Source organism: Mercenaria mercenaria, chromosome 5 (assembly GCF_021730395.1).
Source record: "Mercenaria mercenaria strain notata chromosome 5, MADL_Memer_1, whole genome shotgun sequence".
Taxonomy (NCBI): Eukaryota; Metazoa; Mollusca; class Bivalvia; order Venerida; family Veneridae; genus Mercenaria; species Mercenaria mercenaria.
The window spans coordinates 89526607-89656661 of record NC_069365.1 but is presented as its reverse complement, the minus strand read 5'-3'; the positions used below and the strand labels follow the sequence as shown (position 1 = coordinate 89656661).

Here is a 130055-nt window from a genome sequence, read left to right as displayed (position 1 = left end):
TATTTTGAAAATACAATAAAAATGCTATACCCGTCCTTTCTATAATTATGAAGTAAGAAAATTTTCAAACCTTCGATCCAACATACCGGTATGTCTAATAGCATAGTTTTTTTTCTAACAGTTTATATTGTAAATGTTATTGCAGCTAAGAAGAACGAAAACTTGCATTTTCTTATTGACAGAGAGGTTTTTATCACGGCTTTAAAACGTCTTTTAAAAGTCGTCTTTATTTCGTAGGTAAAACAACGAAAAAGGACGTCTTTTTCTGTTTACAGCTGTCATGACCATAAAACAACCAAATAAAGACGTCTTCAAGACGTCTTTTGTTTGCTGAGATGGGACCCATATGGGACCCTTCTGGGAAACATATCTTTTGAGACCAGAGAAATGTACATGTATTAGAATTCAAAGAAAATGTAGAAACAAGGATTGTTATACTAGTGACAACACTTATCGTCTTAAAGTCAATACGTTGATGTATCACTTCAATGGGTCCCATATGGCTCTGATGTGTTCAGATACTTACAATATGGGACCCAGATGGGACCATTCTGGGAAACGTGTTTCTTTTTGAAAGAAAAGAAAACATAGAGACATTCAGAGAAACCATAAAAGCTAATTTCTATGCTAGATACACCACTTTTAAACTTAAAATGAATGCATTGGTATATCCATCGCTGAGTTATTGTATATGGGTCCCATATGGGTCCAATATAGGCAAATACTTACAATATGGGACCCAGATGGGACCCTTCTTGGAAACATGTTTCTTCTGATACTTCAAAAAATGCACAAATATTCGAAGAAAACTTAAAATATGAACTTATATTCTGGTGACACCACATATAAACTTAAAGTGAATACATTTGTAATTCACATCACTGGGACATTGTATATGGGTCCCATATGGGTCCAATATGGGCCAATACTTACAATAAGGGTCCCATGTGGGACCCGTATGGTACATTTGCCCAGATATAGCCCATATGGGCCCCATATAGGCTTGCGTGCTGGGTATGCTTGAAACGGCAGTTTTACGTAATTGCCCACTTTTCCGGTTTTTTAATGTGTATCGCCCCATCGGACCAATGTAGGATTACATCCAGCTGCAAGAGGATCTCAAGGAAGCCAATTAGGATAATGCGGTCCCACGCCAAAAATGCCCCATGACGAATGTAAATCAGAAATCAAACAGTTTTACCGCCTTCACATCTTTATAAGAAAGTCCATACCTTAGCGTTACACGCTCCGAAAACCTTAAAATTCAACTCGCATATCACTTTCAGATAGAAAGCAAACTATGTTTGGATTCTTAAAACATGAAACGTTGTCCAAAAGCCTACAGGACGACCGCGTACCTTGTCATCAGATCAACAATTTGAGTATAGCTCTGTGGTCCGAGACCCACGCTTTCAGAAGGATACCAGCTTTCATTAAGAGTTCAGCGCTAAGCCACAAGCATTATTACCGGGACCAAGGACGCTGTTCATAGATGCATGGACATTGACCCCCTACCTCTACAAGATTAAAGAAAGACTTCCCTTCAAAGTGCCATGCCATTCTTTTTTGGTCCAAATCGTGGCAAGAGAAAATAAATAAAAAAATATTTCATAACTGCGACACAAAAAGGAAACTATTGAGTTATAACGTTCATATATGGCCTCGGAAGTGTTTTAAGACATGCGAGCGTAATAGTGAATTGTTTAAAAACTTATTCCTCCCAAAAACTGTGATAGATTAGAATGAACTTGGCGGTCGCGTTCTGTGTGCACAGAGCGTGGCTTCAAAACAGCACTTCAATATCGGGATTTGTAGTACCATCCCACATCTCTCCGATGCGATAATGCCGAAAGGACAAGCAGTGTACGAACACATGAACGATGACACAAAACACGTGCAATAATATCGGACCTACCATATCCGTGACAAGGTCTTTAAATATTAGACAAAGATATTCATGTTGTTTTGTTGGGGTTTTTTTTTTGTTTTCTTTTCATGTCATTTTTTGGCCATAAAATTGACATTTTCAAAGATATATCAAACATTCAAAAAAGATACTATTAACACTTCGTAAACTTTTTAAATGATGCACAGCTTGCTTCTGAAGCAGCAGTTTACAAAAAAGAAAAAAGAAACTTACGGCTTTGGTAGATCAAACAATAGGATGGAATTAATAAGACCTTTCTGTAAAAATGAAAAAAATAACACTCGTTTTATCCCAGATCAATGAAATATACGGTGATATTAACCGAAGATGGTCGTGTATTTATGTTTTTTATTTATGTATTTTCGCATCCTTAGTCCGATACGGCTGCATGTGAGCCCATACATTCAGCGTATCAAGACGACCGTTACACGGTGTAACATGCAAGACTCAAAACCCTTGGTGAAAGATCAAAGTCAACATTTTAGGCGATATTTCGTTTGCGGTCTATAACATTTTTATTCTAAAGAACTGCATGCATATTCACCATTTCAAGACATGAAGGGTGAAAGACTGTACAATGAGATTTTTTCTGGACTATACCTCTTGTGCATGGATGGATATTCGAACATTAACCACAACAAGACAACATACGTAGCCCTAGCTCAAAACGAATGTCAAATATACAGAGATTAATAATTTTATGCCGTTTTTATAATCAGTCTAAAAATTTTAATGCTTGTATTTGACGACTATAAACAAAAACAACGGCATGTCAACTGTGTCCTGCTGAAGCAGATATATTTAGATTACCATTTCGTTTTATTGTATTGGTGTTTAGATATTTTATTACACAGGAGTTTTTGTTAACGTTAGGTCCACCTTTTGGAAAAAATCAAACAACGCCAAATCATAGACTGAAATCTTCATTCTCGAGTATGGCATGTCAAACGTTGCTAAATTATATATGTATGTTATTATTATTGTATGTTTGTTAATGTTATTCAATGTCGTGTCATTCATATTCTAAAATTTGCTATTGTTATTGTATGTGTCGTTATTCTTATGGTATGTTCGATATTCTTATGGTAAAAGTCATTATTGTTATTCTATGTTTCGTTATTGTATCTTTGATATTGTTATTCAATGTCGTGTCATTCATATTCTAAGTCTTACCATTGTTATTGTATATGTCGTTATTCTTATTGTATGTTCGATATTCTTATGGTAAAAGTCATTATTGTTATTCTATATTTCGTTATTCTTATTGTATCTTTGATATTGTTATTCAATGTCGTGTCATTCATATTCTAAGTGTTACCATTGTTATTCTATATGTCGTTATTCTTATTGTATGTTCGATATTCTTATTGTAAAAGACGTTATTGTTGTTGTATATTCATTATTGTTTTTGTAAGCTTGATATTCTTATTGTATGTGCGATTTCTCGCGATAAAAATAGCACAGCGACGCTATACAAATACAATCAAATAACATAGAATAAGAATGACACGTTTTGTAACACGTCAGATATTGAACAACAATGATGACTTTTACCATAAGAATATCGAACATACAATAAGAATAACGACATATACAATAACAATGGTAAGACTTAGAATATGAATGACACGACATTGAATAACAATATCAAAGATACAATAAGAATAACTAAATATAGAATAACAATAATGACTTTTAGAATATGAATGACAAGACATTGAATAACAATAACAAACATACAATAATAATAACATACATATATAATTTAGCAACGTTTGACATGCCATACTCGAGTTGTTTTACATGAAAATTGAACATCACATAAAACGTGCGTGTATATTACTCTATAAAACGATTGTAAATTTACTGATCTATGCAATGAATTCTGGAAAAAGACTGAATAAAGGGGATGCACTAAGTAGTCTTTCGGACAGTTCAACGCCTTTAAAAACTTACCATTTTCAAAGAACTGTTACGTATCTTCGTTTTGATGCACTTGCAGTAAAATTTAAAATAACGTAGTTTTCAGCAATTATCGTTTGTTTTTATTTCTTTACAAACGGTATTCATATTAAAGTCGGACATCTTTTTGAGAATGCTTTAAGGGGACGCATATTGCTACATTCACAGTTCATACAGCAATGCGGAAGGGGTGCATATTCAAGAAATCGATGGTGGGAAAATAAAAAACATATTCCTAAACTGATATAATACTGATGGACACCTGTAATATTCAGTATTTTGTGGATAAGGATGTGGTACTATGAATGTAATAGGAAAACAGAGGTGTTTGTGAAAGTACATTCAACACAAAATATTAAGCTTTTGTATAAGGAAAAAACAGGTTTTTTACAATAACAGTGTTCCAAATAATGTTGAAGGGATGAGATTTTCTTTCTAACACACCAGGTTTGCTTAAACATGTAAAAATTTAACGCCACGTCAGTTCATCTCGGGATGGACGCCATATTTCTCATTGATAAAAAATGTAAACAAAAAAATCAGAGTGGGATTAGCATTGCAAGGGCATAACATGACATTCTACACAATGAATACCTTAGAACAGATATCTAAGATGCTACACAGGTCAGGCGGGTTAAATGCATAATGTCGATCACATGAAATTCATCTTGAAAAGGTGGTTAATTTTAGTTTGTTTACATGGTTTTTAATTTTGCCACGACTTCTCGGCGATTCACTGCAAATGTATTACTGCGCCGGACGAAAGGTAACTCTAATAAACAACGGGAGACAACTTAGGTGTCAGCACGTGTACGATTTTTAAAAAAAAACATGTCGATGATTATAATTTCTTATCAAATAATGAATCCTATTCAGATATTCGTCTTTAATATTAGAAAATTATTAATTTCTGTGGACATTTAACAAAAATATAACCTACAGTGACTACTTGCGCATCAAATGTTTCCGCTTCAGTTGTGAGGCACTTCCGTTATACTTTTGACAACAATAACAAAACACAAATGAATCAATAAAGTCACTTATAAACCGACTGCTACTTCAATCAGTGCAAGTAAAGTTGTTGTTACAACATTATACATGTTCGTTACGTTATGAGATAAAGTTTATCTTGAACTGCATAATCCATTAACTACGTTTACATGATATTGCATTTACAACTTATTTGACCCCATTTTTATACGTGAATGACAGCATTCTCGTGCAACTCGTGCAAACAGAGTTATGAAAAGTATGGTGGAGAATTCAAGGACAAATTATAAATGACATTAAAATGAGGATAACTGTATATTCGTCCAGTTTTGATCATTGACATTCCTGCTGTGTATTAGTAATTTTTGTGAACAAGATTAGAATGTTGCTTTTGCACATATACACATTGATTGGACCTCCCAACCAAATTTCATACCTTATTTTAGGGATTTTTAAGACAGTACATTTTCAAAAGTTTGTTGAATGTGTTTTGATATTTAAGTGCATTGCAATTCATGAATACCAAGTTAAAAATTAATAATGGCAACATTTCTAGGCCTTTATTGTAAGCCACTAGACTTCTGTAATGATAAATGTTTAATGTATTAAGGGGAATATACTCTTTTAGTTTTGTAATGTGGCATTCCTTGACCACCGTATCTTTTCTTATGCACTACTTTGTAAACAAACTAAATAATGTGTTTTAGCTCACATATGCCAAATGAAAAGCAAGACAGTGAACTTATTTCACATTCTTTCTTTAAATTAGAATCTGTAGGACATTGATAAATGTTTGGACAAAGTGAAGCACTATTATTTTCGCACCAAAAAGTCTTAATTGTTTACTTTGAATGTACACAAGAAGTCTTATGTAATTCAACAATAACTTTCTTGTTTCAGTTTTTCTCATTTTTATTTTAGTGAGCAATCCTTTGTGTACTTATAACAGTTGAAACAGTATTCATTTCATTTACCAAAACCTTGTACTTTTTTGCAGGTAAATTTTATAATACCCCACCCACTTTTTTCTAATTTCAAAGTATGCGTCCCCTTAAGTATCCTGTCGTTCAGGACAGTACTGTACAAGAAGTCATACCCTCCAAGGCGACGATTATAGTTAAGGGAGATAAACTTAGATGACTTAGTAGTCAGTCCGTAGCAGTAACTCCCCTTTACCCGTTAGCTTTGATATAGTGAAAATACTGAGATTTTGTAAGACGTCTCGCTAACATACATATTTACGAAGCGAAATGGACAAACTTAACGTCGTCCACCAGAAGCAGTAACATATTTATACGAGTTATTGAGCAAATAATATGAAATAAGGCAAAGCCTCAAAACGAGCTCAAAGAAATCGGATTTAGCTAAAAATATTATGCATCATTTATTTGTCACAAAGAAACTATTCACTAGTCACAAGAGAGAACCTATTCACTTGAAAAAGTCTACATTTAGTGTCACCATACCTGTAACAGTGAATATCATACGTTGCAAAATTTATGGGAAGCCGGTGTCACGGTGACGTCATTACAGCGTTCCCGTTTCTTTCTGCTTATTAATGACATTTTTTCCATTTTCTGGCCGATGCTTGATCTTTTAAATGAAAACAATATTTTTTTTCAAACAACTGGAAATCATTCTTTCATTATTGTTGAGTGATGAATATTTTTTAGCAATTGAATGAAGTTCTGTATTCACTCCGGAAAGAAGTACTTCCTGTGAGCACCTATCCGCTAGGGTGCGCTTTTTAAAAACTTCCGACGAAACTTTTCAAATCCATCACCAAGTGTGCAAGTATACTTGCGTTACCGTAAAGCTCGATTCTCGAGCAAGCCCTTCGGGCCTGCTCTTCGAGCTCGCTATTATTCAGCAACAGAAGGAGTGCAAACTTGGCGGGTAATAGATCTTTAGGTCCGGATGATAGGGACCACAAAACTAGATGAACAATTTAGAAAGGTGGCGTTTATAAATGTTGTCCTTGTATATTTCATTCGACCATCCTGATATGTTAAATTTTGAAAAGTTGAAAAGTTTGGCTACTTAATATGAACTGTTTTACCTGTCCTTTGGGGACCTTTCAAAATAAGATAGGGTGTTGATATGCCTTTGAAAATCTTGTTTATTAACGTATCAGAACTCCCGAAGATGCAACTTACGTACAAAATAGGAATCATAATTTTATAATTTATAGATTCCAAAATTATGACCCATTTGATAAGCAAATAAAAAGAAACCATTACTTACAGAATTTCTTTGTGCCATCTGGGTGATAACTGCTTTATCTTTAGAATGTAATATGGTAGTCTTTTTCGGATTCATGCGCCCCATACAAGTGACTCATATTGAGATTAAATTTTTAAGGGTTGCAAAATGTATGCCTGTATTTATATTGAGATTACACTTTTCCTCAAAGGGTTGCAGAATCTATGCTTGTATTCATATTGAGATTAAATTTCTCTCATAGGGTTGCAAAATGTATGCCTGTATTCATATTGAGATTGAATTTCTCTCAAAGGGTTGCAAAATGTATGCCTGTATTCATATTGAGATTACACTTTCCATCAAAGGGTTGCAAACTTTATGCCTGTATTCATATTGAGATTAAATTTCTCTCATAGGGTTGCAAAATGTATGCCTGTATTCATATTGAGATTAAATTTCTCTCAAAGGCTTGCAAAATGATGCGTTTTATATGCATCCGTCCAAAGGGTTGCAAATTATGTGATTCATTGAGATTACACTTTCCTCAAAGGGTTGAAACTATGCTGTATTCATATTGAGATTAAATTTCTCTCATAGGGTTGCAAAATGTATGCCTGTATTCATATTGAGATTAAATTTCTCTCAAAGGCTTGCAAAATGTATGCCTGTATTCATATTGCGATTACACGTTCCCTCAAAGGGTTGCAAAATGTATGCCTGTATTCATATTGAGATTACACTTTCCCTCAAAGGGTTGAATAATCTATGCCTGTATTCATACTGAGATTAGATTTTCCCGCAAAATCTATGTCTGTATTCATATTGATGTTACGATTTCAAGGGCTGCAAAATCTGTATCTGTATTCATATTGATGTTACGAATTCCCTCAAAGGGCTGCAAAATCTATGTCTGTATTCATATTAGCATTACGCCTTCACTCAAAAGGTTGCAAAATCTATGTCCGTAATCATATTAAGATTACACTTTCTCTCAAAAGGTTGCAAAATCTGTGTCCGTATTCATGTTAAGATACACTTTCCCATAAAGGGTTGCAAACTATCGCTCAAAGGGTTGCAAACTCGGTGTCTGTTTTCATATCAAGAGATTACGATTTCCCTTAAAGGGTTGCAAACTCTGTGTCTGTATTCATATTAAGATGACACTTTCCCTCAACGGGTTGCAGAATTTGTATCTGTATTCAGTATAAATACAAATCCAGACTTGTAACATTGAGGGAACACATAACCTCAATAAAAAATATGGGCCCAGATTTTGTAACTTCGATTGATTTTATGACCACACGACGAATACAGGTCCAGATTTTGTAACTTGGAATGTGTATGTAACTCCAAGATGAATACAGGCTCAGATTTTGCAACGTCGCGGAAATTGTAACATCTGTATAGATGCAGGCCATGATTCTGTAACTTCGAAGAAGTCTGTTACATCAATATGAATACAAACCGAGATTGTGTAACTTTGAGGGAAATTGTCATCTAGATAAATATAACAAGAACCCTGATTATTGATGATTTAATGTTTATTTGTGTTTAACGACAAGATTAACAACTGTCATGAAACAGATGTGTCAAATGAAAAACATGTAAGTTAAGGAGCATGAATTTTTATCAAAATACATTACACGTGTGACGATTACAATCTGCTAATATCAATACAAAATAATAATTTGTATACAAAATATAGAAATCGCCGTATAAATACTATCTAAGCATTTTAACAAAACATCTATATGTACAAAATATGGCTTAAATGGATGTATGTGTTATATTTTACTGTACATAATGTAAATAAAAATTATGCTATTTTTCCGTTCTGCGAAAAGGTACCCTTTACACACACGCACACACACTACTTCTCAATGTGCTGAGTTGTACCATACACTGTGTACAAGAAAAAATCGATATTTTATATGACAAAACTTTGTACATATACGCAATACGACTAGTCAAACGTACATAACTTAATATCACGTGAGGCCCATGTATACGTGTACATTTCGTGCACAAAACATAATTAAAGTTCATTCTTACAATAAGAAATAAGCTATAAAGAATTATGTAATAACATTTTTACACTTTTTTTAGAAAATGCATAAATCTACACGTCTTTCTTTCTGCAGAGTCAATATCAACTAAAATAATTTTGAAAGACCAGGACCATTTTGAAATAAAATGAAATCCTAGTGATGAACACGATTTTTAAATCTTTGCATTCGTTATTAAACATCTAACAGGATGCATTTTGAACTATCATTCGTTATTATAATACGAAATTGGCTACATTTTTTCATGGAAATTCTAATGTTCAATGCTTGTTATGCAACCCTATTGTCGTATACTAGCTTCTAATTTGTTATGAACAACTAATTAATATGCTTACAGATCCATGCTGTCTGGATGAAGTCGGTTTAAAGCAATAGCTACTACATGAAAAAAAAAAAAAAAAAAAAAAAAAAAAAAAAAAAAAAAACTAGCCGCATTATAAATTTTAAAGGGACAAAAAATCCCTAACATCTGGCACTTGATTTGAAAGTCTAGGCCACACTGTGGTCTTGTCTCATACAGAAAATGTTATCACAGAAATTGATACAGAATCTAGTAAATTCACTGTCCATGCAAATTCACTGTCCATGCAAAATCACTGCCCATCAGACTCGCAATTCACATTCTCAGTAATATTCTAGGTACTGTACGTGTGTTTGTTTCTGGTATATTCAACATCTTGTTTAGTGACAGTCTCAATTGTATCTTCACATAAACACATCTAACAAAAACTCCGTAAACATGAGGAATCAAAAAGAAGTTCCATACGCATAAATTTGTCACAATATGGACAACATACTATAATTCCGAAGTTTACCCGATTCCACCGTCCACAAGTCCCTTACGTCACAGTCCGATAACCTGATACTTCTCGTTACCAACCCCGCACTGCCGCCAGTCTGACCGGGTAAATTTTGTGACCTTTTGCACATTTGTCTTATGTACATTCAGCACATGTGACCTGTTTGTCACTTTTCTTTGAAACGCAGAAGCTGTTACTTTATATGTATGAACTGAAGTGTTTCTTTTAAAGTTCTTATTCCAACGGTAACTTGCTTCAGTTCAATGACACTCACTTTGGTCGCAGTATTTGAAATCACATATACTGTATGTGTTTCAACGAAATGCTTCACGGCGTTTCTCACGTATTGCACCATTATATAATAAATTTATATTATCAATGTCATTTACTTGGTTTTCTTTTCTTATCGGGAGAGTCTCCTTTTAGAGAATCTGTGGATTTCCTAACTGTCTTGTCTTTAGCTTTAAGTCCAAGAATCTTTCTCAATGAAGGGGACTTCCCTCCCTCTTTTGAGCTCGCGTGTTCATCGGCTCCTTCTGCAGATTCATCTACTGGCGCTAATTTACCACTCGAGTCCGATTCTGGTCTAACTTTACTTCCACTTCCGCCTATTTTCGATATAAAACCTTTGATTTTATTATCAGAAGTCTTTTCTTGTTCTTTTCCAGTTTTATTTGCGTTTCGCCCTGGTACACGTAAACTTGTTGTACGCTTCAAAGGAGATGGCGTACCGTCATTTTTACCTGGAAGAGAATCCGTATCTTTGGATCTCCTTGGCGGAGGTGTTGGGGGAGGTGAACCGTCCTCTGCTTTTAGTTTATCTATACGCGCTTTAGATGAAGCAGTTGGACTCATAAATGATCGACGTGGTGTTGATGATTTTGCTGGGGCCTCCTTACTTTGTGTACCATGACCAAACGATGGTCTTGGTTCTGACGATTTAACCCGCATCGACTGAGACCGTTTAAGTCTGGAAGGAGCATTTGGGTCGATTTCATCTTCCTCCTCAATAGAAGGAGTTGTGGACCGCAGTGAAGAATGCGTTGTATGATGACTTACTGGAGTTGTTGACCGAAGTCTGTTTGGAGTTGAAGTTGCTGACCTACCAGGCGTTGTTGGAGTGGAAGTTGTTGATCTACCTGGTGTTGTTGGAGTTGGTGTTTTTGAGCGGCCGCTTGGCGGAGTTGGAGCGGGCTTCGATTTTAACGTTCTTGGTGTGGTAGTGGAAGTTGTACCAGCAGATCGTATATTTGTGGCACTTGATGCTCTTGTTGGATTTCTAGCACCTACCGTTGATGTTGCATGAGCGGCTGGTTTCGCTGCTACTCTGTGTGTCGGGGTTTGAGCCCTAGTTGTTGTGTGTGGTAACGGTGTTGTTGACCTTGAGCCTGGCATAGACGAATGTATAGACGATGGCCTTTCACGCGGTCCACCTTGAGATACTCTCTTCTTCACAACCTGAGAAGTACCTGAATTAGATGCATTGCTAGTAATAGATGCAATGCTTGAATTTGAGCCAGTCCTTGCTTTACTCAAACTCTGATTACTTGAACCCTTCGAGAGACGATTTGGCCTTGAGACAGGTGTAGAACTAGATGAGCTAGTGCGTCTTTTACCTTCCGTTCCCGCCGTGTCTTTAGACGTTCGTTTTGAACTGCTTGTTGTACCACGCATATAGCTTGGTACTTTCTTCTCTTTCTTAGGAATACCCAATGATGACGCAGGAGACATTGGTCTGGAATCTGGACTTTTGATCGTTGATTCTAGATCAGACTGGTCAGCCCAAGATTCTTCCTTAAGTGTACCATGGCCGCTATCTGGAGAAGTGGCAGAAAATTCAACGGATGAATCAAGTGGTGAATCTTTGTGAATATTTCCTACATTATTGGCAACGGCCTCAGTCCAAGATTCTGTTCTCTCTTTCTTTGTGTCAATTACAGAAGATCGAGCACCTGAAGCTATTATGTTTTCATTAATTTGTAATTTACTCATAGGCTCAGGCTTTTTACCAAAGTTTGGCACTTGAAATTCTGATTCTAGCGTACTGCTTAGTGATGTTCTTTGAGAAACCGTACCTGACATTGTCTCAAATCCCTCGTCTCGACTGGCGCTATCTGAACTGCTGGCGTAACTACACCGTGAACCTATTTCATTCTGAAGTTCGTTACTTCCCTGAGATTTATGAATTATCTGCAAAGAGCCTTCTGAACGTGGGCTATTTAAAATGTCTCCCTTCATGCCATCGACAGGATATGCTCTAGGTGAAAGATTGCCGGATTCTATACCATGCAGGCCCTGCACGTTATCGTAGAAGCTTTGTCTCCGTTTTTCTTCACGCTTCTTCTTCCATTTTAGCATAGCAGCTTGTGGCAGATCGTCATGTTCGTCAAAAGGTGCTCTAGCTTCATAATGCTGTAGAGATTTCTCGTCAGCGGGGTTAGGTAGCAAGGAAGAAGGAGTTATTGCTCTGACATTTTCTTTACCCTCATGTGATCTATTAGTGAAGGACGGCGACGGTGTTTGAGAGTCACGAACTTTTTCTGACATACTGCGTACAGAAGAATCCCTGCGAGACTGTGCCGGCGAGTTTTCACCATCACTGCATGTTTCACGCAACGTTTCCGTTGAAGTGTTTGTAGATTTAATCGATAGTCTACTGCTAGAACTTCTTGGACTATCACTTTTTGTACTGGCTGTACTTGATGGTCGTCTTGGTGACGACGTACCAATCGTTACTGTCTCTGCATCACTGTCCTCATCTGCGAAAATACGACCATTCCTCCGACCATCTGTGAACATATTAACAGCACTATTTCTTAAAGAGTTTCTCTTCTCGCCATTTAATACGTCAAAATCACCGTCACTCATTGCTTTTCTAGCAACAGCTTCATCATAGGACTTAGACCGGCTCATACTCTTATTAACATAATCTCTGAACGCTTCATCAATATTCTCTTTCTCAACGTTGCTTTTCCACCGACCTTGCGAATGTTCTAACATTGCTTTCTGAGATGGGCTGTCTTTGTCACCAAATCTCTGATCACGAAATCGTTTCTTTCCAGCTAATTTAGCCGCCTTACTCATGGCTTCTTTTTCCATTTCACTTTTCATTTCTGTGTCAGTTTTCTCAACTGAACCTTCAGTACTTTTTCTGTTTCGACGAGGCGGCACATGTGGTGATTTTGGTGTCGTTTCAACACTTTCAACAGGTTTTACATCCGTACTTTGAAGTTCAGTTTTACTTTCGGTCTTGTTTGGTGTGTCGATTTTTTGAAAGGCTGCATGGATATCATCCATAGAAAGATTGGATCTCTGTTTGCGTTTATTACGTTTTACCTTTAAATGTTCCGGTTCGTTAGGATCACCTTGTGGTACAACCTTATTATCTACATTAGTTTGAGCCTGTACTGTAGCAGTTACTGTTTCTGTTGGATTCTGAGGCACTGGATCACTCTTAATTTTTTCGTCAATTTGTTTTCCCGTATCCTCAATTGCTTTTAACACTTTGTCAATATCAGTTTTGTCTAACTCACTGTGCCATCGTTTATTTATTTTTGATCGCACTGAAATTGCCACTGAATGTTCATCAGTTTTATTTTTCACATCTTCCGCGGTTTCTAACACGCGTTGAATCTGACTGTGGTTTAAAGCGCTAGAACTAAATCTTCTAGCTAGTTTTTCCTTGTTTTTCTTTTCAACTAAAGCAAAACTATCGTCTTTAGTTATCTGAATTTCGTCAGCGTTTTTCGTTTCAAACTTAGAAGCAACATCCAGTTCCTTTGTTGGCGTAACTAAACGAGATTTCTCATCAATAATAGGGAGTGCTTTATCAATTACTTCACCTCTCCACCGTGAGGATCGACGGCCTGGATCATCAGATCTAAATGGTGATTGTTTATTGTCAATTGATAGATTATCTTCACTTTTATTATTATTTGGATCGTACATGCGTTTTGGTGTACTATCGGATGCCGATGAAGTTGTGCTATCGTACCAACTTCTACTTCTTCGTACACCTGCACCTTTTCTATAATCAAAATTATCATCTAGAATGTCAGATTTTGGTCTTTCTTTAATATCAATTATTTCTTTCTTTTGTGCTTCTATATTAGGCGATGGTGCTCTTTCACGCCCAAATAAATCACTACCCAGTCCTTCGCGCTGCATACGCCGATGTTGACTTCTTCGGCGCAAGCTCTGAGTTCTTACAAAACTTCCGTCAGTTGCAGGAGAAGATTTCCCAGCCTCGTTTTCAGGCTGCATGAGAATGTCAAATAAAGTGTCATCAGTGGCTACAGCATAGCTTTTCCTTGAACCAGTCTGATTTAGTTCATCTATATTTCCGTTCACTTTAGCGTCATTTGCACTTGTTTCTGATTCCTTCTTTGACGATTTTCCTCTCATACTTCGCCTCCCTGTACCTCCGCGTACAAATCCTGACCCAATATCATCTCTCGGGGATAAAGGACCATCTCCTGACGGTACGCTGGAATTCTCCAGGCTGATTTTCTGGACTTTGGTAACCGAGAAGTTCGTTTCACCAAACTTCTTGAAACCACTTCTAACATCAGCAAGAAGCATTTCAACAATAGAACCTTTACCCTCTGCATCTTCCGGTGACTGCCCTTCGATTGCCTCGGCTGAAACAGAATAAAAATATTGTTAAATCGACTGAAATTTGATTAAACATAACTACGTAAAGGCTTTAATGTATACAATTTGTGGAAATTGGCATTTTCTGTTCAAACAGAATTTATACTATTTTGTTTTATACGAAAATTGTATGAAGCAAGGTTAACTGTATCTGTAAGACTGTGAAATATCAATTTTGATGAAGATTTACCGTTAACCGATTGTCTAATGTTCTAATACAAAACAAATTTCAATACCTTCATGTTTCTTTTGCAGTTCAGCTTCTCTCTGTAACCGTTTCGCTTCCATTTTTGCCTCGTTAGCCTTTCTTTGACCATTTTCCTGAAAAGCAAATTTAGGATTGTGATTATACAATGCAATAGGGATTTAGTTACTTCTATAAAAATATATCAGAATGTTGGTTTCTTGACTATAAATTACGTATCTAAACTAAAGACACTAACACCAGCCTTCCACAAAGCTTTATTGCGATTCATTGCAACAATATTTTATCTCTATTTGGCATATCAGTTACTTCTTTCATTCGAAAACATATTTCCTGTATTTTGTTTAAGGATCATCCGCACAGGCCCAACGCTGATGTACATGTATCGTATTATGTTGGGTTCACTACGTACTGATACAAATTTGCACCGTGTACGTCGAAATGTAAATTGTATATTCAATTCTTTCAAACTCAAGTTTCATTCTTGCAATAGTAACCCCCCAACTTATAAGGTAATGCTTACAGTCTTGGCTTTATTGAAGCGATCACAGAAGGTCTGTAGTATTTTAAAGCATTCCTCGAGTTTAAAGGTATTCTCGTCTTCACAGAAGAAGTCTGCAAGTTCCAAACGGAGACTTTCCATATCCTTGAGATCTTCTTTCAGATTATACATCTCTTTCCTGGCCGACTGCAAGACGAAAATAAACTTTAGTTTAAAACGTAGTTTTCAATAGGTATGTTTCAAAAGCCTTGTGTACTTTTAATGTTTTGCTACACAGAGATAAAGTACTAGTATATTGCCCAAAAGTTACTTTATTATATTATGCAATTATTAATTCCTTTATTTTCACGAAGTTTATTGTGATATTTGTAAGAGGGAAGTAACTCATAATGTTTAAGCGACTACAGTTATCTGTTTCTAAATTAATCAAAACTAGTACGATATTCAATGCAGAATAGGTAGACTTGTTTTAAACACCTAATATAAAGTGAATGTAAGTGATATCAGAAATCGTATTAATGCAACAAACAAAAACTCGTGTCGATTACTGAATCTATATATTTAACTGATTTTACTTAATCAACGACAGTATTTTATTTACCTTCAAGAAGCCTTCCATTTGTCTTTTGAAGTCTGAGCCCACAGAGTCGATGTTTTTATTTATCCTTTCCAGCTTCTCATCTAATGTTTTTATATCTGACGTGAGGTTCTCGACAGAGGCCCTGAAATAAAAAAAAGCAAGGGATGATCAACACTTTGGTTAATGTGGTATCTCTATTTTTTGTATAAGCGTTTTCTTTATGTTACATCTGATATATTCTGTTAGTTTAAATTTACAAAAAGGCAACCATATCTCAATTCTTCTCATGATCTTTGGTTACAAAATTGAAAAGATGAAACGAGCAAGAAAATTTTGGTGGGAATGTAGATACAGAAATTCAAAACTGTAAAAGCGACTGACAACCATTTTCCGTATTTGTTCCCAATTTGCCCGCTTAAAATGAATGAAATATGTTTCGTCAAAGTTCAAAATAATCTATCTGGTACCAAAACATAAAACAAATAATGTAGATACATCATGGTGTTAATGTGGTCGAAACGATCCAGACAGAGACATTTCGTAAATTTACTGGTTTACAGATTTCAATCAGGTAATTATGTTTCTCCGTGGGTCATAGAATGTCGCTTAAGTAACTCTTTGATCACCAGTATGACTTGCTATATCTGGTTTACATCTCCGTGACTGTGAAATTTCACGCATCTTAAGCTTTAAGGCTGACAGATACCTGTCCTGTAAATGTCTCCCTATTCCTTCTTAAGCCTATTGCTACTGAGGATAGGTCTCCACCATTACCGCTTGAAGCTTGTTTTAATGTATGAGGTAATCATGTTCTTATATTTGATGTGGAATGGGAAATTCTTTAACATTTTGCGTGTAGTATGTGTAAGAAGACGTAAGGGAAATGGGGAATACATAAGAAATTTCATGCTCGTTTATCTGATAGGGGTATTTTCAAAGTTTTTATAAGAGGAGAGTGTGGGGTTTTCTCTTGAAAAGCTTGACATGATGCTGTGGTTTAATTATCGTCTGCGGCAGACCAAAAATATTGATATCCGATCTAAAACATTACAGTTAAGTACAGATGTGAAGCCCCGTTTGTGCAATTTACAGTCTTGGATAAAAATGTGCACATTTAGTGTGTTTTATCTAATGAAACAACATGCAGAACTGATTACGTCTCTTGTTCAAAACAGTTTCTAATCTAACCGACCAGCTGTGATTTTCCGTGTTAAATTTACATTATCGAACAAACTGAGCTTAAATGTCCAGCTTCCAGCTTCCTTATGAATCTAACTCACGCGAGAACATGACAGATTGAATCACAGGTATACACCTATATATAAAAGTGAGATATTTTATAGTCGTATACAATTTCCTTAATTTTGAAACGATCCAAACATTTTTGTTCAATGGTAGATCTTCTGATCATCCCCCTCTACCATCAGTCACTACCATTCACCGATTATTATACCCTCACAAAATATTCTCAAGGATGAGAAAAGGTATTCTTTATCCATCATTAAATATTTATTACCAGACGTTGCGCAACAAATTTATTTGGCGTGAATATTTCATTTTAGAAAAAAACTGAAGTGAAGCATTATATGGCGATGTTGTAATTGACAAATTTCACACTAGGTTAACCTGAAGTAACTCGCCATGCCATGCATTTACAAGGTGTTAACCTGTCCCACAAATATCACATCCTTCTCAGGTGTATCTATCAGCTTAAACTGCCACTTATCTTAGTGAGGTTTTGCTTTACAAAAAATAATTTTCATTTCAAATTAAGTGCAAAAGAGTGATGTTTTGTAACTTAAAATCAAAATGCATTTTGCGATACCTTGACTGAAATCCAGGTTAAGAGAGGCATTTTCAAACATATGCAGACCTACATACATTTGACGAACGAATATTCAACATCTTCCTTTAAACACATTTGTAAATTTATATAGTTAAATGCACGAATGAACGAAGATATGATAATGGTATGAAAGAGGAAATATGAAACAGCAATAACTGCAATTTAACGTAAAATTGCCGTTGCAATTTAACTGAAAATTGCATAGGCAAACACAGTCTCATTTGCAGCAATTGGCTATGTCCTTTGGAAGTAGAAATGTACTTACAAAGAAGCTTCTTTCAGAAATTTCATTTCATCAGGAAAGCCAAGAAGTGCAGGGTTCTTTTCTTCTGCTTGCTGCAAAATGTAATTAAACAAATATGACATAAGGGCATTCAAATAAACAGTACAATTAACTTGATATCATGCGCTGATGATCCAATATTACAATATTAATGGCTATATTGTTATTCTGTTTATAAAGAAATGAGACAATTTTGATGTTATTGCATTCCTTTGGCACAAAGTTTTATTTCAAATTCCAATTTATTTTGGACAATAATTTATTTATTATGTCCTTGTATATATTTTATCATTGCAAACAAGCAAACAAACTAAATAGATAATAATTATATTCATGCATTTATTATTTCTTCCTTAAAGTTTATTTGCGAAAAAACAGGTATATGTAAATACACAAACCACAAATCATGCAAAATGCCAAGAGATCAGAGAAAACCTATACAGCGTGCAAACTTAACTTGTTTGAAAATTTGCTTATTCACTTTCTCAGGTTACAATAATTTGATCAATTTCATTCAATGTGATGAGCATCAAAGCATGCGATATAAGACCTTGTCTGTTTGAGTATTTATATCAAAGGTATTTATTTTTATGACATAACAGTGTGCGTTACCATGACAACGTAGTGCATCAGATTCATCCGCGGTTTATTGGCTCTGATCTCTGTCAGCTTGAGGAGTGAGGACAGCTTGAAACCAGCGGCATCTCCGGCGTAATTTCCCTGCAAAGAAACAGAAATCATTGTTCAATCACATGATAAATTCTTTTCTGTTAATTAGCAAATTCCTTTACCTTTGCGTCAAGCAAAAAAGGAGTTTTATATACTATATAGTGGTGCAGGATAAAAAAAAACATGGACAATGACCCAGTATGTATAACTATAGTCCCCTAACAACAAAACGCCATTGCAGTTTAGGTAGTGAAGTGCACATGATTGAAAAGCTTACAAAAATGCAGTACATTGTATATGTTCATTGATTATTTTGTGATCTTAACCGACATAATTGAACTTTTCACATACAATACTAAAATATTTTATTCATATCCTTTTAAAGACACTTTGAGTATTCTGAAGTTAGCTCATGAAATGTACTTATTACCATGTCAAGTGTCAGCCCACTTTGACATTGAAGTTTTACGATGTGGACGCCGTATGGCGTGGTACAAACCTTCTTGCACACGATTTCGACCTAATTAAAGCGCTGAGGTTTTCGCTGTTTTGTTTAAAAAAATCATAAATTTACATTTCGCGGTAAAGACAATAAATAACATCTGAACCGGTAAATAATAGTTCATTTCTCATTTTTCCAAAAAAAGATGTATCTTTTGTTATCACGATGACCTTGAAGATGAAAGTCAGTTTTATTGCCGTGTTTGCTATGACATTTAAGACAATACCATTGTTTTAATACGAAAATATTAGTAAATCAAAAACAGTTTACAGCTCGTAAAATAATGTCTTCGCATGACGTTTTTATATAACAATTATGATCCCTTGATAAACTGAAGGACACAAAAATTGAATTCATAGGAATAAACTGTATCAGATAATTAACCATATCTCATGTACTGCTATGTAAAAAGGTCAGTCGATTTTGTGAAAAAAAATTATACAGATATGTGATTTTTAACTCTGACCATATTATATGTCTAACTTACTTTTGAACATGTCACTTTCTGTCAATATAAATTATGTTTAAAGTCTAACCTTATTTCATAACAAGAGCACCGCCTTGCGGGTGCTGACGCTCATCTGATTTTTTTTTTGTGTAATAGAAATATTGTCCTACCCATGATTTTCTAAGTCTAAAAAGGGGCATCATTCTTGCAAAAAGCAGGATAGAGTTATGTTTCTTGATGTTCAGTGTCCACTTATGATGGTGAAAAACTGTTGCAAGTTTTAAAGCAATAGCTTTGATAGTTTATGAGAAAAGTTGACTTAAACATAATACTCAACCAAGAAAATGATTTTCTAAGTCCAAAAGGGGCAATAATTATTGCAAAAAGCAGGATAGAGTTATGTTGCTTGTTGTACAGGGTCAGCTTATGATGGTGAACAAGTGTTGCAAGTTTCAAAGCAATAGTTTTGATAGTTTAAGAGAAAAAGTTGACCTAAACATAAAACTTAACCAAGAAATCTGATATTTTCTAAGTCCAAAAGGGGCCATCAATCTTGCAAAAAGCATGATGGAGTTATGTTTCTTGCTGTACAGGGTCAACTTATGATGGTGAACAAGTGTTGCAAGTTTTAAAGCAATAGCTTTGACAGTTTAGGAGAAAAGCTGACTTAAACATAAAACTTAACCAAGAAAACTGATTTTCTAAGTCCAAAAGGGGCAATAATTCTTGCAAAAAGCAAGATGGAGTTATGTTTCTTGATGTACAGGGTCTGCTTATGATGGTGAACAAGTATTCCAAGTTTCAAAGCAATAGCTTTGATAGTTTAGGAGAAAAGTTGACCTAAACATAAAACTTAACCAAGAAATCTGATATTTTCTAAGTACAAAAGGGGCCATAAATCTTGCAAAAATCAAGATGGAGTTATGTTTCTTGCTATACAGAGTCAGCTTATGATGGTGAACAAGTATTCCAAGTTTCAAAGCAATAGCTTTGATAGTTTAGGAGAAAAGCTGACCTAAACATAAAACTTAACCAGGCAACGCCGACGCCGACGCCGACAACCGCTCAAGTGATGACAATAACTCATCATTTTTTTTCAAAAAATCAGATGAGCTAATAAAACGTTATATCTATTTTTTACTAGGATGACAAGGGGAGTTGCAGAGCAGTGCTCTGCCATAGTAACAAGAGTGTCTGACACCAACAGCTCTGAATTGAAAGGCAAATATAGAAAAGGCGTTGAAGTAGTTATAACATGAAACAGACAAAACGAAGAGGAATATACTAAAACTAGCCCCGACAGTTTGGAGCACTCAAGGGCCTGAAGAGACCAAAAGCAAAGAAAATCGTTACATGAAATTTACATGGAACATCAATAACAAAGAAGCCGATTAGTCAATGAGTAATATGAAAAATCTCTCGATTCTTCTCTGAAAGAATTCAAAAGCTTAAAGCAAACTAAGTTTGAATAAAGCATGAACAAAAAGCTGACACAAACAATAATCTACACTAAGAAGCACTGGTCTGGAAGCATTCATACCAAGTAGACTGGTTTTGGAACTACGCAAAAACACGAAGCGTAACATTGGATTGAAGGCATTTATAAATATGAGGCAGAATTAAATGGAAAACAATCAAGGAAAGGCAACATAGGATACTTACAGCATTTAAGAAGTTTCCAGCCAGCAGTACCAGGTATAACAACTCGTGTAAATTCTTGTTCTCCTTCACGTCTGAAACATATAAAACACTGGTGTAAGAATATTTTATTTCAACTTTACGTACTCAGATGAAGCTAAATTTCACTGAATTATAAGTATCAAATATACATTTGGACAGTTCATAACCTTTTGTACATATCATTATCTCATGCCAATAACTTTGTATGCTCAAAACGTATCAATAAACTTATACAAGCTCTAAGTATGATAGGGGCATTGTAAACCATATTGTATCCATTGTCACATATATTACTTTTAACATTTTACTAAATCTTCTCTTTGTTTTGCGACGGTATGGGGGGAGATGGCGGGAGGTGAAGTATGGGTACTTGTTTTGCTTCGTCTATGAAGTATGTGCAACTGTTTACCGACATTATATCCTTATATACAAGCCTGTAGGGTTATGTTTCGGGGAGTCTGCGTTCTTGGAAATCGGAGATTTCTGTTTGATCTTAACTCTTATTTCACATCCTATTTCAAATAAAGATTGCATTCCCGCTTCATCATCCTACATATTTAGGCACACGTACAGAAAAATGTTAAAAGATAACAGCATTGCATGCATCATACACAATGAAAAAAACTGCAATTTCATCTAATTTCACCAACAAAAAGTTTTCGAAAAGTCAAAATGAAATACATAAATAGGGCAAATTGATAGTTGAAAAGTTAAATTGGCGCTTTATTTCGTAAGTTTTTCACAAAAACTCTTTGAACTGGAGTTACATCGTCTAGTTTGTATCATTATTGGTGATTTGTGGACTTCGCTAATATGTAATAGTCAATATAAAATTCAATAAGCCTTTATTCTTCATTTTTAGAAAAAAAACACTTAGTAAAATGACTTTTTATGCTTTTCTAATGCACCACAGGTTTATAAACGACGATATCCAAGAGAAACAGTCGTGTTCAAAGAACGCAGCTCCCTAAAGCCTACAGCAGTGTAGTGTATACATGTATTGGAAGTACAACACTCACATAAAAAGGACCAAGGGAACACTAGACAAACGCGGTAAAACTGATAAAGCACCACACTAAAACGGCCACTTGGGACTTAAAACATCAAAGGCATATTGGGCCATTTTGAACAAGAAGTTTTATTCCCACAACTGATTTTAAAAACACTGATGAAATAATGCATGTTCTTTTTAACATTTTGATCAACTATTAAAATCACTACTTGTCTCAACTGATTCATGACTTGTTACATATATTTTATTAACAAAAACACTGTACAAAATATACAGTGAACCGACGCCAGGACACTTTTTATGTCTTCAAAGAAATATAAGTGGCACTTTTATGAGTTAAATTGAATATTATGTTCGCTTAATATTAGGTTGTTGGTAATTAGAATTTATTATGTAAACATTAAGTACTGTGCACTATTGTTTAGCTATTGTTAATATTGAAGTAAATAAGCATTTTATTCATTCAAAGCGCACACATGCATTGGCATTTAAGCTTTATTTCAATATCAAAGGCATTTTCCATTACTCGTGGTTTCTATGCATGTAACTATATTCCTTTTTCTTTGATAATAATGTCAGTACGAGGTTCTTAAAAATATTCCAAAGACTATATTCATTGTTATCCTATAAAAAGTAAGGGTAGAGCATTACCATTACTGTAAATATTTTTTAGTCTAGTAATGGCATACAAGCTTCAAAGTGCAACACAAAAGCTGTTTTATTTTTACTTGACTCATAGCCATTGTATAACTAAACCGAAACCGGAAACGTTTGTTTCTCTGTGAACATAAACAGCAACATAACAAATTGAGGGATGAATGCAAAACAGATCTAAGTGCATATAGATAAAGAAGCACTTAGACTTCTTTCGCATTCACCCCGTGAGTAAGAAGTGCGTTTATCCAGGACATTTTATACGTCATAGAGATGTTTATTTAACACCTAGTTTTTAAAAATTGAATTATCAAGATCTTTCCATACGACATACACAGAAGTACTTTGGACTGAAATCAGTGGAATAGCTACAATACTTTCATATTTGTTATCAAACAGGGACATATATTTGTAAAATTTTACTGTCAACAACTGACAGCTCACTTATTAACATAATACAAACTGTTCTTATAGATTATTTTCCTATTTAGAATATCAATCAATTTGTTTAAATAATTAATTCAGAAATGTATTGAAGTTATTGTAAGTCTAATATTTGCATATCCACCGAGCTGATGTTCAAATTGGGACAGATGTTCGGACAAGGATTTCAAAATGCACAAAAAAAACAAGTCATTTGATAAAACTGGCAATAAACTTGCACAGGTTTTAATTAACAACCCAACGATCGACATTAAAATATTTTATATATTATTAAGCCATGCTGACGTGTTTTATTAACTGAATCTTCGACTATGCCTAACTAATGGACGAGGAAGTTTTTACAAAATTTACAATTTTGAGCATTATGAATTTGTTTATTGTATTTAATTTTTTATACCTTAATTTCACGTCTTTCCAAAATCATTTTGAAGTTTTCAGTCAGTTGATTATATTACATGCAGACACATATGTACATCAAATAGTTAAATACTTATATGAGGTAGTCTGACTTAGAAACCTTTAAGGAAAGGACCTGACACAGCCACTATATCCTTCAAATACTCCTCTGATAAAAACTAAATTTGATACATGAAAACTAACCTTTTGCGGCTTCTATTACAGAATCAATGGAGGGTCTGATATATTCAATGTTGGCGTTGAACTCTTCCTTAATTAGAAGACCTTCAACACGCAGACGATAGCTGAAACAGAACATACAAGGTCATTGGAAAAAATGTATTTACAAACTATTTTAAACTAATTAAACGTATATATTCATCATTTGTACAAAAAATAAAACATTTGTACAGCGTTGTTTAATCGCCATTATATGCAAATACTGGCAGTTTTATGCATAATTAGAAAAGTCTCGTCAAAATAGATTAACTTTACCATCTGTTTATTTCAACATTAAATTAGCATAGGTCGGTGAGTTTTAACTTGGTGTAAGGAAAAGATTATCAGCTTTTTTATAATTAGACAAAACATGGATGAATAGTCAAACTCCTAACTTGAGGGTTCACACTTATACAATTGCCGGAATCTTGCCGCCTGTCTCCGAAACAGATTAAACTACAAATCGTAAATGCAATGGCGGAATATGAATGTCAAAGCACAATAATAAAAAGTTGATCTTGCATTGAACTTACTTTGGAAGACCCATAAGGCACATGAAGAATTTTTCCGCACTTCCCAATTTGGCTCTGTCGCCATCGAAACTTCGAAACAGATCCACCTGAATTGACAAAAAATATTTCAACATCAATTAAATCAACATGAAAGCAATTAAGTCTTTCCTGACAGAAGTGGCAAATAAACTACGAAATCGTGTTTTTCTTGTTTGCTCAAATAGTTATGGCTTTTATATATAGTCCAGTTTCTAGACAATATTTGCCTTAGTAAACACTGCCTCATTGTATTCCAGCTTGAACCATATTGTCAGGACGCTAGTTTTTTGCCACTATTTCCTTTGTGTTCAATGTGAAAACTTTGCTAAACATATAACTTTGTTTTACGTGAAAATGTTTAAAATTTATTTAAAGATTTTGCAGTTAATATTTTCATTCTTTTGCCTCTCAGTATATACAACAAATAAGAAAAATGCCTTGAAGTGTTTTAGCTGCCTCAAATATTGTGTGTTCTGAACCTAAAATACTATCTAAAACCCCTTCATCCTTTTAGTTTCGAGCTGAATGTTTGACTGGCGGCTACTACATGTACAAGAAAACTTTTAAGTACAAGACAACTTGGTTTATTGTTTCCCTTACAAAGTTTGCATTTTTTTCTTATTCAATAGCATCTTAACAGGTGATAATTTCGTTCACACTTTATCTGTTTAGTTGGAATCTTTATTAATTTCAGAATAAACAATAAAGCACCTCTTCTTGTGAAGGTAAAATCTTTTGGAGACTTTTGAGTTTTTCAGCACCGAATTTATCACTTTGTCCATCTTGTAGCAACTGAACAATGTCTTTATTTGGCATCCGAAACTGCTTCAAGAAGATGTTTACATTCAAACTCCTCTTCCCGTCCAGCAGGTTCACCTACAAGAGTATACAACAGGTAAAAATTTAGTTATGATATATCTTTCATGTTTTCCTTTCGTTTATTTCGAGCATGTGTAACATAATTTGGATTTTTCTGGACGGTACAATAAATTGAGCAAACAGACAAGACCAAATTAGTCATATTTCTGAATTTTAGATATGTAATATGCTTCTATGAATAAAACTGTCTTATTCAGTTAGTAATTAACTTATTGTTGTTTATCCACATGCAAATTTCTTGATGGAATTATGCACATTTAAAACAGTTGTTCGTTAACACCCTCAGTGAAGCATACGGATATGGCCGCAGTTATTATCCATTATAATTCATTGTTATTAATCAAATACTTCAGTAACTGTATAAATGAGATATTGCTTCCTGCGTCCTCGTTAATATAACGTTTATCTAACTTTTCCTAACAGTCGATAGAATGGATTTTATAAATGTCCAGTGAGGAAGACAGGCGTATATTGACAAATGTGTTTCTAGCAATGTGTCGTAAAAGCCATTACAGACACAGCGAGTCCATTAGAAGCGTGGGCGCTCCGGAACCAGGTCAGTCTGGTAGTCAATAACAATGGATATAACTGAATGATTTATGGTTTTTGTAGTACTTAAAACTATTAATTAAGTTTGGTGTTGATCTTGGGCATTCTAGGTTTGTTTTATTCATCTTTTTTTTATTTTAAGAACTTACTGAAAGGTTTTGCTATGATTAACGGTTTTTCAAACAGCATCATGACAATAGAAAAGTAAGCTTAATAAATAATAACGTTATTTATCGCTTTCGTGGTAAATTTTAGTGAACATTCAGTACTTTCTTACATTTAACAAAAAATAACGTATGCTGTATATGGCATATTTGGACAACCCAGTCACAGACCATTATTAAAAATGACATGTTTAACTTTTAGTACGCAGATATAACAAGAGGAATATTTTGGTACAATTCAGTGATACATGGTCTTTTGATTTCTAACACACCGTACCACCCAGTTGCAAATGTGTGTGAAATCGTTTCTTTACAGTAGTTGTCAATTCATCTACATTCTTCAATTTAATGATATTTAGATTGCAAATCAAAGCAAATATCATTACATAAATTTCAAATTTATCAAAAACGTTCTTTAACAAAGGTCCAACTATATTGAGCAATTTCTTTCAACTTAATCAAATGTTATGAATTCACAATTGAACCTGTTAATAAATTGGCGTGTACCGCCAGCCTGCAATTTGTTAAGTGTTTACACAATACCTAAAAGATTTGTTTTCTACAATTTTATTACATTTCCGCCCAGATGTTGAAATAAGGAGAACACTGAAATATAAGTTGTGCACCAAGGTTCAATTTAAGTGCATATGTTAATGGGTCATAATTATTCAGTAATAAAAACGTTAAATATTATTATAAAATGTAACTGTGTCATTTCTGAAATCCCTGTACAATTATAAAAAAAAAACTTATCTATTTGTGCCATGCATGGATTTGCAGACGATCTACATGTACAACAAATATAATCATATGTATATTTATATATACCGTGCACCCTGCCTAACACGTGTACAATATAATGTGCAAACGTACGATTGATATTTATAAGAAACATTGTTTCTAGCAGACTCTTGACAAAATGCTGGTAAAATTATTTTTCAAGCAATACGATTTTCTGTTCTTTCAGGAATATCAGATTACAACCAATCATACTGCTTGACACAAAGAAAGAAAGGCAGTAACCGATTGGCTGAAAATTCAAACGAAATATCTGCTTGCCCAATCAAATCGCCATTTACATGGCATTTTGGCAACTATTATCGATGTATACCAAAGTGTCTGTGTTTTCTATTTGACCATTGTGAAGCAATAGATATTAAAAGTATGGCAATACTATTAACGTAAATTGTTAGCGATCAAAGAGTCATTAGATACACAAACAAATAAATATATATTGACATGATTACAGTACTTACTCAATTATCTAAACCACACATAACTCATTTAACACACATATTGTTACCATAAATATGTATTATGTAACATATGAGTACATAATTATATATTTATACATATATATTTCTTGCATCTTTCTGTATATACTTATTATGACATGTATTACATATGCATTGGTAAGGCATACCGGGTATGTGATTCCCCAATATTCGTCCTGAAACGAAATGTCACTTTATCGGGTATTAAGATACGATAATTATGTACACGATAAAAGATGGTCCTTAGCGTACAGCTTTGCTGAGCTAGTGTCATGTGAAAATTAAACTGATTAACTACCTGATCATCTCTTAATTAAGTAGCATACAATGGCAATTATGAAGAAATTTGGAGAACACTCCTGTAGTTCCAGTGTCCATTGAAAGCTGAATTCATTTAATTACTACAGACAGAAAGGATCATGCTCCAAACATGACTTGCACGCTAAAAGAAATTGTTCCTAAAATGTGGTTGATGAAATCGGTGCATTATTAACTAAGATATATACACGGCCATCTGTCTAATGCTTACCTCGGCATTTTCTTTCTTTTTCTTTTCGATGCTACTTGAACCATCCGTGACGTCCTGGCTATTTGTTTTCGTTTTATTCACACCAAACAAGTCTTCGATTTGTTCGTAGTCCATTTTTGCTACATATCCATTGAACATTTGTCCTGTCATGGTCCATATATTGTTTTTACCCATGACTTTATTTACTGGAATTTTTTGCCACTGTAATGTTCTCATTTTAGATTTTGGTTTAGGTGTATTTTGTTGTGGTAATTTCTTCTGTGGTTTGCTGAAAAAACCTCCGCCTGGAGGTGGCGGAGGTGGTGCTCCAACTCCTGGAGGAGGTGGGGGAGGCGGAGGAGCCCCTATTCCCGGTGGTGGGGGAGGAGCAGGAGGAGGGACGCCGCCACCAGGTGGCGGTGGTGGCGGCGGTGGAGGACCACCAGCTGGAGCTGACGGAGGTGACGTCATACGAGTAACTTGCTCGCCGCCATCTTGAACACCGGAAGATCTTCTTGGAGAAGTTAATCTATGTCTATCACCTTCCGTGTGACACGAACAAGTACACTTATTGTCAAGTTTCTTTGAGAAAGACTGAAGTAGTTTTTTCGAATCCTCCACAGATTCAATTACAGTTGCTTTGCTAATTAAAGATTCTACTGTATCCCATATAACATCAGCTGTCTTTTCACTGGTATCTATTTTCAATAAATGTTGCAGTACCGTAAGGAAATGTATTTCCTGTGGCGTATTTTCCACCTGAAATAAATAAAAAAGCAAAAGTCATATTACATACACAGAAAATGTCCAAATTTATTAAAATGAGTCAGCAAATAAAAAAAGGATGAATGTAATTACAATAAATATCTTTGATACTCGATTAATTCAATTACCGCCCGCTAAGAAACGTTTGTTGCCTTGAGCAATTAGCCAGCTCATCAACATTTTTATCAATCAACTGCCATCTTTTTTTTTTTAATTACAGCTGTTCATGTAATTGATATACTAGCCGACTTAAAACAGGGCGATCTGTTCAAGAAGAGACACACATATTCGACTAGTCTGCGTGGGCAACAGAACGATCGTATCTGTAGTTTTTATTTTTTGTCATCTGTTGTCAAATCATGACAAAATTTGCTCTTACAGCATCAGAGATAAACTCTGACACCATGTTAAGTCTTTGTTTACATCCCTCTCAAATTGACACGAATGCTGATAAACATTGACAAGTAACCTTTTTCCATAATTCGTCTTTTCCGCGAAGTCTTATGTTTTATACTGCATCACTTGCTTTACAAGAAGCTGACCTTTCAAATGATGACACTTGGTTTTGCAACGATCAGCCTTCAATTAAAGGTATTTTACCTTGAGAGATATAAAAATCTGTCAACAAGCATTAACCTGCTTTTCTACCAATGATTTCATTGTAGAAGATGTGCTAAACACAACTGGCATTCCGGAATGAAATGATTGCTATTCTATTTACTGGATTGTTCATAATTCAAGGACGGTAAGCATTGACTGAATTATTGCGGAATGAGCCCAGACAAGTTTGTCTAATGAACACTCTATCTCCCATGCTCATTAGGGCATATGTTTATCCAGAAGACTAGAGTGGAAGGAAGTAAGCCTTGTGGATAAGAACGCGCGGGAAAACAACAAATAACGCACTAAATCGATATGGTATCACACCTCTAAGTTAACCTTTACCCTGCCAAATTTCTGAAATGGGCTGGTCCATCATTCAGTTTGGACAGTATCACTTATTATTCAAAGGGGAGTTCACTGAAAATTTACTAACTGAATAGCGAACAGTGCAGACCATGATCAGCCTGCACGGACCGCAAAGGCAAAATCACTTGCCACCAGCAGGCTCAAGGTTAATTCTTCCTGAAGTTATGCACCCACCTGTTTGTAAATTGTATGAAAGACATCTAGAGGGCTGTTCAGATCTATTCCTTTGGCTCCAGGAAGCTGTTCGTCGTCATTGTCTTTGTGTTCATCAAAGACATCGAACTGAACCTGTAAATTCGGATCCTTCTCTCCTAGAGGCCTGAAATATATGCCACACATAGTTGTAAGTTTTAATGATAAGCTGAACGTGGAGTAATATAGGACAAAAACAGACGAAAAATGAGAACTAGTTTGGAATATCATTAGGTAGAGATAGTATGAAGTTAAAAAGCTTTGAAATGCAGTTAAATGTCCATATACTTCTCAAAAAATATATTTAGGGCCTACAATATTTTAAGGATCAAGGAAATGTAACTCTTCTTGGGCATGTAGAGCATGCAGAAACATCGAATTTGGATATTTTCAGTTTGGGTGTTTTTCATTTTACATTCAACAGTGATCTGGATTGCTGAACAATGATCCATTATACTGTTCGCTAAAAATATAGAACATCTTGAACAGTCAAATACATGCCGTTACAGAATGCAAATATTTAAGCTCTGCCCGGGACTCGATCCCAGGACCTCTCGCACGTAAGGCAGACACTCTACCACTTCGCTATAACAACAGTATCTATTGCTAGGCAGTGTAAGTGCACCCTTATTCTCTACCCGACTATTTTGTGACAGTTCGTATTGACTTTATTAGCTAACGGTAATTTTCGTGTAAAGAAAACATGTAATCTAATTTTGCCAAAATTTTTAATCTGTCAGAACTGACCAAATTTCTCAGACGTGTATTTTATAATATGAACAAGCGACCGGCAAAGACAGCGAGCTTTGTCCAAATTTAAGCAATAATTTTTACAAGTTTCAAGATAATTTCAATCGATATGAAATTACAGTTACAAACTACGAACCGTTCTGTATCACATGAAGTCATTAGCATTTTGACTGTTATTCATTCTTTCCAATGACCATTGTTTACATTTTAGTCGCTACCGGTGCACTTGTTAAAAAACCACTATATTTACTAAAATCAAAGTACACGAAGGACTATTGTACGGTCTCTACCAACTGTCAAACAATAGGGGAAGTAACACGGTGTAGGAGTTTGGGTCTCTACTTTATACAGTTAAAACATCTGATCATTACAGAATATATTATTAAAATTAAGTATTTTTTTCTTGGTGGCAGTCTGTTTAATTGTTCATATTTTAGTTGTAATAAAATACTTTCATGTTTTATGCAGAAAGGCCCGATTTGTATCCGTCTAGACAAAATCTTACCCCTTCCTTGTATAGTAAAAGGCCTGAAAGCTCTTTCTAACGCTACAATACAGGTATCAGTTCAAGATACTAAGCCGAAGCAGAATATTTCAAATAAACTTGAGAGGGGTAAACTTCAAAACGACCCAGGAAAGACATTCTACATTTTTCCTAAGCCCTTAATTTGTCTAGTTTGTATTTCGCGAGGCTTTGGTACTTATCTTGTTTAGATTTATTCCTGTGTGCGTACCAAAAGAAGAGCCAAATTGTATTAGAAATTGACACCAATTACCTTTGAAAAAGGCTCTATATGATTTACAAGAAATTCTTTTGTCTGAGCGGAATTAACTTTCATTTTGTTGAAATTTCAAGAGTACACGAATGTTAAATAGTTGCAATAAGTAACACAATACATAAACGGCATTGTTTAAATCCAAACAGCGGTCAAGTGTTAGATCAATACATAAGAAAGTGTTCAATTAAGCTCTTTTTGTTACAATATTTAGAGAATATAATATGACACACTAAAAATCAATTTAAACAAATGACATTGCATTTTCTGGTTGGACAGACATTTTATTGTTAAATTAAAAAACTATCGTGTCAGATTGTCTCAGTGAAATGACGTGTATACATGTGAATATAGACTATCAAAATAAGTTCATTTCCCTGTATAAAGATAAAATATTTTTACGTTTGTAAATCAAATTGCGTTTTAAAGCCTGTACAGTAAACAACTATCAAACTGCATAAATAGTAAATATTACTGAAAAATATTTTTAAAAAGTCGTTAATAATGGTGGCGGGACCATTGCAGTTGCTCTGTTGAAACTGAGCTGTTACAATCTAATATTTAACCAGTTTGTTCATTTTTGACAGACTATTGTTACCATGAGACAATGTGATATTTGTCATTAAGTAGAAACTTCTTTTCAATTACAAAATCATTAGCCATAACTGCAACTGATACCTACATCAAAATCAATTTTATAAATGCATTTTCAGCACGTACATTAGCGAGATCGTCATTGACTATATGGCTGTAAGATGCATTATAACTGTGCGATAGGATGTTAAATTTAATTTGAGCCGTGCCATGGGAAAACCAACATAGTGGGTGTGCGACCAGCATGGATCCAGACCAGCCTGCGAATCCGCGCAGTCTGGTCAGGCTCCATGCTGTTCGCTAACAGTTTCTCCAATTCCAGTAGGCTTTAAAAGCGAACAGCATGGAGCCTGACCAGACTGCGCGGATGCGCAGGCTGGTCTGGATCCATGCTGGTCGCACACCCACTATGTTGGTTTTCCCATGGCACGGCTCATTTAATGCTTTTCAATGAATACAGAAAATATCAAACGTATACTTGTCTAGCGTTACTAAAAAGAAATCATCATCTTTTGGTGTGTTTTATATTAAAGACAACTTGATAACTTAGTGACAAACACATGTAACTGTATAATGTATTTCAATAAACATACGAGGGTTTCGTGCTTAGGCGGGAAAGTGATATATTTTATCATGTAGACATGCTTTTAGTGGCTTAGCCATTATAGTTTGTGACTTGTATAAATTACACACCTCGAACACATTAGCTTGCGTGAGAATCTTCCTTCCTTACGGTGAAATCAATATCAGACATTGTCTTGTATGACTACGAGGATCGTCTGGATACGTTTCGCAATTCATGATTCTGATTTTATGATTTTATTCTAACCTCCGAAACAATAAGGAAGTATATACATGTCAAGGGCAAACACTATAAAAATAATGATCTTGCACAACTGCACGAATCTATGCCCTCGAACAAGAGAATGACGACTCTATATTAAATACGAATTAACATTGAACAAGAGAGAGGAACAAAAATTGATGTGAACAAGTGAATGATAACTGCGTTATACGCAAATATGAAATACTGACCATGTACAAGAGAATGACGACTCTGTAAATGTCGACCTTGCACAAGAGAATAATGACTGTGTAATACGGAAATATGTAATATTGACCTTGAACGAGAGAATGTTGACTGTGTAATACGGAAATATGTAATATTGACCTTGAACGAGAGAATGTTGACTGTGTAATACGGAAATATGTAATATTGACCTTGAACGAGAGAATAATGACTGTGTAATACGGAAATATGTAATATTGACCTTGAACGAGAGAATAATGACTGTGTAATACGGAAATATGTAATATTGACCTTGAACGAGAGAATGTTGACTGTGTAATACGGAAATATGTAATATTGACCTTGAACGAGAGAATAATGACTGTGTAATACGGAAATATGTAATATTGACCTTGAACGAGAGAATGTTGACTGTGTAATACGGAAATATGTAATATTGACCTTGAACGAGAGAATGTTGACTGTGTAATACGGAAATATGTAATATTGACCTTGAACGAGAGAATAATGACTGTGTTGACTGTGTAATACGGAAATATGTAATATTGACCTTGAACGAGAGAATGTTGACTGTGTAATACGGAAATATGTAATATTGACCTTGAACGAGAGAATAATGACTGTGTAATACGGAAATATGTAATATTGACCTTGAACGAGAGAATGTTGACTGTGTAATACGGAAATATGTAATATTGACCTTGAACGAGAGAATAATGACTGTGTAATACGGAAATATGTAATATTGACCTTGAACGAGAGAATGTTGACTGTGTAATACGGAAATATGTAATATTGACCTTGAACGAGAGAATGTTGACTGTGTAATACGGAAATATGTAATATTGACCTTGAACGAGAGAATAATGACTGTGTAATACGGAAATATGTAATATTGACCTTGAACGAGAGAATAATGACTGTGTAATACGGAAATATGTAATATTGACCTTGAACGAGAGAATGTTGACTGTGTAATACGGAAATATGTAATATTAACCTTGAACAATTAAATGGTCATGGTTTAAGGGAAAAAACACAGAGAACTGTATTGCCTGGCTCAAAGGTATAGCCAAACTTCTCTAGTCCTTATTTCATATATGCTATATGTCAGAAAACCTACTTCAAACGACCTGTACTACTACTTTTAACTTTAACTAATTCAATATACACTAATATATGTATTGATCAATGATAAAAGTCAAATATGTTAAACACTTCCTTTATCTTACCGTATTAATCATTTTTCTACAAAAATACCCAAAGGTTTTCTGCAAGACTTCAATTCATATGAGCTTAATGATTCGTAACAAACATTAGTCATAAAACTACAAATTATGCTGATTAACGCTGATTAACTGACTGTTTTTAGAAATATTATATAAGTTTTAATGAATAGATAACGAAATGTGCAACGACAGATCAACAGTGAAACGCGTTTTTGTCCGTTTTGAGTTTTATCAACAGACAGATGTCTGTGGCTTCTTTACAGTGATATTGTAAACCTGAAATAAGTATAAAACTTGACATTTCGATTCTTTATAGTTACATAGAACTTTTCGATGTATTTGTTTGTTTTTGTTTGCATTGGCTCCTTTATCATATTGTTTCTAATAATATGAGTCGCGCCATGTGAAAATCAACATAGTGGGTTTGCGACCAGCATGGATCCAGACCAGCCTGCGCATCCGCGCAGTCTGGTCAGGATCCATGCAGTTCGCTTTTAAAGCCTACTGCAATTAGAGTAACCGTTAGCGAACAGCATGGATCCTGACCAGACTGCGCGGATGCGCAGGCTGGTCTGGATCCATGCTGGTCGCAAACCCACTATGTTGATTTTCTCATGGCGCGGCTCATATGTATTTTAATGTTTCACGAAGATGAACATATCAAACATTCTCTTTTTTATTACATGTCTGCACGTAAAAATCAGCTGATATTGAATCATGTTTGGCGTGTCTCAGTTTCAGGTGTGAAGTAACATGGTACAGAACACAGCTTTCTCAAAACGTAAACGCTGCCTCAGTGTATGTATGGCTGTGCACATGATTCACGTGTACATAAAATGCATATACACAGAACATTGTAGGGCATCGATTTGGGAAAGGCACCACTGAAACAGTTAGCAACCCTTAGACAATCCGGCAAGCTGGTACGTTTAAAAGGAGTAAAAGTGAAACCTTTACGGAGCATACGCTCTGAACAGTTGCCTCTCCGATTGTTTCAACACTTCTCAATTTTTACATGCTATGAAACTTGTTTTCTCACACTTTCATTAAATATTCTTGACTAGCGTTTAGTTACGTTAATTTTTTCACCCGATTACATCTGACCTAGATCAGTATCAATTAAAGAAATAAAACTCTTGTTATTATCTTCCCCAATGCATTCTTTGCCCCTAATTATAGTCCTTGAAGTTTTTACGAATAATGGTGAACTATCATTTTGAATAATATATAAGTAAACCCTAAAATTTCATGGCTAAATTTTTTCTTCAACCGTGAAATTACAACTACTTCACTTACTTACTTACCATTATTTAAAGCCACGAAGGAGGCGTACGTGTCTTTATCGGCAAAAATCCATGTTAAATTGTTTGTTAAATTTGAAAAATTATATTAATTTTATTGACCAATTATATATATATTATAAGTCACATTAACTGATACTTCTGGGTCATACTTTGACTTGGGAAAGATGCCCCGTCGTATGTCATGTATTACAGATAGTTGAATTAATTCACATATATATACATGTAAGTGTAACTTTACTTGTATCGCAGATTGCTATTTGAAGGAAGTTCAATTACAAAGTGAACTGAAGCTATGTATTATTTATTTATTCAACAACCATATAAACGTGGGAGTTTATGTCTTGTATTTATGGCGTCTGTATAAATACATGATAAACATTACAGTATCAACATAATGGGTCAGTACGATCTTTTAATTGAATAGACATTAATTTCTGATATAAACCAACATTATACAGTGCCATGTGCACAAACTTTGTTCGAAATTTATCTGAAACAGTTCACCAATAGCAGATTTAAATATCAATTTATCTTTAGGAAAAACTCACCTTAACTGGTTCAGCACTTCCTGAAGCTTCAGACCTGAAAACGAAAATAAAAAGGTTGAAATGAACTGTCTGAAAAACGTACATGGTGCACGTGCAGAAAGGAACTTCGCACGCTAAAAATAAATGCATCCTTTAATACCATTTTGCACATTTTTGATGTTTTTGCTTTGCAAATTCGGTCGGAAGAAATTGTGCTCAAAAATTGGTTTGACAAATAACTCGCGATGATGAATTGTTCATTCTGAAACATAACTGCATGTAAATTACTTTAAATGTTGTCAACTGACCTTGTTATGTCCACGAATACCATATTTACGACTTAAAAACAAATCGACATTTTGTATGTATTTTATGATGAACTGTTATGATAATTTGTTAATTTATCATAATCATTTTTATATATGGGGAACTTGTAACGTTTTAAATTTCTTTGTATGTAGGAAATTATATCTTTTCTGCATATGTAATACTTGTGAATATGGGTAAAACCCCCAAGTTTTATTACCATCTAACCATTACTTTAAAAACAGAATTAATGAAACTAAAACTACAATGATAAAATCTTTTCAATTTTCATCCGCTTAAATTTCGCTTCAAATGATTGGAGAAGAAAATCATAAAAAAAACTTCAAAGGAAATTAAAATTTAAAAAAAAAATGAAAAAAATGCCAACTCATTTGATAATCAGTCTATTTACTTTCTGATTAACAAGACTTGTTTTGAACTATTTTATAGTATCTTCTATTTTCATATACAACAAGCTATTCGACATGGTGGTAGTTGGAATATTTTGTTGTTGTTCTAATTTTACAAGTGTTTTCACTTAATTTTGTTTGTAATAACTCGAAAGCCAAAATATTGTTTTTACCAAACGAAGAAACTTCTCTAGTTAGCTAGTACAATGTATAAATATCACCACTTGAACCGTTAAGAACATGTCGGAAAGTTAAAGGTCCATTAGTATAGGAAAACATCTAGTGTTTACAAAATGACTGGACATTTACTAAAGAAAACAATATTTAAATATCTTGACCACATGTAGGCAGCAATGCAGCGACTTCTTATGCTAATCTTTGTTTATAAACATTGTTAAAGAAAAAGGTTGGATCGAGTACAGTTGAAATCGATAGGTTAGAAAATATTATGAGGTTTATTTAATAAGTTGAAATTAGCTTACTGCAACAGTTTTTCTATAGTTAAACTTCAGAATATGAAACGAATTCCGCACTACTTTTTCTTAGCTAATTATTCATGTTAAAATCCCCAGTGATAATTATGCAATACCTTATATTCTGTCCACGTTCTATTTTGTACCCAAAAGAAAGAAATTACCGTTTACCATAAAAATCCATGCAACCACTCGAATAAATCAAGGTGTGGACTAATTAAAATTCTCTGGCCATTGACTTTGCAATTTGTGTTCTATTTAAGCTTGAATAAAGGACAAATTGATTATCAGACAAAATTCGCATGCTGAATTTCTAAGAGACGAGCAAAGATAGGAAATGCTAAATTGAAAGCTGCGGGGGGCGGGCTGTCGGAGTAGATTAAGACGGGATATCTTTAGATATACATGTACTTACCATAGAATTCGTTTCTTATTCGGATTCTCTCGTTGATTTTGTCTGTATATATGATGATGCAGTTGATGAATTGCAGTAAAATGTTCTTGTATGAAAGACTGTCCGTCCGTCTGAGCTCATCCACCAAGAAACTGAACCGATATTTCTGCTTCTTTGCGGTCTGAAATACAGAACAAGATATGATTAACGGTTTGTCCCGTTATTTACTGTATTAAACTGGTGTGTCATTCCCTGTCGGCACACTTTCCTCCAAACAACATTTTCTGTACGTTTCAAAATATTCTAATCTTTGTAAAAGATATCTACTCTTTCGTCGCAATTTTGTTTTAGCAAAACAAACCTTGACATTAAGACCAAGGACCGGGGTAATCATTAGTCAGTTTGGTTTTATTTTTCAGAATCTCGGATAGTTTTTTGACCCGGAGACAACCTCACAACCCATTTTCTGACGTTGTCTACTCAGTGAAAGACTTGTCTGCCCTAGAGATAATGGAATGGCCCGTGAATACAGGCTGGAAGATTATTTTGGGTCTAAACATTCTCTTTGACTGACGATAATCAAATTCGTTTTCTGTAAGTATAGGACTCACTAAATTGTACTAGATTATTCATTTCGTTTTCAATAATGACATGGTTTAAGAGCCAAAGCAATAATACTTTGATAATGATGGGATGAAATTGATTAATGAATGTTTAGTAACTAAGTTGACCAAACTCTTGTATCTAAAGGTGTGAATTGATATACAAACTTCCGACAGCATGTCCTCATTTATTTCAAGGGGTTTTGACGTTTTGTTTTGATGTAGGAATACATTAGCCTCTCTGACTGGGAATATAGATGTGGGTTAATGACTTATCGTGTATATATACATGTACAATATATATCATGTATATGTGGCTGACCTGATAGATGTACAGTACTAAATTCAGTCGTAACTTGCAGAATTTTCTCAGAAAATGCTTTTATTTCTCCCAAGATACATCAGCGATAATGATCAGATCTAACTTCAACTACTTGTTAACGATCTTCCGGACAAACACACGAAATATTCGTTCCAACTCTTTGATTGAAAAAAAACCAACAACAAACAACTTAACTTTTGAAGCCGAACATATCAATGTGCGTAAACAAACATGGAAACTATATCATTTAAATACAGGATGTTAAATTTGTCCCTAGAGAAAAAACACTGATGGGTTTCCAATGTACTACGGTCTTGTTATTAAAAACGTTGTCATAATACAAGCAAAAGAGGGAAATTTTGTGAAAAGGCTGTAATTAAATCAGTGGTTCAATGCTGGCCTACTTACACGAAGGCCATTAAGAGAAAAAAGATAACACTAATTGATGCAAAATGGCCGAAAAAGGTGTTAAATAAACGAAATTTGATAGCACTGCCTTTGTTAATACAAACAGATAACGATCCTCCCGCTTGTTCATTATATTCCTGTCACAAAAACGTTTAAGATTGAAAAAAAAAGTCCTGTTTTAGGAATATGAGTTTTTACATGCAATTTAGCAGCAGTTGCTGTCATTAAGGTCGTACTCGGTTATAAATCATCTTCTATTTAAATATACACGTGTTGGGGCGTGAAACAAGGTGATATTTTAGTCCCTTTACAATATTTGTTTTAAAATGACACATTACTAAAAGTGGCGATGTTTTTAAGATATAAGATTATTTGAGTATGACTGAACACCTTTTATTAATAAATCATGGACAGCTGCTTGAAAACCCCAGGAAAAAATAACTGATAGACTTATAAATTTAGATGTTTTTTGTTGTTTTTTACTTGGTGCAATATTGAAAATAGTAAAAGATACATTTTGAAAGTGTTATAAGGCAAATGTATCTAAGAAGAAAAAATAAAATGACGTCCTACGGTCGTTAAGATAGAGATACTGTCAAAATTTCATATTACAAGATGCTGCAATATGCTGCAAGATGCGTGACGGACTATTTCATGTGAAAACCTCTCTCGCGGTATTTACTAAATACATCGCAAAACACCTCTTATCTTACAGAATTCAAAAGCAATTATTAATAAAACTGACAAATAAAATATTTCGGCAAAGAAACTTCTCAAGTCATTATGAAGCTATGTTTTGTCCATTAAATGAAATGTCACACGCTTGGCTTGACTCATTTTTTCTCAAATTCTATATTTTATACTTATATAAAAAAACTGTACGCTACATATTTTTTAAGTGATGTTTTCAGACAAGTCTTAATTGTCATATAGCCAGGCATTGCTTCATCTATTTCTTTTAAATATAGATCTACTTTTGTGATTTTTTTTTGTAGCAAAAACTTTTCATGCAATTTTAGAGAAGACAGTTTTCGAAAATTGATCAGTTACATCCTTTTTCCTTATTAAGAAGTGTGAATTACGCAGTCAGTTTCTTTTATGGCCGACACGTGAAAGGGTTATAAACATGCATCAACAAGGCTTTTAAAGAATATCATATTTCGCATTGCACAAATATTAAATAGCAATTAAAAAAGGAAGATCTATTTATGTATATACACTGTCATTATGACTCATCCCTGATATATAATTAGTATTCATATCACTCTGGTATATGCGTGAAAAGTTTAGGATGTATACCTATGTATATGTGCATGTGAATTTAAAATGAGCAAATTTATACTAAACAATAGATGTAACGTTGAGATGCTTTTCGGCTCGGTGAATAGTTTGCGGGTACTCCTTGTAGTGTTCGTAAAAATAGCCAAAAAAACTAATCAAGCAGTGTTTGAGGTGCGGGGTTCTGTTTTACGTGGGATGTCCTTTTACCCAGGATGCACGCACTTTTTTATATCGCGCAGTATCGTCAACAGAGCAAGTGGAGGCAGGCCCTACCAACCAAGAGCATGAAAAATGTTCATGGTACTGAGCCCAGTACAATACCACGTGTCTCCCACGACGTTATCGGATCTTTACACCTTTACAATTTTACGGGATTTTCTAATTCATATGCATAAAATTTATGCAAATAAGCACCATGTTTCATTTCAGGTCTCGCTAGGAAAAACAGACAGTTTTGCTTACATCATGGTTATTAGGTGATTCGGGTAGACATAAATAAAATTTTAATTGCGATTCTCACTGAATATCAACACCCATTCACAGGCAAATAAGTCACGGTTATCTTTGTACATTGGACCTATTTCACAATATACCATCTTGCTGAAGTGTCAAGCCGGTCTTATTTCTGAATATTTTTGTATTAGAATATGGTTTTGATTAAGTTATAACGTAAAACAAGTTTATGTGAATATATACACATCACACGCAATGTTCGTGGTCGTACATTAACCCGGTGGCTTCATTTGAATAACAAAGTCAGAATACAAAATAGTAAAACATAGTCAAAATTTAGAAGCAGTATCTCACGACAGACAGCAACCGTGGTGACATGATAAAATGACATGTTATGTCAAAGAAATGGGCCGGTATGCATCAACGTTTAAAGTCTGAAATGGCAAGTATTCATTCTGTCATAGCTTTGTTACAGCACATCTATAGTAATGAAATTTTGCAGAGCTGTCTGTCGCTACAGAATGAATATTAATGCAAAGTTCCATTTTTCTAGGTGCTTGATGAAATTCACTTTTAAATGAAATGGCCGCGACTTTATAAAAGAAAAATTTTAGCAGCTGGACTCGTCACAATGTGTATCATTTCTTTTCAGTATAATAGGTCATTATCACATTTTGTGTGTGTGTGTTTCATGAAGACGATGCCGGACTTGATGAAAATGAATTTTATGTTCTGTGTCCTTGACATTTTACAGTATGTACACTCATCCTCTATTTTAATGACGTATGGTGATCAGACAGGGCATTCGCCTCAACATTCATTTATATAATTTAAGCAATTTAACTAATTAAGGTATGACAAAAAGGTTGCAAAAACATGCATTTATCTTTTGATATCATTTTCTGTTATCTTTTATAAAAGATCCAAAATCTGCATTAACGGTTGGTTATAGTTGTCTACATACAATAAACCACTGGCAGGGCTCCAGAGTATCAAAATATTTAATTTGGAATTAAACAAAGGCGATACACATTATATGACATAGTAAACCTTGGGCTGTACAAGAAACTTATTCAAACTAAAGAGATAATATTTTCAAAGGTCGTGCCATATTATAACCATCGATTAAATTATTTATCTTCTAAAGCTACTCAACTAATTAATCCAAAGTTTAGTACGATAAGTTGGTTTCCCGCCTTTAAGTACCGCCATTTTGACTCGCGATGTTTGAAAATACGCATTTATGATAAATTACAAGGTTTTTACCGAATTAATCAGTACTAAAATAGGAAAACCTCCCCCACTTTTCGTCAAAATTCAAAAAGGGCAAAGGAAACCAAAATGTTTGAACGAGATACAACTAATTTCCATCAATTGAATTTCATAACCTGAAAATAAATTACGTTTTATGCTGACACCTGTTATTAATATAAAACACACAATTGCATGTAACGAAAACGGTGGACAATTTAAAATACAGTACAATAATTATTCTGCAGAAATAATCAAAATATTTTCCCGTGTCACGCGTAGAACATATTGACATTACAATGTACATTATACCAGACGACACTTGTAAATTAACTCGTAGATGAAAGGAAAACATAGATGCTGTAACATGTGTAATAAAAGATGTCAAAACTGGAAGTGAGGCATGCAGTGTAATAATAGAAGGCGTATAACTGCACCCAGTGTTACCAATTTATGTTGACCCAGTAAACAACGACTGTCGGACAGTTCAACAGGTTTGTTTCTGACCGACTGAAATGATATCTATAGGTGGACATGTATCTTTTAATCATCATTTGTCAAGAATGTGTAGTATTTATTAACTGTCTACGAAGACGTCAATCTGTCCATTTTTAATACAAAAACTATTGATGTAAAATAGTGTCCTAATTTAAAATAGATTGCTTCTTTATAATTTCTTTGAGACTGGTATCTTGTCTTGTTTTGTAACTTAGTTGAAATATGTTGTGATGAAATGCCAGACAGTTTCTAAAAAATCTGTGTCAAACTAACTATTGTATATTGCCGCCAATGTTCATCACACACGTCTTCTCTGGTCCTTATTTCGTTTGCATGATATATTTGATTTAACTAACTACTGGCTTTATTGTTCATACATATTAATTCAACTTTTGAATAATAAACTAAAATTTGTTTGCAACATGGTTAGTGCTGGGTCAATTAAAAGTAACATATTGTCATAGATATTGCCCTTTGATCTGATGTACGACAATAGTAATGTACATGAGCATGTGAATTTTGCCACAGGTTATTTTTGTTGTATATAGCACAGAGATGCAAAAACAGACTGCCATCTTAACTGTTATTTCATTTTAGTATACCTATAAGCAATGTACCACATCTTGTTCTTGATTTATTACTGCATTGTGTACTTCAAGGAAATTCTCCTCTCTAGTTTTCCCGGAAAAAGTATAGTCAGTTTCAAAATGACCTATTTCATTTAAGGTAAGGCATAGTTAGACATTAACCAGATGATTATATCAACAAAACGTAATAATTTCCAGGCAATATATAATAAAAACAGCACATGTTAAAAATGCACTAACCACCCCTTTTATAGCCTTTGATGAAAAAATAAATTTTGAAACGAAATATAGAGTGTCCCATTTTACAGTATTAAAATTCTTTGTTACAAGATATGTTATATCTGTTGAGTTTTGTTAAAATTTTTCACAGACAGTAGAAGATTTATCTTCTAAAAACCACTTCAAACACAAGTGTGGTAGTCGTCTAATAAAGTAGCATTTTCAATATAAATCAAAACTAACTACTGGTTCATATGAATTCGCTGTAATTCTTTCAAAAGTTTAGATTCTCTCTGTAGCTTCTTGAAAGTTCAATTGACATGTTTGTGATTTACACGACGTGTATATATCATAGTTACTAATTAGACTCCATTTTGAAGAGTATTCGTTCTGTGGGCCACTTCAGGTATAACATGATACCCTGCTGTTTAAAAGCTTGTCTAGGATTATCAGTGTATTTGGTGCCCTTTTACGTTTAATATGGTAGGGCCTACACATTGGCTCGTGTGAAATTTACTAACGGTTTCAGTTCGTGTATTATCTTGTATCCACAGCTCGCTCAAGAAGACCTTGCCTGATGCAAATCAACTGGAGTTACAAGTAAAATATTTTGAACGCTTGCTGAAGTCATAGTTCATCTTTCTTTCACTTTTTTTTTTTGGCGAGACATATGGTTTCATTGTTATTGTCCTTCTCAAATATATAAAAAAAAACAAACTAAGATTGAGTTCTATCCATTTATCTCAGTGTTTGTAGCATTTTTCGCCTATTTTTTTTCTCATTGCAGTTTTCTTAATAAAAAGTTCCATTCATTATATTAGTAAATTTTCAGTGTCACAAAGGTTGACTTGTCTTTTCATGTGGACGGGTTTTTCAAAATAACTGTCAAATCATCTTCCTTTTCAGTGAAAATCGTGAATCATTCTTCGACCTATCTGTCATATTATTCGAGGTTCAAATAAAATTGCATTGACTTGAATGGATATTATGATCCATACAATTTTAAAATGATTTAAACAGAGACGGGCTTGATATCAGTATGATAATATAGTGCTTTAAAATTGTGTTTTATCTCTGTCAAAGGCTTCATCCATGCGTATACTGTGGGCTTAATCAAAATTTCAAAACATTTTAAATCCTTCAATAAATATACGGGCTTAGGTACCAGATTTGAAATATACACCTGTGGACCTAGTTCAAAACACCCTTTAGAATTCTGTTTTCTTGCTAGTTTCAGTGTATTTATTAACCACTTACACATCTTGAATTAAATGAATCTCTGAAGTTCAAACCTTATCCACTTTTGTTTTTTTTATAAGAGTATTTAGGGAATAGTTTCGGGGTTTTTTTTGGAGTGTTTTGCCGTTACTGTTATTGTTGATTTTTGGATTTGTTTTGTCTTGTATTTTTTTGTATGTGTATCTTTTGAAATAACAGCATAAGATAGCTGATCTGAACTAAAGAGAAAGAAACATATTAAGCATACTTCTGGGGTGGGTGGGATCTAGATTCTAGACAAGCTAACTTAAAGATAAAAAATATTTTGTTACAACGCTTTGATGTTGGTAAGACTTGTCGACGAATATGCCATTTGTCTTCTTTGAATGAGGAAGTAGTCTTCTAATTTGTCAAAATAAGTGGCTTTTAGTAAAAGTGCATCTCTATAAACAGTTACACCATCTGTGAGGAATATTAATATAACCATTGATTAATAATTATCATTTGAAATAAAGTAACACTCCATATAAATTGATCTGAACGTCATTGAATGATATGTGTATACTTAAGAAAGGTTCGGGATGGCACATAAATTTGTCCGCACAAACCGTGCAAACGCATACATTTTAGTGTATTATGCGGAAGTCTTGCTTTTTAAAGTAATTTAGTTGATTTGCATAATTATTAGGACATGAGACATGAAATATATATGACCAGGATTGACATATTAGATATTGGGACTGAGTCTGTCTTGATGCTACCTGTGCTAAAGCAAAAATATGACTCGTTTAGTCACAGAAACTAACTAAATGCCCTTGTTATGATTCTGACAATATGGAATAAGTATATGTGACTAATAGAACAACGGGGCTTTTTGACAAAAAGGATTCTAGAGCGTCATGCTGACACGAATTTAGCCGAACAATATTACATGTCAAAACACTTTGTTCTTATTCGTCAGTATTATGACAATTGTTATTTATTAGGTTACACAAAACATCACACCATGTGCAATACTGTTTCTGACAGATTTGTAAGTCATTATTTAGTTATAAAGAAGTATTTCTTAAAGTATGCGGCATTCAAAGTCAAAAAATGTATAGGAATTTTAAAGATAAATTGTCAACATTTATCAAACCTTATGTCCAAACATAATATTATCACTATATCGCGTGCGGAGTTTGATAAATGGCCAAGATTGCCAAAAGGTCACAAATTTGTATTCAAATCCCTCAATTATATACATGTTGGCCGCACAATTGGGCGGTAGGGGGTCGATTTGGGATCAATGTCATCAACAAAACGGCTACAAAAGTCTCAAAAAGACTTGTGTTATCTAAAAACACATTTAAGTACTTTTTGATTTATCTCAGAAGACAAGGGCACCATTCAGTTCTCGCAATTTAGAATTGAATTCACTAAAACATTAACGCTAGATAAGATGTACGTACGGGATCAAGGGGGCTCTGAAAAAGCATTACGAGGATACTACTATCTTCAACAATTACATCAGCAAAATCTAATAAAGAAACATGGAATTTTAGGGAATCATAGGAGGCTATAAATAGTATGCAAACATGGCCAAAAGGCCGGGTTTTTAAAGATTAACCTAGGAATTTGTGTGCAAACAACAAGTTTTGATAAGAATGTTGTAAGGGCACGCTGCGGGGGATTGTAATCCCGGAAAAGGGCTCTTCATTTCTGAAAAGGTTCAAGTTAGATGTCAAGCCGGGTATGAGATAGAATATATAAAGTCAATATTCTTTCTCAATAATTATCAGTTTAACTCCTTCAGAAATACACTACAAGTGACTTAAAATGTCGATTAAGTTGCAATTAAGATATATTCTGCATTATAATCGGATAAAAACTTTGTACACATCGATTACTTGGAAGAAAAATTCGGTTATGACAATAACATACTTAGAAGGAAGCCAGATAAAAGTATATAAAATGACAGAAATACAATAGGCCAGGATATTCCAGGTAGGCAACAACAAAAAGTGGGATGGAATCAGAACAAGGAGGTGAATGTATTCTGCATGAACCAAAAACCAAAAAAAAACCAACATATTTTTGATCTTGCAATATGAACCAATTCATAGATTTGCACCAAGTCCTAAAGCATTTGCACGAGATTTAAAATACTCATCCAAAATAATAGGTCAGGCACTGGATCGCTGGCTCTACCAAACAAATGCCCTAGATAATCTCACAAACTGACTCGATAGATTTAAACATACAAAAAAAGCCATGCAGTTAATCTGTTTTAAAGTGGTTTGGGGTTGTATCGGTGATCATGACCATAACACCCGTGCCATTATTAAACAAACAATATAAACGTAATTTACATGCCCCTTTATCTCATTTCCTGTGATGAAAGGTTCTTAAACAAGTGTAAAATGTAACGAAAAGGACTTCTATCATGTGTAAAAGATCTGAGGACATAAAATCTATTGAATAGAACCTAATCGCTTTTGAAAAGGCTAAAGCCCATTTCACTGCCGGTTTGACTTTTGGTAGCAACAACGGAAGGTTCCATAAAGAATGTCAGGGCTGTATTTGGAAATGACTCACGTGAGAATAGGCCTAAACAGAACAACCATTCTAATAATGACGTCATTTTATTAAAATAGCTTACATACAAAAACTTAAAGAACTTCTTTAATTACTTTCATGCAATTCACTCTATCTCTTTTTCTAATAATCAGTGCAGAATTACACCGAAGTGGCACAAAGGACCGCGTATCTAGCATATACAATGATGAAATAAAATTGAAGAAAGATAAGGTAAATGGTTGAAAGATATCCTCTTTAATCTCAAAAACCCTTTCAGATATTTGACTGCATGGGTATTGTATGCCAACTTATTAATAGAACCACGTTCTTTGGTTTCAGTTGCCTCGTCTGGGCTTGTATTTTTTCGTCAAAGCTGTGGCATTTATCTTGGTAACGGCTTCATACAGACCTGTTTGGACACAGAAATATACATTGCTATAAGGGATATATTTATACACAGACAGTCGGTCCTTCACTGACATGTTGCAATATTGAATGACTATTCTAAGAAATGAAGGAACGGAACAGATTCTCTTTGCGAAGTTACACCTATACTCGTTTCTTAACATTCAAAACGGAGACATCATCAATGAAAAGTAAAAATCAAGGAAAATCTTCTAATTTAATGACAATATTTCATTGTATGCAACTTGTCTCTAATTTACCTAAATTGGGACTTATAGGCTCTAAATTACCAGTTGAAAAGTTAAACAAGACTATTACACAGTATTAAAAGAAGTCTCTAGACTCCTTCAATTCCCGATACACTGTCAAAAATGTGGTGAAAGAACGAATGCAAAAAGAAAAGAAAAGTAAAAGGAAGTGTGTTAAGGACCATCCAAACTCGGCATTATTATCAATCAAGAGGTATGCGCATTGTAAACTTGCACGAGGATCTGCAAATACAATTGCTGACAAAGCAGGTGCTTCAGTATCGATTGTGAACTACTTTTCAGGTGACAAGTTTAGTATTTTATTAACACACACCATGCTGACACATTCTGAACACGAAAAAAGGAGTGCAACTTAATAAATTAATAATTATCAATGAAGTACAGTCTAGTGTTTTAACTGAATGAAATTGTCCTTTCAGCCAATGCGTGGACCACCGCGAAGTTGACACCAAACTTAATGTTCTTTTTATTTGCATATGATGTCCTTTTGCACCTCGTAAATTCCTTTTTAAAGCATCAATGCACAGTGGCGAACATGCTCACTTGACTATGATTTTTAAAATGTTTTAAGTTGTCAGTAATAAATTTATTACATTTGTTGAAATTAACCGCATAGCTGATCTAGTAGCTCATATCTCAGTGTTTATTTTCCTCCTGTAATCCTCTCACCAGACGTGAATGGCCATAAGTTTGGGTGTTGAATTTAATTTTACCAAATTTACCAAGAACGTGATATGATGAGGTTTAAAACCTCGTAAATTGAGAAGATAACTAAAGCGGCAGGTTTTTTATTGACCGTCAATATCTGTGATTTTACAGATGCTATCTACTTATCAAGGGCGTGAAAGAATCCAAAACAGTCCTTTGATAAGTAATCACTGAACAGTTAGAAGTAGACCATCGGTTAATGGTGTCACCGAATGTTTTAATTAAACGCTGTATAGTTTCATCTCTCACTCCACGAGTATGGATAGGCTATTTGCAGTATGCCAAAATCACTTCAGTTTCGAAGATGACGACGTTCTTCGCTTGGTCAAGAGTTAAACCAGAGATGTTAAAAATGCTGGTTTCTGTCATATTGTGACCACCCAACAAGAACAGCGTCATTGATGACGTTCATAAAAATAGTTTAAACAAATGTCCGGGGAAATATCTAGGGGTCTAGATATGAGGATTGTTTTACAATGAACAACAAAAATAGGTGTTGAAATGATTGATCAAGTAATGCTGAAACAATAATGCGACAACTTGAACGCATGTATAATTATATGTCAAAAATAAATATCAATCATGAGACGTGTGTGAAGATACTAACCAGATGTCCGAGGAAAGTTGACAAAATATTGAAGTGTTTAGTTAGTTAAGTCTTATAATTTATATTGCTACACCTGCATTGCCAAAGCGTAAACGCTTCGACCTTCCAGAACTATTAACAAAGCCATTTCTGATAATAAAGAAATGCATGTTACATATGTTCAGTGGATTTGAAAAGAAGGACCGACTGTTCTGAAGTAGTTCTTCAAAACAGAAAGACGATTGATTCTGCTATGACCTACCTTGTGATGTTCGAGAGCATCCAATGCAGTTGAGTAGCCATCTTTCGAGTAGACACAGAGGGCAGACAGGAGCTCGAACACTTGCTGCTTTACTGGTACATTTTCTATGGAGAGTGCTGAAATCAAAAGCAAACATCAGACATTAACTACCATTTAAATACAGTTCGCATCGTATTCATATTCAGCTAGGACGACAGTGTCCTTATTAGGAAAACGCTGGTTTTAAAACGTCAGCAACTTCAAATACTGCGGTTTGGAGACAGAAAAAGTCACTGATTAATTGCGAGGACAATGCAAATATGCAACACGATTCATTACTAACACAGCTTAATGCATCAATTAGAACATTCCACATTAGTTTATAATTCTGTGAACATAAACGTGGTTAAAAATAAGAGCCGTGCCATAACAAAACCAACATAGTGGCTTTGCGACCAGCATGGATCCAGATCAGCCTGCGCATCCGCGCAGTCTGGTCAGGATCAATGCTGTTCGCTAACAGTTTCTCTAATTGCAATAGGCTTTGAAAGCGAACAGCATGAATCCTGACCAGACTGCGCGGATGCGCAGGTTAGTCTGGATCCATGCTGATCGCAAAGCCACTATGTTGGTTTTCTCATGGCGCGGCTCATATTAAGTATTATGCACTATGTTTTCTTAAAGGGCGGAATATATTTAAACTGAACCCGGATTTCAAAAGATATATCAATCTTCAATATTTTTATATATTATTCAAAAACTGTTTTCCAAGTTATATATAACATCTCCTATTTCAACTTATTTTACAGTTCAAAATTGTAAAGAAATCAACTGCGCGTTTGAAAACGAAATGACATGAAACATACAGGGCTACTTGAATGAAATTTAAAAAAAAACACAAATTATTTCACGGGGGAGATAGTTGGTTCTATGCAGGCGCCTGGACGAACCTAAAATAATGTCTGCAATTAAACATGGGTTTTCTATTTCTCCACCATTGGTCTTGAAAAGTGCCTTATGATCAATTAGTGCCACCTTGAGTTAAGGTATTACGTAATTACGTAATCTTCGTATGCGATTTCGACATTCTCCGGCTTTTACGGAATGCCATGTGCGCGATGAGCTATATTTACGTCCGAAGATTGCCGACTTGACTAAGTAGAACACGTGACCTCACGTAAATTGCCGAATGTCATTACGGGTCTACTACCCTAAAACTCAATAAAAACGTGGAAAACGATACCGCCATCAAATGTCCTTGGTATTTAATTTTTTCCTTCCATTAGTTTACCTGCAAGACCAATCTCTGTCCTTGCAAATATGTTCTTTTTCAGGAAGTCTTGGCAACATTTTCTGAAGAGTGCTTAATTATGTATTAAGAAAAGAACCGGTAAAAGCACTTTTCTGAGATTGATTCCAGCGTCTTGAGATTAGCTTTAGAATGATCAGGCTTTAAGTGTGAATTCCGACACACTGTATTGCTTCGTTTTGCTCTCAATGAAGATAAATGACATACAATCTCCGGAAGGGCTTTTGTTACAAGAATGATACTCGGTGAACAGCCAACATGGAGCTTCCAAAAAAAAAAAAAAAAAAAAAAACACCCGAATTTATTGAAAATACATTTATACAACCTGTATACTTCTGTATACTTTAATAAAAAGTCATGTTTGGTAGTGATGTAGAGTTAGCATGTGCCACGCCGTAAGAAATTACGCTCGCGTGCGGATTAGTCACATAACTCAACAATAGTATTTCATATATTGCCAATATCATAAAAACTGATATACCAAATTTACATTTTTCTCTTTTGATACAATCTCTGATTATTGTGCAGAGAAATATGCATTCTGTTTACAAGACCAGATATATTGATACAAGCTTGCTTTAGTCTGGACTAAGGTTTTCCAGATCACCTTTCCGATACACCTTCATATTAACACCTCTTTTATCTTTCATTTCCTTTACCATGGCTAGAAAGATACGAAGGCTATTAGGTAACACTTTCTAATAACCTGCCAATCACTCGACGAATTTATCCCCTTCTAATCGCAACATATCCACACTTAAAGATTATATAATTACAGGCCCATATCAAAAGCCATGTTTAAACTATACGAGAATGTTCTTCGATTTTTCATTGATACGACAAACACTTTATTTCATTATCATACTCCGGTTTTTATTAAACTGATCATAATAACCGCAACGCTTTTATCCTAATCTGATTGATTTGTATTGAAATGTAAAGTTTGATTTAGGTGGGCTCGTATCAAAAGTCTTTCAACTGCTGACGCCATTATTGCTGTAACGGTTACAGTTAAGGGTTAAGGTCAGATTGTTCGCCGGTTGAAATGGAAGTCCCTGTATCTACGTTGGTATAATACCTTATCAGCATTCAAATAAACCAAGTCCTTTTCTGCAATGGAAGCATTCTGTAATATAATCTGAACAATCCTTAATGATTGTACCGCGGTCAGTTCTGTATACCAGTATTTCAAGTACAAACGTGTGATTGACGTGTGTTTGGACAACGGTAATATATAGTACCAGTTCCAGTTCCGTTTTCCGTATCTAAAAATAGCTCCCGCAAACAGAACTCAGAGCAAAAAATAAAACATTCGCACTGTAACCTAAATGCAGCAAGCCAGATAAAAATTCGGCTATGTTACTTACTGAAGTCCCTCAAATTCCATACAATTTTTCACCTAGATAGCAAAACCTTTAAGCTGTGAAATCGCTAATCAATGGTAATAACGCTGCATACCGCCGAGTGCAATCGTTGGTTCGGTACTGCGATGTGTAAGACATGTTAAAGAGGTGAATGCAATCAAAAGCTTTCTCAAATTCCATTTAACTGATGTGTCATGTTTGTAATGTTGTCGAAACGTGTGAAAGTCATTCATAGAATGTTCAAACACTTAACTCTTAAGTTCTTTAAGTTCCACAAGTTATGACATCCTACAGATTTCGTGTTGTTGTTGCCATTCTGGATTAGCATTTTAAGACCTCTTGAGCATTTCCTATGATACCGCCATTGATTTGCAATTTATCCACGCAAGTTAGAGCTATGAATTGCATAACATATGTCGTAACAAATACGATTGGAAGTGTTTTGGACTTGCAGAAACTTTGGCCTTATTTGTTTAATATTGGTCTAAATGAATTGTTTCATACCAAAGTTGTACTATGGATTTGTTTGTTTGTGTCATAACGGATAAGACCTGAGATTTTCACTAAAGACCTCTGGCCCTAAAACAAAAACAAGGGATTTGTGTGTTTGAAAAGGAAATGTGTGATGACGTGACAAAAAATAAAATTTTTGCCATATTAAATAAATAAATCTGGCATAATAATAGAGCACTTCTATTTGTAAACTCGCGTTTTTGCATTTAGATAAAAAAAATGCATTTTAAAATTGGAGAATCTTGACGCTGTTTCACGTTTATTTAGCTGCAATGTTATTAATACTTTTTACCTGTTTAATTACCACAAGAATGCTGGGCTAATGCATCCTGCAAAACAGCCATTCAGAATAAGATAGGGACATTAACCATCAGCGTAATAAAATGTATACACATAAATACATATCTTACTTTTTATAATTAGCTTTATTTGAATAAATTTCCAAAATTTCAGTGGATTTATATTCCTACTGCCAGCGTCATCTCGTAATAAAATGTAGATCTTATCAAAACTGACGTGTTTAAGGTAACGCTTTCTGCACAAAGTGAAAAGGACCTAAGTATATGATTTCAAGATGTACCAGTGCAACGCAAAATACAATTATATAAAGGCGAGAGAACCCATGCGCAGAATTTGTGACATGCACACCAGGCGTGCATGCCACAGTAAGGCCATTCATAAGTTCAACGACTTCGAAAAGGAGAACAACCAACACACGTCTGCAAATACTGTAATGCACCGTGGTTTCAGACTGATACCTACTGTTTCAACAAAATGACATGTTCAATGATGTTGATGAACACACTAATTGTTTAAATGAAATTGCAATTTAAGGTGCAGTGTGAACACCAACAACACCTGAATTATAATTATATGCATTACTGCATAGTTTCTATTCTACCCCACATTTCTGCTCCCCGAATACCACATGAAAGGATACAACCAATATGAAATAGTTAGTTACTAAAAAATGCAGTTTTCAATTATTTCGTGCTAAGTACAAGTAAAGATGGTGAAGGGAAATGTGTATCTCTGGTGACATTAATATAAGTAAAACAATTAATTTTATTTATTAAGACCATGGTAGACTAAAGATGTTTATACTAGATCTAACCTGTTTAAAATTACACCAAATGATATTTAGTCAAATATATCTGATGTTTATGCCAAAACTGCTCATTTTAATTGAACTATGGGTGGATCTAAACAACTAAAAATCTGTGACGATGGCGTGCTTCTCTATTTTGGTGCACTCAGAGAATCGCAAGGCCGATTACGTGGAGAGTCCAAAATGATTTCTGGGAAAATAATAATACATAGTCGTTTACATAAATAGTATCAAAATTATGCAATCTTTCCATCAGGGAAACCTGGTGTGAATTACATGGGAATATAAATGCACACTGAACACCGCCAAGATTTGATAACCTGATACCTAGTGTTGACGACCTGTCAAGAACACAAAGGAAAATGCAACGTGACTCTTGTTCTTTATTAGTAAAATGTTTTACATATAGACAGTTTGTCTTGAAATTAACATGCATTTCAAATTAACAGAGCTGAAACATAAATGCATTATTCAATGGTGTACTGCAGATTTATAACAAAAGATAAAAGGAAAATCTTGAGATTATAGAATGAGATCCAATACTCTCAAAATCTGTTCAAACATGAATCCCCTACAAATTTCACATAAACCTTTTTTATAATGATGATAAACTATACGTTGGTTCATTTTTTTCTTCAAATTAATGAGACTCGGGTATTTAATAACCCACATCCTGAAATATAAGGTATTCAGTTTGGAAATCTGACACAGACCATATGAAAATAACCGTACAACATTTCTCTTTTAAAATTGCTTCCACCATTTTCACCTACCTAAGATTTCGCTTAGGTTTGATGGCTGATTAAAACACTTACAAAATTATGAGAAATCTACATATCTCGCCAGATTTTGTTTCAACATAGGTTTGGACTTCAATCAGTCCAATATCTATATCTATACATGGAACTGTAATGAAGACCTTTTTGCAATCTTCTTGCAACATCCTTAACAAGACATAATTTAAAGTTGGGTAGGAGTAGGGAGAGCAGAGAGAGAGAACACGGCGGTATGAAAAATGAAAACAGGAAACCAAGGTGAACTAAACTGTCTTATGTTTTAACGACACTGTAATTGTCCTCAAAAATATTCGTCCTCATTTGTCATGATGACTCATACGCATAGTGATGTTTGCATTTAATTTACTTATCAAACAGAGAAACACTGGTTTAAACTACGAAGAGACGCAGAGATTAAAATCCATGTTTCAAGATATCTGTTTAAATACAAACACGCCTAACATTATTACAACTTGGACAAATTCCACTTCTCGCCAAGTGACCATTGATAAAAATCGGAAACTTGGTCAAATAAACGTTTGAAAAGGACAGAAATAATAAGTACATTTCTGTTTAAACTGAGATAGTTTGTGGACCCAAAAGGCCATTCATTTAACCAAAAACTGTAGGCCAAATAACGGAAACAAGTAACCTCTAGTAGTACAGATGGCCTACGTTCTGGGCTTGTATTTAACAAGGTTCGAAGTTTGAAACTTAGGCTTAGGAACATCAAATATTCAAAGACAATTTAGCATTTCAAAACCTACGTCTAAATTTCAGACGTGAAACGTTGGTACATACGGACCATGTCATATCCTAATAAATTAAATGACTTTGGAGAAAAAATAAACATTACATAAAACGTACATTTAGGCAAAAGATTCGAAAAAAAAAGCATAGCATTGAAACAAATCTGGCAATATTTTCCAAGGACTAAGAGAATTCCAGTTAAATGTTTTTCTTCGGTCCAACAGAGACTCCTCCTTCATCGTCAACACTCTTCAACTGTGGGTTTCTTGGTATATCGATATGAATCGGTCCTATAAATAGTTAATTTCATCACGAACAATTTGACCAAAATACTTTACAGCTATGAGAATTGTTGTGGAAAAATGTATTTCATACAGGTTATAGAGATAACCTCACAGCTGATTCCGCGTATACAACGATAACCTTAAAGGTTATCCAAATCCTACTTGTGATACTGAAGAGACGACAAAGGCGGTTTAAGTGGACAAAACAGCTGTTGTACAGGAAAGATACAGAGAAAATACCGGTGAATCTGTGAGAATAAACAAAGATAATGATTACTTAATGAGTCATTGAAATAGTTTCGTTTTATTTCAAGGTCCAGAATTCTTACCATAGGTGGTATTTAAGTAATTTAAAATCGGCTTTGGTGTTATATCTCCTAATCTGGGTACACTGTTCCCAACTGTGCTTTATAAGTTTAGAGGTGCAACTTGCGATGAATTCTCTTGTGTCTCAATAAGATATTTTTGAGGTGTTACATACTGCTAGTAAATGTGTTCTGTTCTCTTGCAACACAACAACACTCTTACTGCAAGTATTAACCAGATTTGTGTAGAATTTGGTATATAGTTCGCACTGAGTATTTGTACATTTGTATGAATCTTCAGCAAAAAAAAGGCATCGAATGCTGTCCCAAAATTAAGTGGAATCATAAATGCTTCAACAGAGCTGTTCGTAGGATGACACATGCCCCGATGGCACTTTGAATGAATAGTTATGGCGATGTTAGAGTTTAGGACTTGACCTACGGAGCTGGTCTTGCGCACGACACAGCGTCTTACTGTGTCACACATTATGCATAGTTATTTTAAATCCATGCATGAATGACAAAGATTATGGACCGGACATGCCCATCAATGCACTATCATGTAAAATGATCTTTAACGTCTAAGTGTGACTTGACCTTTGAGCTACGGACTGGGTCTTGCGCACTGCACGTCGTCACTGTGGTAACATTCATGCAAGTTATTTGAAAAATCCATCCATCGATTGAACAAAGATATGGACCGGTCACGCCCATCAATGCACTATCCTTTAACGTCTAAGTGTGACTTTGACCTTTGAGCTACAGACCTGGGTCTTGCGCACTGCACGTCGTCTTACTGTGGTACACATTCATGCCAAGTTATTTGAAAATCCATCCATCGATGACAAAGATATGGACCGGACACGCCCATCAATGCACTATCCTTAACGTCTAAGTGTGACCTTGACCTTTGAGCTACGGACCTGGGTCTTGCGCACTGCACGTCGTCTTACTGTGGTACACATTCATGCCAAGTTATTTGAAAATCCATCCATCGATGACAAAGATATGGACCGGACACGCCCATCAATGCACTATCCTTTAACGTCTAAGTGTGACCTTGACCTTTGAGCTACGGACCTGGGTCTTGCGCACTGCACGTCGTCTTACTGTGGTACACATTCATGCCAAGTTATTTGAAAATCCATCCATCGATGACAAAGATATGGACCGGACACGAAAATTGCGGACAGACCGACAGACTGACAGACCGACAGACCGACAGACTGACAGACCGACAGACAGACAGACGGTTTAAAAACTATATGCCTCCCTTCGGGGGCATAAAAATATTCTTCTGCAATAGTCGTGAAATTTTAGCTTTGATTTATATGGCAGTTGAGTAAGTTCTTGGTGTCGACGTTTTGTTGAAACCTATCATTGTTTTGAAGAGATATCGACAGTAACAAACCATTTAATCAATTTTTATTATAAAATAAACTTCTTTTCCGCCCTATTGCAGATAGTGTTGAAAATAACAAATCTCGTTTCATACATAATTTTATGACTTTCTAAAATGCAACGTTGCTGCAGTCTCACGACACTGACACTATTATATATATACAGATTAAAACACGAGATTGCATGATTTGAGGAACGCCTATGATACAAGAATATACGAAATTAACATATTAATGGCAAATAAACCCACTTGTCTTTGCAATAAATCTTAGCAGTTGACTACACAAGGTAAATTTCTCTTCACTGATGTAAATATATATCTGTCTTCAATACAATTCCCACCGAACGTTCAGATTTTATGTACATGTCCCTTGTTGACTGGTTATTTTATATGGTATCTTATTACTGATTTCGCCGTCCTTCCATTTGAATTCTTTCACATTTTTCTTTAAAAAAATCTCAAAACAATATCCTGTCATAAACTTAGTATTGTTCCTATGTTTTGCAATGTACGATGAATTTATTAGATGTACAAAAAAGACTTTGTGCTGAGAAGGCTTGTGAACAGAACCAAATTTTATCTTAGATTTATACATAAGAATGGAATAGAAACCTCTTGGTTTTCTTTCAAGTGCTATATAGTCCAAAAAATGGGACGTTAACAACTAGGAAACAGAAGTCAGTTATAACAATTTCAAGAAACATACCTTTAACTCATTTATTCTAATACTCCATGGTGGGTAAGAGAGTTTACCTTTGGGTGTTGAAATATTTGTTTTATTTGACACTAAAACATAATAATTTGCTTTATTAGCACTGGTAAATATGGATCTTTTTTTTTCAACAAATATTTATGAATGAAAATGTTTCTTTTCGTGTATAAAAGGGCTTTGCTTATTATTTCTGCCATAGACCAGTATCAACAAAAGCGTTAAGCCGATTTTTTGAAAAATTTCAATTAATAAGGACACAAGTGTTTTAAGGATACGGTGTAAATATGCCAAATCAGTATTAAAGATATTTGGTATTAAGAGGTCAGATTATCAAATGAAATGTATACAATGCCCCTTGGCCACACTTGCTGAAACATTACCAACCTGTTAAACTATTATCCTAAATAGAAAATCGCCCACTTATCAGAAAGTAAGATCTGCAAATGTCATTTAAGCCATTAACCTTTTTTCCTGTTGTATATGTGCTTGTTGTACGATCTCAAAATTCAATAACGTCCAAAAATAGCCTACAAAGCAATTAATAGTGAACAAATGTTTTTGTTTAGCTGAAAAGGGTGAAACAAAGCGTTGGGCGTGATCCTTAATTTGCTATATATCTCTAATGGCTAATTTTACACCTGAAATCAAAATGTAATTAGGTTTTAAGACCCATGTCACCTCGACTTAATTAAAGGTTTGGGGAACTTGATTATCGCCATTTTGATCGTTTTTCTTAAATCACTCGGTAACGAAATGACAGACTCAAGTGGGCTATATTGCAGTTAATTGATTATTGTATAATAGAATACATAGGCAAGATTGGATACCCATGTTATAATGGTTTATAATCATTTAAATGACACCCCGGGTGGTCCTTGATTGTTTGTTTACACTTCACTTTTACTTCAGTCTCTGGTCTGACCTTCCAGTTGACCTGTCATTAGCTATTGCGCTGACAAAGACTCCCGAGAATTGGCGATGCTGGCCGTAGAGGATGTCAGTTTATATGATTGTTGATGAGAAAACACTCAATTCCTTGAAACCATAATGATTGTGTAAATATATACTATAAGAGATGCGTAAAGAATTTCGGCGTGATGCTTTCCCCGTTGACAAATGAAAAGAAGGTGATAACATATCTTACACAAAGTTTTATAGGCCATCTTTATGAGCAACACTTTTTGAGGGTAGGATGGTGATTGTGGAAGCAGCGCTGGTATTTCAAACGGATTGTTGGAGTGTAGGTCCTGTCTAAATTGCCAACATGTCAACATTCATGACCTTAATATGTACTTTTCAATGTTCTTAAAACTGAACCAAGTATAGGCACTACTGAGAACAGTAACCGTTTTTATAAGCGTCATTTGCGCTGTAACAATCTAAAAAAATGCTATGTGCAGTGCAATCAGCGCTGAAAGACATTAAATGAAGTCATTTCCTGTCAACTCTTCATAAAATAATTCCCATGAGCATAAGAAAATCAACACAAGAATCAATGCTTGAATGCAGTCACAGGAAATTAAAATGGTGGGCGAGGAACTGTTATAATAGAAAAGGCACAGTTAAATAAACATGACAAATTTGAAATTAATGCTATCCATTTAACATTAATCAAAATTAATAAATGCTACTTTTTGTTTGATGAAAGTTTCCGCTAAAAGCGAAAAGTCAAACGTTTACGCCTGATCATCGTCGGTTAAGCAGTATTTCAGTTGATGAATTGGACTTTGGTTTGTATTGATGTTCTTGTTGTTTCTACATGATAGTAGTCATTCAGTAGTAGTAGTAGCAGCAGCAGCTATAGCAAAAGCAAAAGCAGTACCGATCATCTTCATTAATAGTCATCATCATAATCACTATCACCATCATCATCATCAGCAACAGCAGCATTGTTATCGTCATCATTTCATTATCAACATCATTTCCTTCGTCAACAACACCAAAACGTTTATCGTCATCATGATCATCATCATGGTCAGCAACAGTCGACTTCTGTTTAAAACTGGAACTTTTCTTCATGTGCGTGAAATGTGTTTTCCTTCCTCCTTAAAATTTTAAACTCCAGGCAACACTATCTATTCAAAGCATCATAAAAGAACTGATTCTAAAAGAGTATTTTATTACATAAACTGGTAATAAAGAGAGGCAAATAATCCATTTGATCGACAAGTTAGACTATGTACGGGCTGCGGCTTTGTGCTTCAATGTTTGTATAGAATCTTAAAACCGAGCTTATTCTATTGTAAATGAATGATAAATTGTGCAATAACAGCGATTTAGTTTTCAATTAGATAGATATACATTTAAATTACAGGCCGTACATCAGTTTGAGTTTATTGAAAAAATGTGATCGATGTCCTGATCACATCGATCAGTTAACAAATGCTCAACTTGATCGTCAATTAATTGACATGTAAATAATAGAAAAAGTGACATGAACAGACTGCTGCTTAGCAGCTTGTCAAGCGCTTCGTGACCTCAGAAACGTTCCGGTGCTGACATGACAAAATGTGAATGTGAAAGTAACACGCTTTAGTAAGCAGAAAAGGAATCCTTTCGGCCGTTTCCGTTGTAACTTTCCGCGGTAAAGAGTCCTTTCGGTACTTTCAGAATGACGGAAAGAATTCTGTTATAGAATGGAATAGTTTTAAAGACTAACAGATACTAAAAGGGTTACTGTTGACCTACGAACATTTCTCTCTAAACGGATGACCAAATTTCGTTCGATCATACAGTTACGATGAGATGTTGGCAATTTTCTTAAAAGCTGTGTCATTTTACTTTGAAGATTTTTAAGACCGGCATAAACCAATATTAACTTTTTAACAAAAATTGAAGACAGTTTCCGAATGATCTCAGTCACACGTTATTCTATGGTGGTCCCCACTTAGAAACACATGTGAAACGATTTTATGATCCTGTAATATTGAAAAGATATCGAAAGATTTCATTAAACATCTTGGATCATTGAAAACTGTCCTAATGCGCGCGATTTCCCTCTTTCATTTGTAGCTCAACAAGTATTTACAGGCAATAAACCAACACCAATAGTGGCTATTTTATTTCGCTTCACATTTTACTATGAAACTTGCAAATAATAAAGTGGGAGTTTTCGTGAGGTAATTCCCGAACATAATGAAGTATTGTAAAGATGTCTCATGGCAGTTGCTTTATACACAATTTGTTGAACTTGTACTGACACCAGTTGTGACTCGACAGAAAGAGGAAATTTCATTTTAATGAAGTAAGATTGGGACTCATTCAAAAAGCTTCTCAGTTACAATAAGATGATATGAGAACTGCCCGGTAACGTTAATGATTCGTATTAATACAGTCTGCATTCCTGTGTGTAAGTAATATAGCCAATTAGATTTAAATGTTCAAGTCTGCATACGAGATGGTTTTGACATTTTTCAAGGTCGTGGTAATTTAATTCTTCTCTTACGTAGTTCAGATACCTTATACTATTTTCAATTGTTTTATACGAAAACCATTAATGAATTGTCACATTCCACAGGGATGACAACGATGCTGTCATGTAGTGCAGATGTCATTTTATACATTGTCCTATACATATACCTATATATAGTACAAATCAAAACAGTCTGACATAGCATGTTTGTTGCTGCTGTCAAATTCTTATTGATATATCATTGTAGATTTGTCCCGTAAATAATATTCTACTTAAAAGCTGACGGTCAGCGATCTTGGTGGCAAAAGGCTTCTTGTCACGTGTTACATGTTACATATGAACTGTAATGTCCACACTTCCGGTAACGGTGTAATATTCTACCCGTGATATTATCATAATCTGTCTAGTTGCAGTATTTTTCAACACTGTTTCGTCCTGCACAACCTTTCATGTTGGTTAGTCACTGAACTACTTACTCAATGGACAACCTCTTCTCAAAAGCTACACATCCTATCAACGAATTTCTCCTACTCATACAAGTGTAAAAAGCATCATAACATGATCCCAAGACATGTAATAACAAATGTACACGTTGTAAAACATAGCTGAATCAAGTTTAGTCCTACTTACGCTCGGCCTGTCTAAATATGACTAATCCATAGCAATGTTAAATATTAAAATGACAAATCAGCAAAGAAAAAAAATCGTATGTAATATTTTGTAGAATCTGGATAACACAGAAGTGTTTTCTAAATTTTACGTCAAGCAGGTGTTTTTTTTATTTTTTTATTTAGAAAAAGATTCTGCCAACCTAAACGAGACGACAACGATATTTCATTCAGTCAGGTCAGTGTTTGCAAATGGCACTAATACTTTTGCCTAATAAGCATTGGCAGTGGTTGAACAGATACAGCTGTACAGATTTATATGGTACGTTTTTTTTTTCAAATGTTCGGTCAGCTTTCTAAAGCCTACTTTGGTTTTCACAGAAATAAGTAAAATGTTGTAATTTCTCCCTCCAGAAACATTAAAATTTGACACCAATTGCTAACGCCGTAAATGATCCATATTGACACATTACTACCTAGAGGTGTTTATGCAACAACTGACAATTAGGCAACTTGTCTGTGTATCTGTTTGAAATGTAACAAATGGTTACGTAATTTTGACAAGTACAGTTGATGTGAAGCAGATAAAACTACCTGCCTCGCTGGATGGTCCAGGTGTTAAACGACAGAAATAGCGTGTGGTTCAGGAAAAACTGGGCAACACTGTACGTGTCTCTGAAGTGTTGTCATCGGATCTAGAAAGGATCAGGCGAAAGGTTGCAACATCAAACGTTTATATAGATAATGTTGAGCTTTGATGTTCCGAAGTTTCACCGGCATCTGGACCAGTCTGTCCTTGCTTGTCAGAAAGATTATTAAAAATGGTTTAGTAACTTAATTGTTTGAAAATTCACGGTCCTGACCTCGTGAAGAAGTAATTTATCACTTGTCCATAGCAGTTATGATAAAGCACACAATGGAAGGTAATAAGCCCACTTCAGAAAAGAAACCTGTACTGTTGTATACTTTTATCCTGGACATTTTGCATCAGTTAAAATACGCCTTGACTGTGTGCTAAAGAAGCCAACATCGTGCTAGAACACATGAAAAGGACTGGGAAAATCGCTTGTTTGGAAGACAGAAAATGAGGTTTTAGATTTAGTTTATTACATAAAATGATACAAAAGTCTTCTATTTTGTCTGACGTTTTGTCAGTATATTGTAGGTGAGACCTTTATCTCACTTGCATATTATTGTGTGCACAATTATCTGCAGATTGCAGGCTTTAATTTCGTACTGAATTATTGCATACTTAATTATATAAAGAACATTTATGACTTATTTAACTTGTACAAGGATCACCTTTGAAGATTTTGTGTTAAGACAGTTTTATGGCAGTTGCGATTTACCCACTTTGAGCCGCGTTTCATTGTCAGATACATTTGTAATATTTTTTGCATGTGGACATAAAATAACAGGTGAAGAGTCATGAATAGTAACTACTAATTAGCAGAAGACAAATGTCTTATTCAGCAATTTTGTCGCATACGATGTTATCAAACTGCGTTCATGCATACGTATTCAGCAAAAAGCCCCTCGTTTTGTAAACTGCTATTCAACTGGAAGAGTAGCACTCTTTAAGGACAAGATAAAAACAATTTATGAGGCCGCTGTGAATTGGTTTTTAATTGAGAGAATCATTGAGAATTAGTGTCTTTATCTAACGTATTAATGACGGATGGGCTACTCTGATTGTCTAACTTGTTCATGTGCATCATTACCACAGACGACAACAATATTTCATTTAATTTGATGAGCTTTTGCATTAGTCTTCAATTACATTATTTACGAATCTTTCCATTAGATTAATTTGTTCGATCGGTAGTTTGATACCTTATTTAGAAACGATACATGTTGATTTCTCTAGATGATTTCATGTGCCATTAATTTATAAAATGATTACTATAGAAACCAAAACGCTCGACAGGTGACCAGGTTTGCGAGTCACGGTCTACAGCAATTTTATATTGGTGCAAGGAGGTCCGAATGAATCTAATGACCAGTTTCAACAGCAATTTAGATACATTTGCTTCATCACTTTAAGACGCTGCGGGCAGAGAAATTGGGACGCATTTCTTAATGGTACATTACACAAATTGAATACGTTATTACATGTCAATGCATAACACTGTTGTGAAAATTTTTTATACACAGTTACGTACTTTAAAAAAAATAATGACATACTTGGTACGTCAATCCCGTAAACATCATGCTGGTAGCAATTTTGACAAATACTTACAGATAACAATATGTAAACAAAAAATAAGCATTCCCCTGTTGGTTCTTTCTTATGCAACTGTAATATTCGGGTGGGTTTATTTAATGTATAAACACCTTTGACATCATAAGATGCAAAACATATGTTAAACGCTATTCTGAGTTGTCAATAAGCAGTAGTCTAAAAGAGGTCAACAAATGGCTTTTTCAAATGTTTTCGTCACTTCCAAATGGTCATTGGCAAGGAATGTTGTTTTTCTTTTTATATAAGCTGATAGCCATGAGTTCTGTTGTTGTTGATCTTATTGTTGCTGCTTCTATTGAAGACGCTTCTGCTGCTGCAGGCGTCATGGTGCTTGATGTGCTTATTATTGTTGTTGTTGCTGTTGTTGTTTTTAATGATTACACTGATGATGAAGATAATGCTAATGATGCTGATCTTATTCTACAGGCTGAGTGTAAGTGAAATAAACCGTGTCTTTTGTTTTCATATGAACTTATTTACTGAGAAAGGTAATTGGATTGGATAAACCAATCAATACATTTCAAATTCCAAGCGCCTTAATCATAATGATGGAAAGCGATGATAAGTGCTTTCATGACTGGATTCCTTTTATAGGGAAATATATGGAGACAACAAATTACCTGAGAATCGAACGCTCATTTTCAGGGATGGTATTATCTTCCGTAGTTAATGAGAGGGGAAATGGGTTCGTACCTAAAGTTTCTCGGAATACACCTGAAATGACTGAAAATTAATAAAAGAGAAATTCCAGAGGGAGGGTTTAATAAGTACGTTTTGCAAAGGGATTGGTTGTACAATGAGTCTGGGGCATAAAAAATAAGAACTATATACTGGCATCGTTCTTACAACAAATATAGACGTGTTTTAAACATAAAGTGGTTATTCTTGCGGTGTCACTTAGACCTTTTGAGTCTGGCGTCATTAAAGATGTTCCGCAGTGACGACGCAATATGCTGTAAAGTTACAGTATGGCAAACACATCTACCATACCACAAATGTCGAATTAAGGAGTTAAGTTCGAACTGGACATTGTCTACAGACTAAATGAACCACTGAACTCGGCAGAAATAATACAAATTGTGTTTCATTCTTGCAAAATCACAATGTCCTACGACCTCAAGTATATATGTTGTATTCACTAAACCGTATAGTTTTGGAAATACAATTACACACTTATCTGATGTTAAATAAGTTCAAAAAGATGTCCCCTATCAAATAATGTAGGTCTAACCATCTTCACCGGTCACTGTACTCTAAAAAATCTCTACCATACCGAAAGACATATGGACGAGTACTTGTGAACACATTATTAGGTGTCAGACCCTTACCATTGATGTTCAATTTTGTTGAAGTGGTGTCTTAACACCCACAATTTTTCGAAACAGACACCATAATTAGTTCATTATGAATCTTTTGTTGTGTTAAGAAGGTGTCTACCCTTTTGATCTTATCAAATCGGTCACTTGTCAATATCGATAGCTGGTCGAATGACCATCGGGCTAAACTGACCGTGAATATATCCAACTAAATTGAAACTTAATCGACCGTTTTACTTGCCGCTTCCGCAGGCTATGCACTGATAAATTACGGAGATAAAGAAAACGCAACTTTTATTGACTAAACTGCCCGTTGCACGTGACGATAGCAAATTTCAATTCCGGGTGTAAGACCTTTTCCTTGTGTAAGCTAAATGAAAAGTTGTATGCCTGTAAAAGAGATATGGCTACTGAACTTTCAAAAACAAACGGAATGCCTGCCAACATCAGTAACAAAGTAAAAGTTCAGCCAAAATCATTTGGTCTGCACTTTATTTGTTTTACAACCTCGCCCAAAAAGTTCGCTAACCCAGTTTGTTAAGGTCATTCGTAGAACAATCAGGGTTATGACATAAATATTACCTGTCGACCACATAGGGCGAAAAAGTGCGAAAATAAATGACAAATGTCAAGCGAATTGAAGGTGTCCAAGGGAAAATGATAAAGTGCGCTGGGTACAATTTTTGATGTATTGTTTACTGAGGAGAATGGACGAACACATGTAACACAAAATAATAACGAGACTATGATAGCCCTTAAATTTTGCTCATCAAAGGCCCTGACATGTGTACAACAAGTTTTATCGATGTAAAGCAGACTATAATGGTCGAAATGACCACGTGCTTATTTAGGTCTTATGCCAAACTATACTGGTAGTCAATTTTCTTTGGACTTCAATGACATTTCTGACTGTGTCATTTTGTTCTGTAGTATCCCTTCAAAATTGTATATGTCATTTAGACGGAATTATAGCATGTCGCAGACATGCAAGCTACACTGCTCTTTCCTTTGGACTCCATTTCATATAACAGTGAATACGAAAATCCCGCTCACTCTCAGGTGACTGTTCCTTAAAGATTACATTTCACGTTGTCCAAGAAACATATTCAAATATTTAAATTAATTAAGAATACTAGGAAAAAATACTCATCAGGTTGGTCTTTCATAGATTTCAATGCTTCATGTTTATTGTACGTAATGTATCGATCAATTACATATGCTTCCAGGAAGTGGGGCACATTGTTTCATTCTGTATTTACTTTGTTTGTTACGTCACGTTACGTTAATCATTGTAATGTTATTTCAGATCACGGAATTCTATAGATGTTTTAGGTAACGTGAGGTCAGCTCACTCTTACTGTTCAACTACTGATTTAATAACTTAAACAAGGTAATACATTAAACAGTACAAATTATCGATCCATCATTTTGAAATATTAATGTTTTTAATTGTACAATTACATTCAATAAATTCGAACAAAAGGACAAGTCTATGATTCAGATGATTTTCCATCGATGAATAGCCACACTGATCATTTTCATGCATCTTTTACTAGATGATTTATTAACTTGCAGCGACAGTGTCTGCAAACGTAGTCTGCCTCACAAATAATTCATAATTTTATAAATGTGTAGGAAGTTTCATTAACAACGAAAAACGCGTCCCTTCACGAATTCGCGCTCCCTAAGTAGAGTTTAATTTCAGACATGTACACTGCTCGTAAAATCTGAAATATTCTTGCAGTATCGAATAACAATTTTTCACGAAGACAACTGTATTGTAACTGTTCATCCTGAAGAGTGGTGAGAAATTTTCGTAAAGCTAAAACAAAATGGTCATCGAAACTTCTGAAGTTCCTGCTAACAATGCAAAAGAGTATTTCAATATGTGTGTCCTATACTAGTATGTAGTTTTAATTATCAAACCACAATATTGAAAAGATCATGTCAGTTTATTTATCCTTTCACCTCTTGCGGGTCATTCTTAATCCTTGTGGGTCGATTGTTCCCCTCCCACTATACAACCAAACACGTTAATGTGTACACATTTCTGTTTGTTTTGTCCCAACCATGTCAGTAAATATTTGGAAACTTGTTAGAAACCCATAAATATCTATAGGTCATAGTTTATAGAGTTTTCTCACTACAGAGGGGGGTAGGTTCATACCTTTTTATTTGGATTTTATTAGCTGTATTGAACTGGGGGTCGAGGGTGTTTGGACTTCACGACATCTTGCTACCTAACATAACAAGGTTGTTAATCGTACTGTACCTTTCTTATGGATATGACTCAGATGAAAATGTATTTGTGCAAATCATCGATGAAATTTTATAAACAAAGTAACAATACAATAAAGTTGACGTCATACCTTTTTCTATAAGTATTACCTAATTTCTTCTATTTAGCTATATTTCTCTCGTGACAGAGAGATAAGGCAAGTGCCAATGGAAGTCTTTTTACCAGATTTAATACCCCAGTCACTGACTGGTTTTCTCTGAAAACAAATTCGAAACTGACCCATGGCAAGTTTGCTCTCCGAGACTGGTCATAAACCCCAGGAGCCTGGTGTGAGAAAAATATCAAAACATGTCTTAGCAGTTTGGTGTGTCATGTAAATAACCTCGCGTTATTAATCAAGTTCGATGATTGAAACGACTACACGCAATTAGAGAGTGATACAAAACACAATTACCCACCACTATATAATGCACTTATATATTTAAATTGCAACAAAGGTTAAGGTCAAACGTTTTGCCTACAGCTTACTAGGTTATTACTAGGTTATTCCACATAAAACTAGAAAAATCTCATTCAGCCATGATCTATTGTTAAATAACAAGGTAATCCGAATTCCTACATCATGTTAACCCAAATTCTGACAAATTACGAATCATTTGATCACAAATCCCTGTCATCTCTTTAAGTAACACTAACTATGAACGTGATGACAATCAAAGACGGGCAAAATGTGATCTAGTTTCTTTGCAAAACTGTTTTTGCTTCAGATTTAGCCTGTAAAGTAACTATTTTTCGAGTCAATGTAACTTAAATGGCCCAGTTTCAAATTTTTAAATCTCCTCCCTGGCCTCTTAAACAAACACTATCAAGACAAAAAAACGACAGAAACTTAAATTTTACCCATAAGGAAACCTAACCCTGAGGTGACACCCTATTTTGTTAACAAATAAGCGCTGAAAATTAATCTGAAGTATCATATGGTCGACCTAAAGTCATTCTTGTCTATGTATATACTAGCTAGACAGTCTTGTAAACGCTTGGTTTGGTTAAGGATAGGTACAAGTTAATAATGAATTCAAATCTTTAGGCTTTTTTCAAATCAAATACGCTCCGATGATCCTGTCATATGGGTTTTCGGTTTGAGAAGATTTTTGAACAAAATATGTGGGTAGAGAATGAATTTAACATAAAAAGAAAATAGATATGATATATGAATAATATTTGTATAGGAATGCCTGTATGCCCATTAGTCAGTTTAGTTTTCACGCAAAATGTTTTTCAAAAAAATGTAAGAAATTTACCGGAGCGCGCATTTCATATTCAGCTGCAGACGTATATTGTTGGTTTAATAATTAATGGAACGACTGCTGCATCCGTGTAATATTTTTTTCATGGGAATTCTACAACAATTTTTTTTTAAGTAGCCACTGACTAAGTTCGGTCGTGTTTTATCACATTACTTAATCTAAATAAAAGTAAGATTAAATCTGCTTACGTATGGGGAAAGTGATCGGTATTTATTTGCGCCTTTAACTTTATATTTTTGATTTTCTGTTTTAATCAAATCATTCCAGTTCGATAACTATATAGCCTGAGTTGCGTATTCGTGAATTGATTATAGTGGACTAATGCTCCGCTTTTTGTAATGTCGTAAAAAGTGATTATTAATTGTTTATGCCGTAATAACCACACTTATATGGCGCCTACGAGTCTGTTAACTGTATCAAAAGAAATTATTAAAAACAGTATTAGTGTCGTTTTAATCTTATTAAACTTATGTCCAAAAGTCAGCTGATACACCCTACCTCCCTGCAAGTTATACATGGGCCAATGTTCAGTGCCTCTTTGCCGCTCTGGTGGTCTACAATAAACTTGAGCTACACTGGCCAAAGTATAGGTTTCGTTTTCTAGTTTTCTTATAAAAATAGTAGAAATGGTTTAATTTATACTTGACAGTGCACTTTGCTTGAAACATAAGACGTTCTATTTAAATTGCAAATATGAACACGGTCTGAATGTTATTCTAGAACAGATGTTTTCCTTTGCGATTTATTAACATGCACTACATTTAATTCCTGTAATAAAGAGTAAGTACACGTGTTCTATGTGTTAAATTTAAGAAAACTCGACCACTACTAAAACTTCATTTGCAGTAATGTTATTTTCAGGACCACAGGAAAGAAAAACTTAATTTCAAACTTTAAAAATCCATGTGACGGTCTAAGGTGCGAATCGATGCGAGCACGAGCTGACCTTACCTAATCACGTGACTATATCTAAATATTTCGATGCAAGGGTATAGATACTTAAAATAAAAACTGTTTAGGGCAAATTGCACAAAACTGTGACATATATGGTTTATATTTGAATTTCAATTCTATCTGATTGTGACTGTAATAAAGTCACTTCATTAAAATTCAAACATTCATCTTAAATTATCAAGTATACAGATGGCGTTTTTGCTAATGCGAGGCTGGTGAAACTATTTTTATAGTTAAACTCATTTGCATAAGTAGGCCACCGGTCAGCAGACCTGTTGGTCACCCAGAAACAATTACTAGTGTGTAACCTGTCACAAACCTGTCAGCGATCGTGTAATAACATTATCATAAAACAACACTTCGCAATAGTCCGTCTGGACAGCCATATTTTCACTTAACTAACATGCTTTGTAATTAGTAACAATCGTCCATGCTTTATTTGTTATTTTTATTCCGCTTATTTATTTAACCTTTCTGAAATACCTTTACATGTTTCCATGTTTATTTTTTTTCTCTGCTCTGTTCGTAAATTTTGCGGATAACAAGTACCATTTTCAAGGGGCACCTTTAATACTTGATGGTATTATAAAACTTGTATATTTTTCATAAAGCAGCCACCTGCGATAAACAACCACATTATATCCATCGTAGTTTCGAGAAACACGTATTTAATTCAACTTCACAGAATGCTTTTCATATATAACGTTCAATTGACCTATTGTTTCAAGTCCTCCACGGAATTGTTACTGTCGTCTGCGAGAAAAAAAAATACTCTGGGAGTACGCATCGACTCTACTTTGCACATATATATTTATTTATTGGAACATATTGCACCTTTAAGTAAGAACACCAAATTTAGACCTCAGCATCTGTAACTAAAATGGTGTGTTATAATTGATTTACAGAATTTCTTGAGACGCAAATCGATTCCAGACAATCTTGTGACTTGGAAATCCCCTACTGACATCGTCTGAACATTCTAGGAGCTAAATTAGGAAACGGTAGGCATTATAACACCGTAAAACGAATTTGCTGTGACACTGTTCTATTAAAGCGTTAACACATTTTTTTTCGGGTAAATACTGGTACCTTTTTCTGGACTAACTACACCGCTTTAAAGAAAATATATTTTTTCTTTTAAAAAGAAGAAATACACTTACCAGATGCTAATTTTGTGGTAAATTCCTTATTTTCTATAATATAATCCAAACTGAGCGAAGAATCCATTACTGTTTTAACGCACTCGGCACAAGACTCCTGTAATATCACATTTAAAAAATTATCTGCCTGGGTTTTACATAGTTGCTCCAAACTTTCAAACAATAAATCCAACCCATCTTTTTGGAGAAAATCCGAAATCCACCCTGGTTTGTTTTTGGATTTATCAAATTTTTTCTTTATTGTAGCGTATGTCTTTACGCTAGGAGCTCTCAGCAATTCAATAATCTTCAGCGGTGTGGTAGGCGCGCTGTCATTGGCTGATTCATTCGACCCGAACCAACCAACCGAGGATCGTCTACATTTCAATCCGCGGCGGGGAATTGAAACAATTGTATCTTCGTTAAAAGCGTCTCTATTTAACTCTATTTCGCTGTCAGATACACTTTCTAGGTCCTCCATGATTCCAGCAGACTCTGTTATGTCATACGACTCTTCAATTCAGGGGAATTATTGACTGAAAATGGAAAGAAAATGCAGTGAAATACAGATTTACTTATTGTCTAAGCGAAGAAAGTTTTTGAACTATTGATTATGGGATTTTACAGCCCAGATTACTATGGTGCTGAGAGATTGGAACTTTAGTGATGATACTATTTTATGCATTTTTGTTGCGAAGTACGTGTGCAACATGCATGCATTATATCTAGGATATACTGATATCTCAGTTTATATTTAACGGTAAAAACAGAAAAGAAGGTGAAGCTAAATCTCCATTTCAAATTCCTTGTGTTTAAAGGAGAGATATGACCTTTCTTAAACCCTCTTACAAAATGACTCGTTATCTATTCAAATTTTCAAATTAAATTCATTTAAACATTCGAAAATGACAAATTTTAATCTGAAAATAAATATCATAAATGACTTGGATATTTTCAAGGGTCGACCTTGGCTACCGGGCTATGGTTATCTTTTTGACCGTGTTTGTACAAAACTAAAGTTTGTCTAATTCTCCACTTGTTATTACTCTTAATAAGGCCATTCAATTTAAGGCCAAGTAAGAGACACATGTCTGCAATTATTTCACAGCAATTAATACATTATATAATGCCAAACTTATATAGCACCCTTTTAATGATAAACACGTTCAAATACCAGTACACATACACAGACGAAGGCGGCCGCCAAAGGGCGTCAAACTCGTCCTCTATTAGTACATATACAGAGCGATCTGATTAGAGCAACAGAGCCAAATAAGACCGGACAGACAGACAGACAGACATACAGATATTCTCTTTTGGATGCAGGCATTTCCGGCTATCTTAGCCTAGCTCTTTGCGAATAAAACAGACTGGTTCTTTCACATACCTGGTGTATAGCGCCGACACACACAGAGCACTCTTAAATAGAAAGTTAAGATAAAATGAGAATTGAATCCGGATACAATTCATCTTGCTTAATCAATGAAGCTTAACAAAAATATAGACCATTCTTGCAATTCCTTGCAAAGTTCCAGTAATATCTTCTACATCTTTTAAATCGAGCCTTAATGGCTTATCTTTATTGAAGTGGAATCCCTTTTATGTTATATATCATGTCATTCCAATCTCACCTAAAGTCGTATGGATTAAAAAGGAGGTATAACAGCATGTGTGAAACACTTTGAGGAGGAGCAGAAAGCAAAATCAGAAGAAATTTAGACACAGAAGATCTAGGTGAATAAACTCGGACTGGGAATTTCTCGCTATTAACATCGAGCAAGCACCAACCCATTTAACCTTGGTGGTGAAAGTCTTGCTGTGGGTTTAATTACATTATCAGAAAAAATAGCGATAAAGTCCGTTTTTCCTTTCAATAACCCGTTATCTATCACGATAAACCAGTGATTGATGATAGCATGAGTTCCGAGATATTCCAAAATGAAGACTAACATGACCGAAGCACTCCGAATGATAAATGAGAAAAAAAAAACAATTTACAATATTTTATGATTTTTCCTCTATAAAGGAACAGATTTTTGCCCAACTTACATCTGGAAATCAATCCGAGAAAAAGAAGTCTTGCAATTTACTTTCTCACCAGTGATAACTGATAAGCCATGAGTGGCATTTACGCTTTTCTTTAAATAAAACACGTGAGTAACAAGCTTAGAAATTTACCGATATCAAAGGATAATTTATTTCAACCATCCAAAAAGTGAAAACCAGGTTATCTGTTGGAAATTGATGACTTTTGTTGTAACATAAACATTTTAGAACTGCTTCTAATTATACATTCATATACCACACACAGAAAGGAAAACTTTGATGTTGGGCTGATTATATATAAAAAAAGGTTAAGTCTAACCTGTTAAATGATTAAGATAAATGTAAATATATAAACTCGGTCAGTTTAAATCATGAAGCGGAGATCGATGTCCACTATCATACATGATTACATGATTAAGATTTTTTCAAGCTTTGATGTTATGGCTAAGTGAGGTGGCGATTAAGCACTCTTCCCCGGATTTACAGATTAAGGGGGATAGGCACCTGTACAAAGAGACCACAGGGACTTGAAACTGCTCTATGGTCCATTTTTGGTTCGATATATTTCCGCTATATGGAAAGAGTACAGCCGTAGTATGGACCGAAGTTGTGTATGCAGTGGTTTAATAAAATATGCAACACGCTTGTTCAAGATGAAGTCTGTTTATTCTTTGGGGAAACAGGAACCCGCACGGTCGAGTGTACACATGATATAAATCATTCGGCCGTTATGTATATCTTGGATTTTCATTTTCTATAATGACCGTCCTTGAATTTTTATTATATCAATTAACAGGTGTCCGCTCGAAACAGCTAAAACTGTACTGTTTATGGTTAAACAGGAAGTGAAAATGGTAACATTTCAATGCAGACTTTATTTTTTTTTATTTTTTTTTTTTTTGGACGGCTTTTAAACAGGTTATAATGAGGTCACTGTAATTCTGACTCAATGTTCATCTACAGGTCCCTGTCTACCCTATTTTAAAAATGTGATATTATGATCAAATGGACACTTCAGGAAAATCTCAAAATGTTATAACCAACAAACAGGCGGATCGAATTGCCATTAATGTATTTAAGATAAAGGGACTGTATCACCGTTAACCCAACTTATTTTCTAATTAAGTCGTCTGCAGGGGGTGTACTTATAAAATTGTTTGCCGAAAAAGGTAATCAATAATTCGAAGATCAAAGAAAATAATATCGATAAATTGCAATTAAATATGAATATTCTTTTAGAGTGTTTGACTGGACAACACAATGATACTGCTCTTTTCCCTAAGATATGCATATAGATAGAGTTATTAAATGGCTTTGAAGTGACCTGAAGACTTAACTATGTTTCACATGCGAGGTCAAAATGCTCCTAGTCATGGTATAATGTGAATATAAAACACTTCCAAGATAATTAAGTTACAAGGTGCGATAACCGTATATACACTGCAACATCATCCCTTAATATGTCCTTAAAGACCCATATAAAGGTTAAATAGCATGAGCGATTTTCGTGTCAAAGATGGTAAAATATTTGCATCACAGAAATAAAGCTTATTTGATTTGAATCAACATCCTGTCCATTTCCTAGACAAACCAATACGGGTATCATATGAGAAGGTGCCCGAACCACGATTTCCGGACTGCGCAGTTGACAAACGGCTGGCAGTGGTTTTGCCAGGTAGATTTTGCTAGGATTTACATTCAATGTAATCTAATCTAATTTGTATCTGAGATATTGAAGACGAGTTGAAAATTTTCCTGACCTAAACAAAATTCATACAAAATGTCCAAAATGCATATTTTAGGCATGTTTTGCCAATCCTTAACGTTTTGATTTGACCTGTAGCCAAAATACTTAATGCAAATCCGGTGTAAAATTTCAAACTGGGATTATTATTTTATAATCAACACTTAATGTTAACGTAAATTAACGATTTTGCTCTAACCTTAATTGTTTATACGATGTAATATTTGTCAAAGTGTCAACTTTTTACACCATGTTAAATCATAGGAATGCCATAAAGCCCGTTTCACAATCCCTTAAAAACTTTATATAGCCGATGTAAGGATATGTAACGGTTACTCATAAGTTCTCTAAAATGTTTTGTAGTTTTATAAAGTGCCTTAAGATCATTACGTTAAGCACGATCAGACTGTCTAAGACGTAGTTTGAGTCGATGGCACCAAAAAAAAAACACATTCGCTAGCTTCTCTATTGATTTTTAAAATTATTTTGTAGAACTACTTGCACTCCAACTAATTTTATAAAGAAAATAAACCCACACCCCCTCCCCCCCCCCCACGTCCCCCTCGCCCCTCCCCCACTCCCTTCTTCTGATTGCTATGACTTGCTTCTGATGGCGGGAGTGATCAGCTTTCAATACGTGTGTGGTCGCTATCGTTGTACGGGAATGGGTTCGATTTAGGGCGGTTGATAAAATAAGTCTGCTCTTAGCTTAAATAACGGTGTATTTTAACATAAATGGTTGCAGTGCAAGAGTTTTCTTTCGGGTTGGAAAGTATGTTTGGTATACACTGCATTAAACACTGTCCCATCCCAATCTCATTCAATATATAGGTACATCGACGTCAGAGCTCTGAGTCTCTTGGTATTGGTCCAACCAATCCATACATTTAGAGAAAACTGGCTTTTCAAGTCAAAGCCATAGAATAAGTTAATTTCTTTTCACTTGTCCATAAGAAATTCATTCAAATAACTGTCCGTAAAATTCGCGCGAGGACGTCAAACGCGCAGACGTTCATAAAATGGTCACTAAATAGAACACTTACAAAATGTATTGGTTTTCTTTACTTTTATATATGTTTGTGCCAATAACAACCTGTTTTCAAGTTTAATGATTCAGTAAATAACTGACCAATTCATTTTTCACTTAACTAGATGAAAACATATTGTTGACGGTGAAAATAAATACGAACATAGGGTCACCAACCCAATCTTTACAAATAGAAAGGACAAACACTTGAAATATTTTCAAATCAGTAGTGTTTAAAAGGCCATAATCCTTTTGAAAAAAGATTTAGTTTCCACTGACCAAGTATACATTATGGAAATCAAAATAAAGTATGGTATCAAATATACTTGAAAAGCAGTTATCACCTTGTTGGTTTTGATCTTTGCATTCAAGGTCCCAATGTTTTAGTGGGAACTATATTTTTATACAAACATTTTGTTTATAAATGATGTGAAGCCATATTATCAGAAGTCCTACTTATACTTTGAGCTAAAAAAAAAAAGAAGGACATCTTTAGCCAGCATATTTGTTTATCAGTTTATGTCCGAACCTTTTTATATATAAAGTCAACCATACTTTTTTCAAGAGAATTATAGTATTTGTCAAGTACAGGCTAGAGAAATGGTTATACATAGAAAAAAAACCTGAATAGACGGTACCAGTTTTTATGCTGAATGAAAACAAATTTTGAAATTAAATATTGTGCGACAGTTAGCATGGTATTACATCCTTATTGCTAGTAAAGCGCTCTTTGGTATAAAGTCCTTATTTCTCGTGATGAGTAATTAAACTAAAATTTATTAGAAGTTAGTTTAATGAGGGAAAAGTGAGCTGTAGATGTCTTAATTTAATCCCTACCATGCTGTACACGATTAAATCTGCCTTTGCGACCAGTGTAGATCATGATCAGCCTGCACATCCGTGCAGTCTGATCATGATCTGCACTGTTCGCTATTCAGTCAGTATGTTTTTTGTAAGCACCCCTTTTAACAGTTAATGGTACTGTCCAAATTGAAAGATGGACAAGTTCATTAGAGAAATGTAGCATGGTAAGGGTTAATACGAAATTTTACTGTAAATTGCCAACATTTATCAGAATATGTCACGTTGCAATCAAATGACATTTATTTCGTAAGCTCTGCATAATTTTCTTAATGATACACTTTATCCATTACTCTTAATCAACCCCGGTGTCGGTTTCAAGAGATGTCTTAATAGTGTATCTAAATGTTTTTGTAGATAAAAACCGTGCAATTTTCTTTCGGTACTACGGTTCATCTAGTTTGTACGGATAAATTTCTTTCTGTGGTATCTAATATAGCCAATTTTAGGACCTCGAATCAATAAGATGAGTTGTAGGGCCCTTAAAAGGGTAAACATGTCGCACATGATGGCTACCCACAAGTATTTACTGCGCGGAAACATGTTATTTTCTGCGGTGCATTATTTAGAGGCAACAAAGGGTATTGTAAGACTAAGTGAAAAAATATTGTTCTATAGAAACATAATTAGCCTAATATGAATGAGATTGGTAAAGATATGGCAATTTACTACAAAGATGCACTAAATGTGCACTTCAAGATTAACATATATTTTCATCCGCACCGGTCAACCTCATAGTTCTGCTGTAACACAGAATGTGGAAATGATTAAATTATATAGCTTTTATGATTTAGTAAATGTTTGAATATGAAATGAACACTTTTTGCATAATTAATTGTATAATGAATTTATAATAAATGTAAACAAGTCTGAGCAGAACAATATGGTGAATTGCCTTTATAGAAAATTTATGTCAAAATTATTTTATAGGTATAATGTGTCCGACTTAACATAAGCCCATCATGGTAACTATCTACTTGCGACAAATTTTCGAACAACATAAATAATTTCAGATGAACCGAAGAAACGAGTTTTTTTTATCAAATTCTTTGTCAGGCAACGGCCCTGAAAAAGTTGTTTACGCTGAAAAATAGAATGCGTAGAAGATATGATACGGTTATTATTAAATCGTAATATTACTTTTTACCACCATGTTAAAATGATTCAAAAGTGACTGTGCTATATAGTCTTCATGTAATATTTACGTTGCATTTCGGAATGTTTTTGACATTTTGGTAACATGTGCATAACAGTAAACAAAATAGTTTACTTTCAGTGTTTACATGTTTGAAGTGTCATCAAAAACCCAGACAGAATGATATAACCTTCACGCCTGGTACATCCGCAGTATTTATGGTGTCTCGATTTCCTTAAACTGCCTTATTGTGAAAATCGGTTTAATATAATACCATATTATACATGTTCAAAGCTACCTTATAAATAGCTAACTGAATGAATCAAATTGTTAGCTATGTAAATACGATTGACTGGCAAGTTAAAGCACTACTAAAAATGGCAATCAAAATGGCAAAATCTATTTTGGAAAAATAAATCTTTTGTTTTCAAATCGTTACTCGAATAACAGAAACAGTGGTTTTAATTAGAAAAAATAACATCGATGTTTTATTTGTCAAATTAGTGCACGGTGCAGTTAAGATTACAGGTTGAAATGAAACGAGACACTTGTCATCTTAGTGAAAACTGAATGATTCCATGTGTAATCTTATATTATATTAACACCTAGAACACTGACCGATATATTCAAAAATAATGATGTACACTGAACTGTTTTGAACGGAAATCTAGGTCTGAAATCAGTGTCACTTTAACGCCTTTATTCACGTGCACGGTACTTCATTTTTCTTTACAATATCTGTTTCTATTTTAAACGTTTTCCTTCTGTTTAAAATGCAAGAATTTGACCAAGATCAGGAACTGTTATGTTCATGCATGTAATGAAACAATACTGTAAACGTTCTTTCTTGTTTGTTATAGATCGATCACTACAGTTTAAATGGTAAGCCTATTGCATTCAACATTCAGTTGCACGGTTGTTGAAATGTATGATAATGAAAGCGTATTTTGCATATTAGATAAACCCTTCACGCATTGTTAAGATTACAAAGCTTGTCCGTGCATAAATCTTTTCGCCTATGGACTCTATTTTGAAGGTTTTTATTTACTTTTATTTACTTTTTCGTTTATCAGCTAAAATCTGCATTGTTGCCGTGCCTTTCGAAGACTATATATACACCGTAACATCAACAACGTCAGTTCGATCCTATCTTTTCTGTTTTACCAGTTTTCTGAATTCTATATCAGTACTGGTGTGCTTTCCGCAAATACTGACAACTTTTCCATGCAAGTCGGAGTTGGAGGGACAATGATTCCTCTGACAAATCGTCCGCCGTGAAAAAAACCCAACATATTCACCTTCCCCAGGGATCGAACTCGCTATATATCTCGATTCGCAGGAGTATGCTTTATATACGATAAAAAATGGGACACGTCTTTGACCGGTATGTACAGAAAGTTTGAAAATGGTGTTGTCAACTTCAAATGCACGCGGATCTGCATTTCTCACCACTTTGAAATTCGTCAAGTCTACTCAAACACAATGAAGATAGTCTAATACATAAGTTACTGATAATCTGCTTGATTTAACACTATCTGCAATTTAAGGTTCTTCTTGCAGCTGAATACACACTGCAGATTTCTGTTTGTCAACTCCTTGAGAGTTTCAAGTGCAACAAAAAACTCACATACAGTAAACAATGCATATTTGAAATAAAACAATAAAAAGGAAAAAAATATATCTGATAAAACGCTATCAGTAACACTATATCTTAAGCATTCACATTCCTCGATCAGATGTTCAGTATAGACAAACAAATACTCAAATCCCGAATTAGAAATGCTTAATATGGGGAAAAATGCGGTATTTTCTTCCAGCTAACCGTGTAAGGTTTTCTAGTGCAACGGAATTGTACAGTTAACAAACAATGCATTTTGAAATAAAACAATAAAAAAGAAGAAGAAAAAACATATCTGATGAAGCGATTAAAAAGATGTACGTATAACCTATACATGTATATACATTGAAATCAAACAATCAAACATTTCTACAACGAAGGACATTACAAAAATATTTACAATATTCATGCCAAAATAAAACAATAGCAAATAAACATTTTTAAATAAAAAGATATCTAAATATTATCTTTAGATTCCTTAACGGTGTTATCGTAACGTTAATAACAAAGTGTTTATCACACGTGGAATCTCACACGTGTGCGTTTCATGGTTTATCAAGATGTTGTTTTACAAATCCATATTATTTTTGATTTATGAAGTTTCTGCATTTTAACCGCATTGTACTTTAATATGTTCACCAGTATCGGGTGACTATCAAAATACATACAAAACAAGAATATATATCTCTGTTATTTTATTCTTCGTCTTTTAGTTTATCGGTTGAAAATGAATAAGATGTATGATTATACGTGACGTCGCGCACAATATTGGCGTCATACGAAGTCCGTACGTTAAGTCACGCACAATATTGGCGTCATACGAAGTATGTACGTGACGTCACGCACAATATTGGCGTCATACGAAGTCCGTACGTTACGTCACGCACAATATTGGCGTCATACGAACTCACGAAGTATGTACGTGACGTCGCGCACAATATTGGCGTCATACGAAGTATATACTGCTATAAGTCATGAAGTCCGATACTTTCTACTTGGTATATACGTTAAATGACAGCTATCTATAATCTAAAATTAAAGCAATTGGTTTTAATAGTTGGGTGTTGTCGCCTCTGGGAAACGGGGTTATTTGGCTGAAATTACGTTTCTTGAATAGGTGTGAAAAATACTTTTTACAGAGGGGAGTTATATGCATTTTTCATTCCTTTGTCGTACATTTTGAAATATATTTAGACACTATTCCGTAAAACCCTTCTGCATGAAAAGATAATTCACGCCAGTGAATGAAAATACCGAAAGCTGCAATGCATACTTCCTAACGTTTGCTTACATCAATAATAGTAAAAAGTTCATGCGACCTTAACAACATAATATTTACCTTTTCAATTCGCCCAATTACCTTCAAGATTGTTTGATTAAACGTTTCTCAAATGCACATTCTATTTGCAAATGATAAAATCGCGGTTAAAAGCAATATCTGTCAGGGATGTTCCCAATAGTCAAGAAGGCCAATGAATTTTAATTGAAAAAATATTGGTATGATCTATGCCCTTTGATTACAAATCTATAATCGACCTCAATTAAAAATCTCGTGCTTCTTGTATTTACTTTTAAATTAACAACTTTTTATGTCAAAGAAATTGACATTAAGGAGTAGGAAAAGTGACGTTTTAGATCTAAATTTAGAACAGAATTTAATCAAGCTATATTCTAGAAATAGAACTAAAATGCAAACGGAAGAATAATTGTCAGTAATTGAACTTTTCAAAAGGAATAAAGGAATGTTAACCGAGTTTCCTTTATTCACGTTTTCTATCAGTTGTACTTTTAGTTTCCTGTGTGACGGTCCGCATATTTGATAATGGGTGTGGACATTATTAATTAAATAATACGGCTGGTTTTTATAATTAAACATGAAATGAAAAAGAAAAAACAGCCAAAAAAAACACACATTTAATATAACCGGTAATAAGTATCGTTATTACAATGTCCAAGCTTAGAAGAAAAAAAAATATTTTGCAATGAAGATGCTACATCATTTTGGTAAACCACATACCGAAACTTTTTTGACCGCACCACGGATAAAATTTCTTCCTTTACAGCGCGATTACATTTCATTAGCTGTAAAATATTCCAGTAGCTTGACTCTCTATTTTCTTTAATATTGCAAACATTTTATAAGTTAATTTTAAGCCTCTAAAATAACATATTTTTATCTGATGGCTAATCCTAGACTAGCTCCTAGACTATGATATATATTTTTTTATTTTTAAAATTGCGAATGTAGCCAGTCTATATCATATGTCCAATATCATAATATGATAATATTACAGCCAGTTCTCCACGAAAATCTCTAAAATAGACTTGCTTTTGTCACTATCACATATAAAATTAGAAAAAATACAAAATTTGAAACTTTGTGACAATTCTTTATTATCAGTCTAGTGCATGGCTAGTCTAGACTAAACCATACCTATGTTCGGAACCAGTCAATACAGAAACAACCTGCTGGAGTAACTTCCACTGTTAATGAAGAAAATTTATATATGAGCCGTGCCACGGGAAAACCGACATAGTGGGTTTGCGACCAGCATGGATCCAGACCAGCCTGCGCATCCGCGCAGTCTGGTCAGGCTCCATGCTGTTCGCTAACAGTTTCTCCAATTCCAATAGGCTTTAAAAGCGAACAGCATGGAGCCTGACCAGACTGCGCGGATGCGCAGGCTGGTCTGGATCCATGCTGGTCGCAAACCCACTATGTTGGTTTTCCCATGGCACGGCTCATATGAGAAATACGACAGAACACAGGGACGGCAGCCAGTCTAATATTCCAGCTGGTACTGATGATATAAGTGTATCTCTAGAAGAAAAAAATAACTGAACAATGAACTAAATTTTTTGGCAAATCTGTGAGACTTAACGGACGGAGAGATTAAAGATTATCTATTTACATGAAATTCTATCCCACTTATTAGCAGTCATGTATCTTGATGCATTGGTACCCACAGTCCGTATACAGCTAATGTCATGCTAATGAACTCTGCCCTTCTTTGTCGTGTGATTTATTGTCGACGAAATACACTGCTTGTCAAAAAAAAAAGTTTCAGCTAACCAGCTAAGGGGATTTGAGATTAAAAATGTTTTTCTTGTTTGTAATTAATAGTATTAAACAATACGGTGAAGCTTGCGATACTATTGATATTATATACTTGTAATATGCATCATTTCAAACAATAAGAATTATTTATGTGTGGTAAATTTTTTACATATAATAAATTTAAAACTGTTTTAATCATCAAAATGTCCACATATTTGCTGTGAGTTAATATGATATCTTTGTTCATATTATTCCCATTCTTTAGATCATGTTATAAATGTGTAACAAGTTAACAGGTGACATATAGGCCCAAAAGGGCCAATTGGGCCGGGTGTTGTGAATGTTGATTGAGTATTGTAATATGTATGTATATAACACATGTCACGTTAATAAACAATTTACTTACTTACTTACTTACTTACTTACTTACTTACTTACAATACGTATAGTTTGCATACTTATGCGTACATTGATACACAAATGCAAAATGTATTTTTCTTCATTTATAAATTGCACTCATTCGGGTATTAAAAAGGCTCCGAAACATAGGAGTTTGTTCCTATATAATATTCGAAAGTCAAAATGAGCGGGGAGGGGAGGTGGGCGGGGAGGGGAGGCTTATTTCACATTAACCTTGGGTCGACTTATCAGTGTTCTTTTTGTGTGGACTCTGATTAAAGATTGTAGAAAGTAGATTACTGAAAAAAGTAAAACTGCATTCTTGCTGGTAAACGCAAAGGCGTTTTTTTTTCGTGTTGTTACGGTTGTTTTTTCACCGTGCTTTCTTTCTTTGCCCGAACTTTTGAAATTCAGTCTACATACATTTGAGAAATATGAATGAAATACTTTCTCTAAAAATGACAAATGTAAAAATGTTAATAAAAACATATCGCTTTACACTTGTAATAGATCGCCACTCAAAGTTTCTATAAACCTTTGTGTCCGGCTAAATTTGATATGTTTTGCTAGATGTGCCTTGCCTTTTACATGTATTATTACATGCACGTCACCATTTTGACCGTCTATATCGACACCGCTTTTTTATGTTTACAAACGTTTTGTCAAGGGAAATTCCAACTTCTAACGCACAAGTCCTTAATCTGACCACTAGACTTAACTGATTATAAGCAATATGTCTTTCCTTCTATAGAATGTCAAGTCATAGAGAAAAGCTAGTATGTTATAATAAATCTCGCAGGGAAAAAATAATTATCACTTTGACATTTAGATTGCAAGACGGCTGTATCAATCAGCTGTCCAATACTGACCATACAGATGTACGTTCAGATCTTTTGGCTGGAAATGTGCAATTATACCTCCACCAACACACCACCACCACTACCACCCCCACCCCCTCTCATTCCCTTTGTGCCCCATCCTCTAATTTCTTACCGGAGAACAGAAAAAAAAAAAAACGATGGTCACCCGTTCATTTTCTTTCAAGATCACATTATGTACGAATACCTATATCTAGGTCAATGTATATATCAACTCATTTTAATTATTTAATGGCCGATCAATATCATTTTCTATTAAAGGCGTATTAAATGTAATGTTTTGTTAATATTATTTTAACGACCGTATCGTAAAAGAAACATAAAGAACAACACATTTACTGTTGTCATATATTTTGTAAACACTTGCTTTACATAATTGGATGATAAACACATTATAAATTAGATATTTTGACAGTATTTCGATGAAAGATTTCATAAGAAAGATAAAGGCGTAATATAATATATTTACGTTTTTCTCAGATAATTGCGAAAACCGGTAGCACAAAAGAAGGTGAGTGACCTATAGGTAATGTATCCGACAAGACAGAAGGAAGCCCCTATACAAATGAGTTATGCTAATGTTTTCAAAAAAAGAAACGTAACATATTAAAATTACGTCCAGTGAAAATGACACGCTGTACGAACAGCACTGCGCATGCTCGCTTCGACGATTTGATCAAAGGCACCCTGTATTAAAAGAATTCCGTCTCCAATCTTAATATTTTTTACAAATCATAGATGGAAGAAAAAGCTGACTGACCGCCGAATAAAAACAGAACTGTATACTTGTCTATCAACATTAGAAAGTACAATTTCCTATGTTCAAGAGTTTCATATTCAAACGCAGCAGTCACAACAGTAATTGAAAATAATCAAAAATAAGCAAGAAACACTCAGCTTTCTTGCCATGATCAAACACTCGAATGTAGCACGTTTGTTTATTTGTTTTGGCATTTGATATACACCGACACAATCTATTTTTGATGATGGTGATAAATATTTCAACCATTTTTTTTCTGGCCACGGACAGGCACATTATAGGAGGAAAAATCTGACTTTCACAAGTCAGTAGGATTATTGAAGAAGTACCATACCGAGACCTCTTCCCTCAACTGTTGGACAACTGAAGCTAGAAAACAAACTCAGTAGTCAATGCCTTACCACATTTCGGATATTGATACAAGTCGGACAATGACTAAATAACAATTAAGTGTATATGCCATTTAAAAAGACAGCTTGACCTTTAAGACATTGTTCAATAACTTCCGACATAATTTGGCAAGAAATTAGAAAATGTCTTTTATTGTTCTAAAGGGCGGAACATAATTATGTAGAATGAGATTTCGTCGTTCGCTCCGTAATTAATTGTTGAATTACATTTTATTGCGATTACTTTCATTCACAAAACTTTAGAAAAAACTTCATTAATCAATCATTACAATCAGGCGTGGTTGAAATTAATTCACTAAATCCTAAATATACAATTCTTTCCCCGACATTTGCCATTTTATCTTAATGCTCGAATTACGCGATTAATAACAAAACGTTTTAAGGCATAAATTGTGACGCAGATAAATCAATTGAGTTTCTATTACTGCAAACTCATTGTAAAGTATTATTTGCTAAACTTATGATGTGAGTCATAAAAGCTACAGCGTAATATATTTTGCTGTTATTTAAATCAAGACAAGATATCTAAATAGTAATCAGTAGTTGATCAAATGGGTCCCAGGGCAACGGACATTGTGACCATACAGAACATGCTTCGTTTTACCACAACATTTAAATCATGTGTGCCCTCGGATAATTTGTCTCTTCCTCAAGAAATTTTAGCTTCATTCATGCAAATTATAATTATTTGGTGACTCTCGAATGGGTGACCTCGAAAAACCACAAGAATTTCATTATGTATAATATAGGAATGCCTTTATGCGTATGTGTTTTCCTTAAACAGCATAATTATTTTAAAATTTATATCACATAGCACTTTGAAACTTCCTTGATCATTTCCTTTACTTTCAGTGTACATGCTTTCCAGATTTTGCTTCACAAATAAAAAGAGAATGGATAATATAAGTGGCTAGTGTTAAAACCCTGAACTACGAAACCAGAAATCATCGTCGGGACATGACAGTATTTTAAACACGGGCCCGTGATGCGTATTCGCACATTATTGAAACGAGAAAAAGCTCCCGAAATTGGTCTACTGTATTTAGTAATATCTCATAACTGCATACTTGTGGAGGAATCGCCACTATGTGTAGCCGATGGCGGGTTTTAGGTTAAGAGCCACGTTTTACATAAAAAAAAATAAACATAATCAAACCGTCGCCATTTTCAAAACAAAAGCGTGTAGTTTTGGTACTTTTTTCAACGTATGATCAGTAGGCAAAGAAAGTAATAAACCTTTAAACAATTACGTCTCACAAAGTATAACAGGCGTTCTTTTGATTGTCAAAAATATAGCTCTGTCCGAATATGGTACACCCAGTAACTGTTCAACTTGCACTTCGGAAATTGTGTCTAAGAGTTCTGTGACCGTTCCTAGAGATAGACTCTGCGTCTAGAGGCTCAGTTACCAATTAATAATTTCCAGGACGAAAGATTGTTGTAGATTTCTTTAAAGTCCCTCGTTTTACCAAAATTATCTCCCTATTTGTTTTGCAAATGACAACATAACGATTAAAATTGGCTAAATGGTAGGTTACTTTACTCTATGAAGTTATCAGCACTCGTGTGTTTTTGCATCAAAAGGGAGACGTGTAGTAGTACTTCGAGCATGGTGAAATATTTCAGATGTTGAACTGTCCGGAAGTGTTGTCCCTTTGTCGGTCCATATTCTTGAATACAAAGTGCAGGACAAGTAGATGACATTCTTTCCAGAAAAAATATACGTATTTTATATGCTATTTATGTTTTCATATAAACAATGATTCGGTGATGATCGTTCCCATTTTAAAGTTACCCAATACGAAGAGCACAACTTTTCATTTTCATCCAGGTTGTAAGCGTCTTTCTACACTGTTCAAAATTTTAACTGTTATAATTCGATCATCTTTATCGTAACAAAACTGAAAAAGGTTCCACATACAGGCTATGTAAAAAGCATCAAATATACCTGAATTTTGTTGAAACACCAATTTTTAGTTTCATAAGAAGAAAATGTCAGTGTCAGTATATAAGATTGTAGTATTTCAAATGAAGAGACTATGTAATTCAGATTTTGAAAAAAAAAATACAATGCAAACCGGGCTTGGGGGTATCTTGAATCACTATAGTTTTTATAATTATTACTGTTGGTCTGTTAAATTTTATTCTTTTTACAGTTAAACAAATATACGATTCAACATTCTGTTATTTTATTTATTAAGTTGAAACCTTAATTACACCCTCATCTTAATAATATTTTGGGTCCCAGTCAAACGGTTGTTCTTGACATTTTTCGAAGACACGACCAGCTATACCACATATAATGCTGGCTTAAACTCGTGCATTACTTCATTTCTCGTCCAGACAATTTGAAATGAGCCGCACCATGAGAAAACCAACATAGTGCATTTGCGACCAGCATGGATCCAGACCAGCCTGCGCATCCGCGCAGTCTGGTCAGGATACATGCTGTTCGCTAACGGTTTCTCTAATTGCAATAGGCTATGAAAGCGAACAGCATGGATCCTGACCAGACTGCGCGGATGCGAAGGCTGGTCTAGATCCATGCTGGTCGCAAATGCACTATGCTGGTTTTCCCATGGTGCGGCTCAAATAAAGATTGGCATATCTTTTAGCCAGCAATACGGAAGCATGCGATTACCACGAAATTACATCCATAATGCATTATGCAAATTTTGAGGAAATATTGTTATATTAAAACAGAAAATGAAAACGTCAGCTCATTCTTACCATCTGAGTAATAGCCATAAATATATATCAACAAATGTACATAAATATCATATCTAACAAATACTTGGTTAAATAAAGTGGCGGAAGACGACCACAACCATCGAGTCCAAGAATTGCATAGAATTATTAGTTTTGTTCGAACTATTCTTATAAAAAGGAATCAAGTATGATAGCATTTATATCGTTTACAAAAAATAATAATAGTTAGTAAAGCGTTTTAAGAAATTGTCTTATCTGATATACTAAAGTGTAACAATTCTAAATATTAAATCCTTTGTACTACAAGTATACCTATCCAAAAACAACATGTTTACTCAACAGAATTTTTCGACAACTTGCACTGAAATTAGCCATACTTACAACTATCACCCTCGTTCACCCTGTTAAAGTATATTTATTTTTGCGCAATCACTGTTACCTTTCATTTTAAGCTTGCTAAACAAAGCTGGGATGAATAAGTATAAATGCCAATAGACCGCCAATTTTCGCCACAATGACCAAACCGCAACGGTGACAGAACGTTTACAGTGTCCTCTCACCGTCACTCGATCCAGCTAATCACACAGCGTGCAATTCTCACAACTTTTTGTTGGCTGTTTGGAGTATTCTAACTTTACCAGATGTAAACACCACTCGAGAGTGCGGCTGTAGGTGTGATTTGGTGCAATACATTTTCAGCTAAACAAAAATGTTCGGGTAGTGTTCAAGCTTGATTTACAAGAAACGAATGGAAATATCTTCGCCGGTCTTCCAAGATTAGTACATTTGTACGTGTAGTAGTACAGACTAGTGGTCCCTCTTTCAGAAGAAGCTAATTCTAGGAAATGTATATAAACTATTCTATGCATGAACTTCCATACGTCCGACGTTTTATTTCTGGCAACAATTTGCTTGAATTAAACATTATATTTTGAAATAGCTATAAACAGCTCTGTTTGAAAGCATTTTATATGAATATATCCCGTTTCAGAAAACTTAGAACCAAGACTAAAATTTCATCAAAGGTCAGGTCAAACTTTCTCACTGTACGAAAATATATAAAACTTGAACTCTACCCTGCATCTATGGTAAAGAAGAGAACTGAAAAAGAACAGACTTTCAAGAGAGGGCCATGACTACGTCTTTTAGCCTAGTTTAATCTGAAAAGGTCAGTATTTGAACTTGCCTCCAGGAACAACTAAGTATCAACTTTATAGAAACACGTACAGGAATGTTGAAATATGATACTAAACTAATTTGGACAGTTTTTTTCTTAAGTTTGTCTACCACTTGATATAACTAAACGACAGGCGTGTCACTGTTTATTTAAATATTTAGATGCAATCCGATTAAAATTCATGATACTTAGGGGTATGCTGACAAATTCGGCGAGTAAACAGTCCCGAATTAGAACCAAGACTAAAATTTCATCAAAGGTCAGGTCAAACGTTCTCACTGTACGAAAATGTATAAATAAACTGCTTTGTTTGCTTGGCTTGCCAGTTTCATGAACGTCAATCTCAACGTGCTAACAACACAGTACGTTGTCAATGAACACATACATGTATCAAAAATGCATTCACAAACGTTTTAGTGGGCTAAATAATGAATGTTCAACTGTAAAATTCCCGTTGAAGTGTTTCTATAACATCGGTTCCTGAAGCCTAAAGTTCCCGAGAACAGTTTGTCTATCACCTTGGGGGACTAAATAATCTGAACTTTAAAAAGTCATTGCCGCTTCTTCTTAAGGTAGCGAAACCGTAATGCCGGTGCGATTACATAACCTCCGAATTCTACGTCGGCTGTAATTGTAGCTCATAAAGACCACTTGGCTTACCGTACCAGCCGGGAAATGCCGAAATCGCATACGGAGGATACGTAAGCCAACGGAAATAGCCGACTACGATCATTGTTCCACTGTCTTTAGTTTGTATTTCATACGCAATATCATAACTTGTTGCTAGTGCTTGCAATCAAGGATATACTATATAGATACATGTGTCGCAACGCAGTGTTCTGGCTTGTATTTGTAATGCCAACAGCCATGTGTCTTGAACTGAAATTTTATTCGGCTACGTCAAAAACTTCGGACATTATGCATTTAATATACATTTTCAATGGCTTCCAACATTGACTTTTCCGCACGAAGAAATTATCAAATGTAGGGGGAAAGAAGTGCTCTGTAAAGTACTGTTACACAATTTATGCGGTTTCTCTTACGTTGCGGGGGTATTTCATTCATGAATCAACTGTTATTCATAATGTTGTTCATTTCTTTAAAATGTCGATTCAAGACGATCATTTTTGCCGACCTCAATTCAGCGGTTGTCATTAAATCTACACTCCTATGAAAATCACCATTCATCAGATTTTCATTAAGCGTTCATTCATGAAAAATACATAATAATCACGCAATTTTACAACAATTAAGGCGCCAAAGTAGATTTATGCCAAGTTTTCTGACATGTGGTTCCGACAGAAAATAAACAAGTTTCAAATTAAATCGACAGCTAATGACTTATTATGCAATTTAGAGCATAAAATGAGAAATGACAAGACATATTTTTCAATGAAACAGACATCTGACCATGACCAAGTCATAATTATGAAAAAAATAAAAACACAGCGAAAACAAATGCATGCACGGAACAATCACGATCCTGTCGTATACGACAGGATTTTTGTCTGATTTACAAGGTTATCGGAAGCAACAGACTACAAGCGATAATAAGATGATCAATACTTGCCAAAAAAAAAAAATAACCTTAAAAAAGAATCACTCAATACAAAACAGAATATTTTAATTTCTTTCTCAATTAAGTAAAAGGTATATTTTACCCTATTTATATCAGTCTTGTTGCTCTGCACAAACAAACACTTGTTGTAGAAATATTTTGATTCAAAAATGGGACTTTTGTGCAGTTGTAAACAGCTCCCTTTAACGAATTACTTATTAAATCTACTGTTTGAAAGCTTAAGCTGTTGTTGTTTGAAGCTATATCAGTTGTCAAAACGATGTTTCAAATATAAATATTCACACATATTCATAGAAGCATAAAGTTCCTCCGAGCTGATAATTATTTCTTGACAAACTCATGGTGTCTCGATTCGGAAAATGTTAACATACATGTGTTCATATCCAGTTTACTCTAATATGCCGTGTCCCAATAAGACCTGCCATGCACTCCCCCCCCCCCCCCCCCCCCCACTCTCTCTCTCACAGCACCACCACCACAGGTACTAAATGACCCCGCCTCCCAAGCAACCCCTACACACCCGCACCACCGACACAGGTACCAAATGAGTGGGAATATTAAAAAACGTTCCCATATAAAAAATTCTCGAAAGACTAGAATTGTGTCCATAGCACACGGATGCCCCCACATACTGTGCCACAGAAAAAAATCCTTCCTTTATGGTCATCTGCACATCTAGCTTGTTCACCAGTAAAAATTTAAAGCAAATCGGGTTAATAGTATGGGAGGAGTTTGGACTTTTCTGGACGTATGGACGGACGTAAGGACATACGGACAGCAGCAACGCTATATGCCCCCCCCCCCCACCCAACATAAATGGGTGGGGACGTAATAAATTATTTTCACTGTTTCCATGGCAACCGTTCAGGAAATGGCAACAATATAGACAATATCCCATCGTATCAGTTTTCGTGATAAAAGAGTGAAAGTGGTACGACTTCTTAGCGAGAAACTAATACTCCCATGTCGTTACTTGCGCATGCGTATGACATAATCAAAAACACAAGAATGTCCGGTTTATAATTATGTTTTCCGGTTTACCAGACTACAAATCTGTGCGGATCAAACACAAAACTATGATATTTCAGTGAAGTTTGTGAATAGGTGGCTTGGTAAATAATAAACAGTTATATCACAGAACAAATATATAAAACTAAACTCATCTTAAATAACTGTGTGCTCTTAGTTGTTTTGACGCAATTTATAATGTAGTTTTGACACACATAATGAATTAGTTCTTCAATTTCACTTTCAGTTGTAATGTATTTAGAACAATAGGTAACTGGTAATGCAGTAAACATGCAGGATATTTGATCTATCTTCTCCTCTATCTTGTCCCATTGTACAATCAAATATTTGTGGCCTTTTGTGATTGAACACCGATTGATTTTTACCATTAAAAATAAATCAAAGGCCTGCATATATACATTAGTACACATGCTTGCAGCTATTCCAATATCATGTAGCTATTTTATACGATTCTGCATGTTGAACTGATTGCAAGTTATCTACATTGTGCCATTTAAGTAAAACTTTTCTTGGGGAGCAATCATTTAGCACTTCTAATATGAAAATGCCACCTAGGTTAAATAAATACACACGAATCAAACAAAAAAAAATGAAACATACCTAGAACGAAAGAAAACAACCCCTTCTTGTAACCATATCTTGCATACAAATGGACGAAGTCAATTTCTCCATTCTTAAAATCATATATTGTTTTGTTATGTTTGTATGAACGATTTTATGCAAACATATGTATCGAATAGCACGTGCATGAAATCATTGTTTCGCTAAATATCGCTTTCAAGTCAATTCTGAAATGTATCCATGTTAAAATATATATTGTTCTAACAAAACGAGCTCGCGTGTTGTAGTGCCAATACTATGGAATAAAAATAAATCCAAATGAAAATGCAAGATAAAATCTATCTATCCGTAACAAAAACAATTTTACAATTCCAGTGTTCAAACATACCATTGTACATATAATGAGTTTGTATCCATGATTACATGTATAACTCTTCACCGTTGTATCGACAGAAAAAATGTATCAACACAAACATGTAAACTCACGTATATAAAAGTGCAACATGTCACAGTTATTATCAATAACTGACCAGAAAAATAATATATTTACATATAAACATGTTCGCTGTCAAAGAATCCTTGCTCATAAATTTCACACTAATAAGATACTTACGGGGTCAAAATTATACAAATATGTAATACTATGTCACATTTATGTCTTTCAATTGAGACAGATAGTTTTTTTTATATGAGGATTGTGTTAAAAACCAAAGTAACAAACTTACAAGTTAGAAGGGAAAATCAGAAACAATTTCTGAGAACATATATCAGATCTGTAACTAGAGACTAACTAAGCTACCGTAAATGTTTTCTTTCTAACGTCAAAATGAACAAAACCGTTAGACGTAAAGCAGAGTGATAACAAGGAAATTAAAAGAAATTAGAAAAATGGTTCACGACTTCTAAGAAAAGTCAATTTTGTCTCATATTGAAGTATATTTCTATATATTTTTGCATTACACATAAAAACGTTGTTTAGTTATATCTTTTTTTTCGAAAAGAGAGCTGTCTAAAAGATTTTTTTAAGATGAAAAGGGAACACAAATAAAAGTTAGAATTACGTAACTTATCACGCGAAGTCAAGTTTGAACGCATTTGGGCTAGGTTTCTGTGAAAACTCTGACGTCGACGCCGATGAAACTGTGACAATTAAAGCTTTACTGTTTGAAAACATTCAAATATTGGAACTAAAAAGGGGGCAAAAATGGAAAATAAGTGGTGCCATACAAAGTAAACTTATATCTTCCTAATACTTTTGGATTATATCATTAATTTATTCCTGGTAAAAGATAAACATACTCTTTTTGATTTAGAGAAGTTTCAATGTCAGTAGCAGAGAACAAATATAGATACTGATAAGACCAGCTAAAACGGTCGCAACTGCATGTCTGACCTGATCTTTGAGAACAAAACAAGAAAAGGATTAGTCAGCCCGTCCGAAGAAAACATTCCATTCTCAGAAAGTACTACCACAGTCCAAGTACATGTAATTACGGATTCAGTAGATCAAACACACCATAAATATGACATGAAACAAGCTTTGCCGTTAAATACATAATAAAGAAATAATAAAGGCCAGCAAACGGCGCCTTGTTTGACACCAGTGACTGACTATATATGGTGAATTGCTCGCGTAGGATTTAAGTCGGTAATTATCTCTCTGCATAAAAACACCTTGTTGACGAAACAAGCATATCCCGACGTAAACATCAGAAATACGACAATGATACGGTTGATAAAATATATAACACAAGAAATAGAATGATTTATATCTAACCTTTGGTGGTTCAAAGCTTTGTTATCCATCAGAAATACCTTCTGAAAATTTTAATTTATTACAGATCGAACGCTCACGCGCCAGAATGTGGAGAGCACAGCCCTGAACGCGCACTACACTCCATCATTAGTCATAAAATGTACAAAAACACCAAAAATAATGAGTGATTATTTCCAAATCATTGACATTTATATCTATATCGCGCTGCTTTATCAAATAAAAGTGAATCTCAATAATTGTGAACGCGACACTGAATTCTAAGTATATGTATGCTTGCTCTTTTTGCTTTTGTCATAAAGAACCGAGGAAGGCGTTTGGAACAAGTTTGAAACAGTTATTCTTCTGTCTAGATCCATAGAAAGTACGATAAAATACTTTTCCTTTACAATTTTACTGCCGTTACAACTTTCAGATTTTTTTCTACTGATTTCCCGGTCTTGAAATTAAACTGGTATGCCACAAATCTGACTCAAATGTGACATTCCTAAGGAAGGGGTATATCTCTTGAAACCATGTTATATACTTCATATACATATTTAATTAAGTGATTTCACCATATTACTGTATTTTGGGACATAATGCAGAAACTGTTGCCATAATGTATATGCACAAAATCATTGAAACGAACCCGTAAAATTCTTTTCTTTTTTTTTTTCGATACAAACATTGTTAAGTGTTGAGTGAACTTTGTTTAATGTATATTTTGAAACAATCGAAGCCGTGGATACTATAAATGAACTTATTACACCAGACATTTTGTCCACAGACTCGATTCCCAGGGTATTTAAGAATACAATAAAATACCGCAGGATAAGTTATTTTAGATTTGAAATAATTTGAAACATTAAAGATAATATAAAAGATAATAACCCCTGGTGCAGTGTTTTCAAAATAATAAGATAATCCTGTAAACAAGACGAATTCCTTATGTCAAAATTATGAGCTTAATATCATATGCTGTATAAAGTGGACCTTGATTTTTTTATAAAAATATTGACTAAGCTTAACTGATTACCGCAACGATAGCGATCAGTGGATATTTTAATGCACATATCAATCGACTGGTTCTGAAAACTGATCCCTGTAATTCACCAATCGTTCGCCAATTACTGGAAATTATATAACTATAAAAGCACGGTACAAAAACAATATCGTTTTACATTTGATCATAAAGTTACATTTAATATAAACTAAACGTCATTATATATGAAGTAATTCACGCAGTAGATGAATCAATAATGTTTATTGCGATGATATACTTTGCGATATTATAGGAGATAAATATAAATGCATTAATACAAGGAAAATGTAAAATTAATCTAATTTTCAAAGATTTAAGAGAACATATCATCAAGCTATTCAGTAGATATCAAATTAAAAAAAATGAATTGCTGATTCAAGTTTTCTATGAATATTGGTGCAAATTGCCCTAGTCTCAGTTTTACTTTTTTTCTACTTATTTTCTAGTTCTCCAGTCTTGAAATTAAACTGGTCTACACAGATCTTAATTAAACGGTCATAATAGTATTCAAGGGCGTAGGAGCTGGGGCGGCAGGGGCGGCACCCGCCGCCCCAATATTTCGAGGAGCGGCGAAATGCCGAACTCGTAAATTTTTGAAAAGGCTAGAAAATATAATTGAAAATAAATACAGCGGTCTTCCATTTATCATGAAGTGCATCGGCGACTGATATGTACACAGAATCTTGTCATATCGCTGACACCTTGCTAGATCACCTTGGTGACAGGGTATTGTACAAAATCGATAATCCGCAACGACCAAGGTTGCTGTATTTTCACGCCCCGCAGACTCGGATTATAGGCAATACATTAATTAATGAAAGTTAATCGTATTTAATTGCTTACTGCCAAACTTGCAATTAATGTTGTGTCTCAAATTCTGCCGACAAAGGAAAGTATCTTGAGTAAAACACAAACGCAAATCGGGATCTTTAGATGTCTTTACATAAAATATATTAAATTAAATATTTTTGACACTTAAAAAAGGCGCCAATCATAATGATTAAATTCAACGCATAAAATGTAGAGAAATCCTCATAGATTTTACAGGTCTAGTTAAATTAACAAGTATTACAGCTTCTACATAAAAGTATAAAAGGCCAATCAGCCTCGCAATTTTGCATTTCCAAATCGATCATTTGGTAAAAAGAACCCTGAACTCCGTTCATTCAACCCTCAGTGGTTCAAAGAAAACAGTGAATTGCGTTTTACCTTTATAATGCCATTTAATGACTAAAATGCTATAAGGATTAGATTACCCCTTTAACTCAGGGTCTTGTGCTCGATCCCCTACATAGACATTACTGGTTTTACCCTGGCATGACATTGTCCGTATCTAACATCGTACCGCCCTTACAGTGTTTAAACATAGTAAACTGTAAATAGGGGTGAAAACTCGAAAAAAAAACGAGTATGTTCAACAGATACTGAGCAGTCCAAGAAGTCGCCAGATTGCACCATTTACTCTAGCTATATGCAAAATTTTCCCGGGTCCACCCCCTTCGCCGCCCCAATGCTCAAATCGTCCCTACGCCCCTGGTATTTTGGTAGGGTGGGGGTGTACCTCTAAAATATAGCTTTGCACAAGCTTGCGTTTATAGATTTGAATGCGGTTTTTTGTTCTGAGTTTGTTTCAGGAAGGAAGTGTAGATATAATAAGATATCTGCCTTTGTAGAGACGCACTTTGCTCGTCAATGGTGTCCTTTATGGATGATATGATAATACAGTTAAGACAATAAACACCAAGGAAGGCATTTAGAGCTAACACCCTCGTGGTTCAATTCATGTGCATCTGAACTCTGAACCATGGTAAATCAGGCAATAAAACATGCGAAAGACTTGATTATTTGATAATCACAATTTACATAAAAAACGATGGTTCAAATGTATATCAAAGAGAAAAGATAACTATCATAAAGACAATTTTGGTATTCAAGTAAAACTTACCAAAATAAAATGCATTTTTAAGCTATAAAATCCATACAAAATTGAAGCACAGTCTTCTTACAAACTTACGCGTATTCATTTAACAATTCGTTTGCAATTTGTCAAAATAACCTTTCGGTGTGAAGTGGCAACTTGAAAGTGTCTTAAGTTTTATTTTCAATAGATATTACAGTCTGTTCTTTTCAGTTTTGGACTTAATCATATTAAATCTACGTAATTTAATTTAAGGTGCATTGTTATTATTGCTCTATTTTATAAATCCAATAAGACGTGATTTAAAAAATTGATTCTATTAAAAGAGGTGCGAATAGCTTTGATATCTTTGATATTGATACCATAATTGAATTAAATTTATTTCTCTTAATGGACTAGGAACGTCTTCAAATAACTTTAGTTAATGTTTAGGGAATTCATTGAACTCTTCAATCGAATACAAAACGGAAGCGTCCAGCTAAACTGACTTTTTGAGGAAAAATGTCAGTCACCGCCCTTGATTAAGGTAATGATCTCGTAATGTCACCCGGCAATTTCCGTGTGATTAATTATGTAATTCTCGTTATGCAATTCGGCATTCTTCGGACGAAAATGTAGCTCAATTTACCTTTCAGTAAAAACCGAATAATGCCGAAATAAAACTGTAACCGAAAGGAAATTAACGATTGGAATAACGTATCCACTACCTTAAAATATTATGTCCCTTGCTTTTGGTGAGCTATCAAAAGTGCAGACATGGAGTCAGACAAAAACAAGTGCATTCTTTTACTGTTCACAAAGATGGCGATGGCTTAAAATATGCAATAGCGCTTTTTCTTCAGATCCCGTGTTTCCCGTATGGACATAAAAACTCTGACATGATAAAAAAGAATCAGTTGTTGGCGGGTGTTTGGAGCACACTGTATAAATTCGTACATGGCCCGTTTTGCAGTGTTTCTCAGTGCCAAGCTGTTCATAATGACCCAGGCCTAGGATCCTCTTTGTTCGCCTGAGTGAAGATATATGTAAGTTGATTAGATTCAAAATAAGATTAATTGGATTAAAATGTGTGTAATCCATATATTGTTTACTTACTATCAACTATGATTTATGTGCGTATTTTATTTTCAGGTTTTAATTTCTTAACGGTGCAAACAGATATACTTGTATCAAAAGCTTTCTGCTTTTGAACACAGTGTATGCCTACCTCCAATAACTCTTGTGCTATGCAAAACTGTCAACTACAATTGTGCATATACTACACTTGGCAAGTAATCAGATTTTAAGAATTCTGCGATTAAATTGATAAGGATCACGAAATAAATTTACCCGACTCACCTCAACTTTATATCCATTGACACAAAATTTGTTAGCTGGGGTCTAAAACCTGTCGTGGCAAACAGCACGCGCGCCAAATTTTATCCTGGCTCTTCTCAAATTGCGCAAAAGACTTTTCAACATGGCGCCGGGCTCGTGACAAAACGGCTGCATATCAATGTTTAAGTTTACAGTTTTATTTATCATCCGAGATTATGTAGAAGTAATTGAGTCCACTATAAATATTAGTAGCAAAATTAATTAGTTTTGGCACCAGGCCGAAGTTTTGGATAAAATCTGTGGTATAATATTCTGATAAAATCTTCGATTAGCCAAACATAATTATATCCAAAAGTTAATGGCATCCTTGCATATCCATATATGTTGAAACCTCTCACAGCAGTAAATGCGAGACACTTTCTTTCACTTATATACATCATTTTAGAGCTTATCTGACAAAATCATGATATATTTTGGATAAGGGATTACAAAGCATTTTATCAGGCACTTCCATCAGTTTCAAAGCACCGATTTTCCTCGCCAAACAAGGAATTTACAGCCTTTAAGTAAAATTTATCTACATTTAAACGCCTTTAATAGCTATCAACGGATCGCTTGACAGTATATCTCTCATTATCAGAACTTGCACTCATACAGACGTACGTACGTAAAAAAAATGCCGGATTTTTCAAAATTACTGGTTTTTGCAGCGTTCTGAAATATAATGTTTTTGCTTAACAAATAATCAAGGCCTTCGAGTGCTTGACGTCTAATTTATCACGGTTCGGAGTTAAAATGCGCAAGAATTGAACCACGAGGGCGTTAGCTCGAGTGGTTTAATATCCACTTATATGAACGATGAACCGTGGAAAATTAGACGACGAACCACAAGATGGCATTGATTGTTTACATTCATATCCATTGAAACAGTTTGATCAAAATTATGCTGGATTCCTTTTATCCGAGTAATAATGAACCGAACGTCTTGCATCAATATGACGTCATAACTGACGTCATAATATTCTCTTACCGGTCCGCGGGTGAACCGTTGTTTATCGCAGATTCTAACATGATTTGATTTGATTTCCAGTTAAACAAAGAAGGAAATCAAGCTCTGTATATTCTGCGATAAACAACGGTTGACGCGCGGACCGGTAAGAGAGCATTATGACGTCAATTATGACGTCAAATTGTCGCATGACGTCCGATACATTACTTCTCGGGTAAATGAAGTCCAGCATAATATTTATCATAATATGTCAATGAGCATGTCAGAATGAAAACAATCAAGCCCTTCTTGTGATTTATCGTCTAATTTACCACGGTTCATCGTTCAGATGCTTCAGTATTTAACCACTCGGGCTAACGGCTAAAGTCCGAGACGAAACAAGCATTAGGCTGAATTATGGTGACGGTGTACTGCTTTACAGGTACATCATTTTGTACCTACTTAAGATATGTACCTGAAATTTCAAAGAAATATTCTTGTAACAGCATGATTTAAGCTGGTTTTGAACATTCGTCGTAAAGACCTTTTTCTCAGCCTCTGGTCCAATAATACGAGAGTAATACAGTCAGACTAATTAACCTTGTCATATGACGAAATGCTTGGCTTCACCGTTTTTGATAATGTTATATTCTGAACTTTGCATGTACTCTTGAAAATTCAGAAACAGAATCCAATAGATGCAACTGACAAAGCTGATATATTTTGATAAACACTTTTGCCAGTTACTACTAGTGCGAAGTCTCTGTGATTTATTTTGACCGTAACACGAGTGAGTTTACAACTTTATTGATACTGTAGCGCCTAACTGACCCTAGTTTGTACAACTGTATAAAATGCCCCACTTAAAACGCCTAATCCATGTCACAAGAAAATTGATCATCTGAAGTTTTTATCGCCCGAATTAAGCTCCTAATGTTTGTCCATATAAAGTAAAACGTTTGATAAAACTTTGGATAAATCGGTTGGATTATGACCTCGGGACGAAATAGAATCGAAATTTGAATGTTATCAGATATCAGGAAGGTTGTTTCTCCATAAATTAACGATTTACTCGCAAAATTGCTCTAATATTAGATCTTGCAAAGCCGCCATGTTTTTTAAGTGACGTCATAGGTTGTGATAAGTTGCGGACGAATGACCAACTTTTCACCATCGGTGTTTGTTCTGACCCCCATGTAAACTGTGTACATAAACTTTCGTGCGAAATTGTACCCTTTAAGACTTATATGCGGTATCTGATAAGCTTGTAGCAGACCTAATATAAGTACAAATAAATACGGTATTACTCACATATTTACTATTTAAGTTCTGTGTGCTGAATTCAATAAAATCTAGCAAAGAAAATTGTTGCTTTAAAAATCAGCGTTTAGACATACAAGTTTCATTTTAATACGTATAAAGATATACATTAAAATCTGAACTGAAATACTCTGTCATGTATGAACACAATCAAGATTAAAACAGTTAGAATACAAATTGCCCATTAACCTCTCAGATAACAAATGATTTTGCTGTGATTTTTCCCGGTTTCATATACTTGCTACATGATATTCTGAATATTATTGGAATATTGTCCGCATTAGCGACATTACGCTGATGTTATCGCAAAAAATTGACGTGAATCGGTCAAATCTTGAAAAACAAACCAGCCATTAATTAGCGGACAGGAATAATTAACCTGCTAATGTATTATATATGTAATCTCAAACTCTATCATACAAAACAGATTTCATCTTGCGGAATTTTAAACGTTTTGTTATCACCGGAATGAGTTTATCAAAGTCCGTATATTAAATTTTAGACATTTTGATGCGATTTTAATGAAACTTTAGTGACCAAAAATCGCAACATGACTCCAGAATGGGCTTGCCAGGCGGGGCTTCAACCTTTGTTGACCTATTAAAATTTTAATTAAAACAGCCGTTAGTTGAGATAAAGATAAAACACAATATGCATGATTCTACAGTACGTTTTTAATTGAATATAACAACTACGAGGCAACATAGTTATGGTCGGTTTTCTTGCAAAACCTGAACCATTTCGTGTAATTTGTTCTGTGTAGGAAACACAAATAAACATGTCTGCTTGATATTGATACATGCGAATTTGTTCAACTTAATAAAAATCTGCAGTAGAATGTGGGTTTTTTTTTTTTTTTTTTTTTTTCTTTTTTGGCAAATTCATGCATACAATCCAAATTAATGCTCAAGATATGACCACAGACAGATTTTTATAACTTAGGTCTATGCAAATAAGATTGATACAGGGTAACCTATGAGAATATACGTCCGTAAAAGCATGTATTCTTTTCCAATTGACTCACATTCTAGTTTTTCACACAAAGTCTATTGATTCACTTCCTTTATGTCTTAATTATGTTTAAAACCAAACAAAAATTTAAAAGATAAATGTCATAAATTGTAATGAAATGTTTGTAATACCAGTCAATAATTGAAATGCAAAAAAAATGACACTAAGAATTAGGATATACAAAGCGGGAAAACATGAAACAAGTAATAAAAAATGAAATAGTATGACAAATTAACCCCCGTAATATTCCGTTGAACTATTCATAATTATATGATAGATATGATTAAATTACAGGTGCTCGTAATTCTCCCACGCCATGAAACTTACAACTAGGAAGACGCCCAAATATTTTGATGTCTGAAGACGAGTTTATTTTGTTTTCTATATTTTTTTCTCATGAGGAAATACATTTATATCAGGTAAAGCTGAATGCATATTCATTACGCCGGTGATTAATTTGATGACAATGATTAAGTTACTTTTGTATAAAAAGGTGAAAAGGGGATCTTGATAAACAGATCAAAACTAAATAAATTTTCATGAGTATAATTATACATATATAATGAACCAGCAATCCAACTGTTACAGTTTATAGCACTGCCTTCTTTAGAAAAAGACATAACTAACAATGCAGCAACGAGTCAATATGATTTATCCACTGAATATTTTTTTAAGAAATAAAACTCTTCCAACTGATAAAATGATTTCTATCCTAGGTTATGTATAGTCATCGTACCATCGTGAATCGTGGCTTAGTATTAAATAAAAAGTCACGATTGTCCAAACGGAACACCGGAACACCGTATTTTACTGTCATGCATGTTCATTTGACACTAGGTATACCTTATTTAATATATGCAATTATTATATAAACTTACTTTTTCAAAAGCCAAAGTTTCTAAAATTAGGCACCATCACACGAGATTTTTTCATAACATTGCAACATTCTATGCCACGTAGATTGCAAATTTCGGTTCTTGTACATGTATATAATAAATCGAATTATACGGGTATAGCGACTATAGATCTAGTTTAAGTCTCAGTCACACTACACCTTAAAGCGTTAACGGACGTCCAACGTATAACAAAATTTTCAATCCGTTCGTGTCCGTTCGCATGTGTTTCTTTTCCGTTTCTCATGCGGCGGCTGCGCTCCTTGTCCGGCGACGTCCGTTCCATCCGGTGGAAGGTTTTGAGCATGTTCAAAATTTAGAACGTACACCACCGGACAAAGTTGTCCGTTAGATGTACGGTAGCAATGCGCCGATATGCGTTTTGTTCGTTACTCGTGCGTTTCCTATGCATTTTGTTCATTACTCGTGCGTTCCCTATTCTGTATTTGTCCGGTTCGCATCCATTCTTGTCCGGTGGACCTGATTGACGGCCGGACTACTACCGGACTTGCAACGGATGTAACGTATGTTCAACGGACGATAACTAACAAGAATGTTTTGTCAGTTTCTCATGCGTTGCGCTAACGTTTTACGCGGTACAAGTCCGTTACTAGTACGGTCATATCCGTTAATTGAACGGTATTCGTCCTGTATATGTGCGTCAATCTTGCGGTCATTGTGCTTTTTATGCGCCCCATACTCCGATCGTGAAACCACCGAGCAGCAGCGGGGGATGACTTTCGTCACCGGATAACTTTCTGCCGCATTTGTTCTATACGTTTGGTGTCCGTTATCGCTATACCGTGTAGTGTGACTGACACATTAGATGTGTTTAACCTTCAGCAGACGTTTCTTTCCCATACTCCCAAAAACTACTGAAATTGACCTCCTTTTTTCCGCGGAAAGGCCCGCAATAGAGTTTCCCATCGGATAGGCATCATCTCGTGTAGCTATGGTCAAATTGTACTTTTGTAAAGTACATTTGTACCCAATATTGGAATCATCTGTGCGGCAAAAAAAATTAAAGTGTGTGCGGGTATAGCTTCCTGGATTATTGACGAGTACCAAAGCCCAGATAAACTGTCTATTACCTCCGCGAATATACAAACCTCGTGGGAAAATGATTATTCGTTTTATAGGAAGAGTATTTTGTACGACACTGGTGATACGCGCCAGTGGTAATCGTTTCTTAAAATTGAACGGAAGTTAATGAAACGCGACATAGAATGACTGTCAAATCGATTGATCAGCTATTGATCTAACAGTATCAAAAGTTCAAAATGAGGACCCATAGAGATGCTGAGTCACTGCGTGGGCAGGTTGGTTATATTATGTTTTATGGGATTTACAGACAATTATATAAAAATCAACCACTTTTCAAGGCTTACTGTAGATTTAGCTGTCTTCGAACAGACCGCCAACAAAATGAATTTGAATCAGAGTTTCAATGTATTCAAAAAAAAAGTTCTATTCAATTAGTTCTTGAAAAAGTATCTTATCGATATTAGATTAATTTTAGTGTTAAAATCAGTTAATACTTCGGTGCATCGGTGAGATATTTTGCTGTCAGTAAGACGTCAATAAGACGTGACATTGTGCTCTCGGTAAGACGTTGAATTCTTTTGCTGTCAGTAAGACCGTGACTGACACGAAGACGTGATATTGCGCTGACAGTACGACGTCAGTAAAACGATAAAATATTATGCTTCTAATAAGGCGTGGCAAGGTGCTCTCAGAAAGACGTCAGTAAGACTAGATATTGTGCTGTCAGTAAGACGCTGAAGTAAGACGGTGACATTGTGCTTTCAGTAAAACTTTGAGTACATTTGCTGTCAGTAAGACGTTGGCATTGTGCTCTCAGTAAGACGCTAGCATTATGCTCTCAATACGACGTCGTGACGACGTTGGTATTGTGCTCTAAGTAAGACGTCGGTAAGACGTTGGCATTGTGCTCTCAGTAAGACTTCGGTAAGACTTTGGCATTGTGCTCTCAGTAAGACGTTTGCACTGTGCTGTCAGTATGACGCCAGGAAGACGTTGGCTTTGTGCTCTCAGTAAGATGTTGGCATTGTGCTCTCAGTACGACGTCAGTAAGATGTTGGCCTTATGCTCTCAGTAAGACGTAAGTAAGACGTTGGCATTATGCTCTCAGTAAGACGTAAGTAAGACGTTGGTATTGTGCTCTCAGTAAGACGTCAGTAAGACGTTAGCATTTTGCTCTCAGTAAGACGTAAGTAAGACGTTGGTATTGTGCTCTCAGTAAGACGTCAGTAAGATGTTAGCATTTTGCTCTCAGTAACACGTAAGTAAGACCTTGGCATTGTGCTCATAGTAAGACTGAGTAAGACGTTTACATTATGCTCTCAGTAAGACGTAAGTAAGACCTTGGCATTGTGCTCTCAGTAAGATGTCAGTAAGACGTTAGCATTATGGTCTCAGTAAGACGTCAGTAAGACGTTGGCATTGTGCTGTCAGTAAAACGTTGAATTATTTTGCTGTCCGTAAGACGTTGAAATTGTACTATCAGAAAGGTGTTGATAATGAAGTCTCAGTAACAAGTTGACATTGTGCTGTCTATGAGACCTTGGTATTGAGCTATCAGTTAGGCTTCGACTTATACCAACAATAGGACATTGACTCTGAGCTATAAGTGTGGATTTGGCATTTGGGCTAACAGTTTGCGTTGACACTGAGCTAATATAAGTCGTTGACGTTGTACTTACAACGGCTGTGCAGTGTCTATTTGTAATTGAAGAGAAATCAGACCTATATTATATGTTTTCCTTATTATACTGATATTGATTGACTTTACATAAGACTTATATCAATAACCTGTATCCAAAAAGGTTACCTTTGATTCTAACAACAGTTAAAGGTCTTTCACCTAATCATAGTAGAATGTCAGTTTATTTGAACATAGTTATTCGATTTACTTTTGATAGGTGACACCCATCGACATATGATCAATATTATCAGTAATCAAAATACTTGTTGTTTATAAAAACGTATTTGATACAACCGCTATGAAATTGCATTCGGCTGCAACATTTCTTTATTTGACAATAAAACATCATCAAAGTCACCTTTACTGAATGAATGTGCATCATTCCTTTAACTCATCGATCAAAATCTCACAAAATTTGAACGCTAAAACCACAAGACCTAATAGGTGATTATTTAAGAGCAAGTCTCTTACCGACACTGACTGAGCGAGTCAGACGAACAAAACGATTGTCCAAGCGGATAGGTGTCATGACACCAAATGCATGTCGTAATTATAGGGTTCAGACCCACGATTTATGAGGCTTCCTTGGTGGCCCGGGGAAACGCTGTTGTGGTTATTGTTAAACTTACAGGCGTATTTGACTTTGAAAAACGTGATTTTATTCTTTCTTTTATTGAAATATTTGAAGTTATAAATGAAGCAATGATAATCAGACGGCCTTAGTTAACAAACATCTCGTTCTTTTACTATATGTATCATATTTTAACAATAATAGTTATCCAAGGGTAATGGCGATGGTCTTTTTGTCCACATTTACAGCATATCTAAGTTGACATTTTCCTAATAAAGAAAAAAATTACATTTTCTTGTAAAGACGTGGATGTAAATGTGCTCCTCTTGGGATGGTTAAAGCATTTAGAATTCATCATGAGACCTGAAATGATACACCACAACTGTAACAACTACTATCAGCGACACACCACAACTACAATAGACGACACACCACAATACAATCAGCGACACACCACAACTAAAATCAGACATAGAAACAACACAACTACAATAGATAACACAGCTCAATGCAATCAGCGACACACCAAACCTACAATCAGCGACACACCACAACTACAATAGACGACACACCACAATTACAATCAGCAGCACATAACAACTACAATCAGCGACACACCACAGCCAAAGCAGGCAACACACCACAACTTCAGATGAGTGGACACAGGAGAGCCAGTTTTTATTTTGATTTTATAATTATTATAGATCTTTTGTTGACTCTGAAAGATAAAGCTGTGTATTTTTTCTAAGTAAAACACAGTTTTAGAATGAGCTGTTTTAACAAAGCCCAGAATTTTACTTTTGATGTCATTCTGTATTGTCTTTAGTTATGTTTTGTCAGTTCTTGTGAGAATTCGTTATTCCATGTCAGTTCTGGTAAGATTCATTATTTTATGTCAGTTCTGATAACAGTTTGTTATTTTATGTCAGATCTGATAAGAATTAGGTACTTTACGTCAGTTCTTGTAAGAATTTGTAATTTAAAATAGGTATGTTAGAAGTCAGTTCTTTGAACATTGTCCATTTTATATAGAACATATATTGGATAAGATTTTGTGTATTCATGCCAGAAGGTGGCAGTAAGTGACACACAACTACGATTTGAGAGCTTTTTCCAGCTAATTTTGTAACTGAAAATGAATCAAACGCGCTGATTTTTCTTTTGAATTTTCGTTACTTGTTGACATTGTTACACCAGAGACATTTAAAATTGGCACAGGTGTGGATACTGGTCCATTTATATACAAAGTGCAAAATAAAGGATACTGGATCGGAATAATGAATAAATGAACTTTCAAAATTGAAAACGTACTTTTTGGTAAATAAACCTTCCTTAATATATATTAAAATAATAAAAAAAGATTTTATTCCTCAGGCCGGATCAGGGGTGCATGGTACATTTGACAACATTAAACAGAAAGTACTAGCGGCTTTTTCATACTTACTTTGATCTCCTTTGATCTTTACCGCCAATCAAAATGACATAAAACACATAAGTCAAACATAAGTCATTCTTATAATATAACTGGAATGAATAAAGAGTCCTAATTGTTTTATCATTCTCTTAATGGCAATTAAAGAGGAAGAAAAATAAATGATAAAATTCGGATTTCGAATTGTAACTAAATGGTACTTGGTACATCAATCTTAAGTAATAATGTGTTTAGTAAGTCATGACACTATTAGCAAGTAACAAACTAGTATGATTTCATGCCCCAAAAAGCAAATGATTGTAGTCATTTTGTTAAAATTACAAAAATGTGACCAATATGTACATCGACTACGGGTTTATAGGAACAGAACAGAACAGAACAGAACAGAACAGAATTTTATTGAGACTTGTACATCGTACATCGTCTAAACACTAATATTACAATATACATAGTCACGTTCATACTATTTTAAAGAAAGTAACAAACATGTTATTAACAACTAGAAAAAAGAAAACTATACCTAGACATATAGTTTATAATCAAATAAAATGTAATTAACAAAGGAAGTGAGAATACAATGACATGGGTTCTTTATAATGTATTATTAATAACCAAATTTCTTTTTTGGATTGCTTCTTTGATATATTTACACACATTAACAAGCTCATCTTTGTTGGTCGAATTTAGTAATGAATGGAACTTAAAAACTGATGGATTTACAAAATACTGTCGCTTAATATATTTTTTACGTATTTGCTGATAATATGGACAAATACAAATAAAGTGAAATTCATCCTCTAAGTCTCGTTTATTACAACACAAACAATAACGCTCATTTCGTGGAATATTGTTACGTAAATATCTTCCCGTTTGTATTCTTAAAGGATGAGCAGAAAGTCTTAGTCTAACAAAATAAAATCTAAGACTACGAGGTAGTACGTCTAAATAGCATTCGTAATCATGACTTGTTTTAAATATTCTATACATATCTAGTACTGAACTATTATTAACACTTATATTCCATTCCTGTTTATATGTATCGATTATTCTTAATCGAAAATCATGCATGAATTTATCAATATGAATAGTGTCAGGCTTATCAAACACATATGAAAATCCGTAATCATTTAGTAACTTCTTAACATTTGATACCCAGTTTATACAACCACTATTACAATCGTCTAATGCCATATTGTATATTGTTTTAAGAATAATGTTATTACTATACACAAGTTTAAACCAATATTTAATAATTCTTACATATCTAACAATATATAGAGGATATCTATCTAATTCTCCATACACTGCAGCATTACATGTATTTATTTTGACTTGTAATAGTCTTTTACAAAACTTTAAATGTAAACGTTCTATCTCTTTAGATTTTGTATACCCCCATATTTCCGAAGCATAATTTAGTATCGAACCTACAAAAGCATCAAATAACTGACATAATATTTTTGGTTTTATATCAAATTGTTTACATTTAAATAATAGTGTGTTCATTGCCTTAAGGGCTTTACCAACTAAATGCTCCTGGTTTAATGAAAAGTTACCTGTATAATTAAAAACAGTACCTAGATAGTTAAAATTATTAACTACTTCAATATTTTGGCCATTATAGGACCATTTTTCATCATGGCGTAATCTCCCCCGTTTACGAAAGACCATTATTTTTGTTTTTGTTGTATTAACTTTTAAACCCCAAGCACTGCAGTATAAATAAAGGTTGTCTAAATGCTTTTGGATTTCTTCGGGCGATTTACCTAGAATGGCCATATCATCCGCAAACAATAGCAAAATCAAAACAATATCATCAATGTGTAGTCCAGAATGTACACTATCTTGTAAAAATAATTCTAAATCTTCTACAAACAGTGAGAACAATAGAGGCGACATTACCTCCCCTTGACGTAAACCGATAGCGTAGCTGAAGTAATCAGAATATGATGAGCAAGATTTTACACATGACTTAACATTTTGGTACATATTTTTTATTATCCTCAACACTTTACCTTGAATGCCAGTTTTATACATCTTTAACCACAAAGCATTGCGATAAATACTATCAAAACACTTAAACATGTCGACATATATAACATATAATCTCTTATTTTCATTGATATATTTCTGAACAATTGACATAAGAATATATAATGCATCAATAGTGGAACGACCTTTACGAAATCCGAATTGAGCATCAGAGATTATATTGTTGTTTTCACAAAACAATTCAATTCGCTTATTCAGTATACTGGTAAAAAGCTTTGAAAAACAGCTAACTAAAGTTATTCCCCTATAATTATTTACATCATTTACTGATCCTTTTTTATGTAAAGGTATAATAACACCTTCAGTCCATTTATCTGGAAAATGCCCCGAGTTTAAAATACAATTAAAAACATCACATAAGTGCAACGATAATATATCAATACATTCGATAAAGTATTCGTTCATTAAACAATCATTACCAACAGATTTGTTACGCTTCAATTGTTTTACAGCACATATAATTTCATTTACAGAAATGGGCTCATCTAACTCTGGAAAAGTACAATTCTCAGCATTAAAATCATTATTACTACAAAATGTTTCAGCTTCAACATTGTTACAATCAGACATATCATTACTAAGATTTTCAAAAAATAATTTGAAATCTTCTGAAGAGATATTACAATTTTTCTCTGCATTTTTAGACTTGAAAAACTTCCAAAAATCTCTAGGCTTCTGTGTCTTTAGTTTTTCAATTTCTCTCATCTTATTTCTATATGAAAAACTTTTCTTTTTGCGTATTAAGTCCTTATACAATTTTTTCTTTGAACATAAAGTGTTTCTATTAACAGGGGTTTTGTCCAAGTTAAATAATCGCAGAGCCTCTAAGTACGAGTTTCTAGCATTCACACACTCTGTATCAAACCATTCTGTGTTTTTGATACAACAATTATCATCAAACATAGGTCTATTATTATAACTACATATATAGGAGAGAGATGATAATTTGACGGTTTTTGATAATTGGGTAGGCATTATAATGGTAATCTAACAGAAAATTTTGACAATTAGCGGCCTTTCATCATTTCTTAATCATATGTCCCAGTTAGTGGACATTAACGCTGACCCATCTTTTTCTGTTAGTTTTGATTCCATGCCTTCAACTGTTTTCTTTGAATATTTCGACAGATTTTATTCTAATGAACTCCTAGTTTACGTTAATTAATTGCGTAAGCGGTTAACATTTTTACATTCTATGTCAGTCTACTACGCATACTTAAACAAAACGTATTTATGGTAACATAAATTCTATAAAGTAAAACAGATATGTCCCTTTGTATTAAAATGTAGGTTGATTTCTGTCCTGGATCAAACAAACTTTTATATGTACACAATCATTGTCAAATTATCATCACTGATGTATACTTACGTAAGTCGCTGAACAGATGTGAAAATTATACACAACAAACTCCTGTCCTTTGACAATTTTTCTTAGGGATGGGTGAAAGTATTTAAATATCATCTTCAATCTAAAATGTTTTCAAATAAGCGTAAAATTTTATGCAAATGGGCACATTTTTGTGGAAAAACAATAATTTTTACCACAGTTATGTTAAAAAAGTTGTCTTTTTTGAAAGCTTTCTAAACACCGGGAGACAATTAATGGGGTTAGTGCGTCCTACTTTGTTTAATTACAAAACTATTTTGATATCTGCCTGTCGTGAATATTTCAGTTTTAACCTAAGAAAATGATACTTTGATGATGACGTTAAGTTACAGTATATAGGCAAGTCGCAGGATTTACAAGACATATGTACAAGTCTATTCTTGGTCTTTAGAAGATATTGAAGAATCTATATTTGGTCTTTAGCAGTCATAACGTGTGATGTCTCTTGGGTCTGTAGTAGAAATGTCGAAGAAAATATCTTTGGTTAACATATCTTTGGGTTTTAGAGGCTTCTATGTTCTTTAGAAGGAATATAAATCAAATTATCTTTGGTCTTTAGAAGATTTGGGTTTTGAAGGCATCTCGATGAAACTATAATTTGAGTTTTAGCCAGTATATCGAAGAAACTATAGCAGTGGACATAGAAGACACATCGAAGAGAATTATGGAGAATATCAAAGAAAGTATTTTGTGTCTTTCAAAGGCATCTTGAAGGATTTTCTTCAAGTTCAAAAAGGCATATCGTAGAAACTACCTTAGTCACTAAGTCAAGTTAACAATTGACTGGAAACCTTTAAATACCACTTTTTCATTGGTAAATTTTCCTGACTACGTGTTTTATATCAAAGTTTTCGAAATTCTTCGCAAAACTGGCAACATGTCATATGACCATCTACAAGACTTCAGAACGTCTTCTTTTTTCACTTTACGTTTACTTGACGTAATATATGGGGAAAAAGCAATAAGAATCATAAGACGTAAAGCAATTAATTACTGTTTGAATGGGAGAGAAAAAGACGAATAAATCACAAAAGGTTCATATTATCTATATTCCCACAACACCCTAAAGAAGGACTTTGCTGGTGAAATACGAAAAAGAGATCTTTGATGATAAGACAAATATATGGGCGGATAAAACTCACACGCCCAATCATTTTGATTTTCAGAAGATACACTATTCAAAATCTAAAAAGAAAACAATGATACTTTATAAAATCATACATAAGATTTAAAATGCAATAAGTAATTCCATGATAAGTAGTTTTAAACATTTAGAAACTTCGCACCATTAAACCTGACGAAAGTATTTTAGTTTTCACTTAATTTTCTTGTCAATAAATCATACATCTTTTATTAGTTCAGGAAATTTTATGTGAAAAGCTTTGACTTCCTTGAATATAACCATTACAGCGCATTTTTTTTTTATTTTGACACGTAATACACATAGCGCATACTTGATTACATAATTTTGATCAAAATCACCCTTTGTACAAAGAGACGACATCGCTTTTTTATTTTTTATTCGTCACAATTTTATCTTTCTCGCCTAATAGTTGCTTGTTGATAATATTTATGTCACAACTGTCAAAAAATCGAAAAACAGTCTTACAAAAATGATTTTCTTTTGATCTTATCGAGCATCTAGGTTTCAAAGTTGTCAGTTCATCGACAACCCTCATAATAAGTAAATTATTTGAAAGAAATATCTACACTGAAGATCCCCTCTTCACAAAGAGGCATTGTCAATTAGTTGTTTTTAAAATAATTTATAATATAATAGCAAAGACCCACCGCTAAGGATGAATAAGACTCTACAACAAAGTATATTATAACAACCTTTAAAAGGTTTGCAATGCCTTTATTTGACTAAATTGCGCTGCATACGATATATAGAATATTCAAATTCGTCCAGGAACATAAACTGTATTAGCCACTTTTAAAGTTTTCTAAGAACTTGTAGAAAATGCTTCTATGGTTATAAAAATGAGTTCACTGACGTCTGAAATACCTGAAATGCAGCAATATGTTCACCGAAACTGCCAACAGTTTTACATTAATTAACGTAAGAAACAGACATAATTTCGGCATTTCTTGGCAATATATCTTCAGCTGGATTCGAAAAAATTGACCTACTAAAATTGAACATTATCTGTTTAACCTATATATCTCTCATTTCCTGGTATAATTCAGTAATGTATTCCAAATGATTAATTAATGCTGGAATGTTCTCAAAAACCCAGATGGTATTGATATATCTAAATCAAACTTTTATTCGCATTTATGTCTAAAAATACAAATTTGATCTGACATATCGATTCTAAATCACCTTTATAACTCGCGATAAATCAGTTTATTTGATATACAGCAGGGCAAGTCTATAATTTGGCCTTACGTAATTCATATGGTGTCTGTTACACTCATTTTCATAAAGCGTTTCTTTTTTTCGGAAACAGATGCTTGTTCTCTGTTATTGTACGTTCTTTTGTCTGATGAGATTTATATCTTTTTATTCCAGTCTCATCGAAATGCATTACGAACAAAAATACATGTATACAGCCATCCAATAAGAATAATTTGAGAATATAATAAATTTGAGCCGTGCCATGAGAAAACCAACATAGTGCGTTTGCGACCAGCATGGATCCAGACCAGCCTGCGCATCCGCGCAGTCTGGTCAGGATCCATGTTGTTCGCTTTCCAAGCCTATTGCAATTACAGAATACGTTAGCGAACAGCATGGATCCTGACCAGACTGCGCGGATGCACAGGCTGGTCTAGATCCATGCTGGTCGCAATGCCACTATGTTGGTTTTCTCATGACGCGGCTCATATAAAACATCACTGCACATATATATAAACGTACCCAGTGAAACAACGTCAGATATATGAAGTAATGATCCAATGCGACTGATTTTATGAGATACCGATTAGGTATTTACTGTAAGTATGAAATTGCAAAGAAATTTAAATAATGTCTTATCAAAAGTCTGTAAGTAGATAAAACACTCTTTATTCAAATATTTGGATATAATTGCATACATGACTGGTTAATTAACCTTCGCAGTATCTAGAACATTCCATGTCAATGGTCACGTCGTGTTTTTTAAACAATTGAAGGGACACCATGTTTTGTGTTCAGTGTACAGTTCAATCTTTAAAAAATCAAAACTCCAAAAATTATTGATAAAATGTAATGACCCGGAAATGAGTGTGTGATCGGATTTCTTCGGATCTTACTGATTAAGAACCGAATGTCACTTCTAACAATGGCGGATATCGACACACCACCCATCCTCCTTGCACCCGTGAAAGATAGAAAGAAAGATAAATGAACGAATATACGAACAGATAGAGCCAACAAAGTGTGCACTATGAACCATAGAAAAACCAAAATCAATAACTTCAAATCTATCGGAACTAAAAATCACCTATTGTTCTTTAAACAAAGGTAATTAGCAACGGGCAAGTTGGTTCCAAATTAGGTATTTAATTAGGAACATTTCAGTAGTTTGTGTGACCTACATTTGATTTATACCGATGAAATTTAATACTAATGAAGAACAATGTTAAAATGTGTCTATTGTTACAAATATCGAAACAGTTAACAAATTTACATTGTTTTAGAGCTTTGCAAATGTAACGAAAACCAAAATTATATAAAATAAAAGACTATTAAGATATAATGAATTGGCTTAGATCACACGATGATTCAAACGACACACGCAACGGTTACTTGGCGTTAAGCAATGTACAGTGTTACTTCAAATATTATCATTATATTGCGTCTTTTGTACAAAATAAAATAATTCAAATGCCAGTTTGATTTAAAAGAATAGTCTGACATACATTTTTGAAGAGTATTGTTTATTTGATACAAAATCAAACGATGACCTAATTGTGTTCTGAACAATTGCGTTTAATTAGTAAACAGTAGGGGACGTTGTGTAACCTTTTCGGTAATTTGATGCTGACCGCTAGAGGGCGTTCTAAGACAATCAGGCAATGGTGGCACACGAGCGCTATCATCGTGGAGCAAAAAGGTCAATATTTGTTTATTCAAATTTATATAAAACTGTCAAAATGCCACCGTCTTAGATCAAAATCGCGAACAATCTTTCGAACAGACTTTATGACTCCGGATTAAATGGAAAATCATAGTTTTAGTTTGATGAAATATTTCCAACGCGAAGCTTAGTCATTGATTTGTTTCTAGACTTAGGCTTAATTGAATAATTTATAAACATTTAAAGCATAATGTCTGTTTTACTCATATCATGTGCATGTCTTCGTGGGCTGGATTGTGTTTTTACAACATTTTCCAATTACCTCCAATACTTCAACGAAATCAAGTGAATAAGTTTTACCATCACCCACAAAAAGTGCCACCGGATAAGCAAATCCCAATGCACCGGCAAAAAAAATGCTTCTGACACATCACTAAAACACCCAACTTTTTCATGCTTTCGCAAATCAAAACTTGACAAGACATTGTTAAGTGAATTATATTTTTTTTATCAAACTATCAGTAGACAAAATATGTTATACTAAAGGGAAGCAATTCAAAGTAAGATATCTGAATTAAAGTTTCGCGTATTAAAACCCTTCATGGTATACTGAATTAATGTTGTTATTTTCTTTTCTCGGTGTAACAGAACAATATGGCATTGCAAGCAGCCATGTGACCGTCTGGTCTCTAATCGTTCAAATATCGTGTCAAGTGGATAATATTATTTTGAGAGAAAGAACTGTCCTTTGAGTCAATTATCAGGCAAAAAAAGGAGGTACAACAGGGTTTTTAAATAAGAACATTGGTTTAAATAGTATTGATTTCATTATTCATATACATGTACAAATATACATTTTTATGTGAACTTTAAATCATATATTTTTATCTAAGGATTTAAAAACAACTTATGTAAATTTATCTCACTATAGTCCCATACATACGGTCTAAAATCAAAGTTTTGGCAATATTTAACGCGACAATTTCATGTTTTAGCTATGAAGAATGAAAAATATCAGCAATGAAAATTACAAATGGTTCTTTGTACTGCAAATCGTTCACGTAAAAAACGAGCAACCGGCCAAGACAGTAACAGCCCACTAAATTGCTCACGCGGCGGACCCCGCCAGGGAAGAATCTTAATAAAAGCATATGATTCGGATTTGCCAGAAATGCAAGTTTGGTGTGTTTTTATAAACATAAGATATACACCGGACTAAGAAAGAATTAGAAGCTCATAGAAATTCAATACTTCAGAATTTTGCAGTTGGCTCATAGGAATTCCCCAATGGCAGGGCGACAATTAGGCCATTCAAAAGGTTGAATCCGGACCCAGTTTTTAACAAGGCAAGTTATAAACCAGAAGTTTATCAGGCTGCTGGCATAAATTGCCATAAATGGTGGCAAATGGTGAGAAATCCAAGTTGGAGTCCAAGATGGCCGCAACAAAAGTAATGATGACTCCAGTGTTTAAACATGTCTACATTTTCATATGAATTTTAATTATTTTTCTGTTTAATATTTTACTACGATATGCCAGATTTTATGAGTATCCTTTTAACATAAATTGCCTAAAATTATTATGCAGATTAAAGGTCAAAAGGTCAAATAATCAAAAAACTCAAATATCGATTAGATATTTATCATATGATTTGAACACTACTCAGTGAGCAGTACTCACAGACTCGTGAACACTACTCAGTGAGCAGTACTTACGATGCCGTGAACACTACTCAGTGAGCAGTACTCGCAGTACCGTGAACACTACTCAGTGAGCTGTACTTACGGTACCATGAATACTATTAAGAACATTGACCATCTAGTAGTGTTCACGGCACTGTGAGTACTACTTACTGGGTAGTGTTCAGGATACTCTACTATGAGTATTGCTCACTGGGTAGTGATCACGTTAGTGTGAGTTCTGCTCACTGAATAGTGTTCACGGTACCCTGAGTACTGCTCACTGAGTAGTGTTCACGGCATCGTAAGTACTGCTCACTGAGTAGTGTTCACGAGTCTGTAAGTACTGCTCACTGCATAGTATTCACGGTACCGTGAGTACTGCTCACTGAAGGGACACCGTTGTAAAAAAGAAAATGTGACAGTGCGACCACATACACGCATCACAGGATCGATGCCCCTTTCTCCAGCGAAAAATGGACGAAATGTTTGTCAACCTACTTTTTTTTTTCAAAAAATTTATTTACGATAGTTACATTTTATAATTTACAATTTAAAATGACAGAGCTGTAAAGCGGCTCTGCAACCTGCTTCTCAAAGAAAGAAATGGAAGATAGTCAAAAAGGAAGCAAGGTGATGGTAAGATCTTTGAATTAGAATAATCTTTGAATTAGAATAAACGAAAATATAAAGTCCTGATTGTAATATATAACACGAATAATCACTGAGTCTATTATCCTGATTTATCACTATTAGAAGAAATCTAAGAAATACACTGTGTATGAAATCTGCTGTTTATTATTTTTAAAAACATTGTGACCATATAACAATAAATATAATACAAAACCTAAAAAAAATATAAAAAAGGTTATCATTTTTTTGTCCGTCTGTGTGCAGTTAATTTGAATATAGGGTTACTGAACTGTAATAGGGATACGGGTAGCGTTTAATCTTTACAGAACTGGACAAATTATATTCAGTATTGGAGAAAAGTTGAATACTGTTTACGATATTGATTAAGTGTGCAAGAGAAAAAACTATCGTTTTTACGCCGTTGCTCGCTCGATGTGCGTAAACGGTTTGCCACTGAGCTTTGAAGTAAGATTTTTCTGAAAGAGTATTCACTTGCCCAAAAGACGGCCAACCATTTGTAAAGAAATATTTTTTTTAATACGGACCTGGAAGCAATGTACATGTCAAAATGCTCATGATCACCTTTCCAATGGCTCACTGTCACATGGGGCAAAATTTTTCAAAATGACATTCTGGCATTTTATTTCCTTAGAAAACATAATAATTGTAATATATTTAAGTGTATATGGCTAATGGACCCATACTGTATCCCAGGTACGCTACTGCCACCTGTGTCCAAACAATGATTTAATTCAACGACAAATCACTGGATGAGATATATTATTTCTTAAACAACAACGAATTACGGAGCTAGCAATTTTTTCTTTTTTGAACATTTTTCACTTCCCCTGCTAGAGCTACATAAATCAGTTTTGCGGTTCAAAACGCCCCCGACAGTACTATTACCCATGTATTACAAATATAAGGTTATGAAATTTGTTTCGAACATTGACTTACCCGAATGATTTACTGCAATTTCATCTGCCTGCGTCACTGATATATATCAGTCACATAAAATATTTAAATTGCCTAAAATAATTGCGTAAACATGCTGTTTTTAACAACTTAAAATGCCGTTATCAACCACAGTGGAGGCTGATCATGTGAACTTTTATAAAATAAAACTTAAACGTTAAACAATAAAACGGCTGTTGAACTTATTTTATTGTCTTCATTGTTTTTTGAAATACAAGGGATCGATTTTAAATATTGAAATATTTTTTAAGATAATTAGATGCAAAGGACTAGAGTTGAGACACATTCCAAAACAATTTCCCATTACAATTTACATGTGATAAACCATGTGCCTGGAAATAAACGATATAATACAAAAAAGGTGATGCCACGTATAAGCAAACTCCCAGAAGAGATATCCTCCCTAGCGGCAGTTGGAGACCACAGTGACTGCGCAAGAGATTGTCACGTAAGATGCTCTTAAATAAAAGCTCTTTTGTAACATGATCACTGACGCCAAAGCTCTTAAAAATATAGTATGCATAATGCCTTTTACATTCGCCCTATTATTTTCCATTGAAAATCATGACGTTCATTTCGTATGAACAGCAAAAGGAAAGGCGCGAAAGTTACGCCAACGCTGCTTAGTGATAACTGACCGTGTATATTCAGGGAGAACGTTCCTTAGATGACGTCGCAGTTGTTCCGTCTTGTGAACAGAATGGCCGGGAAGCTGATTTTAATGTTAAATGCAGCAAAATGTGTGCACTTTAAAATTAAATCTCGTTTATAAATGGAAAAGAAAAAGAAATGAAACTTTTTTCGGTGTTCATGCGAAATGAACGACAGAATAGGATCGGCAACCGCGATTCATGGATTTGCGGATCCTATATTCTGTCGTTCATTTCGCATTAACACCAAAACAAAAATCATTTCTTAAATACACTAGCATAATGTTGATGATGCATGGCATATATTTTGGAAATCAACTATATAAGCATTTGGGATTGGTTTTATTCTCTTTTTCCACGATTACGACCCCTCTCACAATACGGATACGTGCAAAAGGCAAGAAAAACGTCCACATTTTAATTTGAACAGAGCAACAACAACGGAATTACCAGCCAACGAAGGGACACGTTTGTCCTCATGTTGCTGATTTTTTTCTCGTGTTAGCATAATTTGTAAAATAAGAAATCTGTTTTTTTTTATCCTCAAAATTTAAATATTTTAATTGTAGTATGCCGCTTCAAAAATGAGCAAACACGAGCACGAAAGACCTGTGGCATGCTTATGATATAAAACAGTTATAATGTAAAAACGCACATTTCATATACCGGAGTTCTAGGAGTCAGGGCAATAATACTGAGTTGCAGCATCAATTAAGAGGGCAAAGGCTGATCATCTACGCGGTAGTATTTGTTGATTCAAAGACATCGTCTTACGGGAACTTCAACAAAAGGACCTGTCAAGTATAATATCTCCAACCTATAGGAGTTTTAGCTGATTATCATTAGTCGAAAACATTGAGTGGTTTGCCTGATCCCTGAAATTATCTAGCTCATAATTGAATTTACGAATCATTGGTTCACGAATCATTTAGGCGTGGCGAGGTAGCCAGAAAAAAAATATATATATGAGATATATGGTCTCACCAACTCTACGTGTTAACAAAGGACATCCCGCAGCTAGTCTAAGACATAGTCACCTTAGCGATTGGACCCATTTCATTGTTCAGGATACTAAAGGCGTAGGCACACACCTGGGTCATATAACTCGTATCCTGTCACTGACCTTTTTAGAATTAAATTGCCTTTATCTTATAACATAGTGATTTAAATATATATCTGTCTACTTTCTGGAAACTAAACCTATGATATAACTAAATGTATAACCTAAATGAAGAGAAAAGCAAAGGGTTTGGTCAAGAGTCTTCCTACATTTTAAGTTTTAAAAGAGAATGCACATCATTTATTTTTTGTTAAAATAACTTATTTCGAATATTAAAGGGATACCTTCAGACAGACAGACGAACGGACTGAATATTTCTTCTATTGTTTTTATACTTTTAAACACTCCCCGACATCTCCTCATCCCCTCCCCCTTTTTTTCAGGGAAGGTGAGGTGCATTTAGGGTTTACCCTTGTCCGTACCCACAGTCGTGAACCATTAGCACGTCGACTTGTGCATGAAATATCAACTCAGCCAGACCAGAGCAATGGCCCTTGCCTTAATACGGAAAGATATTTGACCTGTAGTCATGACATTTTAAAGGAATATTGTTCATCATATGACTTACTACATATGGATTTCATTTGGGATTTATACCCTTCTCCCTTTCCTTCTGCTACCCCTCTCCACCTCTACCCTAACACCACCAAAAATGATTCTTCTTTTTGCTCTTTCAGTTTATTTCATGTAATGTTTTGTAATACGAATGCTTACTTAGTCTTGCATTGTCAGCAAGTAGTGGTAACAGCAGTGTCCAGCGGACCCACATGTAATAAGAATTAAGTTGGCTTTATCCTACATTTACATAAATATAAATAATCAGGATATGAAATCGGAACGTTATTTAATCCTTTATAGGAAAGTTCTTCAAATTTTGCTAAATATTTGCAGCAAATATATGATTACCTTTTCTACGGGCAGAATATTAACTACAGTTCTTGTCAAACATATTCATATCTTACCTTCAGTTCATTATTCAAGTCATCTGAGCTGCCATTTTATCCTATATTTCCTCTTTTAAAGTCCGAGAAAATCGTGCACGTCCTGGAAGTATAGTTCTAGTTTTAGTTCTCGAAACTTAAAGTTTAAATTCAGAAATGAAATAATCAATATCAATTTTAAAACGCTTTAAGTCAATTCATGACTCAAACATTTACCGGTGTATAAAATTCTATTTAACCGAAAACAAAAAAAGTCGGTTTGCTCAAGCATTACATAGTTTCGACATAAGACACTGAGTGATGTTGGGTTTTCAGTGATCGCGTGGCTCCATATATGGAGTTTGTTTACTAAAATTTATTAAATCGTGGTACTAATTATTTGAAATTTTTGTTTGTTTGTTGCCGAAAAGTCAAACAGGGCAAAATTTCTTTTGATAGGCATAGATTGTGTGACTGGGGTGTGTGTGTGTGTGGGGGGGGGGGGGGGGGGGTGCTTACTGTTTTTTCAACCTTACCGTAATTTAACAAGTTTTTTCCCCATTTATTTCTGTTTCAATATAAGAATTACATTGTTGTACCATTAAGATCATTCAAAGGAACTCCGACGGTAGTGATATGATTTCTTTAATTTTCGAAATATCTTGATTAATAATTTAATTTATCATCAAAAACGGTTTTGGTGGAGTATTCTGCTTCATTTCTTGATGGATCAGTGATTATAACACTTCCGGGATATCTTTCTTTCCATAAATCGCAACATTTCTGTGCAATATACGAGTATTGTGTATAAAGTCTGAAAAAAAATGTTTTAGATGTTTTGATTTTGTCCGAATTTTACAATGGGAAAAATACAGTTTTGGCCGGAATATTGACGTTCTAAAAGATATTTTAAGAATTTAAAAAGATCTTACTCTCACCCTCGGAGAGCCTACACATAATCTTCAAAGTTATGAAGGAGTGTAGTAATTAGAAGAAGAAGAAGATCTTAAGACTGATGTATAGTTTATGTATGAAGTCACAATTCGCGAAAACCATTGTTACGGACACAGGTGGCTTCATGTGCATTTGTGCCTGGTCTATTCACATAGAGTAGGATCTTTGGTATCTGAATCTGTCTTTATCTGCACCTGTCAGATACATACTCTTTGCCTTATCCGTAACCACAGGTGGCAGTAACGCACCTAGGATACAGTATGGGTCCATGAGCCATATGCACTTAAATTTATTACAATTATAGTGTTTTCTTAGGAAAAAATGACAAAAAGCCATTTAGAAAAAGAAAGTTTTTCAAAATGGCTTTTTGTCATTTTTTCCCTAAGAAAACATTATAATTGTAATAAATTTTAGTGCATATGGCTTATGGACCAATACTGTATCCTAGGTACGTTTCTGCCACCTGTGGTTACGGATAAGGCAAAGAGTATGTATCTGACAGGTGCAGATAAAGACAGATTCAGATACCAAAGATCCTCCTCTATGTGAATAGACCAGGCACAAATGCACATGAAGCCATTTTCCCATGGGAGAACTAATAATGACTTTCTGGTTGGATGGAAGACGCTCGAGAGCATCTCACTCCAGTGCCCGGACTGGTGGGCCTTCGGATTAATGGTCTTTTGGCTAGTTTGTCTCTGGAACACCAGTTTTTATAACGCGGGCGACATACCTCCCGTATGCCAGGCAGACGGCTTCTAACTTGAAATAATCTACATTCCAAAGAAGCGTTTCTAGCCTGCAGCGGGGTGGGGTGAAGTAAACGACATTCACCCCTCTGCATAGTCATTCACATTTGAATTATAATTTACAGTATCACACATTAACATTCTTACGTATTTCAAAAGGATCAAAATCTACTAAGACATTACAGTCTTACCAGTTTCAACTTCTATGTCTTCAACAGAAAAAGGCGCCGAAATAAACATCGTATAAAAATATACGGCGTCACAGCAACAGTAGCAGGATTTTTCTATGTAATTACGTTGGCGCTTATTATTAAAACATATTTACAAACAATTAATGTAGTTTATTATATATATATACATATATGCAACCAACTCAATGTGCGGATTGAAACGTAGAACACTGAAGTTGAGGAAATATAGACTAGAACACAGTCAATTACTGTTTCCCCTGGAGGATTTTAGTACTTCTGAACCTAACAAATAATTCCTTGTGGCCAAATATTACATCCTTCAGCAACAACATCCTTATGCGCTTTTCGTTAATTTGTATTACGACTTTAAATGAAATGATTTATGACGCAGCAAGATAGATTATTTAAACTTTGAAAGGGAATTTCTTACTCTGCTATTTTCTGCGTTTCATATTCACGTTTTGAAACCCACGTAATATTTTCGTTCACATTGTAACTAAATATTCAAAATTGATGTTAGATTTTACTGTATCAAAATTAAAAAAAGAAAGAAGAAGATTGAATAGTTTATAATTATATTATGAATTAAGAAATCAATCCGAAAAAAAAAAATCATTAACAGCATAGATGTAGAAAACTGAGAAAATTCTTTCATTGATTTTATTAATTAAAAAGTGATCTAGTGAGTTCTATGAAGTTGGTATATCAGTCATTAAATACAGAAAAGCTTTAAAAGCGCAATTCAAATTGGTAGAAAGTTAATTGTACTTTACAATATTACTCAAAATAGCTATTTGACATACCGCTATAATGCAAAAATAGAACTTTCGTTTGTCATTTACGAATTTCAATTCATTTCGGTTTCATGTTGATATTTTATGATTAACATCTATTCAGACTAAAGATGTATGAATTATTCACTTCGAAATGCATTCAGTAAGGTAATTATGAGCGAAATGTATTCATCTCTTCAAACGATTTAATTTCCAATTTCATCAGCTGATACAGCTCATTAGTAGTTGCTATTTGTGAGGGTTTTAATGAGAAGTTTCAAGTCTTAAAACTGCCAAATACATATATTGTAAAATGGTAATCAAAATGGTGAATTACCGCGTTAAAAGATACCATCTTCCTCAAACGGACGTTAAAACTGCTTTTATAGTAATACACGTTTTTGTGTAGTAAGGTCTGCAGAAGCCCGCGGAAATCCCCGCGACCGAAATTTTCCGCATAACCGGGGCCCACAAATCAACAACACTACCAAAAGCATGTATTGAAGAATAACAATACCAATAATATTGCACAATACTTAAAAATCGGTAAACAGAAACACAGTTTCAAGAATACTAATTTTACATTCGTGTTATTTTGAGTACTAACACTTATTCAGTCTAGTGACAAGCTTTTAATATTTATATGAATTCTGTGAGAAATTAAATAAAGACATACCGACCTGGAACGTATTAGACCTTCCTGATACCGACTGATACTTCCCAAAATAATTTCTATGATTCCTAAAAACAAACGATCGCACAGGTCACACACGATTCAATACATTCACGGTTACAGCAAAACATACAATGGATTATATTGCATCTTTTATGCTACAAAAAGTGGTTATTAAAGAAGAAACAAGACGCAGATACCATATGTCCATCTGCACAGGAATACATATACGTCCCAGGCAAAGCATTTCAAAAATAAAATCATGTAGTAACAGCACGTGAATCGCCTTATTAATACACGACTTTTCTCCCGTTAATACCTGAGCGGATTCAGTAAAAAAAAATAGCCTTTTTGTGCAATAATAGACGTCATATCTTTTCTTTGAAATCTGAAAATCCTATTTGCTTCGTCTTTGAAAATGTTGTGAAATTCAAATTTGAAAGTTGTATGACTTCTCGAATATTGTTGTATAGGCTACCTACGGTTATTATTTCATAATAATAATAATGTATACTTACGGTTTAATTGACGTATTTTATTTTTCCCATCTTTTTGGTAAATATTGTTTTGAATTCCTACTCACAAAAGCATTGAAATTTTATATCCAAACTGTTTTTATTCGAGATTTTCCCCAAACGTTTAGAAGGCTGATATACAAATATTTTGAAGTTTCTGGTCAGATTTTGAACAAGACACTGACACTTATTGCTTTTCAATCTTAAATCATGGCTGTTTGCTGAATGTTTGTATATTTTATTAAAATGTTGCGTATTTAACCATTAAATGTGCCTAATACGATGAAAAAAGTTGATAAGTAATGGAATTTTGACAAGGGATTTAAATACCAATGTTCGACAGATCATATTTTTTACCAGAAGGACTGAAAATATTGTACAGCGTATGCAAGAATGAAATAGACTGAAATATAACTGACCAGTTTTTAATTGAATCGGCAGTTATGAAATAGAAACCAGCATGACGTTTATTAAAAAATTTAGCAGCTTATGTTAATAAATCATTTTCCATTAGAAACGACTTATTATATAGAGAACAAAATTAGATTTATATGCTCGGTTATATGTTAAATAGTGTTTAAGTTGAGTTTACCGCCACGCACTAGTAACCCATAAAAGATCTGAATTTTTATGTGAGTTATTAACTATGTTGGTGTCTTTGTTTCGTTTCGGAAGATATCAACATAATGTACATCTATTGTATATTTTATGTATATTTAATATTTAAATTATAAGTGATTAATATATATTTAGATAACTTATTTCGGGTTTAATCATAATTAAAGGCACTAACTGTACTCCAGCCATTCCCCTTTCTATACATGAAAGGGCAATACACAGCTGGTATTAATTTCAATAACACTAACTTATGTTTTCTCTGTTATTAATAATTACTGTTATATATAATTTGGTCTTTTGTATTATGTTCAATATTGAACGTTTCCGAAGGGTTGATACTGATATACATATGTTATAAAGTTGTATTTCTGTCCCTTTTGTGTTTGTTTATTTACATTATATATTTAATACTGTTATATCACCATTGTTGCATTATCATGCTGTTACTGTAGCAATTTAACATAAATAAAGTACTGTCCGATTTGTGGGATGATAGAGGTTAATAACAATAAAAGTTCATATTGTTATATAGAGGATATTGCATGGGTGTCTTTTCATATTGCGTTTGTTAAACGGGTTGAATAAGATAATAAAACGCGAGGCTCTGCCGAGCGTTTTGTTAATTTTATTCAGGAAGTTTGATGGAGTCAATGTGGAAGGTCACGGATGTAATATTCTTTTAATCACATGTTAGCTTTTGCTATTGAAACATCAAAAATTCTACTTTCTTTTACTATATAATCAAGTTAATTTGACTAACGTCTCCTTTACTATAAAGGACGTCGACGTCAAGGCTTTATTACACTAGTGTTTTATCATTTTTAAATAATGGCTCTATTACACTTCCGCGACGTCAAACATGTGATTAAAAGGTGTTACATAATGATGTTAGTCTCTGTCTGTTTTCATTGTTAAAAAATCATTATGTATCAATATATAAATATATATATATATAATATCAACTACCCATTACTGTCGCCATATATGTATATGTATGTGTTTGCCACATGGGTCGATGACCTACTGGTGTTTATAAAATAAAATCTAAAAATCTAAAAAAATCTGTCTTTCCTTCCGTATATTTTGAAACATTTTTAAAAAAACATGATTTGATTATGAAGTAGGTCACAAAGCTTTCTTTTAAATCTGGTAATATGAAATTATGATGCCAATTTAATTGATACATACGTTACGGTATGAAATCAAAAAAACACTTGTATTGAGGTATATGACTGAACAATGTTGAATAACGACAACTCTCTGCGGCTGGAGCGGATAAACTGACGTCAAATTCAGTAAGATATCATGTCATTGACGTCGTGTGAACAGGAAAAGAAATCACGCGAGGTCCATGACAACGACGTCGCACTCGGAACATCTATAAAGTTAAATGCAAATTATTAAAAATGCACAAAAAACATCCTGTATAATCCGACCGAAATGACAGACACAGGAATGAATTACATGGCTGAAGAATGCTTGTGATAATGGATAAAGTAAGAGATTTTTGTTTCATTTACGAGAGAGTCATGGCTAAATATTTAACTACAACAACACATACATGTAACGGTATTCATGTTATTTCCTATAAACCACGAAGTTACGGAATTACGGTTTTCACGGAGGAGACAAGACGTGCAATCTCTAACGGGGTAGGGTGTGTGTGTGGGGGGGGGGGGGGATTCATTTGTCTGCAGACTTCGGGCAAATAAACGAAATTCTGTTCAAAGGAAATACTAAACACAGTTGAAAGTCAAAACGATGAAATTTTGAAATTATATGTACTGTGTTGAAAAGTTGAATAGTCGAAAAGCCTATCTCACATGCATCGGTCTTTTTATTTTTAGGTAAATAAAGATACTTTCGATGTCGACGAAGAGGTTCGGTTATTTATGAAAGACAAGATCAAAAAAGACGTCTGTTTATGTAAGAAATACGGTATGTACAAAGATGTACTGAAAGTTTGTTTTCCTCAGAAATTAATGACAGACTTCTTCTATAATTGTGTTTGAATAGTCAATTACAATTACAGTTACAATTACAGTACGACACGAGATACGAGACAAGACGAGATAACATAACACAACACAATACAATACAAGTTTTATTTAAAGTCGGTGCATATATAACAAGAAATACCTTTAAAAATGATGGTCGGCGAATTGTAATAAGGAAAGAAGTTTATGAATTTTTCATCTAACATTTTTCAAAATGCAAAACTAAACACCGCACTTTTAACAATTTAAATGGTTCTCTTTTAATTTTTCGCAAAGGTTTCGAAGGGTTGCAATTTTGTTTCGTTTATCCTTAGACGAATAATTACAGCAGTAGTTTGATGAAGATTCATGAAGCGGTTCATGCGAAGAGGTCAATAAACGTGTTTATATTTTTAGCTAAATTGGTCCCTATCCCCATTTGTAACAAAATAGCAGGAGACCTTACGATATTGTTACACATCGAGTTTGATAAAAATCCATTACATTTTAGTGGTTAATGCGAAGAAAGGCATATCTACTTTTAGCTATAGTGGTCCCTAATAGGGCCCAAGTTCCTATATAAATAAATTTGGAAGAGGACCTTATAATGATGCTCCAGACCAAGTATGACAAAGATCCACCAAGCTGTTCATGAGACGCTGTATAAAGGCATTTCTAGTTTTAGCTCTAGCAGCCCCTAAAAGGGGTCAAATGTCCCAGCTGAACAAAGTTGGCTGCGGGCCTAATAAAGATGCTACAAATCAAGTTTGATTAGAATACATGAGAAAAAATCAATTTAAGGATTTTTTTATTTATTATTTTTATTTATTTCTAAAATAGGCCAACTGATCCCGCTTTAACCACCTCTGACATGGCTCGAACATTCAGCCTCCAGCGGGGCGGGGGTGGGGAGATGCTTTATCCATTAAACCGTAGCAGTTAGGTATAAAGGGATATTTGAATATGCTCAGTCATAATCCCTTTCTGAGAAAAATATCTACTGTCTGGTCCGCCTTTTCCGTAGCAGGATTTTCCTAGATATCATTTTATGATAAGACAATGCCTTTTTACATGTACATTAAACTAAAGACTGACTTTTTTATCAACATGATTTTGGCTAAGTGTGATACATATCGGACCATTATGGTTTTAATATAGGCCCGATGTCATGCACTCCAACTGCTGATGCCACATATATATTTTGAATGTGTTGTACACCTTTGAAAGCTTAATTAAACATGTTCAAAAAACCTGATATCTAAAAGTGTTGACGACTCATATTTTATTATACATGTAGGTAGAGCAATCAAAAGAAAGCCATGCCCTTCCTGTTGTGATGATCAAAGTCAAGGAGAAGCGCCAAAGAAACCAAAATGCCATCGCACACCAACTGGAAACTATGGTCGCACAGGGTGCCTCGCAAAACCGGATCTGTGCACCATTCTGGAACAGGATGTTCTCTGTAAAGTAGCCGACGAACTTATACACAAGTTCGGGATAAAAATTACATGTAAAAATAAAAATAAGACTGGTATAACAGAAGTCAATACAAATCGAAGAAACGATCCAGCAAGTGCCACTGCACATGGCCTTAACTGCGTTGACAAAGAATGTCCGGCAAATAGCAAATTGGAGAAATTTTTCGATGTCGAAAATCTTAAAGATACAGACTATGCAGAAAGTACCGACACCCCATTGCTGAATGCAACTGACAAAGGTCGTATCAAATCATACGGTGCTGTAAATGAACGAGTTAGTCTGAAGAAAAGCAAAGAAACCGTTGCCAACAACAACACATTGCATTCCATGAACGGTAAAAGAACTGTGCGAGAGTTACATTTCCAGACGGGAAGTCAGAAGCCCGGAGACGCTTATAGTGTTAATGGTGCACCTGTTCAGTATCCCTGGCTTAAACAAAAACCTACCCTTATTCCGGCTCGTGATTTTCTTGATCGGTATGTTAATCGGACTGAAAATAACAAAACTTTCAGCGAGAATGAAATGCACAAACTTGGGTCTTCAAGTTTAGAAATTAAACACGGCATCACTAAAGATGAAAAACATGATGATACCAACTTGACAGACAACCAAAAACTAATTGATGGTTTGTCTCGTATAACTATTAAGTATTCAGATCATAATTTGACAGACATTGAAAAAGGCAAGACCAAATAAAGTTTATGAAAAAGTCTGTGTTCTCTTTTGCTGTTTCAGTAAGGTAATTATGAGCGAAATATATTCATCTCTTCAAACGATTTATTTCCCACTAAAGCTCATTAGTACCTGCTATTATGATAAGTTTCAAGTCTTAAAACTGCCAGATACATACGAGGGATGTTCAATAAATACCCTGAAAAGTGCTCTCATTTCTTTATTTCTAGTCTCGTTTTGCTAAAATTTGAAAATATGACGGATATGAACATACTGAATGCAAATACCTAAATTACAGATTTCAGAACATGCACAATATTTATTTGTCGTCTCCTAGGCAACGCCATCACCTCAAAAGCGGCCCAACGTCATTATGATGCTGTCATATCACACTCAATTAATCAATACAACTCGTGATTACCATTGATTCAATGTTTATCACCATTAAATGCATTTTTACACCTTCCAAAGAATAAATAAATACTGTTCATATGATGTTCCTGTTGTATTGAAGAAATTGGACACTGGACTGATGCCCTATCAAGGAGCTCTTTAATTTATTAAATGTGACTGAGCGTTATTTTTCATTTCTTCAGGGCATTGTCCCTTAAACTTTTTTCAACATAGTATTTGTCTCTTTTCTTGATTTTCAATTCAGAACACAAAATGTTATTTCACATCTCCGTTCAACACTGATTTTCAAGCGATGACCAACTCAGTATGCCTGCCAAATATCTTAATGATGTCACATTTATAATTTGACGTTATTGGCGTAACACTTACTTTTCATATCAATATTCACCCAATTTAAGAAAAGGTAGCTTGAAAAATAGGTAAGTGGCAAGTAATGTTTTAGCGCATGTAAAATAGAAAAAGAGACAAAATTGGCCGGATGACGTCACATGACGTTGCCATGGGGACTCGCATTTACTTATTATTTATCCAAAGACAATCTAATTTTGACATATCAATTCAGTATTCCCTAGTCTACATTTTGTAGCATTTTCATTTATTTTTGATGATACATGAAGAATTGAGAGCACTTTTCCGGGTATTTATTGAACGCCCCTCGTATATTGTATAATAGTGGTAATCAAAAT

The 130055-nt window shown here is 34.4% G+C and overlaps 2 protein-coding genes across 3 annotated transcripts; one reads left to right on the top strand and one right to left on the bottom strand.

Annotated features, from left to right (window-relative positions):
• Positions 1-8604: 8604 nt before the first annotated feature.
• On the bottom strand, positions 8605-71567 carry LOC123557902 (formin-J-like). 2 transcript variants are annotated; one of them, XM_045349677.2, is made up of 17 exons: positions 71053-71567; positions 49313-49428; positions 37706-37865; positions 36123-36156; positions 29874-30018; positions 27987-28724; positions 27607-27633; positions 25303-25467; positions 24574-24659; positions 24026-24126; positions 21298-21368; positions 18629-18736; positions 17999-18069; positions 15909-16029; positions 15329-15493; positions 14837-14921; positions 8605-14587 (listed from the first exon to the last, which is right to left on the bottom strand). In XM_045349677.2, exons 1-17 carry the CDS (start codon positions 71510-71512, stop codon positions 10329-10331), a joined length of 6912 nt encoding a protein of 2303 aa, XP_045205612.2. In that variant the 5' UTR covers positions 71513-71567; the 3' UTR covers positions 8605-10328. The 2 variants fall into 2 exon arrangements, with proteins under 2 accessions (XP_045205612.2, XP_045205613.2); XM_045349678.2 differs by lacking the exon at positions 27607-27633.
• A 54600-nt stretch (positions 71568-126167) lies between these two features.
• LOC123559222 (uncharacterized) lies at positions 126168-128995 on the top strand. The gene is made up of 3 exons (XM_045351028.2): positions 126168-126324; positions 126676-126766; positions 128102-128995. Exons 1-3 carry the CDS (start codon positions 126304-126306, stop codon positions 128977-128979), a joined length of 990 nt encoding a protein of 329 aa, XP_045206963.2. The 5' UTR covers positions 126168-126303; the 3' UTR covers positions 128980-128995.
• Positions 128996-130055: the final 1060 nt, after the last annotated feature.

Bases quoted from the DNA above. Each gene is read 5' to 3' on its own strand.
- LOC123557902 (XM_045349677.2), bottom strand. From the start codon at position 71,512: ATGGAGGACCTAGAAAGTGTATCTGACAGCGAAATAGAGTTAAATAGA. The intron at 37,866-49,312 runs GTAGGTCATAGC...TCTGTATTTCAG, and splicing joins ATGCTCTCGAACATCACAAG to ACCGCAAAGAAGCAGAAATA. The intron at 15,494-15,908 runs GTAAATAAAATA...TTCGTCTTGCAG, and splicing joins AAATGGAAGGCTTCTTGAAG to TCGGCCAGGAAAGAGATGTA.
- LOC123559222 (XM_045351028.2), top strand. From the start codon at position 126,304: ATGCTTGTGATAATGGATAAA. The intron at 126,325-126,675 runs GTAAGAGATTTT...TTTTATTTTTAG, and splicing joins TGCTTGTGATAATGGATAAA to GTAAATAAAGATACTTTCGA. The intron at 126,767-128,101 runs GTATGTACAAAG...TTATACATGTAG, and splicing joins CTGTTTATGTAAGAAATACG to GTAGAGCAATCAAAAGAAAG.